Source organism: Neomonachus schauinslandi, chromosome 5 (genome assembly GCF_002201575.2).
Source record: "Neomonachus schauinslandi chromosome 5, ASM220157v2, whole genome shotgun sequence".
NCBI lineage: Eukaryota > Metazoa > Chordata > Mammalia > Carnivora > Phocidae > Neomonachus > Neomonachus schauinslandi.
In genome coordinates this window covers 74,545,326-74,675,542 of record NC_058407.1, presented here as the reverse complement: position 1 = coordinate 74,675,542, position 130,217 = coordinate 74,545,326, and the positions used below count along the sequence as shown (strand labels likewise).

The 130,217-nt window shown below is 39.4% G+C and overlaps 3 protein-coding genes and 1 pseudogene across 9 annotated transcripts in view; 3 read left to right on the top strand and 1 right to left on the bottom strand.

Annotated features, from left to right (window-relative positions):
• FGD4 (FYVE, RhoGEF and PH domain containing 4) overlaps positions 1–18,851 on the top strand; it is a 210,040-nt gene extending 191,189 nt beyond the window's left edge. The window contains exons 11-17 of the mRNA XM_021690470.1: positions 4,964–5,136; positions 8,798–8,828; positions 9,044–9,136; positions 9,437–9,562; positions 13,745–13,885; positions 16,670–16,810; positions 18,222–18,851. Of these exons, the coding sequence (XP_021546145.1) occupies positions 4,964–5,136; positions 8,798–8,828; positions 9,044–9,136; positions 9,437–9,562; positions 13,745–13,885; positions 16,670–16,810; positions 18,222–18,479 (963 nt within the window). The 3' untranslated portion in view covers positions 18,480–18,851. The remainder of the gene's footprint in view (positions 1–4,963; positions 5,137–8,797; positions 8,829–9,043; positions 9,137–9,436; positions 9,563–13,744; positions 13,886–16,669; positions 16,811–18,221) is intronic.
• A 39,625-nt stretch (positions 18,852–58,476) lies between these two features.
• Positions 58,477–110,606, top strand: DNM1L (dynamin 1 like). Of its 7 annotated transcripts, XM_021690778.2 has the most exons (21): positions 58,477–58,704; positions 81,619–81,766; positions 85,115–85,153; positions 86,591–86,637; positions 87,035–87,106; positions 89,437–89,523; positions 91,475–91,637; positions 92,901–93,021; positions 94,863–94,994; positions 95,840–96,046; positions 98,976–99,096; positions 99,319–99,474; positions 99,721–99,810; positions 101,206–101,298; positions 103,858–103,914; positions 104,993–105,070; positions 105,392–105,424; positions 107,243–107,419; positions 107,579–107,688; positions 107,821–107,980; positions 108,254–110,606. In XM_021690778.2, the coding sequence occupies exons 1-21, from the start codon at positions 58,603–58,605 to the stop codon at positions 108,308–108,310; spliced, it is 2,250 nt and encodes a 749-aa protein (XP_021546453.1). In that variant the 5' UTR covers positions 58,477–58,602; the 3' UTR covers positions 108,311–110,606. The 7 variants fall into 7 exon arrangements, with proteins under 7 accessions (XP_021546453.1, XP_044771375.1, XP_021546450.1 ...); XM_044915440.1 differs by lacking the exon at positions 105,392–105,424; XM_021690775.2 differs by lacking the exon at positions 85,115–85,153 and having other exon boundaries at positions 58,535–58,704.
• Positions 76,294–76,899, top strand: LOC110580738 (annotated as a pseudogene).
• A 525-nt stretch (positions 110,607–111,131) lies between the features above and the next one.
• YARS2 (tyrosyl-tRNA synthetase 2) lies at positions 111,132–128,801 on the bottom strand. The gene is made up of 5 exons (XM_021690696.2): positions 128,023–128,801; positions 127,029–127,196; positions 114,749–114,904; positions 114,326–114,496; positions 111,132–111,631 (listed from the first exon to the last, which is right to left on the bottom strand). Exons 1-5 carry the CDS (start codon positions 128,799–128,801, stop codon positions 111,472–111,474), a joined length of 1,434 nt encoding a protein of 477 aa, XP_021546371.1. The 3' UTR covers positions 111,132–111,471.
• Between the last annotated feature and the right edge of the window lie 1,416 nt (positions 128,802–130,217).

Genomic DNA, 130,217 nt, shown 5'->3' with positions numbered 1-130,217 from the left:
GCTTGTGTTCCCTCTCTCGCTGTGTCTCTCTCTGTCAAATAAATAAAATCTTTAAAAAAAAAGAAAGAAAACTGAAAATATATGTCTACACAAAACATGTTTATGAATGTTTACAGCAGAATTATTCGTAGTAGGCAAAATATTTGGACGTATGGATATAGTGGTATATCTATGCAATGGAATGTTATATGTCAATAAAAAGAAGAGAATATTGGTACATGCTACATGGATGAACTTTGAAAACACTGTGACAAGTGAAAGAAGCCATTCACAAAAGCCCATACTGTATGATTTCATTTATATACAATGTCCAGAGTAGGCAAATGCAGAGAGGCAGGATGTAGGTAGTGGTTGCCTGGGGCTAGTGGGGAAGAGGAAATGGACAGAGGGTTTACATTTGGAGTCATGAAATGTTCTGGAATTAGAAAGTAATGATGACTGCACAATTTACAACTGTATTAAACCACGAATTGTACATTTTAAAAGGGTAAACTTTATGTTATATGAATTACGTCTCGATAATTTTAAAAAATATATAGATTTTGTCCATATAACTGTAAAAATCTTCATTTGAGCTCAACAAAAGTACTTCACCTCTCAGAGGTTATGTAAAGCAAGGATTATGATGTCCTGTCAGGGTTCAGAGGTCTATTTATTTGAAATACAGGTTTTGTTATTCAGGTGTGGTGAGGCCACCAGATCAGGAGACAGTTGCCATGAGAAACATCGTTATACTCACAGATTCCCAAAAGGAGAGACATGCCATACCATGGGGGTTACCTGAGAAAGCAGCAGGGTCCATAAGGGGCAGAGGGAGCAAGCAGAAAATGTGAGCAAGAGCCTTTATTGTGGGTTCAGTGAGAAGGAATGGGCAAAGCAGCATAAACAGGCTTAGGATTTGCTAGTTTAAATAATTCCATCAGGCTCTGGGGTACTGGGGCTGTTGTCTGGTACCTGGCCCTGAGGGGTAGGGCAGGGGAATAGTGGCCCAGGAAGAGCTCAAGAAAGGAGGCAGTGGGGGTTGGGCTCTGGATGGGTTGCTTTCCATATGAAAGGCATGCTTGCAGGTGAGTCATTTACTACTTATAGGAAGTGGGTAACCCTAAGAGGGACAAGTCCCTCCATTGTCAGCAAAGCCCCAAGATGTCAAAGCATCAAAAATACAGATTAAAAAGACATACTTAATATACTATTTTGGGCAAAATGCGTAGGAGTTAATGTCTTCCCTTTGCCTTTACCCTTCTTTTAGGTGCTTAGGTAGTGCTCCTTTCCCCTCTTCTGGATTATATTATAGTTTCAGTAGTTAAGCTTCTAGCTCTGTGTCTTAACCAATTGCCTGGGTTTAATTTTGACATTTGAGAATTATTCTGGAAATAGTTTAAGGTTGAACACTTTGTTGCAGAGCCAAATTAAGTAGCTCTTTGGAGGACAGATGGCAAATAGCCTTGGGGGAATACAGCCATAGTGACTTTGAAGAAAGGACCCATCTTGTTCCAGTTATTATGAGCTATCAAACCTCTCTTGCCATTGCCTCCCGGGAGAACAGAGTCCTAGAGCAGCAGTTACCGGAAAGGCGCATTCGTCTTGTGAAGACCATCTTAGAAGCATTTCTGTAGGTCCATTCTAGTAATCCCTGCACGCCTCCCACCTCCACGCCCTGCACTGTCCTTGTCACACACTCTCTTCACAACACCCTTTTCTTCCGATAGAGCATCTTGGTTTTTTGTATATAGAAACTTCAGAAGTACCGTTTTTATTTTTCTCTGTCTCTAGGAACAAAATGAGGGCTAGTTTTCTGTATCCTACTCTGGTGATCTTACATTTCTCTAAAAGGCCAAATTGCATGTAGAATCTGATTTCAACCTTGAGCTGACCTTCACGTGTTTGCTCATTTGCTTGCCTCCACACCATGCTTTTTTCAATTACTGCAGGATACTCTGTTGACTAAATTAAATAACCACACCTGACATCTGAAAGTTTAAAAAAAAATCCCCAAATTATCCTGTAGAATGACCCAAGAGATTTTATTCTTGGCCCTTTGTTGTTCTCGTCTTTATTTCCTTATAACTTGACAGATTTCAGTTTTTCCCCCTTGACTCATTTAAACTTTGAATACAGAGCAGGCAGTGGAAGTTTTCTCCAACCATGTACTTTTACAAACTTTAAAAAAACTTTAATGAAATTTTCTCTGGTGAAACATGACATTGAATTGTTTCACTCAAATATTTCAAGACCCTTGAAATAAGTAATTGAGGACCACTGGAGATCAGGAAGGGGGACTCCCCCTGTGCTTTTAATAAAATCGGGGCTAGCTTCTAGCTTAGCACTTTCAGAGCTTGCTCCACCAGCCAGAGATCACATGTCTGTAACTACTTCTGGCCATGGATAAAAAGCCATCTCCTGCACTGAAAGGGAAAGCCATCTACTTGGTCGTGCAGTTGTTCTGACTTCCTCTTTGAGCACCGGCGGAAACCCACACGGAAGGTGATGGTGGCTTTTGCCCCAGGAGCAAGGTTCACAGAGGGAACAGAAGGCATCTACTGCTTTGTAAACAATATTTTATATCCTTGTGCTCTTACTTTGACCTCTAGGAAGAAGAAAAATGGTATTTATTGATTTGGAGTAGATTGTGATATGAATTATATAAGGTTAATAAATAGTTATTGAGTGTTTAGAGTGTAAAGTCCCACTTAGGAAGCATCTGTAATCGGGGAAGCATAATCCTGCAAGCATAAAATGGAAAGAGAAACATATCATTTATAAGATAGTCTGTCATCTTGTATGAGTGTCACCACGAAAAACAAATGCCTAGAACTTCCATATTCATGGACTATGTTTCTATAAAATAACAAGACTTTGCTGAATTTTATAAAGTGAACTTAAGTACAAGTATCAGATAACTCAGAAATTTTATGCTATAACATTACATATGTCACTCAGTTTGCAGAAACATGAGGTGGTGGTTGCCATCTTGAAAGTTGAGCCTTGTGGCACCTGGGTGGCTCAGTTGGTTAAGTGTCCAACTCTTGATTTCAGCTCAGGTCATGATCTCAGGGTCCTGAGATTGAGCCCCACGTCAGGCTCCGTGATGGGCATGGAGCCTGTTTGGGATTCTCTCTGCCTCTGCCCCTGCTCGCATGTGCTCTCTCTCTCTCTCCCCCTGTCAAATAAATAAATCTTTAAAAAAGAAAGAAAGTTGAGCCTTGTGCATGTTGGTTGCTGCTCTGCAGCACTACTCACAGCCTTGACCAAATCCCCTTCTGAGAAGGCCTTCATACAAGATAGGAAAAAAATGTTAACAGGAACAGTTAGCAGCAAGCTGTTGCCTTAAGCAAACTGGGATGGTGATGAGAGCCTTTCAGAGTGTTTTCAAATCCCTGAATCCTATGTACTGCAGTGAGGCTGGAGATTGCCACACTTAGAACGCAGTGGACAGTTGATGATAGGTCTTTAGGGTTCTCTTCTAGAAATGTAAATGTGAAATGCTAAAGTGTATTTATTACCCTTTTATTTCTACAGTATCCAGTGTGGAAATGAAATTTTAACACTGGTTACAGGAACTTGGAAAATAACGTACAAGGAACAACTGATAAGAAATTTGCTTTCAGAATGAGTACAATGGGCAGTGTCACATAAACCAGTGGAAATGTTTTAAAAGTCCATCCACATCTCTCTTCTTGATGGCTCTGTGGAGCCAAACAGAACCTGGCAGAACAGGACATTTTTCTGGATTTAATTCTCTGAATAACCAGTGACTTTTATAGATAATAATCCTGAGACATGAGAGGTTACGTAGTGCACAGAGTTTAAGTCCCCAGTTATTCTTGTCTTTGAAAAATATATGTAACTCTAGAAGCAGTGTCAGAAACAATAAATATGAAGGAGGAAGAAGATAAGTATGGACCTTCTTTAGGAATCCGCCTACAAATTAACCTAAGTATTTAGCCTTTCCTCCTTTTGTATGTTTCAATGTGTTCAAAAGTGAATTAAATGTCTTCCCAAACTTACTGTTTGGTTCTGACTAGCAGGGGTTGTTCATTGTTGGCTAGAAAGGGGGCATGATACATTATTTGATTCAGTTTCAAAATAAAGTCCTTCATTTTAAAAGAAAATCTGGTAAAGAAAATCTTTAAAAACTTTTTGCTAAAATAGATGACTTTTTATTCATTTTTTTAAAAGATTTTATTTGTTTGACAGAGACACATCGAGAGAGGGAACACAAGCAGGGGCAGTGGGAGAGGGAGAAGCAGGCTCCCCGCCGAGCAGGGAGTCTGATGCGGGGCTCAATCCTGGGACCCTGGGATCATGACCCGAGCCGAAGGCAGACACTTAACGACTGAGCCACCCAGGCGCCCCAATAGATGACTTTTCTATCCATACATGACAAATTCTTAAGATATAGGCCAATAAAAAACAGTAACTTAGTTTATTACATAGGGTTTAATGTGCTAACCCCACATGTTCTAAACTAATAACTTGATTTTTTTTTTAAACTTAATACTAAACACACTGGCAAAAATAATTGTTAAATAATACTCATTTCCTCTACTAGCTATTGAAGACTTGCTTTGTAAGACACAACAATTAGAAATTTTCTTGCCTAAGGGCTTCAGCTGATATGGTTAAGAACTTCAATTCCTGGTATATGGAAAGTCCTTAATAAATTGTTGAACAATTTTAATTGAACTAATTTTCTTCATAGTACAAAATGATGATTGGTTTACTTAAGTATCAAATATTATGAACCAATAAAGGGAAATATGTTATAAGTGTTACAGTAAGGTAATTCTGATACAAGCATAAAAATCTCAATATAGTATTTAAATACTCTTGCTCACATAGGGGGTATGATATTCCCTGGGAATTCCTTGGAATTTTTGTCTAGGACTACTTGTAATACTGGTCGCTTCCTTCTTTCTTCTTTGTTTTCCTATTTACTGATGTGTGCTCTGTGTCCTTGCAGTTCAACAACATGTTGCTGTACTGTGTACCAAGATTCAGCTTGGTGGGCTCTAAATTCACAGTTCGAACCAGGGTTGGCATCGATGGAATGAAAATTGTGGAGACTCACAATGAAGAATATCCACATACTTTCCAGGTATCTGGAAAAGAGAGAACATTGGAACTGCAAGCCAGGTGAGAGAAGCCTTCCTATCACACAGCTTTACGAAAGCATCAGAATGAGTTGTAGGACAGAATAATTCTGAGGATCTTTCCCAAGTGAATACTATAGACCTCTGGGAATCTGGTTGAACATAAGAAACAGAATCTCTTAAAAGGCAGGAATTGTGTTATCCTTTTTGATTCCTTCATAGTGCCTAGAGAGTAGTTTTCAGATAGTAAGAATTCAGTAGATTAAATTTACTCTTCAGATTTGCAAGGTGCTCAGAGAATGAAGTGGTTGTGTTCAAGCCAGAGTTATGAGCCTTGTAGGAAAGGGTTCTCCCTAACCCTTCCTCCCTCCACCCTTCCTTTTGGTGCACAATGTTTATTGATGCTTTCTATCCCATGCTAAATGTTGAAGCATTAACTGTCAGTCCTTCAGCGGCTCTGCATTCATGTGACTTATTGCCGCTTTGATGGAGAGGATTTTCAGAGGAGGCAGAGTAGAAAAGGTAATGATTCTGCCACAGTTGGAGGATACAGGAAGGCGGCCATTTGGGGTTATAGTAGCCTCTGGAAACCAGGACTTCTGGAAGGGGTGGTTCTTTATAAGCTTTGTTGAGTTGGAAAGAAGTGCTGGGGTTCTGGCATCCCTCTGCTTAACATAACAATGTTTGGAAAGAAAAAAACCGTGAGAACCACTACAGTGGCTCATAGCTACCTCGTGTGTAAACCTCTGGAAGATAGAGTGCTGTCAGGTTTTGAAATATCTACCTTAGAAGACTGTCCTCCATTTATCCTACAAAGGCGTATCATGAAATTTGGGAACCTTCAGAAGGTCACAGATCAGAGGGTTTAGGTACCAGTCTTGACTCTGATGGTTCTGATACCCTAGAATCTGGAGACTCAGAGAGCAGTTCTGTTCCTTTTTGTTCGCTTACACCAATAGCATATGGTTCTGGCTGGCTCAGATGAATTCATCCTGGATATTTGTACTTAGTAACTGTATAAAAGTTTGAAGTTCAGACTTTTAAAAGAGAATAATTCATTTTAGCAGGAATCTGTGCCTAGGGAATTGGTGAAATTACAGTTAAGGGAGATAGGGCTGGTACATTTTGAAGAAGTAGCCCTTTGATTTCCCACAGAAAATCTATACTGAACCTGCCATTACTTAGGGAGCTGCCAGGCGACTGCTCCTATGGATTAGAAGGTGGCATTTCAAGCATAAGTTAAAAGTGTAGAGGACTTAGCTTTGAATGGCATGGCTTTCCTACCTCATGGTGAAATTTGGCCCCAACCACCAAACTGAAGGAAGAATGTATTATGCTGTGCTCAGAGGCTCCTGACCTGAGTCCTCAGTGCTTGACTCACTGAGCGATTGGTTCTGGCAACAGGGAGGACTCATCAATAGTTCTGACCATCAGAGAAGTCTTCATGGCAGAAGAATGAAGACATTGCTACTGTGAAATCCAGCATACTTCCAAATCTGCAAACCTGAGAGAGGTGTTGAAACAGTAAAAGAGAGATTATCAAGGTTTGGGGGTTGCCAAAATGGAAACCCCAGCTGTGCATTAGCAGGTTGGCCTATTTTCTCTTCAGGATAGGGCTGATGCATGAGGAATTTTCTTAAGTACAGGCAATAATCACTTTGTAAAGTTCCAATATGCAGGATTGGATACATTTCAATTGATACCAAAAACACAGTCATTTTTCCTTAAATTTCTTATTCCCTTAATCTCATTGCTATAGTTATGATTATATGGTGAATTGAAGAGCTGAATTAAGTGATTACTTTTCATCTAGTCTATGATTCTTTCTAGAATAAGGACAAACATTGAAAGTCTCAGAACATCAGAGTGTTACAGGGATTACACGGAGCCCAAAGTTGGGTATATATTTGGAGATGTTTAAAGATCATTCACTTCAGAAGCCACCTGGAAAAAAAATGGGTTCTGCTTTTCTTGCTAAATGAGTCAGCCTGAAGACTGACCTCTTACACTCTGCTTCCTCTTTTGTATTTAAAAGAATATTAAGCATTCTGTCTTGTATACTTTTTATGTAATGGCTTTATATTGCTAAATGAATTAAAGAAAACCCATAGTAATAAGTAAATTAGAGGAGTAAAAATTCTGCCATGACTTGAGAAAGTAAAACAAAAAGCATTAAAGTCTTGTCAAGTTTGTTTGCATTTAAAAGACTAGAAGCAGCTAGGAAATAACTGTGATTCCAGAGCAATGGAACTGTTTTATCCAGGCAGGGCACTGCAGTAGAGAGAAATCTCTTTTGAGGGGCAAGGTTGAAACCCCACCCCGCCACTAAGGCTCTTGTTCCAAGGATCCCCAGGTGAACAATAAGCAGAATCTTCCATTTGGTGGCACAGACTCCAGCAGCATTCTTGACACATCATGATGCTCAAGAACAAATCTGCTGGAAAGATGGATGATGTCACAGGAGCAGAGCTCCTGTGTGATCACACACACACATGTGTGATACCTGTGGGAGCGAGGCATGCAACGCTCAGGCTGGAACTTAAGCTTAGCCCTAGCCTACCAAACACATGCAAACAGAGCCCACTCTTCTGGCATTCTTCAAAATTCTCCAGGTTGGAGATACAGCTCTGAAGGGGACTTTTCTAATATACACTGTGACAGCAGCCCGCTATATAAGCTACCTGCATGGGAGATGAAATAAAATTTGCCTCAGTAGGAAAGTAGAAGACTTGACTATAGTGAAACTTCCTTCCTACAAGCATCTAAAATGTTTGCTTTGCTTTATCTGTAATAGGTTAAGTACGGTATTGCCCAAAGCTTTCTAGCAAAATTGTTTATCAAAGAAATGTTAAATAGCCCCCTAAGGCCTTACAAAGATATTTTAGCTTCTAGGGGATAATTGTAATCTTTTCTAAGATGGGTTGTGACTAGTAGCCTTCAAAAGCCTCCTGTGTTTTCTTCCAAGGTGAATTGGAAGACTAGTTGTATATCTGGTACAATGCTAAATTTGCATTTACCTATTTACCTAACATATTGAGCTAGATGATGGTTGTTAAACTTAACATCAGGGCAATATATTAATGGAAGCTAAATATAACTCTCCCAGTCAAAAGTTATGTGTACTAAAGTGGATGGTCTAAAACATTATGTTTAAGGGGCTCCTGGGTGGCTCAGGTGGTTAAGCATCTACCTTCCTTCTCAGGTCATGATCTCCAGGTCCTGGGATTGAGCCCCAGATCAGGCTTTCTGCTCAGCGGGGAGTCTGCTTCTCCCTCTCCCACTCCCCTATGCTCTCTCGCTTGCTCTCAAATGAATAAATAAAATCTTTTTTAAAAATTTAAAAAAAAAAAATTGTTTAAGAATTTATTTGTTCAGGGGTGCCCAGGTAGCTCAGTTGGTTAAGCATCTGACTCTTGATTTCAGCTCAGGTCCTGATCTCTGGGTCGAGAGACTGAGCCCCGAGTCAGGCTCCACACTGGGTGTGGATGCTGCTTAAGATTCTCTTTCCCCCTCTACCCCTCCCCCACTTTCTTAAAAAAAAAAGTATTTGTTCAATTGCCAGCAATTCTGTTTAATTTTTATTGTAACTCCTTCCTAGACATCCCTGGATTTTCCAGAAAGTTGGAACAACATTAAAGCATAGTTTTATTCATGAGGTGTAACTCGTTAATGTTCGTATTCACTTGAATTTTGTTTTGTTTTAGTTCTGAGCAAGACAAAGAAGAATGGATCAAGGTAAACCATATTTCTATTTTTTATTTTTGTTGTTTGGTAACCTTTGTATGTGTACACAAACATGCACATATAATAGTGTACACATATTGTCATCAGGACAAGGTCATTTAATTTTTAAGATCATTCTTACATCATAGATGTTTGTTTCATGAAGCATTTTCATTAATTTGCATGTGATATTTTAATGTATGCTTTGAATCTCATTTATATTTTAGGCTCTTCAAGAGACCATTGATGCTTTCCATCAGAGGCATGAAACCTTCAGAAATGCAATTGCAAAGGACAATGACATGCACTCAGAGGTTTCTGTAAGTTGAAATAAATTCTTTTCTCTTTGCAGTTGCAGATCTGTCTAATCATTTTCTTATCTTGCCTTTTCTCTTTGCAATGCTGGAACTGGCTATTTAGACAAAATCTCATTCTTATATGAATACAATAGTGAGTGCCTTTTTATCCTGCTTAAACTTCTTTAAACCTTTTATTTCTTTTTCTAGGTCATGAGTTTCAAAGCATGATATGAGCAGTGTTGTCAAAATGCTTTTTAATAAGTAAGTAAATAAACAGATGGAAATGACAGTTTTTTCCTATTAAAATTGAATCCTTTTTAGACTGCTGAGCTGGGGAAAAGAGCTCCAAGATGGATCCGAGATAATGAAGTAACGATGTGTATGAAATGCAAAGAATCTTTCAATGCACTGACAAGAAGAAGGCATCATTGTCGAGCATGTGGACATGTAAGTGAGATTTCTTAATGATCATGAAAGTTGCTAGTAACTAGATAAGTATTGTATAATCAAGTTTGAAAAGGCAAAAAAAAAAATCATTCAATAAATAAACCACCTAATTAATAAACTTAATTTTGATGACAGCTATGTGCAAAGCACTGTGCTGCTGGGTCCTGGAGAAAAAATGGTAAGCAAAATGATACCCTTCTTCACATAGCTTACATTCTAATGGAGAAAATAACCAAAGTCAAGTATACAGACAAATAAACATTTCAAATTACTATAAAAACAATAAGGAGGCAATGAAGAAGTTAGAATGGAGAATAATGTTAATGGAGGAGGACTTGAAACCAATTTTACTTAGAAAAATGAAGCCCTGGGGCACCTGGGTGGCTCAGTCAGTTAAGCGTCCAACTCTTGATTTTGGCTCAGGTCATAATCTCAGGGTTGCAGGATAGAGCCCCATGTCAGGCTCCGTGCTGGGCGTGGAGCCTGCTTAAGATTCTCTCTTCCTCTCCCTCTGCCCCTCCTCCTCCCTCTCCCCCTAGTTAAAATAAAAGAAGAAAGAAAAGAAAAATGAAGACCTATCTGAAGGGTTGATATTTAAGCTGGTGCCTAAAGGGTGAGAAAGAGCTAACCATGCCAAGGGAGGTGAGAAAGGTGTTCAGTGGCTCTGTATGTCAGAAGCCCTGAGATAGGAGAAAGTTGGGTCTGCTCTTGAGATGCCAGAGGTCATGAGGCAGGAGCCCAATGAGTAAGTGGAACTGTGGCATAAGAAATAGAGGTAAATAATAACCAAAAGAGTTGATGCCCTTAAGAAGACAAGAGATGGAATGTATATAGCATAAGTGGAAGTTCAGGCTTCTGATGGGAGAGGGAAACTTCCCTCCATTATAACAAAAAGGAAAAAGGAAATGATGGGTGCAAATGTGGGTGTGTTTTTGATTTTGTGGTAGGAAATTTTCGGTATGATGATAACTATGTTGTCATTGAAGTATGAGGAAGAGTCATCAGCTGAAAGAAAAGGGGGAAGGGGTGGAGAGATGGGGAAAGTCAAGAAAGACGGCTCAGTATGAAATAGTTGTCTCTGGGCCAGGGGAGTGAGCCTCCCCAAGGAGCAGGTGTGGACTGCTCTGTGCCCATTAGAGGTTTATGGTTATGCATGTAAAGGGACCCCACAGTCCATTTACTGGCAAGGATTGTTCTCACAAAATTCAACACCTCTGGCCAGAGAAAGCAGGTGACTGGTTTTCAGCAATTTGAGTTGTTTCATATAGAAAGCATAAGGAGGAACAAGGCATGAAATGAAGCAGGAGAGAGAGAACAGCAGATTTTGGATGGCCTTGTAAACCAAGTTGAAGATGGTATACTTTCTTCTAAAAAGCAACGAGTAAACAGAGAAGGATAGGCATTGTAGTGCTGTGATTTAATATATTATTAGTATGCTAAAGTGCAAAACAATTCGTATTGAGAGTTCTCAATACGAATTCGTATTTCGTATTTCTCAATCGAATTCTCAATTCGTATTGAGAATAGATTATTCTCTTACAGCAGATTTATTCTTCCATTTTTGTCCTGAGTTTTCTCTCAGTGAAACAGTTTTGTGATCAAATTCAAGTTGATAAAAAAAAATAACAAATTCAAGTTGATAGGGGCACCTGGGTGGCTCAGTCGTTAAGTGTCTGCCTTCGGCTCAGATCATGATTCCAGTCCTGGGATCGAGCTCCACATCGGGATCCCTGCTCGGCAGGAAGCCTGCTTCTCCCTCTCCCACTCCCCATGCTTGTGTTCCCTCTCTCGCTGTGTCTCTCTCTGTCAAATACATAAATAAAATCTTTAAAAAAAAAAAAAAATTCAAGTTGATAGCAAATAACTTTCTTCCCCCCCAGGGTAAGACTTCTTGATCTGTCATTGAGTTTGCTTGAGATGATTTCAGGTATTGACTGATAGACTTACCTTCAGTAAACAAACAAAAATGTATTTGAATGTTGATTACCAAAATACAAGAATATGACTCGAAATAAATAAGATAGTAGCTGATAATGAATGTGCAGATGCAGGCGTGTCTAGTTCCAAATCCTACAGTAGTTTCACTGTAATTATGAGAAACAATGAATAGTTCTATATCATGAATTTACATGCTGTGAACCTAAACTAAAAGTTTTACTAATATTTTTATGTTCATAAACAGTTTACTACAAATTAGGAAAAATATGCTTCTAGAAGCAAGAAGATAATTATTTTTTTTTTTTTTACAGATTTTATTTAAATTCCAGTTAATATACAGTATAGTATTAGTTTCAGGTGCATAATATAGGGATTCATCACTTACATATAACACCCAGTGTTCATTACAGAAAGTGCCCTCCTTAATCCCCAGCACCTATTTAGTACCCTCCCCACTCCCCCTCTGGTAATGATCAGTTTGTTCTCTATAGTTAAGAGTCCGTTTCTTGGTGTGATCCTCTCTCTTTTTTTCCCTATGTTCATTTGTTTTTTTTTTTTTTTTCTTAAATTCCACATATGAGTGAAATCATATGGTATTTGTCTTTCTCTGACTTTTAGCCATCCTGACAGGTGTGAGGTGGTATCTCATTATGGTTTTGATTTGCATTTCCCTGATGATGAGTGATGTTGAGCATCTTTTCATGTGTCTGTTGGCCATCTGTATGTCTTCTTTGGAAAAATGTCTATTCATGTCTTCTGCCCATTTTTTAACTGGATTATTCATTTTTTGGGTGTTGAGTTTTAGAAGTTTTATACATTTTGGATACGAATCCTTTAACAGATAAGTCATTTGCAAATATCTCCTCCCATTCAGTCGGTTGCCTTTAGTTTTTTTGATTGTTTCCTTCACTGTGCATAAGGTTTTTATTTTGATGAAGTCCCAAAGGTTTATTTTTGCCTTTGTTTCCTTTGCCTCAGGAGACATCTAGTAAGAAATTGCTATGGCCAAGAAGATAATTTTTTTAAACTCGAAGGTTTTTTTCTAACAATTATCCTATAATAATCAGAAAAAAATACTATTCACTAAGAAGTAACATGCATTTGCATTGTACTCATTCATTTATTGGCATTCTGTAAATGTTCATTGGGTGCCTTATGAGCAAAATATACAAGGAGGTTTACAAACATAAACAGTGAATAATCACACAAATATATGATTAAAAATTAATCAGTGCATCAAGAAAAGTAAGGGAACTTCAGTAGCATGGTGACAAGAGACAGTGCTCTATTCTGGAAGTTGGAGAAATCTTCCTTGAAGTGAGATTTGAGTCAACATCTGAAGGATGAACAAGAGTTAATTCACTGAAGCAGAGATGAGAGACATTTCAGGGGCTCTAAGAAGCCAGTGTCACAGGGGTTACAGAGAGTAAGAGGGGCAGATCATAAAGCACGTTGTAGGCCATGGGGAAGAATCTGCTCTTTATCCAAGAGCAAAGGGAAAACTGTAAGGATTTTAAATAGAGGAAACCTATCAGATTAGCATGTTTAAGACAGCATCTGGTGCTGTTTGGAAAATAGCTTGGAGGGATGTAAAAATAGAGGCTAGAGAATGCTCCAGTAAGAATTCCAGTAAGCATGCTACAAGAACCAGTCACGAGACTGTAATACTCCAAATTACGACATTGGTAGCTTGGACTTGGAAGGAAGATGTAGAAAAATAGATTGAAAAAATATCTAGGAAATAAAATCAGCAGGACTTTGTAATATGGTGACTCTATGGGGTGAAGTAGAGGGAGGTGTTGATGACTCCTAGGTTTCTGACTTGCCTTGACTGGTTAGATGGCTGTGCTATTTTCTGCAATAGGGAGCACAGAAGGGAATGGGTTGGGAGGGGTGGGGTGAGTCAGGAGAGATCTGAGGGCAGGGAAGATCAAGATCATTAGTTCATTTGGGGAGTATATTGACGAAACATCCAGAAGTATGAAGGGTAAAAGTCCTTCAAAGGACCAAGCAAGCCTTTGAAGATATCCTGCCATTAGAGTGAGGAAGACAAAGGGTGAACAAGGAGAGCCCATCACCAACAGCACTATAATACCATGATATATACTCCTAACGTTCATAGGGTATTCTTAGTCTAGTATATACTTGTGTTAAATATTTAACTCTTTCTTATTTATTATTACTATAAGTGATTATTGCTCAAATCTTTATGATTATTCACTCTTCTTTTTTTTTTAATTTAAGGTGGTTTGTTGGAAGTGTTCTGATTATAAAGCTCAACTTGAGTACGATGGTGGAAAATTAAACAAAGTTTGTAAAGACTGTTATCAAATAATAAGCGGATTCACAGACAGTGAAGAAAAAAAAAGAAAAGGAATTTTAGAGGTATGGAATACTAAATGTTTAATAACTTTTAAATTTTTATGCAAGGAATGTAGAATTGTCTTTTAACCCTGAAGAATACAAATAGCGTATTTTGTTATTTCTCTTAATATTTAACAATTTGAAGAACAAGCAAGATTCATACTTTTGTCCTATCCTGCTGAATTTGGGGATCATATTCAGTTGTATAGAAAGAAGAGGGACAAGTGCTGTATTTTAATCACATGCATTTGAGAGTGAAATGTTGGTTTTGTGAAGGTGGCTATAGTCAAATATTAGAGTATTAATTGTCTCTTCTAGTGCCCGACTTATAGTATATTTTTTAATAGGAAAGCTTTTCTGTCAATTTTATCATATTGGCTTCAAAAACCACTGTTTGAAATTATTAAAATTTGTATTAAAGTATTTATTACCTGAGAATGTCTACCAACTTATTGCATTAAAAGCATCATTTAATAGCCAGTGACAGTAAGCTGGTAACTGCATTAAAATATTATTGAAATGTCTTGCAAATGAATTCGACTCATGTTTTTAGACTAAAGTCAGAACCTCCCAATCAATCCTGGGAACTATAATGCAGCATGCATCTGAAATGAGTTTTACACTCAAAAGACATTAACATAAGGAATAAATTATGTAATAAGGCCTTTGTGGCAGAAAGTTCAACATAGCCTGGAAAGTCTGTAAAAAATAGGCTCATGATCAGAATTCTATGTATCTAAAGTCAGAGACGTACTTGGTTTATTAAGAATTTCCATGGTTTATTAAGAATCAATAAGCATTCATTTTGCATCTATACAGTGTAAGCATACAAAGGTCATTTCTGTTAACTGAAAAAGAATCCTAAACTTGAGTGTCCATTGAAAGTTAAACTATAGGCTGACAAGCTAAAAGTATAACTCTGAATTCTTCTGGGGTACAGATGTTGCTTGTAGGCAGACCAAAATGGGGCTTTCTCTGGCAGGCAAGGTGGAGGCACATTTCATTGGCCTCAAGACTTAAACACAATAACTGACAAAACTGGCATAATACAATGAGTCAGATAACTTGTGTTAAGGGATGAATTTCAGGCTGTATCTATGAAATAAAAAAAAAAAACTCTAGATAGTTTCTCAAAAAACCTATACTTGGGGGACAAGTTACCAGGTTAACATATTTAATCAAATAAATATATCATGTGAGGTCCATCAGTAGAAGATAATATATATATGTGCACCTGCACACACAAATACGCACATATTTGAAACTGGCTTCATGCCAACGAGTTTGTTATGTGCTTTAGACCAGAAGTCAACAAACTTTTCCGGTAGAATAGTTTCTGAGAGAAACTATTTTAGTCTTTGCAGGCCAAGAGGAAAAACTGAGAATATTACTTCTAAACAAGGAAGAAAACATTTTCACAGTTTTTTAGAAAAATTCAAAATTGAGTAATAACTTAGTATAATATTTTATGATATGGTAATAAGACTGGAATTCTTTGCGGGTAGGGGAGGTAGCAATTTATTTAATTGGAGTCCAGAGTTAGTGTTCACTGTCATCAAATTGATTTTAAATGTTCATCTATAAAAACTATTCTTAGCTCATAGGCCATACAAAAACAGGTGGTGGGCTGGTGGGCCCTAGTTTGCCAGCCAGTGCTTCTTAAACTATCTGTGATGAAGGGCCAGTTTTATTTCCAAACCACCACAGCTCAATATTTTTGTAACATAATCACGTTGCTTGCATGTCATCACAAAGTCCAATTGCTCTAAAAGTTTCTAAGTGCTTACTCTTACTTTCTGAGCTTTATCTTGAATGGGTAGCAAAACAGTCTGAACCAGCACTGTTTGGTGGATGGCATTGAATAGCACTACCCTAAGGATTAGAGCAATTGAAAATAGAAGGAAACCACTTGCTTCCCATAATGTGTATAATAAAATCTATCATTTAATCAAATGGTTTTATTCCCTTTTTAACCAGAGATATATATATCAGGAGACAAAGCAGAAAACTGTAAATGGGTCTGGAAAGTAGCTGTTGCCATTTTAAAAACTTTTAAATTATCTCAGGTTCCAGGACAAAGATAGCTGGTCAGTATTTGCCTTTTTGCTATTGCACTGTTACGCAGTTGAAGCTGGTACAGGATTGTGGTTAAAAGGTCAGGCTCTGGATCCAGACCCAAATGCCTAGCTCGCAGGTTCCTAAATGTGTGCTCTGGGGAAAGTTACTTCATCTCTGAACCTCATAGATAATGAAAGTGGTATCTTCTTAGTGGAGGATTAAATGAAATGATACACGTAGTGGACTAAGAAAAGCACCTGCATAGCAAGCAGTCAGTAAATGTTTAACTTTATTTAAATTTGAGGTCTGGTAATACAAAGAATTAAAATTCACTTAAATATTTTCCCTTGTGGGACACCTGGGTGTCTCAGTCAGCTAACATCTGCCTTCAGCTCAGGTCATGATCCCAGGGCCCGGGGATCGAGCCCCACATTGGGCTCCCTGCTCAGTGGGGAGTCTGCTTCTCCCTCTGCCCCTCACCCTGTTTGTGCATGTGTGCTCTCTGTCTCTTGCTCTCACTCTCTCTCAAAAATATAAATAAAATCTTTTAAAAAATATTTTCCCTTGCTCATGAAAGGGATGAGTATTTAAATAATCATTGCCAATGAACCCTTTTTGGACATTCCCAGGAGACATTTTATGTGAATATATTGTACTTTATGAATATTTCCTTAAGGTGAATTACTTCTCTACCTGGTTCATTTTGTGTTTTCTCTCGCTCACTCTCTTTCCATTATATTTTTCTAGATTGAATCAGCAGAAGTATCTGGAAACAGCATAGTGTGCAGCTTTCTTCAGTATATGGAAAAGTCAAAACCTTGGCAGAAAGCTTGGTGTGTGATCCCCAAACAAGACCCTCTTGTGCTGTACATGTACGGTGCCCCCCAGGTATCTAAACTGTATCTTTCTGAAGAGATGGAGGTCCTGGGGCAGGGGGAGGCGAATAGACACTGAACTCAAAATCCTTCCATTTCTCCTCAACAGAACAAGAGAGCTCAGACAGTTGCATTGTCTTTCATTACAATTGAAAAATAATTAGTAACTAAAATTCAAGTTTATTTAAACTGATTTTTATTTTTTTAACTGTTGGGTTTTTTTTAATATAGCCCATAGTTTCTTCATCCTGTGCATCATGTGCCTTCTCCCCTCCTCTCATTCCTATTCAGTGATTTGAGAAAGGATGAGTTGGATTAGGAAGGGGCATGGGAAGCGGTGGTGAAGCAGAGGGAGATGCAAGGAAGAGAAGGAGCCTGTTTGATGAAGGGAAATAATTATTATAAGTTTGGGGGTTTTTTTCCTGAATGGATGGATACCTGAAAAAAAAAGGAATTTGAGAGGAAGGAATTTAAGTCAACCTCAGATTTTCATTGTCCAGTAACAAGTTTTTGAGAACCATGTATGCATGGATCTGAGCTAAATCTATGGGAGCAACAGACATGCAGGTTTAGCTTCTAGCCAGCACCAGGCACTGTGGGTTGTGTTGTGCTTGAAAAACACCTGCGTTCACCTGGAAATAGATAAAATCTTAAATGTACCTGTTGTATTTTAGCCTGTATCTACATTAAGGGCAGGTAAAATTTTATTTTAGAAATAAACTTAAGGGGTGCCTGGCTGGCTCAGTCAGTTAAGCATCTACCTTTGGCTCAGGTCATGATCCCAGGGTCCTGGGATCTAGCCCCATGTCAGGCTCCCTCCTCAGTGGGGAGCATGCTTCTCCCTCTCCCTCTGCCCCTGCTGTGCATGTGCGTGCTCTGTCATGCTCTCTCTGTCTGTCAAATAAATAAATAAAATCTTTTAAAAAAATAAAAAATAAACTTAAAATACCAAGGTATATATTGTCTTCTATTTCATTGTTTTTCCTATACCCTTTTCATGTCCATACATTGATGCACGAATGAATGGATCACCAAATAAAACTGTGTTTGGTAATCAAATCATCATTAACATTTGCTGGTTTTATACAGTAAGATAACTATTATTCTTTCCCCTTTTCATCTGAATGAAGAGCTGAATGGACTCCCTCACAGAGAGGGCATGGGGTGTAGGGTCAGTGAATCCTAGCTGATTTAGGTGTCTGCTCTCATTCATTCATTCATTCATTCAGCCTACATTTTCAGTGACCTGACGTCTGGGCAGTATGCTAAGGACTGGATCACAGGCTCCGTCCACGGAGAGCTAACAGCACGAGTCTGTGTGGAACAGTGGTACAGAAAGAGGTTTAGTGGGAGCCAGATCACAAAGGGCCACGGATAGCAAGCTAATACATCTTACGTTCCTGTGTACCATGTTTTTTCCTTAGGATGTCCGAGCCCAGGCCACCATTCCACTCCTCGGCTATGTTGTGGACGATCTGCCAAAGGGTGCAGACCTGCCCCACAGTTTCAAACTGACCCAGTCCAAGTCTGTGCACAGCTTTGCTGCAGACAGTGAGGAACTGAAACAGAAGTGGCTGAAAATCATCTTTTTAGCTGTCACAGGTGAGACACCAGACGGTCCCAACAAGCTTCCAACCACCTTGGATGATCATGCTGAACCTAAGAAAAAATCAGAATGCTGAACTCCAGGACCATCCATGATGTGGAGGTCTCAAGATTTACAGCTCAAGACATTCCCAGCCCTCCTTATTCATCTCTTAGCACTTTATGTTGAAAAATATAGGCTCATAAATGCATCTTTTGGGGGACTATTTTCCTACGTTTCTGTACTCTTAGTGAAACTTATGTGCAGAGCCATTCTACCGATAAAAGTTTGAAATAATGTGAAAATGGAGCATTTTTTAATGAGCTATTCCTTGCATATGTACTTTTGTCTTGAACAAAATGGTATCAGTGGATTCTATCACTATCAGGTTAGAATAGGCCACTTCCATCTAAGGTCCTTCCATGTCTTCTCCCTCACAGGTAGGACTTGTAACAGTTTGAAAGATATACCTCCATGTTGCCAAAATAGATCCATGGTAAAAAAAAAAAAAAAAAAAAAATACAGGGACAGTTTAGGCTATTGTATTAACTTATTTAATTTAGTTTATAAAGCTCAAGCTATATAAATAATGTATGTTCTTTTAAAACAGGACAAGTTGTTGGTGTTCAAACTTTCAACTTATTAAGAAAAGATAATACTTGTTTTTGTAGAAATATTCCTAAGAAGAAAATATCTCAAGAATATAGCAACTATGTGTATAAAGTATTAAATATGAATATAATTATATTATACATGCTTTTCTCTTCAGCTTTAGGTTCATATTTGTCTCTAATTTATTTTTTAAATATAAAGCATGTTTTATCTTGGAATTGAACAATGTTCTAAACTTCAGAAATGTTTTTGGTGATTTATGTTTAACTGATTGACATCTAAGGGTATTGATATTTTTATAATAAGAAAAAGCAGTAATTTATGTGGCATGGGATATATTAGTTCCAACAGTATTTTTAAAGTACTATTTTTTTGTTCTGTGCCTATTTAAAACAGTGCCTCTCTTTGAAGGTGCTAATAATACCTATTTAAATTTATAATGAGGGTTTAATTAATGCTTCAGTCTTGATTATTTTGAGATAATAATACACTTTGGCCACTAGGATGGTCGAAGTCACACAGGTTATTTTACCTTTCACAATCCTGCAATTGTTGTAGCAGTTAACATCAGCATGTGCAAAAATGTTCACAGAAACCTAAACTGTACAAGATACCTGACTTTATACAGAACTGGGACATATGGAAACTACATTTATTGTGATGTTTTTCTTTTCCATAAGACCGTTCAGCATGGTTAAATGAGGACTATATATAATTAACACTTAAGATAACTGTGGGCCTATTCCTTTGTCAGAGGGGAAATGAAATTCATATGTGATAACCTGTGTTTGAGGGGCAGATACATAGATATTAGAGGAAGTTTATGTTCAACTCTTTAAACCACCTCAGTGAAGAAGAGGAGGGGAAAACAATAATGAAAGCAATATTTTAATGGCAGGTTTGGGAGGTACAAGATGTTTGAAGAGAGTCTGCGCATTTTTCCCCCTGTCGTCTGGGGAATTTTTAATAGTCAAAACATGATTTCTTGTCACAAAGGCTGCTCTTCATTATATTGTGGTTGTGATTAAAATCTCACATTAAGTTGGCTATTTAACCTACTCTTTTTCTCAAACTAGTTTTTTTCCCCATTTACCCTGTTATGCCCCAAACATTATCACTTTTAAATGCCTAAGTCTGCTAGAAATCTAGAAATCCCCAAGAACGATCCTACTATCTTGGCCTTTGAGAATATAATTATACCTTAAGTGTAGAATGGATTCACTCAGAATTTGAGACAGCCACACATTTATTCAGGCCTGTCGTTTTAAGAAATATTTCAAGACTCTCCTTTTTCTCCCCACTCCAAAGGAGAAGGTAAACTAATTATGGCTGACACAATTAGATTGCCTCCTCTATAATATAAAGGAATGCCAGCCATGATCTTTTTTTTTTTTTTTTTAAGATTTTATTTCTTTATTTGACGGAGACACAGCGAGAGAGGGAACACAAGCAGGGGGAGTGGGAGAGGGAGAAGCAGGCTTCCCGCTGAGCAGAGAGCCCGATGCGGGGCTCGATCCCAGGACTCTGGGATCATGACCTGAGCCAAAGGCAGGGGCTTAACGACTGAGCCGCCCAGGCGCCCCCATGATCATTAATATTAAACCAAATATTTGGAATCAGAAAGAAATAAAGGCGTAGCTTCTTAGGCCCTATCAAATCAGGGACAGACTGAAAGAAATGTTAGATTACTTCTCTTTTCTAGTTGCCAACCATGTGGGGGGTGGTGTGTGTGTCTGTACAACATATGTATTCAGGGTGGCTTTTGAGACAGTTACACTATAGCTGTAGATGATACATTAGCATTCTTAATCTCCAAAAAAGAGAAGCAATAAAAACGTGGAATGATTATCAGGAGAACATGACTTTTGTAAATTGTGAATAGAGCAATGGAAATGTAAGGGCCAGTTTAGAAGATTTATGGGCCAGCTTATTTTTGAAAACTATTTTGAACCGTGAGAAGACTTCACTCTGCCGATCATAAATTGTTCTCCTGCAATGGGAGTAACATGGATACACTCAAGTTTTGGCTCAATAAATACCAATGTTATTTAATTTAGATTATCAAAAGAATACGTAAAAAGAATATTGTCAGGCTCTTCAATTTTTCAAAAAAATTAGAAATAATAGTACTAGAAGAGAATTTCTGGTTATCCAGTTACCATCTTTCATGGTCCACCCCATGTTCTTTATTCAAGCACAAAGAGAAGCATTGAGGCAACCTTACCTGTGTTTCTCATAAAGAATCACTAATGCTTTTACTTGGAGAAAGGCAAGGGAATACTCTTAGGCAGGCATTTAGTAAACATCCAGCTAAACCAAAAGACGTCAAAGTGTGATTGGTTTCAAGAACCGTCGCATGTCTTGGTTTCCGAGACACCTGAGCAGTCACGACAAATTGCACATAAAAAAAACCAATTGTGATTGCTTTCCTCTTAGAACCAACATTCCATATAGGCTTTATTCTTCATTTTCCCTAATTTGGTGCTTTCCAAGTCCTCTTTAAAGTGCCCTTTCTCCAAACTTAAGAAATATTTCTTTGATAAAAACTGCTATTCATTACAAAACATTCCGGTTTTTTAAACTTAAATTTTGCTTTTACTGAAAGTCTACCATTTGGTATATTAAGTATGAAAGGTAGTGCAGACTTAGCTCCAGGTTTTAAGTGGGACTCAATAATGAAAAATGCCACCAGCCACTTTTGTAATAATGGCATCTACAATGCCATCATGTATGCAAGCAATAAAATTCTTCAGGGTATGTTTTTATACTGAAATTTTAATATGAATGCCCCTCGCCACAAGGATATAGAGAATTACTTTTAGAAATGATACCATAACTCAAATTGCTGAGTATAGGGAAGGGAAGGGGGGGGCATTATTCCTTGGATTCAAATAACCGTCAAAAGCATTTTTCCTTTAGCTAAGGGTATGGAGGGTGAGAGATTTAAGCACATCTGCACTACTTTATCAAGCTACATTTCATTTTCCATGAAGTTTAATACCACATACAGGTTGGTGTACTTACCTTCATTGGGTGACCTACCCCAATTAAAAAACAAATACTCCAACCTAAAAAATTACTAAACTTTTTATAAGAACTAACCTTTTAAATGTGCCCTGTCCCCATATATAAATACACATTTGGATTTTTTAAGAGTACTTGTCGTAGTCATAAGTATATAAACTACAAACTTCATTGTACTGCAGGGTTGTTAAAGATTCATTGATGCCTTCTAAAAACTTCTGTGAGTTCACAATTCTGTTTTACTTTTTCTTGTCTACTTTGTGGAAACAAGGTAGATGTTTTTTTTTTTCTTTCAAATTTTAGATCCCATTTCTGATTATATTTAAAGCCTTAAGTTCTTATTTTGAGAATATTGTCTGCGATGACTCTAATAATGATCTTTCTGGACTAGATATATCCAGAGGAAAAGGCACCAACAGGAGCAAATAAGCTTCTAAGGAACAAAGGTCTTATTTTTTGCAGGTATCCTTGCTATAATGCAGAATAAAAGATTAATTAAATTTCCTACATCATACGATGTTCGTGTTAGCGGGTCTAAGATTAAGCACATGGTATTTATAAGCTAAAATTAATTCAAAAGGCAAGAATGTCTTAATGTTTTCATTCTTCAATTTTGTATTCTTCAAGAATGTATTAATATAAAAACTGTGGCTAACCAGTTCTTATTCTCTAGAACTGTATTGACTCCAATAGTGGATCGTGTTACTTCATTCTCATCCAATTTTAGTAGAATCAAATTGCCTTTTATTTTCATATTACTATCTACTATAGATTCTTCAGATTTAGAAATGAGTATGATATATAAAGACCACTAGATACACTTTTAAAACCCTTTCTGTGAATTTATGCATATATGTATATATGTAAAAACATTGTTGATTTCCAATTCTGTTTTTCCATAGGAATGACATTTTTATAGAAACTGTTCTTTTTAACTTAAATATTTTAACATAAATTATTTATGTGGATTTTTAGTACAATTCATTCTTATGTGTGCCCCATAAACATGTTTTCATGAGATTACTTTCTTTACTGATACAGTAAAGAGGAATAAAAAATTAGGAACTGAAATAAGAGTGAACAGAGAGGTGGACAGAAAGAGACTGCTGATCACCAGATCAGAGCAAGTTATGTTAAGACAAGAGAAAAATACTTAAACAGCAGAAGGGATATGAACTATAAAATAGAAATCTTTGTAATTGCGTACTGATGGGATCTGTTGCACCTAGGCCTTTCTCCATTAGTTACTTTTTCCTTTAGGCTTAAAATACTTTCAACCTATGGGCCATTTTCTACACTGTTTACTGAGGTAAAAAAATCCTCTAAAGTCAATCATGGTTTTTCCACTTTTTGGACTGAGCATTTGGCAGAATGCTATGTCTTTTCTGTGTTTTGAGATGAACTAGCACATGGCTTCTACAAGATAGTTTTTAAATCATTGGGGTCACTGGGAGTTACATGATGGTATACTTCTTCCTAAAATTTGTTATGGTACGTTTAGTGAGAAATTAAATCAAGAAATCTCATTGTAGCATATTTTAATAAGTGAATACCAAATACATAGAGTGAGATATATATACATATATATATCGGTTTGGTAAGGAACACAATAGTCTTGGGGACCATTATGATAACAGAATTGCATTATATATTACATATTATGTGGATGTTGGAATGTATCACCTGAGGGGGTCTCCATTCATTAGCAATCATGTCTGTATATAAAACTTTTTTTTTTTTTAACCAAACTAGCATTTTATTTTGTGAGTGACAATTGACTGATATTTTTGAATAAGTGTTATCTGGGTTTTGGAATTGTTGACTGATCAGTTTGAAAAAGTATGTTACCAGAATTTTAGAGTTAACGCCAATGTGAAAAAGTATACACAAAAAGTAATTCTTTTCTAGCTATATGAATGTAATATTTGCATATAGTGTATATATTGTGTAACATATGTATATTTGGTCATAAAGGCATAGAATTGGAAACATTGTAAAATTAAGCACTTTAATTCCTATTAAATATTAAGCATTTGTATCTTGTAAATAAATACATCCTTAAATGAATTATAAAGACTTACATGTTATTTCAGCTAGGACTGTAGATGTTCACAATGATTTTGGTGGTCTCAGAGAAAAGTTACTCCAGTAGAGTGCCAATGCTCCTTCCCACCTCCCATCCCCACCAAAACCTGTGGAAGTCTTTCAAGAATAAAGCAGCGATGGAAGCCAGGGTTCCCCAGGTGTAGAACTGGGGACTTCTCCCTGTGATAACTCCAGGGTTAGATCTGCGGGAGCTGCGAAAACAGTGCTGCTGTTTTCTGAGAAATGACTGCTTTACTACATAGTTTATGGTGCTTGCCTGCATTGTTCAGTCTTATGTGGTGAAACAGACATGGAAATGGCAAAGAACCAATTTGAGTCTTAGTCCTGCTATTACCTATTATGTGACCTTAGACAATTTACCTGAGTCCCAATGATAAACTCTTAGAGTCATTCCAAGAAATATGAAAAACACACTTGGTGACTACAAAATACTATACAGGTAAGTAGTATTTCATGGAATACTTCACTGGGTTTCATACAGTTACCTTATTGGCTTTTGATTTAAAACATAAAAGATATCCCAGAAAGGAATGTGTGAACAGTATGATTTAAGAGAGAAAATATTTCCAGACATAATCCTTTTTAGAAATCAAAAGCCTTGTTTGGGTCTCAAAGAATTAATTTATCAATTGGTTCTTAAAAGCAATTAGCAGGGTGCCTGGGTGGCTCAGTCAGTTAAGTGTCTGCCTTCGGCTCAGGTCGTGATCCTGTGCTCCTAGGATTGAGCCCACATCGGGCTCCCTGATCAGCAGGGAGTCTGCTTCTCCCTCTCCCTCTCTCTCTCTCTCTGTCTCTCTCTCTCTCTGTCTCTCATGAATAAATAAAATCTTAAAAAAAAAAAAAAGCAATTAGCATCAGCTGAAGAATTTCTTAAAATTAAAAGTTGTCCTTGGCTTATCAATATGACATGTTTGAGTCCACCTTATACCAGAGTAGAAATATGGTGGAGAGAGCCAATGTGGCATAATTCAGAGCTTTTCCAACTAAGGTACATAGGAATCATGCAGGGATCTTGTTAAAATGCAGATTCTGATTTAGCATGTCTGTGGATGTGACAGTTCTAACAGGGTCTCAGGTAATGTTGATATTCTTCAAACCATTCTTTGGAGTAGCAGCTTATACTGAGAAGGTCTTTGTCATAGACAACTGGCTAGAAGTCCCTGACTCTGACACTTTTTGTGACTTTAGACACTCTTCCTTGAAACGTTGTGGGACTTAGATGATATTTTAGTATATTGCCTGATCCATATGAGGCATTCAGCACATAATATTTTATTTTCAACTGAACTATAGTTGACAATATTGCTTTCAGGTTTACAATATAATGATTCAACAATGATATATATTACAAAATGTTCACCAGGATAAGTGTAGTTACCATCTATCACTATACAAAGTTGTTATAATATTATTGGCTATATTCCCTATGCTGTACATTTCATCCCTGTGACTTATTTTTGTAACTGGAACTTTGTTATATTTTAATCCCCTTCACATACTGCTCACATCCCTCCTCCCCTCTGGCAACCACCAGTTCTCTGAGATTTTTTGTTCATTTGTTTTTTAGATTCCACATATAAGTGAAATCATATAGTATTTGTGTTTCTTTGTCTGATTTACTTCACATAATACCCTCTAGATCTATCCATGTCGCAAACGGCAAGATTTATTTTTTTTTTTAAGATTTATTATTTGAGAGAGAGAGATAAGAGTGCATGTGGGGGGAGGGCAGAGGGAGAGGAAGTGAGAATCTCAAGCAGACTCCTCACTGAGTCTGGAGCGGGGCTCCATCTCATGACCCTGAGATCATGACCTGAGCTGAAATCAGTAGTCAGAGGCCTAACTGACTGAGCCACCCAGGCACCCCAAGGATTATTCTTTTTTATGGAAGAATACATTCTGTTGTATTTATATATACCACATCTTTATTGATGGACACTTAGGTTGCTTCCATATCTTGGCTATTGTAAATAATGCTGCAGTAAACAAAAGCCACATCTTTTTGAATTGCTGTTTTATTTTTCTTTGGGTAAATACCCAAAAATAATATTAATGGGTGGTATGGTATTTCTATTTTTAATTTTGTGAGGAAACTCTATACTGTTTTCTAAAGTGGCTGCACCAATTTACATTCCCACCAACTGTGCATGAAGGTTCCCCTTTCTCCATCCTTGCCAAGACTTGTTATTTCTTGTCTTTTTGATAACAATCATTCTGTGTAAAGTGATACCTCATTGTGGTTTTGATTTGCATTTCCCTGATGATCAGTGATGTTGAGCACCTTTCCATGTGTCTGTCAGCCATCTGTATGTCTTCTTTAGAAAGAAAGTCTTCTTTCTTGGTTAGAAAAATACCTTTTTAGGTATTCTGCCCATTTTATAATCAGATTATTTGGGGGTTTTTTGTGTGTTTTCTTTATATATTTTGGGTATTAACCCCTTATCCAATATACCTTTGCAAATATCGTCTCCCATCTTGTAAGTTGCCTCTTTGTTTTCTTGATGGTTTTTTTTCACTGTGCAAAAATGTATTAGTTTGATGTAGTGCCAATTATTTATATTTGCTTTTGTTTCCCTTGCCTGAGGAGACATATCCAGAAAAATACTGCTAAGGCTAATGTCCATGAGTTTACTGCCTATGTTTTCTTTTAGGAGTTTTATGGTTTCAGGTCTCAGGTATGGGTCTCTAATCCATTTTGAGTTTATTTTTGTGTAGGGTGTAAGTGGTCCAGTTTAATTGTTTTGTATGTGGCTGTCCAGCTTTCCCAGCACCATTTATTGAAGAGATTGTCTTTCCCCATTTTTGGTTCTGTTGTTATAAATTTATTGACAATATACACATGAGTTTTCTTTCTGAGTTCTCTATTCTGTTTCATTGATCTATGTGTTTGTTTTTATGCCACTACCATACTGTTTTATTTACTACAACTTTGTAGTATAGTTTGAAGTCTAGAATTGTAATACATCCAGCTTTGTTCTTTCTCAAGATTGCTTTTGCTATTTGAGGTCTTTTGTGGTTCCATACAAATTTTAGGATTATTCTAGTTCTATAAAAAATATTGTTGGTATTTTAATAGGGATTGCCTGTGTTCTGTAGGATTTTTATGGCTTCAAGTCTCACATTTAGGTCTTTCATCCATTTTGACTTTATTTTTGTTTAGTGTAAGAAAGTGGGCCAGTTTCATTCTTCTGTATGTGGCTGTCCAGTTTTCCCAACACCATTTGTTGAAGAGACTGTCTTTTTCCCATTGGATATTCTTTCCTGCTTTGTTGAAGATTAATTGACCACATAGTTGTGGGTTCATTTCTGGATTTTCTATTCTCTTCCAATGATCTATGTGTTTATTTTTGTGTCAGTACCATACTGTTTTGATCACTACAGCTTTGTAATACAGCTTGAAGTCTGGAATGGTGATGCATCCAGCTTTGCTCTTCTTTTTCAAGGTTGCTTTGGCTATTCTGGGTCTTTTGTGGTTCTGTACAAATTTTAGGATTGTTTGTTCTAGTTCTCTGAAAAATGCTGGTGGTATTTTGATAGGGATTGCATTAAATATGTAGATTGTTTTGGGGAGTTATAGACATTTTAACAGTATTCTTCCAATCCATGAGCATGGAATGTTTTTCCATTTCTTTGTGTCCTCTTCACTTTCTTTCATCACTGTTTTATAGTTTTCAAGAGTATAGGTCTTTTATATCCTTGGTTAGGTTTATTCCTAGGTATCTTATTGGTTTTGGTTGCAATAGTAAAGAGGATCAATTCCTTAATTTCTTTTTCTGCTGCTTCATTATTGGTATATAGAAATGTAACAGATTTCTCTGTGGTGATTTTGTATCCTGCAACTTTACTAAATTTGTGTATTGGTTCTAGCAGTTTTTTGGTGGAGTCTTTTCTACATAGAGTATCATGTCATCTGTGAATAGTGAAAGTTTGACTTCTTCCTTGCTGATTTGAATGCCTTTATTTATTTTTGTTGTCTGATTGCTGAGGCTAGGACTTCCAAAACTATGTTAAATAACAGTGGTGATAGTGGGCATCCCTTTTTCCAGACCATAGAGGAAAAGCTCTCAGTTTTTCCCCATTGAGGATGATATTAGCTGTGGGTTTTTCATATATGGCCTTTATGATGTTGAGGTATGTTCCATCTAACCCTACTTTGTTGAGGATTTTTATCATGAAAGTACATGACATTGTACTTTGTCAAATGCTTTTCCTGCATCTATTGAAATGATCATATGGTTCTTATCCTTTCTCTTCGTAATGTGGTATATCACATTGATTTGCAAATATTGAACCACACTTGCATGCCAGGAATAAATCCCACTTGATTGTGGTGATTGATTCTTTTAATGTACTGTTGGATCAGATTACCTAGTCTTGTTGAGAATTTTTACATCCATGTTCATGAGATATTGGCCTGTAGTTCTCTTTTTCGAGGAGTCTTTGTCTGGTTTTGGAATCAGGGGAATGCTGGCCCCATAGAATGAGTTTAGAAGTTTTTGTTCCATTTCTATTTTTTGGAACAGTTTGAGAAGAATAGGTATTAACTCTTCTTTAAATGTTTGGTAGAATTCTGCTGGGAAGCCATCTGGCCCTGGACTTCCGTTTGTTGGGAGATTTTTGATTACTGATTCAGTTTCTTCACTGGTTATTAATCTGTTGAAATTTTCTATTGCTGTTTCAATTTTGGTAGTTTATGTGTTTGTAGGAATTTATCCATTTTTTCTAGGTTGTCCAGTTTGTTGGCATATAGTTTTTCATAATATTCTCTTATAATTTTTGTATTTTGTGGTGTTATTCTTTTTACTTATTTTTTAAAGATTTTGTTTATTTGAGAGTGAAAGAGAGCATGAGCGGGTGGAGGAGCAGAGGGAGAAGAAGCAGCAGACTCCCCACTTAGCAGGGAGCCCGACGTGGGGCTTGATCCCAGGAGTCCCAGGATCATGACCTGAGCTGAAGGCAGATGCTTAACTGACTGAGCCACCCAGACGCACCCTATTTCTTCTCTCTCTTATTTTTTATTTTATTTACTTGGGTCCTTTCTCATTTCTTTTTGATAAGTCTGGCTAGAGGTTTATTGATTTTATTAATTTTTTCAAAGAACCAGCTCCGGGCTTCATTGGTCTGTTCTATTGCTTTAAGTTTCTATATCATTTATTTCTGTTCTAATCTCTATTATTTCCTTCGTTCTGCTGGCTTTAGGCTTCACTTGTTCTTTCTCTAGCTTCTTTAGGTGTAAAGTTAGATTGTTTATTTGAGGTTTTTCTTGCTTCTTGAAGGAGTCCTGTACTGCTATATGCTTCCTTCTTTCCTTTTGCCGCATCTCAAAGGTTTTGGACTTTTGTGTTTTCATTTTCATTTGTTTCCATGTATGTTTTTATTTTTTTTTATTTTTATTGTTATGTTAATCACAATACATTACATCATTAGTTTTTGATGTAGTGTTCCATGATTCATTGTTTGTGCATAACACCCAGTGCTCCATGCAAAACGTGCCCTCTTTAATACCCATCACCAGACTAACCCATCCCCCCACCCCCTCCCCTCTAGAACCCTCAGTTTGTTTTTCACAGTCCATAGTCTCTCATGGTTCATCTCCCCCTCCGATTTCCCCCCCCTTCATTATTCCCCTCTTGCTATCTTTTTTTTCTTAACATATATTGCATTATTTGTTTCAGAGGTACAGATCTGAGATTCAACAGTCTTGCACAATTCACAGCACTCACCATAGCACATACCCTCCCCAGTGTCTATCACCCAGCCACCCCACCCCCCACTCCAGCAACCCTCAGTTTGTTTCCTGAGATTAAGAATTCCTCATATCAGTGAGGTCATGTGATACATGTCTTTCTCTGATTATTTCGCTCAGCATAACACCCTCCAGTTCATCCACGTCGTTGCAAATGGCAAGATCTCATTCCTTTTGGTGGCTTCATAATATTCCATTGAATATATATATATCACACCTTCTTTATCCATTCATCTGTTGATGGACATCTTGGCTCTTTCCACAGTTTGGCTATTGTGGACATTGCTGCTATAAACATCGGGGTGCATGTACCCCTTCAGATCCCTACATTTGTATCTTTGGGGTAAATACCCAGTAGTGCAATTGCTGGGTCGTATGATAGCTCTATTTTCAACTTTTTGAGGAACCTCCATACTGTTTTCCAGAGTGGTTGCACCAGCTTGCATTCCCACCAACAGTGTAGGAGGGTTCCCCTTTCTCCGCATCCCCGCCAACATCTGTCGTTTCCTGACTTGTTAATGTTAGCCATTCTGACTGGTGTGAGGTGGTATCTCATTGAGGTTTTGATTTGGATTTCCCTGATGCCGAGCAATGTTGAGCACTTTTTCATGTGTCTGTTGGTCATTTGGATGTCTTCTTTGGAAAAATGTCTGTTCATGTCTTCTGCCCATGTATGTTTTTAATTTCGTCTTTGATTTCCTGGCTGACCCATTTATTGTTGTTTAGCCTCCGTGTCTTTGTGATCTTTCCAAATTGTTTCTTGACTTCTAGTTTTATAGTGTAGTGGTCAGAAAAGGTACATGGTATGATTTCAGTCTTTTTGTATTTGTTGTGGCCTGTTTTGTGACCTAATATGTAATCTATTCTGTAGAATATCCTATGTGCACTTGAAAAGAATGTGTATTGTGCTGTTTTAGGATAGAATGTTCTGAATATATCTGTTAAGTCCATTTAGCCCAGTGTGTCCTTCAAAGCCATTGTTTCCTTGTTGATTTTCTGCTTAGGTGACCTGTCCATTGATGTAAATGGGGTGTTAAAAGTTCCCTACTATTATTGTGTTATTATCAATTAGTTCCTTTATGTGTGTTATTGTTTTATATATTTGGATACTCCCATCTTGGGTGCATAACTATTTATATATATTGGATTTCCATTATATATAGGATAGAATGTTCCAAATATATCTGTTAAGTCCATTTAGTCCAGTGTGTCCTTCAAAGCCATTGTTTTATGGCTTTGTTATATCCTCTTGTTGGATTGTTATATCCTCTTGTTGGATTGTCCCCTTTTTGATTATATAATGCCCTTCTTTATCTCTTGTTATGGTCTTTGTTTTAAAGTCTAGTTTGTCCGATAATAGGTAATGCTAGTCTGGCTTTTTTTTGACATCCATTTGTGCAATAAACGAGTCTCTTGGGGCACCTGGGTGTCTCAGTCAGTTAAGCATCTGCCTTTGGTTCAAGTCATGATCCCGGAGTCCCAAGATCAAGCCCCACATTGAGCTCCCTGCTCAGCAGGGAGTCTGCTTCTCCCTCTGACCCTCCCACCTCTCATGCTCTCTCTCACTCAAATAAATAATAAAATCTTTAAAATAAGTCTCTTGTAGGCAGCATATAGATGGTTCTTGGTTTTGGGGGGGTTTTTTTGTTTATTTGTTTATTTGTTGTTTGGGGTTTTTTTAAATCCATTCTGACATCCTATCTCTTGTTTGGAGCATTTAGTCCATCTACAAAGTAATTTTTTAAAAGATTCTTATGTAATCTTTACACCCAACATGGGGCTTGAACCTACAACCCTGATATCAAGAGTCATATGCTCCAGCAACTGAGCCAGCCATGTGCCCCTCAAAGTAATTGTTGATAGATATGTTTTATTGTTGATATGTTTATATGTTTATATGTAGATATGTTTATATGTTGATAGATATGCCATTTTATTACTTGTTTTGTCATTGTTTCTGAAGATTTTCTCTGATCCTTTGTCAATTTTGGTCTCTCTTTTGCACTTAAAGAGTCCCCTTTAATATTTCTTGCAGGGCTGGTTTAGTGGTCACAAACTCCTTTAGTTTTTTTGGTTTTTGGTTTTAAGTAGATTCCATGCCCAGCATGGAGCCCAGTGCGGAGCTTGAACTCATGACTCTGAGATCAAGACCTGAGCTGAGATCAAGAGTCGGACTCTTAACTAACTTAGCCACCCAGGTGCCCCAACTCCTTTTGTTTTTGTCTGGGAAACTCTTTATCTCTGCTTCTTTTTTGAATGATAGCCTTGCTGGATATTCTTGGCTGCAGATTTTTCCTATTCAGCACTTTGAATATATCATGCCACTCTCTTCTGTCTTGCCAGGTTTCTGTTGAAAAGTCTCCAGCTAACCTGATGGGTCTTTCCTTGTAAGTTAAGGATTTCTTTTGCTGCTTCTAAGATTTTTTTCTTCATCTCTGTATTTTGCAAATTTAATTACAGTATATCTTGGTGTTGACCTGCTTTTGTTGATTTTAATGGGAGTTCTCTGTGCCTCCTGCATCTGGCTTTCTGTTTCCTTCCCCATATGAGGGAAGTTTTCTGCTACTGAAATTTTCTGCCCCCTTTTCCTCTCTCTTCTTCTCCTGGGACTCCTATAATTCAAATGTTATTGTGTTTGATGGAGTCACTGATTTCCTTAAGTCTATTCTTGTGTTCCATAATTATTCTCTCTGTTGTTCAGCTTCATTATTTTCCATTATTTGTCTTCTATTTCACTTATTTGGTCCTCTGCTTCTTCCAGCCTGCGGTTAATCCATCAAGTCTATTTTCCAATCTCATTTATTGCATTCCTTATTTCTGAATCTTAACTCTTTTATCTCTGTGGTAAGGATCTCTTCTGATGTCTTCCATTATCTTTTCTCAAGTCCAGTGAGTATCCTTATTATTGTTGCTTTAAATTATCCATCAAGCATGTTACTTATATCTGTTTTGCTTAGATCTCTGGCCATGGCCTTATCTTGTTCTTTCATTTGGGATAAATTCCTCCATCTTGACATTTTGTCTAAGTTTCTGCTGTCTTCTGTGTGTTAGAAAAGCCAGTTATGGGGGCACCTGAGAGGCTCAGTTGGTTAAGCATCTGCCTTCGGCTCGGGTCATGATCCTGGAGTCTTGGGATCAAGCCCCACCTTGGGCTCCCTGCTCGGCAGGGAGTCTGCTTCTCCCTCTGCCCCTCACCCCACTCATGCTCTCTCTCTGTCTCTCAAATAAATAAGTAAAATCTTTAAAAAGAAAAGCCAGTTATGTCTCCTGTTCCTGAAAGTAATGGCCTTATGGAGAAGAGGTCATGTAGTACCCAAGACCTGGTGCTTCTGGGAGTGTCTCTGGCGTGTGCTGCATCACTCTGCTGTTGTGTTGTGGCTGCTCTATCCTTAAAGATAGTCATCTGCAGAGGCTCTTCTTGCATGCTGTTGGCAGTTTCTGGTTCCTGGCCTGAATGTGGCAACTCTTAACTAGGTGTGCTCTGGTCTGCTTATGAAATGGGACCTGACACCAACTCCACCAGAACTGAGGCCCTGTAGAACTGTCTGGTCAGAAGACGTGGTGTGGGAAGGGGTTTGTGCTGGTCTTCTGGGAGAGGGGCCCTACACGCAGGAATGAGGCAGCTTGACTTAGAAAGGCAGTCCTTCCAGAGCACAGGGGGTGGGGCTTGCTGTAAGTAAGGCAGCTGAGTAAGTCAGGTAGGGGCTGAGCTGCTTCCCTCAGGGGGCTCTGTATTTATGCAGAGAGGCAGGGGAGGGAAATGGTACCAGCCAGCTCCTTTGTTCTGAGAGGTGTCTCCATGAATGCTGCCTCTCAGGGAAGTGCTCTCAGAAGAATGAATAATCGGGCGCCTGGGTGGCTCAGTTGGTTAAGCGACTGCCTTCGGCTCAGGTCATGATCCTGGAGTCCCGGGATCGAGTCCCGCATTGGGCTCCCTGCTCGGCAGGGAGTCTGCTTCTCCCTCTGACCCTCCCCCCTCTCATGCTCTCTCTCTCTATCTCATTCTCTCTCAAATAAATAAATAAAATCTTTAAAAAAAAAAAAAAAGAAGAATGAATAATCTCCTCCCATTCCCCCCATGTGCCCCAGGCATTTTTCAGATAGCTGTTTCCATGATGGTTGCCTCTGGGTTTTTTACCTTCCTTCTCTCCAGGAGCAATGCAGTGTCCTGGCTCTATCCTAGCCAAGCCTGCTGACCTTTAAGACTCTAGGCTTTGGGGCACCTGGGTGGCTCAGTTGGTTGAGCGGCTGCCTTCGGCTCAGGTCATGATCCCAGGGTCCTGGGATCGAGTCCTGCATCAGGCTCCCTGCTCGGCAGAGAGCCTGCTTCTCCCTCTCCCTCTGCCTGCCTCTCTGCCTACTTGTGCCCTATCTCTGTCAAATAAATAAATAAAATTTTAAAAAAAAACCTCTAGGCTTTAGGGGTGCCTCAGTGGCTCAGTCAGTTAAGCATCCAACTATACACACACACACACACACACACACACACGCACATATATATATACACACACATATATGTATATATATATATTTTTAAGATTTTTATTCATTTATTTGACAGAGCAGGAGAGCACAAGCAGGGGTAGCGACAGAGGGAGAAGCAGGCTCCCTGCTGAGCAAGGAGCCTGATGTGGGGCTCAATCCCAGGACCCTGGGATCATGACCTGAGCTGAAGGCAGTCGCTTAACCAACTGAGCCACACAGGCGCCCCAAGCATCCAACTCTTGATCTCAGTTCAGGTATTGATCTCAGGGTGGTGAGTTCAAGCACTGTGTTGGGCTCCCCACCAGACATGGAGCATACTTTTAACAACAACCCTCCAGGCATTAAAGACATGGTATGGGCAGGGGCCTGCGAAGCTGGGACTGAGGCAAGCTTGACTGAGAAGGACAGTTGTGCCAGAGCACAAAGAGGTGGAGCTTGGTGTAAGCAAGTTAGGCAGCCAGTGTTGGTGCTGCACTGCTTCCCACAGGTTGCTCTGTTTATGCTGAGGGGTAGGGGAAGGAAATGGTGCTGGCCAGTTCTTCTGTTCCCAGAGTGGCATCTCCATGAATGCTGCCTCTCAGGGGTGTGCTCCAAGAAGAATGAATAATCTCCCCACAGTGTGCCCCAAGTGTCTTTCAGGTCGCTATTTCCATGCTGTCTGCCCCTGGGTTGTTTTCCTGCCTTTTCTCCAGAAGACAGGCAGTGCCCTCAGGTCTCTATCCTGCTACACCTGCTGACCTTTATTTTTTATTTTTTAATTTAAATTCAATTAATTAACATACAGTGTATTATTAGTTTCAGAGGTAGAGTTCAGTGATTCATCAGTCCTATATAATACCCAGTGTTCATTACATCCTGTGCCCTCCTTAATGCCCATCACCCAGTTACCCCATCCCCCTACCCCTCCAGCAACCCTCAGTTTGTTTCCTGTGATTAAGAGTTTCTTATGGTTTGTCTCCCTCTCTGATTTCATCTTGTTTTATTTTTCCCTCCCTTTCTTTGTGCTCCTCTGTTTTGTTTCTTAAATTCCACATAGGAGTGAAATCATATGATAATTGTCTTTCTCTAATTGACTTATTTCACTTAGCATAACAGACATGTCTCCAAAGAAGATATACAAATGGCCAACAGACACATGAAAAAATGCTCAACATCACTCTCAGCATCAGGGAAATACAAATCAAAACCACAATGAGATAACTACCTCACACCAGTCACAATGGCTAAAATTAACAAGTCAGGAAACGACAGATGTTGGTGAGGATGCAGAGAAAGGGGAACCCTCCCACACTGTTGGGAATGCTAGCTGGTGCAGCCACTCTGGAAAACAGCATGGAAGTTCCTCAAAAAGTTGAAAATAGAGCTGCCCTATAACCCAGCAATTGCACTACTAGGTATTTACCCCAAAGATACAAATATAGTGATCTGAAGGGGCACCTGCACCCCAATGTTTAAGCAGCAATGTCCACAATAGCCAAATTATGGAAAGAGCCCAGATGTCCATCGACAGATGAATGGATAAAGAAGGTGTGGTATATATAGACAATGGAATACTACTCAGCCATCAAAGGGAATGAAATTTTGCCATTTGCAATGATGTGGATGGAGCCTACTGACCTTTAAAACTCCATGTTTTAAGCCCCACTCATTTCAAAAACTTGAAATTCAGCACCTCTCATTTTCCAAACCAATGGCTTTGGGGAAATTCTCTCCTTGTGCATTTCCCTGTGTGCACATCTCTCTCCCTCTCCCTCCCTCCCTCGCTCTCTCTCTCTCTCTCTCTCACTTCTCCACAACTATGGCTCCCTCCCCTCTGCAGCACCCATGATCTGTTTCTTCCCAAAACCACATCTCCATACTTCCTACCTTCTTTGATGTGGCCTCTTCTCTCCCTTTAGTCGTGGTTTGTTCTGTCCATCTTCAGGTCAATTTCTGGGGTATTTAGAATGATTTGATAGTTACCTGGTTGTGTTTGTGGGATGAGACAAGCCTAGGGTCCTTCTCCTCAGCTGCCATGTTCTTCTCTCCAACTGTAAGGGTTTTTTTAAGGTTGAAAGTTTTTTTCCTTTCAGCTCTTTGAATATATCATGCCACTTTTTCTGTCTTGCAAAGTTTCTGCCGAAACATTAGCTGATAGCCTTATGGAGTCTCCCTTGTACATAATTGTGTGCTTTTCTCTTGCTGCTTTAAAGATTCTGTCTTTATCTTTAATTGTTGCCTTTAATTATCATGTGCCTTGGTGTGGACCTTCTTGGGTTCATCTTCTTTGGTGCTCTCTGTACTTCTGGACCTGAATGTCTGTTTCTTTCCCCCGGTTAGGGAAGTTTTCAGCTATTATTTCTTCACATAGGTTTTCTGCCCCTTACTCTCTCCTCCTTCTGGGATTCATATAAGGTGACTGTTAGTCCATTTGATGTTGTCACAGAGGTCCCTTAACCTATCCTCATTTTTTTTAATGATCTTTTTTTTTTTTCCTGCTCTGCAGCATGGCTGCTTTCCACTAGTTGTCTTCCAGGTCACTGAACTAGTCTGCATCCTCTAATCTGCTGCTGATTCCCTCTAGTATATTTTTCATTTCAGTTATTCTTCAGCTCTAAGTCATCCTTTTAAATATTTTCTCTTTGTTGATGTTCTGAGTTCCTCCAGTCTTTTCTCAATTCCAGTGAGGATCTTTATTACTATTACTTTGAACTCGTTATGAACTAGGTTGCTTAGCTCCGTTTTTATTTAGCTCTTTTCTGCGGCTTTGTCTTGTTCTTTCATTTGGAACAATTCTCCTATCTCCTTTTGTCTAACCTTCTGTGTTTGTTTCTGCATATTAGGTAGGTCAGAGACCTTTCCTGGTCTTGAAAGTAGTGGGCCTGTGTAGAAGGTGTCCTTTTGTCCCATTAGCACAATCCTCCCTGGTCACTAGAACCAGGTGCTCCAGGGTATCCCCTGTGTCGGTCTGCCTGTGCCCTCCTGTTATGTCTGAGTCATAGCTGCTGCGGGCATACTGTGAGCAGGGCTGTCCTTCAGCCTATTTGTCAGCAATGACTGGCCACAACTACTGTAGGTGCAGTGGTGGGCAGGGCTTGTCCACACAGTGGCCGGCTGAGAGGCCTGGCTGTGGCTGTGACAGGCATGCTGGTGGGTGGGACTAGCTACCCCATACCTGGGGCAGGAATTGCTCTGGAGGGGCATTAGGCCCCACTGGGTATGAGAGGGAAGCAGTCATGCTGGAAAGGATGCCAGGGCTGACAGAGGCTGTGTGCCAAGTCTGGTGGAGCAGGAGCCCCTTTGGGAGAGTGCCTCCTGGGGTAGATGGGTAGGTTGGGTGGGGCAGGTCTGCAGGGGAACACTGAAGTGCTAGCAAGATAGATGGACAGTGTCTAAACTTGGACCCACAAAAATGTCTGTTTAGCTAGGCTGAAGGAGGGCAAGAATAATGGTGCCCACCAGCACTTCCATTCCCAGAGAAAGCTCCTACAGTTCTCTGTCCCTCCAGCACATATCCTAAAATTAGTCAAAAAATCTTCACATATAGGCACTTTTCAAACTGCTTGGTCTCAGACCAAGTGGCATAGCACATTGGCTCTTTAAGAGCAGGACTCTGTTTCCCATTGCCCTCCTCCTTTCCCAAATTAAGCCGTGCTTGTTTCCAAAGCCAGGTGTTATGGAGGCTTGTCTTCTTGGTGCTGGTCCTCAGGGCTGGGGATGCCCAGTGTGGGGCTTGATCCCCTTGTTCCCTTGTTCCTGTGTGCTTGTAACATAATTCTTCTTATGGATAGCCATACTGGGGGCTTGGCTTCCTACCATGTCCCTGCCCTTCCTACTCTTCTTTAAGAAATATATGTATATATATTTATTTAGGAGAGAGAGCTCATGCGTGGGTGAGGAAAAGAATCCTTAAGCAGACTCCCTGCTGAGCACAGAGCCCCACTCGACACCCAATCCCAGGACCCCGAGATCATGATCTGAGCCAAAACCAAGAGTCGGATGCTCAACCAACTGAGCCACCCAGGCACCCCCCTACTCTTTTTGATGCAGCCTTCTCTATGATTTCAGCTGTGGGAGATCTGTTTGCACATCTTCAGATTGTTTTCAGAGCGAGTTGCAATGCATGTAGTTGTATTCCCTCCAGTCCCTCTAATTGCTAATATTAATAGATTGTTTGGTTAATTCAAAAATTTGCAGCTCTGATTACACATTAGAATCACCTGAGAAATAAACAGTGATGACCTGGCCTCACCCTCAGAAATTCTATTTGCCTGGGTTGGGCTCTGGATATAAGCAGTTTTAAAAATTCCCCAGGTGATCCTGATGGAAACCTCATTTGAGAAACACTGACTCTTCATTCAGTGCTTGGTCCTTTAAATGTTCTCTCTATATACACATCATCTCATATAAGCCTCACAACAGCACACAGATTTTCAGGTAAGAAACATGTGTAGTGGGCGTCTGAGTGGCTCAGTCTGTTGAGTGTCAGACTCTTGGTTTTGCCTCAAGTCATGATCTCATGGGTCATGGGATCAAGCCCTGGGACGGGCTCCCTGCTCAGCAGGGAGTCTGCTTGTCCTTCTCCCTCTACCCTTCCTCCTGCCTTATGCTTTCTCTCTCTCTCTCAAATAAATAAATAAAATCTTTAAAAAACAAAACTAAAACCTAATTTTTTCCACTCTGTCTTCTCCATGCCAATGCCTATGCAACTGTCTAAAACAACTACATGGATTGGTCTCACTTTTAATTTATTATTAGATCACTATTTCACATCTCTTTTCTCCTCAAACCTCCAATACCTTCTCCCTGCTCCTGGGTCCCCATTGATGACCTTCCTTCCTACTTTACTGAGAAAGTTAATCACAGGAGACTTCCACAATCTCCCACAACCACATCAGATTCTTTACACCAATTTCACTGCTACCATTTTGGCCTGAACCACCATCCTCTCTTGCCTACATTATTGCAGTAGCTTTCTAATTAGTCTCAAGGCTTTCATTCCACCTCTCCCTTGTCAAATAATCAGCGAGGGGAGTCAGTTAAAGCACAAGTCAGATCGTGTTGCTTTTCCACCCTAATCCCTCCAGGAACTCCCCATTTCACTCAAAATAAAAGCCTAGGGCCTTGAGTGGCCTCCCAGGCCCTATATGTCTCCCCACCACCACCACCCTGTACCATACATCTCCTTGCTTTTCCTTAAAGAAGCCAAGTGCAGGGCGCCTGGGTGGCTCAGTCGTTAAGCATCTGTCTTCAGCTCAGGTCGTGATCCCAGGGTCCTGGGATCGAGTCCCACATCAGGCCCCCTGCTCAGCAGAAAGCCTGCTTCTCCCTCTCTTGTGTTCCCTCTGTCGCTGTGTCTCTCTGTGTCAAATAAATAAATTAATTAATTAATTTTAAAAAAAAAGCCAAGTGCACCACAGCCTTATAACACATACACTGGCTGTACCCTCTTCCTGCAATGTTGCTTCTCCAGATCCCTGCATGAGTAACACCCTTGCCAATTTAAAGTTTTTGTTCAAATCTCACCACCTCACTCTCTCGACCATGTTATTTTAGATTACAAGTGCCTTCACTACCAATGTAACTCCCGTTCCTCCTTAATCTGATCTATTTTTTCCCATAACACTTAGCATCTTGTAGCAAAATAATTAGCTATTTTTACATTTATTTTTCATGTACGCTCTAACTACTAGAAAAAAATGTTCCAAATAAGTTCCATTTATCTGTTTTGATTACTGTTGTCCCAGATCTACAAAACAGTGCCTGGCACATTTTAAGAACTCAATAAATACTTACTCAGTGCACAAGCTAGGTTATGTGAAAGGGGAAAAAAATGAACAGAACATTTATTCTGAAGTATCAAACTGTTGTGGGTATAGACTTTTGGAATGGAGACTGAGAGGAAAGGAAATCAACATTTTGTAAGCTAAACTGTTTTAATAACAAAACCAGATTTCTGATTGTTTACAACATAGTCAAGGACTTCCAAATATGATGGTGAAAATCTTAATTTTTTCATAATGGATTTTTGCTTCCAAAAATCAGTCCAACCCACTATCACCACCATCACCACAGCAGCTGGTGGGACTTCAGAAATTAGAGGCAGCTGGTCACTGTTCCAAAAGGAAGCCAGAGGTACTGAAAGACACATGTCCTGAGGAAGTGGGGCTGGCAGAGTGGGCCTGGCCCAGGGTTTGGATAATGAGTGCCTCGTCTGCCGTCATTTCATAGAGGAAGTGATTCATGGATTGTTTTGGTCCTGCATTTAAGTAAAAACATAAGCCAGGTTGCTTTGTCTTAGTAAAGGAAACTCTCTGCTTTTTTATAGTAAGATTGGACCTTATAGTCCATTATGGTATTTTCATAAGAAACAATATTTTAAATCACTTAAATATATTGTTATCATATACTGTGAAAAAATTAAGAATGTTGTTTCTATAGAGAATCATGTCCAATGGTGGAAGAAACATACCTCATTCTAAAGATCATCTTGTAGTTTTTCAAGATCTTCTCCTCGGTATGTGCTTATGTATCTGTGTATGTATGCTTGAGGAGTAGAGAACAGGCAGGCAGGCATGGAACATAAGGAGAATGAATCAAAGGACCCAGGCTCAGTTATAAATATAGGAGAAGGAACCTTCAAATATAGAAAAATTATTTGCAGGGCACCTAGGTGGCTCAGTCTTTAAGCGTCTGCCTTCAGCTCAGGTCATGATCTCAGGGTCCTGGGATGGAGCCCCACATCGGGCTCCCTGCTCAGCATGGAGTCTGCTTCTCCCTCTCCCCCCACCTCCTCCAACTCGTGCTAGCTTGCACTCTCTTTCTCTCTCATAAATAAAATCTTTTAAAAAAAAGAAAGAAAAATTATTTGCTAAAACAGCCACAGTGCTTTTCTAAATATACCTTTTTTGTTGAGTTTTGACTGTGAACCATCTTAATGTTTTATGTACACACACATAATAAAACTAAAATTGTGAAACAAAACCTAAAATGGAATACAAATGCAAACAAGTGAACCTATCTGTATACCAAATAATAGCAAATGAATAACACAGCCAAACCGAAGATAAGAATTAGAAGAACTAGCTAATGCACACTTTTATCTATTTATTTATTTATTTATTTTTAAGGATTTTATTTATTTGACAGAAAGAGACACAGCGAGAGAGGGAACACAAGCAGGGGGAGTGGGAGAGAGAGAAGCAGGCTTCCCGCAGAGCAGGGAGCCCGATGCGGGGCTCGATCCCAGGACTCTGGGATCATGACCTGAGCTGAAGGCAGACGCTTAACGACTGAGCCACCCAGGCACCCCAAATGCACACTTTTAAATATAGAATATTGACTATTCTTAAACTAAAGACAAATATACTTACAAAAAAATATTGAATTCTAGGTCTTTGTTTTTTTTTTTTCCCTGTGGTATGGCTTCACATTTCTAACATTACTTTTGCTGAGTTTTAGAACTAAGATTTAGAACTCCTCAAGTAGTATGTTGAGTATAATGGAAGCTAAATTTCTCACTATCAGAAAAAACAGTATGGAAAGGGTGACATGATAATCCTGTTTTTTGGACTAGAATTTCAGGAATCAGTATGAATACATGGTTTTATAAAGTTAGCTAGCTAGGTTGGTATAGTTATTAGATATAATAGATGTGTATAGACATAAAGATATATGTGTGTTCATATATTTCCAAGCTGTCTGCTGTGAGGGTCTAGAAGCAATAACACCCCAGTAATAATGAGCATATCTATGTTGGTTTCTAAATACCATTTTCCACTAAAAGAAACCGGAGCTCCTTGGAAAACCAGCTGATTCCAGGGCTGGAGCAGAGAACATTCAAAATAAGGCTGGAATATTATATTGTGCCAGAAAGTGGGAAAGTCCCCAAACAATGATGGGGACATGTCAGAAGAACCAGGAGTCAGCTTAAAGAGACTCCCACTGGCAAAAGTCTAAAAATATAGTCAGAAATGAAGAAAAAAACACGCCATTATTAAGGACCTGCTGCCAGCCGCCCCCCCCCAAGAATATACAAGCGCTAGTAGGCAGTCACCTGCCGGAGTTTGCTGACAGTGATGGCGGCCAGGAAGAGCCACGCTTCCTCTCACTTCGGGGTGTTATCTGGCAGTGATTTTGGCCCAAACAGGAGAGAGAGTCCCCAGCTCCTACAGTTTGCACTAGTGTTTGTCACCCAAGCCCCAGTTATAGGACACAAGTTGCTCAGATCTTAGTATGCAACAGATTCCTTGGCCAACATAACAACCCGAAACGCAACAAATAAAAATTCTTCAGCTTCTGCCAATAATCCTGCTCTTTACGAGCTCAGAAGAAGCCCGGAGGGGCCGGCCAGGGATCAGAGCCAGACGGGACATACAGGCTCCAGGGAAAGTAATAATCTGGTGCCTTTTCAAACTAATACTATTTAAATACTTGCTTCACATTTACTGAGAGAAGGAAGGGGAGAGAAGTAAGACTTCGGGGGGCAGCTAGCAACCTCTTCTATTGTATTCTGGGCTCTCCAGCTTCGGCAAGAGATTTGCATATACTTACTATTCACAAAATGAAAAGCCAGGAATCAGCTGGACCCAGTTTCACTAGAAAGCAGTGTAGGGACCGTTTACTCAAGAGCGCCGCCTGGAGGTTTCAAACTGTGACCAGTGACTTTAACCACATTCTGTACTAAGAGAGCTCTGGTAAATACAAGTTTCTCCAAAACACTGTTTTCCACCACGGCTAGTGCTCACTGATACTTTAGCATCCCTTGCACAATGGCAACACTGACGGCTCACCTGCTTGCGCATTCCTTAATCCAGCTCGGCTGGGAAGGACAGTCCGTAACATCGCTGCCCCATGATCCTCCCAGTTACTTGTCTTTGCCCCTCCACTCAGTTCTATTTCTCCTTAACACCAGAGGAAATTCTTCAAGTGTGTCTCCTCACCAGTCATAACGAAATCCAAGGATTAGACTGTCACAACTCAGTCCTGAGCTGGGATCCCCAAATTATAGGTATCTCTTTAAAACACAGGGATCCACTATTTGTAGCCTGGGGTCTTATCATTTTCATTCACTATTATACCCTAAGCACTTCTCGACCTCCAAAAGTGGTTTTTCACAGTGCTAGTCAACATGTGCTAGGCAGTATTCTAGGAACTGTATATATGAATTATTCATTTATATGAAATGAACCACCACAACTTGTTTAGCAAATCTCCTACGTCCTATTTTTCACTAGTTTAGATAATACTTCAAGGAACATCTTTTTTTTTTCCTTTGTGTTTATGGATTTATTTTAGTAATCTCTACACCCAATGTGGGGCGGGAACTCACAATCCCGAGATCAAGCACTAGCATGCTCTTCCAACAGAGGCAGCCAGGCGCCCCAAGGAACATCTTTAACGTGTTATTGAGGGCCCACCTGTGGCTGAGGTTAGATGTCATAGAAAACTTCTTGGGCAGAGAGAGAGTTGAAACTGGCACACCCATCCCACGGACACCCATCCCGCGCATGCGCCTGCTGGGATTTTGCTGTGCCTGGGGCTACGTGCCTGCAGGTGGACGAGGTTATATCATTTTCTCCCAGATGATTCTGATTCATCCCCCCCTTTTTTTTTTTTAAAGATTTTACTTATTTATTTGAGAGAGAATGAAAGAGAGCACAAGAGCGGGGAGGGTCAGAAGGAGAAGCAGACTCCCTGCCGAGCAGGGAGCCTGATGCGGGACCCGATCCTGGGACTCCAGGATCATGACCCGAGCCGAAGGCAGTCGCTTAACCAACTGAGACACACAGGCGCCCTGATTCATCACCTTCTTGCTCTACCTGCTCACCCCCATTTTTACGAACCACGGTGATAGTCAAAATTGAGGTAAGAAGGTTAGTTTTCAATGTTTCACTCAGGTCGAATACCACAAGCCCTGTCCTGATGAGACCCCAACGCTCGGACCAGAGCACTGTGCCCTCGTGCCCTCCTGCTGTCCTCCCAGATGCTCAAGGGCTTCACCAACGGTGTCTTGGGTAAGCCACAACCTGTCGTTGGGTGACTAGGAGGAAAACAGATCCTCTCCAGCTGAAAAAGATCCATAAAAGATCTTTTAAGGGATCCCTTCTAAAAAGGCCAAATGTTTATGAAAGAGAAGGGATATTTTTATAAAAGGAGAAAGGGGAGAGGCAGATGCCCAGGGTATAGTCCGATTCTTTGCTTCCTCACACCCAAGAACATCGGCTCGCAGCCTGGTCTTCCATCTCCATTCTCCCCCCCCTCAGCAGGGACATTTGTCAGTCTGGAGGCATTTTCCGTTTGTCACCACTGGGAGGAGGATGGTGCTACTGGCATCTAATGCATAGAGGCCGGGGGTGACCCTACACTGCACAAGACAGCACCCCACAACAAACAGTTCTCCAATCCAAAATGTCAGTAGTGCCGAAGCTGAGAAGCTCTGCTCGAGAGCTTTTACTTCCCTACAACGCTCTCTCTCCTCCTTTTTTCTGTCCCCCTGTCTGATGCTCTACTTCCTTTGCGTTCAAATGGAAAGATGGGACCTAACCAGAATGCTTTAGGGGCCTCAAGCAGTTTCCTTATGTTCTCCGTCTGTAGGTGGTATTCAGTAATAAGGTTCTTTGAGCAAAATTCCTTATATATGAAACCTGGGAACTCAGTTTTCTAAATCCTAGTGGGCTGGGAACGTGACCTGTGACCTGCAGAATTTGAAAGTTACTGTCCCTAAGTGGCCTTGAGCTATGATGGCTGAACTGTTCTTTCAGAGCTATCTCTAGTTCTCTAGCTTAACATCTTTTTAGGACGTTTCTCAATTTTGCATTCCTTTGGGCTATGATTCAGTCTCCCATAACCACTCCCCACCCCCACATGTCATTGTAGTTTGTTTCTATTGAACTTGTAAATTCAACAGAGAAATAGAATTGGCATTAGTTGTTATTTGATAACTTAAGAAATTAATTTGCTGAGAAAATGTATGCCTTGAAGGAAGAAGTCCTCTGTGGATTTTTTTGCTTAAATGATTAACATAGTGATTGAATACATTTTATCGCTATTCATTACATCTCATACTTCCTATGAACTGTTGAGTAAGACTGAGTCCATAGAAAGGACTTTAAACATTTTAAAGGACTTTAACAATGGCAAAAGGGCACAGGGGTTTTGACTCTAAAACTCATCTTCACAGCTACCCTAGAGTTTAAATATACTTCATGTGAGGGCGCCTGGCTGGCTCAGTTCATAGAGCCCGCAACCCGATCTCAGGGCCGTGAGTTCAAGCTCCATGTTGGGTGTGGAGGCTACTTAAAAATAAATACATCTCACCTGTGCATGATGAGCTGGGAAGGACCTGATCTGTGTTCCCATTCAAAGACCTGAACACAGTGCTAAGTGCCTGTATGTACTATGTTTTGGAATGATCCTAAGCATCTCATTTCATCCTCAATCCTATAAGGTAGGATGAGAAAAGTAAGGCTCAGAAACTTTAAGAGAACTCCTCAGGAACATGTATCTAAGGAGTGCCAGAGGCGGATTTTAAGCCCAGATTTATCTAGCTTCAGCGGTCACACTTGACAGTAATTGCTATTATTGAGCACATTTAATGAAAAACACTCTGTTAAGCCCTTTATATGCATTATTTTGTTTTGAATCACACAGCTAGTTTTTTAAAAAGATTTTATTTGTTGGGGCGCCTAGGTGCCTCAGTTGCTTAAGCGTCTGCCTTTGACTCGGGTCATGATCCCAGGGTCCTGGGATGGAGCCCGGCATCACATCGGGCTCCCTGCTCAGCAGGGAGCCTGCTTCTCTCTCTCTCTCCCCTGCCCCCTGCTTGCGCTCTCCCTAGCTCGTTCTCTCTCAAGTAAATAAAATCTCTCTTTTTTAAGATTTTATTTATTTAACAGAGCGAGCGCGCATGCCAGAGAGCACAAGCAGGGGTGAATGGCAGAGGGAGGAGAAGCAGGCTCCCCAATGCGGGACTTGATCCCAGGATCCCGGGATCATGTGCCGAGTCAAAGGCAGACGCTTAACTGACTGAGCCACCTGGGTGCCCTTCCCTCCCTTCCCTCCCTCCCTCCCTTCCTTCCTCCCTCCCTTCCTTCCTTCCTTCCCACAGCGAGAGAGGGAACACAAGCAGTGGGAGAGGGACAAGCAGGCTTCCCGCTGAGCAGAGAGCCCGATGCGGGGCTCGATCCCAGGACTCCGGGATCATGACCTGAGCCGAAAGCAGACGCTTAACGACTGAGCCACCCAGGCGCCCCGGGTGCCCTATTTTCTTATGTATTTTGTAGATGAGCAAATAAGCTCAGAGTGTACATCACTCATTCCAGGTTAGAACTAGTAAACAGAACTTGGATTCAAGCATGTTGTGTCTGCCTATAAAGAATACAGGATACTGTCCCCCAAAACCCCATTTCCACCTCCCCAGGTAGCTCTATATGCATCTCATCAACGCTATCCTTACCCTCTTGGCAAAAAATGTTGGTCCCTTTTTGCACACGGGAAAATCGAAGCTCCGAGGCATAGGTAACCTATCTAAGGCCACACATCTTTCCCCCTACAGGGATAATAGGAGGCAAATATAGTTAGGCAGTTATATTACTAGTGCTCATTCCACCAAAAACTTTCAAGGTCTGTCAGTGTGGGTGCCTTTGAGGCATCAGTGCAATTTACAAAAGCAGCCGAATCATAAATCATGCTCTACATATATACATACATTTAAAGGTATTAAAAAGAATAAGGTGATGCTACACATATTGATTTGGAAAGATGCTGACAAGATAGTAAGTGAAAACTAAAAAAATTTTTTGTACCTTAATTATAAAACAGTCTGACTCTACTCCCACAAGTATGGGACATTTCTGAAAGCACACACCAGAAACCTTTAATGGTGGTTACGTCTAGAGCAAGGGATTTGATGAGGTGCCGACAGAGTTCAGGTGACTTTTACCTTCCCCTTTAAACCCTTCTTTATTATTTTAAAAATTATTACCACCATTTCTTTGAGGTGAAAAAAAAAATCTAAAACAGCCTTTAGAGCACCTCCTAGCTTGAGAACATACCCTAGTTTGGGTATGATAAAAGTAATCTAAAGGTTGTCAGCATGCTAGTGATTTCTAATGGTATCTACAGAGTAAGGTGTGCGATCTCCAACACACAGTTGGCAAGATGGGTGGGGGGAGGGCAGGAAAGTGGCTTTTAGAGAACCTATAGATTAGGTTCCAGGCCACAGTTAGCTCTGAGTTGCTGATCCTGAGAGTTGATTGTCTACGTGAATTTAATTAATGTCTGGGGGCAAGACTCAGGAATGCTACTTCCTGGGGGTTTGAGTTGGCTTCAGGGCTTGGGTTCACCAAACAGTTCAGCTCAGCTGGGTGTTAGACAGGGACATAAAATAGTTGTGAAAGCCTGATAAGTAAACTATCAAATTTGAATTCTGCAAAAAGCCACATTTTAAAATGTATGAGATTTGTTGTTGTTGTTTGGTTTTAAAACCAGAGATATAGGAACTCCTAAATTAGGGAGGTTTTGTCAAATTGGGAGCTTAATTCTAATCCTGTCTTTACTAGTAGCCGGAGCTGGTTCATCTGCGATTTTTTTTTTTTTTAATTATCACAAATTTTCTGCAACATTGTCCAAAATAAGAAATTTGAACTGATCTATCATCTATCAAGAAAAAACCTAAGTAAATTATCACAATCTTTATGAGAGAATACTATGCAGCTGTTTGAAAGAATATTTTGGGATTTTTATGTACTGATAGGGACGATAGCTGTAATATAGCATTTAGTGAAGAAAAATAGTAAGAAGCTTTTTCCACTATAAGTGAAAAATAGCTATAAGTGTAGTGTGATCTAATTTATATTATGTTTGTGTCTGAACAGTAAAATGTATGAAGAACAGAAAGAAGCTATTCATTCTCCCATCTCTAGAGAGTAAGATCAGAGGTGAGGAGGGGCGCCTGGGTGGCTCAGTCCGTTAAGTGTCTACCTTTGGCTCAGGTCATGGTCCCAGGGTCCTGGGATCAAGTTCCGAGTCGGGCTCCCTGCTCATCGGGGAGCCCACTTCTCCCTCTACTCTCCCACCCCCTGCTTGTGCTCTCTGTGTCAAATAATTTAAAAACAAATCTTTTTTTTTTTAAGATATTTATTTATTTGAGAGAGAGAGAATGAGAGAGAGCACATGAGAGGGGTTAGGGTCAGAGAGAGAAGCAGACTCCCCGCCGAGCAGGGAGCCCGATGCGGGACTCGATCCAGGGACTCCAGGATCATGACCTGAGCCGAAGGCAGTCGCTTAACCAACTGAGCCACCCAGGCGCCCTAAAATCAAATCTTAAAAAAAAAAAAAAAAAGATAAGAGGTGAGGAGCTCTTCATATTTTATATTATTCATTCAATGATATTATTATGGACTTAATTGTGTCCCTACCTGCCCCAAATTCATATGTTAAAGCCCTAACCCCCAATATGACTGTATTTGGAGATAGGGCCTGTAAAAGAAGTAACAAGGTTAAATGGTCATGAGGGTGGGCCCTAGTCCTATAAGACTGGCATCCTTATGAGAAGGGGAAGGGACACCAGATAGCTCTCTTTCTACCTGTGCACAGAGGAAAGGCTATGCATGAACATAATAAGGCAGACATCCCTAAGCTGGGAACAGAGAGCTTCCAGAAACAAATCTTGCTGGCACCTTGATCTTGGACTTCCAGCCTCCAGAACTATGAGAAAATGAATGTCTGTTGCCTAAGTCACCAATCTGTGGTATCTAGCAGCTTGAGTGGACTAATACAGATATGTAGAGATTTTTATACTCTTATCCTTGAATAGTCTTTGTTGGGAGAGGTGCATACCCCCCCTTTTTTTTGCAGATGCTTTAAAAAGCCGCTTTCAGGACATAAGCTGCACCCCAGGATAGAAACTTTTCAATAATGTGCCCATCAAGGTTAGGCTGCTGTAGCAATGAGGATAATTAGCACCAACTGCTGCAAAACACCTCTAAATCTTAGCATCTGTAAACCACCAAGATTTATTTCTTGCTTATGTTACATGTCTAATATGTTTTGGCAGAGGACTCGATTCTATGTAGACAGTCAGGAACCCAGGCTGACTAAAGGTTGACCATTTTGGTAAATCACTCTTTCAGCATTTGTCCTCAGAGATAACCAAGTTAGGAAAAGGGAGCTAAAAGGTTGCACCAGGCTTTGCACTGACCCAGTTCAGAAGAAACCCAGGCTACCTCCGCTCACAGTGAATTGGAGAAGTAGTCACATGCCCCCAAGCACACTGCAAAGGAAGCTGGGAAATATAAGAACTATTGAGTATTTAATGAATACCAAATATTCCTGTCATATTCCTTGTTATGGATTGAACTGCATTCCCCCCCCAAAGATATGTTCAAGTCCTAACTTGAGTACCTCAGAATATGATCTTATTTGGAAATAGGGTCTTTATGGAGGTAATCAAATTAAAATTCCTTTGAGTTAAAATTCTTCTTCTGTCTTCTCTTTTTTTTTTTTGCTTTTTAAAGATTTTATTTTTAAGTAATCTTTACACCCAACGTGGGGGTTGAACCTACAATTCCAAGATCAAGAGTCTTACGTTCCACCAACTGAGACAGCCAGCAGGCACCCTCTTCAGTCTTCTCTTAACACGAAGTCATTAGAGTGAGTCCTAATCCAACAGTGACTGGTGTCTTCATAAAAGGAGGACATTTGGACACAGAGACAGATACCCACAGAAGGAGGATGGGGTGAACATCTGTGGGAAGCAGATTGCCATGTGCAGGTGGGGACAGAGATTGGAGTAATGTTGCCATAAACGCTTGGGGTCACCAAAAGTTAGAAAAGAGCATGGAGTAGATTCTCCCTCATGGCCCTTAAAAGGAACCAATCCTGCTGACAACTGGATTTTGGATTTCTAGCTTCTAGAATTGTGAGAATAAATTTATATTTTTCTTTTTTTTTTTTAAAGTAACCTCTAAACCCAACATGGGGCTCAAACTTAATGACTCTGAGATCAAGAGTTATATGATCTACAACTGAGCCAGCCAGGCACCCCAAATTTCTATTTTCCTAAGCCAATGAGTTGGTGGTACTTTGCTACAGCAGCCCTAGGAAATGAATACACCCCTCTATCAAGTTCATGCAGAAAGAGATTTAATGCATGGAATTAGATGTTTATGAATTTGCTAGAATGCCTTAAAAATGAGCTCTAGGCTACACACCCAGGAATTACTCCCAGAAAAACTGGGCACCAAGAGTTACTGATACATTTACCACAGTTAGGAGCTGGCTCTCAGGATCTCCTCACCTTAGCCACTATCTGAGAATCGGAAAACATCATCAGAACCATTAACTCTAGAACCACGTCTGCGTCAGCAAAATGGATGCCTTGTGTAACTTGTCATCTCATAATTTAGATCAGAATTTAAGCCTTGAGTGAATGCACCTGTTTTATGGAACTAAAATTATATATGGAACACTGAGCTGTAAAGATATTGAGAAATGTAGTTTTTAGCTTCTAAAGCAAAGCAAAGCCCACAAGAAATAGGTTAAAATACATTTTGCACAAGTCATTTTTTAAAAAATTTTTTCCTTTTATGTTTTCAGGTCACTATTTTATAGTTTCTTTACCCTCCTTCTGTCTCCTCTTAGATGTTCCTATTGCCCAATCTGCCCTTGGCCATTTTTTTTCCCCTCTATATTATCTGGACAAATTCATCTATTCCAAATTTCTCCAGTTCCACCAACCCACCTCCATTATTCTCATCCTAGTATCCATTACCATCCTCTCTGACTTGGATTACTTTAACACTCCCTATCTGGTTTCCCATTCTCTCTTACCTCGTCCCAGTCCAGTGGGATGTGGCTGACCTTTATAAAACTCATAAGATAATGTGTCTCTTTGCACACTTCTGATTTTCTCCCTTACCCTCAGGATCCATCTCTATCTCCTCACTCTTCATGAGTTCATCTCTGACTGACGAGCTATTAGTCTGCCACATAGCACTCCCCTACAGACTCTCATGCCCTATATTTAGCCATTTGAAACTATTTAAAGCATTGAGAATACATCATGTGCTTTCCTTCCTCTTCATTTTTGCACAAGCTGCTCCTTATGCTTGGTTTGGAAGTCCTTTCTCTTCCTCTTTGGTCAACTCCTGTTCATCCTTTCATCCAGGAAGCCCAGGCAAGGTCTCTTTCCTACATGCTGACTTAGATTAATTCTGACCACTTGCCTGTTTTCTCCTTGAGGAGAGGGAAAGAAAAGAAAGGAGTTTTGAGGAATGCCAATGGATGTGTTTTATTCACTTTTGTAGCTTTCGTACCTAATTTAGTATTTAATAGCTCTTTTTTCATTTTTATTTTGTTTGCTTCTGTGTTTGCTACTGGTGTGAATAGTGGCACATTTGAAACCGTTCTCTGGGTTTTGGGTACGCCATTTTCTATCTTTCCATTAATTTACTACTAATTCTGTTTAAAAACCTACTTCTGTTTAGGGAGTAGGTCACATCCTTAGTAGTTACATTATTACCCTATGTCATAGATCAGGGGTTGGGAGTAAGTAAAACTTCTTAAAGAGGTTGATTAATTCAGAAAAAATGTCCTCATTCTGTACCAGTTCTAAAATAACTTGTTAGTCTCTGACTAGCCCAGATGAAGGATTTTTAGTATGCAAAACATTCAGTCAGTCATTCTATCACCCATCCATTCATCCATTTCGTCAAAATTCAGTAACTGAAGAAGAATTAGAATAAAATCCATCAGAAAGAAACATAAGTCAACTGTTGGATAAACCTTTATATATATTATACATACTGTACTTAGTACTTTGATATACTGTCTTATTCACTAATTTTACTAATCATATTGATCATCCATCACAATTGTGTGGCATGTTTATAAAATTGGTTCTTATAAACTCAGTGGACTCACGCTACCCACTACTGGTTAGATGGACTGGGCAATTAGAAAGGAAAGATGTTCAAAGTCTGTAGTAGGCCTGGCTACTAATGGAAGAAATTGAGTAGAAGTCGCTTTTGTTTACCACAGTGTCCTAGTAAGTCTTCGAATATGCAAAGGTAGCTAACCAAGGACTGAAAAGCTAGATTTCGCTTTACCAGAAAGTGTGAGCTAATTGAGTTTGTATTAGGGAAGATATAAAGGAAGTCTGAAAAACAGAGGATAGAGGAGATTTGTGGAGCTTCTAAGAATGCCAAACAACATTCTGGGAACCTGGAATGCAATTGTAAAGAGACCAGTGAGAAATTCCCATAGACAAGGTGAGAAAGGTAGTTTAAGAGTGGGGATGTCTAATGTGTAATTTTCAGTTGTTGGCATTGCCCTGATGGAAAGTCATTCTATATCTCAAACAGTTAGTGAAATATACATGTTTTATGTTTAGAGGGTGGGAGGATTAAAAAAATGGCCAAGTTCCCTTGGTGTATTGGTATGGAGAAAGAGAAGACAATCGGCTAGGGAAAGGAGTTGGCTCTATTACTCTAAATTGTGTTGTCACACTGCCCTCTCCTGGGCTGTCAATATCTCCCCGGATTTCATTGTTGGCTGCTGAACCACCTGACCTGCCCCACCATCTGTGGACAATTTTCCTGCCCCTGCTGACAAAGTATGTGTTAAGCTCGAGGCCTAGGGAGTAGTGCAAATTGATTAAAGCTGTTTTCCTTATCGTCTTTCCAAAATACAGGCAATTTCCAAAATACAACAAAGAAGCTTCCCCATCAGTGTATTTTATGTTAACATTAGATCTGCACGGTCCACTGTGATTTGAAGGCATGGATAGAGGCAGCTTGGCTATGATTGATGATCAAAATGTTGGCATAAAATGATACAGGACACTTATGCTATAAAAAAAGTCTGAATGGTCTGCAAGAGCTATTAATAATTTCCAGTTATTAATTTAATTCAAAATGAACCTTCTCTCATTAGGGCTATTAAGTTAGAACAAAGCCTGCCTACTTCCTAGCAAAACAATTTGGCAGCTATTCTGATGAGTCTCTGCCAGGCCAGCCTCATATGTCTTGGCTGGGTTTAACTGCAAATCCTAGTTGCAATTCTGCCATTTCGGACCTGCTTAAATCCTTGCTATTCCAGACTTTCCAAGTAAAGCAAAAGGAACCCACCCCACTTCACTAGAGTGGTACAATGTAACAAGCATCACACTTGGTAGTGGAGATAACTAGCTACCTAAGACACCACTTCTGCCCTCCTTGAGCTCGCTGCTGACTAGGGCGGAAGGGCATGCTATTGTCATGTCCACAGTACCCCCCTCCCTTTAGCAAATACAGTGCCTGGCTAAGACCATATGTCTAATAGGTACATGATAAATACGTGTTGAATAAGTGAGGGAACGAATGAAGAAACCAGGCAGTATGTGTAAAGGTTAGGAGTTGGCCAAATACCTATTTGGATCACAGCTCTGTCACATACTAGCTATGTCCATGTGTCACTTTATAAATAAATCCCTGAAGCCTCAGCTGCCACGTCTGTACAGCAATCCCACAGAGCAACTGTAAAATGCTTTCACCCCCAGCAAGCACTTAATAACTTTAATAATATAATGTGAGAAGGGCAAGGAGGAAAAGGAGTGATTAAATATGGGGATTAGATTTCCTAGATTATGTCTATATATGTACATTTAGAAGTATAGGACAATGTTGGATTTGGGAAATTTTTTTATGGTGAATAAGGGATCTGTTTTCCAAAACCAATTTATTCCATATGGTAGGAAATATGATCTCTGGAGACAGTGACTCACATCCTTAAAATTCCGTAACCAGAGAGAGAAAATTCTTGTGTTAACTCAAGTTAAAAAATTTGGGGGTGGGGGGAGGGCGCCTGGGTGGCTCAGTCGGTTAAGCATCTGCCTTCGGCTCAGGTCATGATCCCAGGGTCCTGGGATGGAGTCCCATATTCGGCTCCCTGCTCAGCGGGGAGTCTGCTTCTCCCTCTCCGTCTGCCCCTCCCCCCTCTTGTGCTGTCTCCCTCGCTCTGCTCTCTCTCAAATAAATAAAATCTTTGAGAAAGAAGAGAAAAATTCTGAGGGAAGGCTTCTAAATGGCCCTGCAGGGGTCAGGTCCATCTCCAGAGCAATCCCCTTAACCTGATGTGGTAGGCAGAATAACAGCCCCACAAACATGTCCATGCCCTACTCCCTGGAACCTGTGAATTTTACATGATTAAAGGAACTTTGTGGATATGATTAAAGGTATGGAATTTGTGCTGGGAGATTGTCCTGGGTTAGCCAGGTGGGCCAATCTAATCATGGGTTCTTAAAAGCAGAGGAATTTTCTTGGCTATAGTCAGAGATGTGATGGCAGAAGAAGGGTCAAAGACATGTGACATTGCTAGTTTCGAAGATGTTGGAAGGGGAACAAAAGCTGGAACGTGAGCATGCTCAAATCTGCAAACGGCAAGGAGATGGACTTTTCAGAAGAAGCTCCAGAAAGGAATGCAGCCCTGATGAGATCTTCATTTTAGCCAGGTGAGACTCACATTGGAGCTCTGGCCTTCGGAGCTGTCAGATAATAAATTTTTGTTGTTTGAAGCCACTATGTTTGTAGTAATTTGTTAAGGCAGCAATAGGAAAATCATACACCAGGGAAACAGGGTGGAAAAACCTATTTTCAGTTCCTCCCGGATTCGCTCAACATCATCTGCCCTGAGGCGGCTTGCTCACTGAGCTCCCTATAGCTTCCACCATTGCCTGCTCGCCTGTCCACAGGGATACACTGATGTAAGAGAATGAAGTAGATTATGCAGAGAGAAGCAGAGATAAGAGGTAGAATTCTGATGCTACCTGAGACCCCAGTTCCAGTTATTTATTTATTTTTTTAAAGATTTTATTTATTTGAGAGAGAGAATGAGATAGAGAGCAGGAGAGGGGGGAGGGTCAGAGGGAGAAGCAGACTCCCCGCCGAGCAGGGAGCCCGATGCGGGACTCGATCCAGGGACTCCAGGATCATGACCGAGCCGAAGGCAGTCGCTTAACCGACTGAACCACCCAGGCGCCCAGTTCCAGTTATTTTTGATGCCAACGTCCTGCTAGCCCTTTGGTTATACAAGCTAATCAATTCTTTTTGAGCTAGTTAGTTTGGGTTAAATGTCTGTGACTTAAAACCAAACGATCCTGCCTAAATCATAAACCTATGGTAAGGGAGGGATGGCCAAAGGAGAAGAGGTTTTGGGTTTTTTTTTTAAGCCTTTGGAACAATAGCTGATAATGGATTAATGTGATTTCATAGCAACCCACTGAGAAACACATTATCCTACTTTAGATGAGGAAAGTCCTATTTGTTGGCTAAGTGGCTCTCCTACAAGCAAGAATATTCTGAATTTAAAATGTTAAAACACATATTGGTTTGCTTTGTCTCCAGTGAAACACATTGCACATACAGTATCCTGTCTTATGTTTTTTTTTTTTTTTAAGTTATCAAAACAGAGCCACACTTTTTCAAGGCCTTACCACTTCCTGTTTCTGCAGGCTCAAACACTTTTCCTTTGCACCCGATAAACTCAATGCTCTAGAGTCTAGACAAGTACTGGACAAAGCTGCTTAAACCCAACTGGTGGTGGTGGTTATAGGAGGACTTCTGAGCACTGGCCATGTGGTCATTTCTCCTAGAAAAAAGATAGAATTAAAAAGCAGTCACTCTTATTCCTGAAGCACTGAATGTTCCCTCCCAAGAGATACTTTATAATTTAAATGGAAATATAGAATGTCACACAAAAGCCACGACATTTGTCTTCCTGGAATATATGTATGCTTGTTCTTTTAATTTTGTGAATAGGAAAAGACTCTATTGGTGCCACAAATAAGGTCAAAGCAGGTGTAGTTGCCTCATTTTTGCCCCAGTGCAACTTGCCCTATGAAGCAGTGACGGATTATGTCCACGGAGCTTCACCAGGAGCCTGCCCTCTCTGTCTGCTTTTTCTTCTTGGGAGGAATACAGACTGCTCAGAGAAAAAGAAGAGATGGAAATTTCTATCAGTAGAGGACTAAAAAGCAAAGTGGGTAAAATCTGAATATTAGGTCATCTTTGATAGAAAATAAGAGGATTTGGAATAAATGTCTTGTCTGCTCTTCGTTTTCTGGGGTTCTGAAATTTTTGTCTTGCTTTGTTTCTGAAATTTTTGTTTTTTAAAACAAAGAGAAGGGAATGTTCATAAAACTTAAGATGCCAAAACACTACTAGTGGGCCTTCAGGTCTTAGCTTACATGATATTTTATTCATTTGTCCAAAAACATTCAGTACTTCCTGTGTGTCCTGCTGACCAAATTGAGCATGTTCCTCAGGCTGCGGTGCAGGGCTGTGCAGGTGAACGAGACCCAGTGTAGTTGTGCAGTGCACAACTTCCACCATGCAGGTGGTCCTTCCCCGCCTGGAGATTAAATCTGGTGACTTCTCGAACGTCTTGCTTGAATTTTCACTTTTTCTTCTCAGAGTAGAAAAAGTGCTCCTATTACGTGTTCTATGATACCCAGTCATAACACTTTACCCATTTGCAACGGTGTCATCGTGTTACATTGTAAACTCAGATGGGACTGAGATTGTACCTATTTTGTCACTTTCTAGGGGCCAGGGATGCATCAGTAAATTAGTCAAAAATCCCTCGCTTCTAGGAGCTGATAATCTAGCAAGAGGAGAGAGTAAACAAGTTCAATATGTAGCATGTGAGGCAGACAAATACTATGGAGAAAAATTGAGCAAAAGGGGCTTTCTCCTCACGCACTTTATTTAAAAAAAATTTTTTTTTAAGATTTTATTTATTTGACAGACACAGCGAGAGAGGGAACACGAGCAGGGGGCGTGGGAGAGGGAGAAGCAGGCTTCCTGCTGCGATGTGGGGCTTGATCCCAGGATCAAAGGCAGACACTTAAGGACTGAGTCACCCAGGTGCCCCTTTTTAAAATTTTTAAAAGATTTTTTTTATAAAGATTTTATTTCTTTACTTGACAGAGACACAGCGAGAGAGGGAACACAAGCAGGGGGAATGGGAGCGGCAGAAGCAGGCTTCCTGCAGAGCAGGGAGCCCAATGCGGGGCTGGATCCCAGCACCCTGGGATCATAACCTGAGCCGAAGGCAGACACTTAACCGACTGAGCCACCTAGGCGCCCCTTGAAAGACTTTTTATTCATTTATTTGAGGGAGAGAGAGCCAGATGGAGCAGGATCTGAGGAGAGGGGCAGAGGGAGAGGGAGAAGCAGACTCCCCACTGAGCAGGGAGCCCCCCTTGCGTCTCCATCCCAGGATCCTGGGATCATGACCTCAGCCCAAGGCACACGCTTAACCGACTGAGCCACCCACGCACGCCACTCCCCACCTACTTTAGATCTTTGCTCAAATGTTACCCTTTTTTTTTTTTTTTTTTTACTTTGAGAAAAGAAACATTTGGAGGTTTGGAGAAGGGGAGAGGTACGATCTGTCTAAAAAGAAAAACGTTTAGGAATAGTACAGTAAGCACAGCAAAAAGCAAGTAAGGCACTTATCAGGTCTCCACTTTGCCAGGAATCAGGCCACAGCAAATAAAGTTTTATACAGAATATAGAGAACAAGGGCTCAGCCTTTCCCCTCCAAAACTCTTGACCTAAGATTCTTAACACTTTTTGTTTTTGAACACGTTTTTACAAAAATCTTGGAGAACCCGCGTGTTCTAACCGGGGCTGGTGGTGTAGTTTTGCAAAATAGCACCCCACGCCTTCTGTAGTATCACCCTACAGATCCTGTGCACCTGATACGGGTGGCCGAGGCTATGAGGTATCCTTTTAAGCCTCTTCAACCCGCCCTTGTTAAGCAAGCGTCCTTATAAGGAAATGACATCTTGGATAATCAAGATACTCCGCTGTACTTCTCCGTACTGTACATATCCGGCATTTTCACACCCGTTACGCCCCGAACACAGGCATAAATGTATCTCTTCCCTCCTACTCTCCGATCCTCACTCCCTACTCTTTTGACAGGCGCGGATGAACCCTGCGGGTGCTCCAGGCTTTCCGCCCGCCCAGCGCCGCGCAGCCTTCTGGAAGCCGTAGGCCTCGGCGTTCCTCCGAGAACTACAACTCCCGGCAAGACTTTGTCTTTCTCCACCTTCCTCTTAGCGCGTGGCCTGCCGGGAGGGGGCAGGTAGCGGGCGGGCGGGGTCCAATGGGTGCCGGCTCCCGAGGAGAGGGCGGAGGAGAGGAGGAAGGAGGCGGACTCTGGGCCCCGGCCCCATTCATTGCCGCGGCCGGCCGGGCGAGCGTCCCGTGTTTTCGGAGTCATGGAGGCGCTAATTCCTGTTATCAACAAGCTCCAGGATGTCTTCAACACGGTAGGAGCCGACATCATCCAGTTGCCTCAGATCGTCGTGGTGGGAACGCAGGTAAGAGAGGAGCGCGGCGTCCGCCCAGGCCAGAGTCCGGGGCGCGGGCCTGGTGGGGGGCTGCGGCAGCGCCGGCTCCCAGCTGGCCTTTGCGGCCTGTAGGGGAAAGGCGCTGCTGGGGGCGCCGGGGCTCCCGGGGCTCTGCCCGCGCCTTCCCGCCTGGGGCTGCGTTGCTTCGGGCCTGGGAATCCGGGCCGGGTCGGGAGGCGAGGGGCGGAGCCGGCGCGGCGGGCCCGGCGAGTCCCGGGGGCGGGCTAGGGGAGGGACCGGCCGGCGGGCTGAACTGGAGTCCGCGGGGACCGGGCGCGGCTTGCCCAGCGGGCCGCTGTTTGCAAGGGCACCTGGGGGACGCGCGGGGCACGCGGGGCCACACTGGGCTTGTGGTGGGCCGGCCAGCCCTTCCTCGGTTGGTTTTAGGGCGGCATGGTTTTTTTTATTCCCCTCCTTGCCTTGCTCAGGGGCTGCGGAGTCAGTTTTGGAACTGCGGAGTCAGTTTTGGAACTGCGGAGTCAGTTTTGGAACTGCGGAGTCGGGGCTGCGAAGGCCGCAGCTGTGTGGCACCTGAGTGTCTTCCTGCAGTGCAATCCCTTCAGGTTTCGGGAACGCCGAAGTAGTTACAGAAAAACAAAAAGCAACAAACAAACAAACAAAAAACACACCCCGAAACCACCTGTACCTGGGTTGGAGGAAGGAATAACCAGTTATTTCTGAGTAGGCTGTGGTTTTGTCTTCCATCAAAATTGGGCATCAAGGTTCTCTGGTCTTTTCATTTTGGGTCTCAGATAGCATAATTTTTTATATGCAGAAATGTCGAAGAAATAAATTATTTCTAGAGTGACGGAGGAGAAGTACAAGTTTTATTTTCTCTGCCTACTGCTTTTCTTGGGTTTAAAAAGAATCCTAGGACTTTTATTAGAGTTCAGAGAAACGCATTTTAGAGATTACTTGGTATATTGATTTTGTGTTTTCATTTCAGTTTACCCATTTTCTATTGCTATATCTTGCTACAGTATTTTAGTGTAGAGTATAAATATTATGAGAGAGAATACTATAGAATATATTCAAACACTGGAAACCTTGGAGAGCATAGACATCTTGCACTTTTTTTGCTTTTAAATATAGTAATAGAAATTATTTCAGAAACACATTTGCTTGGTCTGCTGTAGGGTTGCTATCGATTCTGGTCTTTCCTGCCTACATATATTATAGTATTTGTAACTCCGTATTTATAATGATTGGACACTGAATCATCAGTGTAATATTGTGAGCAGTATTTTGTTTAGCATGTTTTGTTCACTGCTGTGTTCCTGTTCCTAGCTCTGGAACAGTCTGGGGTATGTAGTGAGTGCTCTATAAATACTTTGAATGAATGAATGAATATTGCTCACTGTAACTAGGATAATATTTTAAAACACTGGACTTCTATCATCAAAACGGATCTGTTTTTGAAAATAGAATTAAAGGAGGTGAAGTAAACCTTCCTTAGTGGTAATTTGGAAGTGTTTCCTGTCTGTGGACCAGAAACTTTCCATATACTTTTGAGATTCTCCATGCTTTTTAAGCTTGAAGCAGTGAAAGAATCAGGGCTATTGTGTATCAGCATAAATAGTTTAAAATCAAGAAGGATTTTTCTTACACAAAATTGAGTTTATTTCCGTGAGTAAGCCTGTTGGCAGAATTGGGAGGGTCAGAGTAGAAAAGTAAAGATCTCACTGTTAGGAAAGTCATTTTTGTGTGCTAGCAAAAACCATCCTAGTAGTGATAGGTATGTGCCGCGTTTGTGTGTTGATGTTTGAAATTACTCAGAAGGGAAATTGTTGTTTTAAGTACACTCTACATGGGGTTTGAACTTAAAACCCTGAGATCAAGAGTCATATGCTCTACTGACTGAGTCAGCCAGGCGCCCTGGGGAAATTAGTTTTTCAAGACTTGATTTAATGAAATTTATCTCCGTTTAGGTCTTTATTAGCTGAAATTCACTCCTTTATTATTAAGGTACAGAAGAAATAAATAAGAAACAATGTCTTTTTTTCCATATTTTCCTCAGTATGTTGAAGAAAATCTCTTTCACTTGACTTGAATACAAGTACACCACTACTTCGTCATCTGTGCCATTTAATGTTTTGTATATTTATACAGCACATGCATTACATTCCTATTTAATGGAGTAGTGTACAATGAGTGAGTTCCAGACATAAGTGTTCTGACAGGTGAACTCAGTAGCGGTGATGATGTCTTCATAACACAGGTATAGTCTCTATCTTACACATTACCCATATCTTAAATGGCTGTAGGTCCCATTTTTTTGAACTTTTTAGAACAGTGATTTGCAAACTTAAGTGTATGTAAGAATCACTTTGAAAATAAGTTCCTGGATTCCATCCCCCGAGATTTTGATTTTCTAAGTCTAGGTTCGGCCAGGCATCATAGGTGATTCTGATGCAGATGGTTCATAGATCCTAATTGAAAAGAATTTTAGTGCGTCTTTGACTTTAAGATGCATGAAACTGGAAAAGACAGGGAAGCTGAGCCTAAGGGCATACTACCATCCAGTAGCATGTTGATCTGGTGGCATTCTTGCTAATGTTTTAAATTTTGATTTCTTAAATTGCCCAAGTAATACTTATTTCAAGCCTAGAGAGTTGGAGGAGTTGAGAGGGAATCATGTTTATAGCTGTAGATCATTCACAGCTTTTCTGGTTTAACTAAGTAGTTTTTTTTCTCTGAGACCATCTGTGTGGAAAGCCCTGAAGAGGGGAGAGAAAAGGTTGATACTTTTGGACCATGGTGTACTTTGCAGGTGGAGAAGGAGGTAGACTTAAACAACTTTTGTGACTCAGCTTGGGAAGTTTAACCACTTTTTTAAGTTGAGAATTCGAAGGGGAGCCCTCCCAGGTGTGTAATCCAAACCACCACCCAGTAGAGGAATCCCAGTGCCGATGACACTAGCCTGAGATGCCGGCTCGGAGTTGCTAGTAAGGAACTTTTCATTTTACCTTTTATTTCAGTGATTTCAGCACTCCACCTTTAGTAATTCAAAAAGGAATCTTGGGTTTTAAATGACCTGATTCCAGACCAACCTTTTCTTTCTTTTTAATTTAACATTTTAAAAATTAAAATTTAATGCATACGACATAAAATTCACCCGTGTAAAATTCAGTTTTAGTATACTCACCAGGTTATGCCACCTTCACCGCTATCTAATTCCCGAACCTTTTTTTTTTTTAAAGAACGTTTCTGTTATGCAGGAAAGAAACTCTGTACCCATTAGCAGTCGTTCCCCACTGCGCAGCCCCCTTTCCCATTCCCTGGCAACCACCAATCTATCTTCTGTCTCTATGGATTTGTCTGTTCTGAACATTTCAATGTAACGGAATCATACAATATGTGGCTCTTTGTGTCTGGCTTCTTTTGCTCGGCATGTTTTTTAGGTTCATCCATGTATTTACTTCATTGCTTTTTATGGCTAAAATTCCATTGTATAGATTTGCCACAGTTTGCTTACCCATTCATTAGTTGATGAATACCAGGTTGCTTCCACTTTTTGGCTATCATGAATAATGCTATGAACATTGTTTACAAGTTGTCCTGAGGACATGTTTTCAGTTCTCTTGGGTATATACCTAGGAGTGGAATTGCTGGGTCATTTGGTAACTCTTGTTTAACATTGAGGAACTGCCACATTGTTTTTGATTGTGGCTATTTCATTTTACATTCCCTCCATCAGTGTATGAGGGTTTCAGTTTCTGCATATCCTCACCAATTCTTGTTACTGTCTTTTTTTTAAAAAGGGCTAAATCGGGGTACCTGGGTGGCTCAGTCAGTTAAAGGTCTGCCTTTGGCTGAGGTCATGATCCCAGGATCCTGGGTAGGAGCCCTCTTGGGTTCCCTGCTCAGCAGGGAGGCTACTTCTCCCTCTGCCCCTCCCCCATCTCTCTCTCTCTCTCATAAATAAAATCTTTTTTTAAAAAGTGCTAAATTATTCTAGAATTCTTTATTTTATTTTATTTTATTTTATTTTATTTTTTAAAGATTTTATTTATTTATTTGACAGAGAGAGACACAGCGAGAAAGGGAACACAAGCAGGAGGAGTGGGAGAGGGAGAAGCAGGCTTCCCGTGGAGCAGGGAGCCCGATGCGGGGCTCGATCCCAGGACTTTGGGATCATGACCTGAGCTGAAGGCAGACGCTTAACGACTGAGCCACCCAGGTGCCCCTAGAATTATTTATTTTAAAAAAAAGCACCCTCCACCCCCCACACTGCTATCTATATTTTAGTTCCTGAAATCTTGCCCTTTCCTGCTGGATATACCTTCATTTGTCTTGTGTTCATAGAGGTGATGATTTCATTAAGTTTAGTAATTTCCTGCCAAATATTGATCATAATTTTCATTTCTATATTGATTTCTTGTGAATATTTTTAGGTAAACTTATATTTTTCTTTTTTTCCTAGTTTCTTTATATAGCTCATGTGCTGCTTCCTTTTTTTTAAACTTAAAAATGAGGTGAGGGCGCCTGGGTAGCTCAGTTGGTTAAGCGACTGCCTTCGGCTCAGGTCATGATCCTGGAGTCCCTGGATCGAGTCCCGCATCAGGCGCCCTGCTCGGCAGGGAGTCTGCTTCTCCCTCTCCCACTCCCCCTGCTTGTGTTCCCTCTCTCGCTGTGTCTTTCTCTGTCAAATAAATAAATAAAATCTTTAAAAAAAAAAAAAAAGGTGAAATTTATATAACATAAAACTTGCCATTCAGAGTGTACAGTTCATTGCCATTCAGTACATCCATGGTATTGTGCAATCACCATCTCTTTCTAGGTCCAAAACGTTTTTATCACCCAAAAAGAAAACTCCATACCCATTAAGCAATCACTACCGATTTTTCATTGTCCCTCCAGTCCCTGGCAACCACCAATCTTCTTTCTGTCTCTGTGGATTTATCTATTCTGGAGAGTTCATAGAAATGGAATTTAAAATATGTGATCATTTATGTCTGGCTTCTTTCACTACAAATAAAAAGTTAAAAAATTAAGAAAAATACATTTTTATCTCATTATTATCAAATAAGAGGCCTGTCTTATACAATGAAAAATAAAAACTTAGTTAAAAACTGAATCAGTTTTGGGTAATGTGTCATGAGTGAATATTTACCACCTACTATTTCCAACTGATGGTAGTTATCAGACAGAAAAAGCTAAAAATACGTCAGAGCCTTTCCAGTAAAGGCTCAGTCTCCAAATACAAATCCAAAGTTATATATTTCTATACAGTATAAATTTCAATACAGTACAATTTGGAAGAAACCGAAAGATGACACTAAGACCAGGCACACAAATCTCTAACCCTTAAATATATAGATAGTGAATCAATTTGGGGAATATGTGGAGATGAAAAAAGCAGAAAGCATTGCAGTGCCAAGTGAGCCCTGTTTTCGGAGCAAGCTGCCTGTAACTTGCCATACTGGAATTTCTGTAGCCACTCACCTTCCTGGAAAGAGTGTGGATAGTGGGTGTTTAAATCACTGGGGAAAAGAAGCACTGTTCTAACCAGTTGTTGAGGAAGCCAACATTATTCGTAATAGGTAAAAATGAGAACCTGTAAGCATGTTTTGTTTGGTCTGTATGTGAATCTGTTGACATAATTTTTTGTAATTGAGATATAATTGACATACAGCATTGTATTAGTTTCATGAGTGCAACATAATGATTTGATATACATATATAGTGAAATGATCACCACAGTAAGTCTAGTTAATATTCTTCACACAGTTACATTTTTTTTTCCTTGTGAAAACTTAAAATTTACTGTCTTAGCAACTTTCAAATAGAAAGTACAGTATTATTATCTGTAGTCACCATACTGTGCATTACATTCCCAGGACTTACTTTATTGGGAGTTTGTACCTTTGACGCCTTCACCCATTTCACCTACCCCCTGCTACTGACAGCCAGTAATCTGTTCTCTGTATCTCTGACTTCTTTTTTGCTTTTTTTTAGATTCCACATGTAGGTATTTGTCTTTCTCTGACTTATATCAGTTAGTGTAATGCTGTCAAGATCCATCTGTGTTGTTGCAAATAGCAGGATTTCTTTCCTTTTTTATGGCTGAATAGTATTCCATTGCACATGCATGTGTGTATTAGAGTAGTCTTTTAAGATCTTTTGTATTTTTGTGATTAACATCTCCTCTTTTATTTCTGATTTTGAGTCCTCGTTTTTTTTTTGGGCAAGCCTAGCTAAAGGTTTGTGTATTTTTTATCTTTTCAAAACAACAGCTCTTCATTTCATTGATTTTTTTTTTTTTCTGCTCTCTTTCCAGTCTCTATTTCATTTATGTCTGTTTTGATCTTTGGTATATTTCATCCCTTTACTACTAATTTTGGGATTAATTTAGTCTTCCTTTTCTAGTTCCTTGAGGTGTAAAGTTAGGTTGTTTGAGATCTTTCTTGTTTGTTAATATAGGCATTTATCACTATGAGATTCTCTGTTAGAACTGCTTGTGCTGCATCCTGTAAGTTTTGGTATATTTTATTTTCATTTGTTTCAAGCTATTTTTTTTTTATTTTTTCATCCATTGTTCAGTGACATGTTGTCTAATTGCCACATATTTACAGATTTTTCAGTCTTCTTGTAATTGATTCCTGTTTTAATACCATTGTGGTTGGAAAAGATGCTTGATACCATTTCAGTATTCTGATAAGAGACTTTTTTAAAAGACTTTTTATTTATTTATTTGACACAGAGAGAGAGAGATAGAAAGAGCACAAGCAGGGGGAGTGGCAGACAGAGGGAGAGGGAGAAGCAGGCTCCCTGCTAAGCAGGGAGCCTGACTCAGTGCTCCATCCCAGGACCCTGAGATCCTGACCTGAGCCGAAGGCAGATGTTTAACTGACTGAGCCACCCAGGCGCCCCATCATTTCAGTATTCTTAAACTTACTAGGATTTGTTTTGTGGCCTGATATATGATCTATGCTGGAGAGTGTTCATGTGTGCTTGAGAATAATGTATATTCTGTTAGTTTTGGACAGAATGTTCTATGTATATCTCTTAACTCTGTCTGGTCTAATGTGTTTTTTTTTCTTAAATTTTAAATCCAATTCACTTAACATACAGTGTTACATTAGTTTCAGGTGTACAATATCTTGATTCCACAATTCTGTACATTATTCAGTGCTCATCATAAGTGTACTCCTAAAAACCCCTTTACTTATTTCACACCCCCCACCCCCAATCTGGTAACCATCAGTTCCCTATAGTTAAGAGTCTACATATGAGTAAAATCATATGGTATTTGTCTTTCTCTGACTTACTTCACTTAGCATTATACTTTCTAGATTGATCCGTGTTATTGTAAGTGGCATGATTTCATTTTTTATGGCTGAGTAATATTCTGTGTGTGTGTGTGTGTGTGTGTCTGTATATGTATGTATCCATCTATACATCTCTCTGTCCATCTATCCTATATATACACACCACACCTTCTTATCCATTTATCTATCAGTGGAAACTTGGGCTGCTTCCATAATTTGGTTATTGTAAATAATGCTGCAAAAACTGAAAGGGACCATCGACAGATGAATGGATAAAGAAGATGTGGTATATATATACGATGGAATATTATGCAGCCATCAAAAGGAATGAAATCTTGCCATTTGCAACGACGTGGATGGAACTGGGGGGTATTATGCTGAGCGAAATAAGTCAATCAGAGAAAGACATGTATCATATGATCTCACTGATATGAGGAATTCTTAATCTCAGGAAACAAACTGAGGGTTGCTGGAGTGGTGGGGGGTGGGAGGGATGGAGTGGCTGGGTGATAGACATTGGGGAGGGTATGTACTATGGTGAGTGCTGTGAATTGTGTAAGACTGTTGAATCATAGCCCTGTACCTCTGAAACAAGTAATACATTATATGTTAAAAAAAAAAAAAAAAAAGAAAGGAGGAAGGGAAAAATGAAGGGGGGGGAAATTGGAGGGGGAGATGAACCATGAGAGACTATGGACTCTGAGAAACAAATGGAGGGTCCTAGAGGGGAGGGGGTGGGGGATGGGTTAGCCTGGTGATGGGTATTAAAGAGGGCATGTACTGAATGGAACACTGGGTGTTATACGCAAACAATGAATCATGGAACACTACATCAAAAACTAATGATGTATGGTGATTAACATAACATAATAAAATTTAAAAAAACAAAACAAAACCCTGAAAGGGTGCATATGTCTTTTCAAATTAACATTTTTGTATTTTTTGGGTAAATACCCAGTAGTGGAATTATTGTATCATATGGTAATTCTATTTTCAATTTTTCAAGGACCCTCCATATTGTTTTCCAAAGTGGCTGCACCAGTTTGCATTCCCACCAACAGTGCACAAGCGTTCCTTTTTCTCCACAGTCTTGTCAACACTAGTTATTTCTTACATTTTTAAGCTATTCTGACAGGTGTGAGGTGGTATCTCATTGTGGTTTTGATTTGCATTTCCCTTGAGTTGTGATGTTGAGCATCTTTTCATGTGTCTGTTGGTCATCCCTATGTCTTCTTTGGAGAAATGTCTGTTCATGTCTTTTACCCATTTTTATTTTTTTTTAATTTTTTAATTATTTTTTTAAATATTTATTTATTTGACAGAGAGAGACACAGCGAGAGAGGGAACACAAGCAGGGGGAGCGAGCGGGAGAGGGAGAAGCAGGCTTCCCATGGAGCAGGGAACCCGATGCAGGGCTCTATCCCAGGACCCTGGGATCATGACCTGAGCTGAAGGCAGACGCTTAACAATTGAGCCACCCAGGAGCCCCGTCTTTCGCCCATTTTTAATTGGATTATTTGTTTTTTTGGTATTGAGTTGTGTAAGTTCTTTTATATTTTGGATACTAACCCTTTATTGGGTATGTCATTTGCAACTATCTTCTCCCATTCAGTAGACCGGCTTTTAGTTTTGTCAATTGTTTCATTTGCTGTGCAGACCTTTTTATTTTGATATACACCCAATAGTTTATTTTTGTTTCCCTTGCCTTAGGAGACATGTCTAGAAAAATATTGCTCTGACATATGTCAGAGAAATTACTGCCTGTGCTCTCTTCTAGGATTTCTATGGTTTCAGGTCTCACATTTAGGTCTTTGCTCCATTTTGAGTTTTTTTTTTTTTTTTTTAAAGATTTTATTTATTTATTTGACAGAGAGATACAGCCAGAGAGGGAACACAAGCAGGGGGAGTGGGAGAGGGAGAAGCAGGCTTCCCGCGGAGCAGGGAGCCTGATGCGCGGGGCTCGATCCCAGGACCCTGGGATCATGACCTGAGCCGAAGGCAGATGCTTAAGCTACTGAGCCACTCAGGCGCCCCTTTTTTGAGTTTATTTTTGTGTATGGTGTAAGAAAGTGGTCCAGTTTCATTCTGTATGTAGTTGTCCAGTTTTCCTAGCACTATTTGTTGAAGAGACTGTCTTTTTCCCATTGCATATTCTTGCCTCCTTTGCTATAGATGAATCAACCATTGTGCATTTATTTCTAGGCTCTCTATTCTGTTCCTTTGATCTAGGTGTCTGTTTTTGTGCCAGTACTATACTGTTTGTATTAATATAGCTTTGTAGTGTATCATGAAATCTGGGATTTTGATAATCTCCCATTTTGTTCTTCTTTTTCCAGATTACTTTGGGTATTTGGGGTCTTTTGTGGTTCCATACAACTTTTAGGATTATTTGTTCTAGTTCTGTGAAAAGTATTTGATATGGATTGCATTAAGTCTGTAGATTGCTTTGGGTAGTATGGACATTTTAACAATATTTGTTCTCCCAATCCATGACCATGGTATATCTTTCTGTTTTGTTTGTGTCATTTTTATTTTCTTTCATTAGTATTTTATAGTTTTTAGAATACAGGTCTCTCACTTCCTTGGTTATGTTTATTCTTTGGTATTTTATTATTTTTGGCACAATTGTAAATGGACTGTGTTCTTCATTTCTTTCTGCTGCTTCATTATTAGTGTATAGAAATTCAACAGATACCTGTATATTGACTTTGTATTCTGCAACTTTCCTGAATTCATTTATCAGCTCTAGTAGTTTTTTGGTGGAGTCTTTAGGGTTTTCTATATATAGTATCACGTAATCTGCCGATAATGAAAGTTTTACTTTTTCCTTACCAATTTGAATGCCTTTATTTCTTTTCTTGTCTGATTACTGTGGCTAGGACTTAAAGTACTATGTTGAATAAAAGTGGGGAGAGTAGACATCCTTATCTTGTTCCTGATCTTAGGAGAAAAGCTCACAGTTTTTCCCCATTGCAGATGATGTTAGCTTTGGGTTTTTCACATATGGCCTTTATTATGTTGAGGTATGTCTCCTCTAAACCTACTTTGTTGAATGGATTTTTTTTTAAGGTTTTATTTATTTTAGAGAGCGTGAGCCAGGGGACTAGCAGAGCGGGAAGGAGAGGGAGAGAGAGAATCTCAAGCAGACTCCCCACTGAGCGTGGAGCCCAGTGTGGGGCTCGATTTCACAACCCTGAAATCATGACCTGAGGCGAAACCAAGAGTTGGTCACTTAACTGACTGAGCCACCCAGGTGCCCTGATGAATGCATTTTTTTTACTTTGTCAGATGCTCTTTCTGCATCTATTGAAATGATCATATGGTTCTTATCATTTGTTTTGTTGATGTGATGTAGCACACTGATTGATTTATGGATATTGAACCACCCTGCATCCCAGGAATAAATCCCACTTGATTGTAGTGAATGATTTTTTTTTCAGGATTTTATTTATTTATTTGTCAGAGAGAGAGCAAGCCAGCTCACAAGCAGGGGGAGCTACAGGCAGAGGGTGAAGCAGGCTTCTCATTGAGCAAGGAGCCTGATGCGGGACTTGATCCCAGGACCCTGGGGTCATGACCTGAGCCGAAGGCAGACGCTTAACCGACTGAGCCATCCAGTGTGCCGTGAATGATTTTTTTAATGTATTGTTGGAATCAGTTTGCTAATATTTTGTTGGGGATTTTTGCATCTATGTTCATCAAAGATATTGGCCTGTAGTTTTCTTTTTTTGTGGTGTCTTTATCTGGTTTTGATAATGCAGGGTAATGCTGGCCTCATAGGATGAATTTAGAAGTTTTCCTTCCTTTTCTATTTTTTTGGAATAGTTTGAGAAGAATAGGTATTAACTCTTCTTTACATGTTTAGTAGAATTCACCTGTGAAGCCATCTAGTCTTGGGCTTTATTTGTTGGGAGTTTTTGTTTTTGTTTTTACCAATTCAGTTTTGTTATGAGTAATTGGTCTGTTCAGATTTTCTATTTCTTCCTGATTTAGTTTTGGAAGATTGTATGTTTATAGGAATTTATCCATTTTTCTAGGTTGTCAATTTGCTGGCGTATTAATTATTTTTTTTGTAATCTCTCAATCCTATTTCTGCGGTGTTGGTTGTTCTCTTTCATTTCTGATTTTATTTGTGTCCTCTTTTTTTCTTGATAATTCTGGCTAAAAGCTTATCAATTTTGTTTTATTTTCACAGAACTAGCTCTTGGTTTCATTGATTTTTTTTTTGTACTGTTTTATCAGTCTCTATTTCATTTATTTGTGTTCTAATCTTTATTATTTCCTTCTATTCACTCTGGGTTTTGTTCTTGTTCTCATTATTTTAGGTGGAAGATTATTTGAGATTTTTCTTATTTCTTGATGAAGCATGTATCACTGTAAATTTTCCTTTAAGAATTGTTTTTTGCCACATTTAAAGATTTGGACCATTGTGTTTATATTCTCATTTGTCTCCATGTATGTTTTGATTTCCTATTTGATTTCTTCATTGACCAGTTCGATGCTTATTACTGTGTTGTTTAGTGTCCATGTGTTTGTGGTTTTTCCCACTTTTTTTCTTGTAATTCATTTTCAGTTTCATACTCTTGTAGTCAGAAAAGATGCATGATATGATTTCCATCTTAACTTTATTGAGACTTGTTTTTGTAGCCTAACATGTGATCTGTCCTGGTGAGTGTTCCAACAAAAGGATGTGTATTCTGTTTTTGGATGGAATATTCTGTATATATTTAAGTCCATCTGGTCTAATGTGTCATTCAAAGACACTGTTCCTTGGGGTGCCTGGGTGGTTCAGTTGGTTAAGTGTCCGACTCTTGATCTCGGCTCAGGTCTTGATCTCAGAGTTGTGAGTTCAAGCCCCAAACAAAGACACTGTTCCTTTATTGAATTTCTGCCTGGATGATCTGTCCATTAATGTAAGTGGGATGTTAAAGTCCTCTACTATTATTGTATTACTATTAATTTTTCCTTTTGTGTCTTAATATTTGCTTTATGGAAATAAGTGCTCCAATTTTGGGTGTGTAGATACTTAAAATTGTTATATACTCCTGCGGGATTGACTTGTTTATCATTATGTAATGCCCTTCTTTGTCTTTTGTTACAGTCATTGTTTTAAAGTCCATTTTTGTCTGATAAAAGTATTGCTACTCCAGCATTTTTTTTTTTCATTTCTGTGCATGGTATGTCGTTTTCCATACTTTCAGGTTTTATGTATCTTTAGGTCTGAAGTGAGTTTCTTGTAGGCATTATATAAAGGAGTTTTTTTTTTTTTTTTAATCCATTTCACCACCCTATGTCTTTTGATTAGTGGAGCATTTAGTCTATTTACATTTAAAATAATTATTGATAGGTGTGTACTTTTTGCCATTTTGTTAATAGTTTTCTGGTTGTTTTTGTAGTTCTTCTCTGTTCCTTTTCTTTTGCTCTCTTTCCTTGTTATTGATGACTTTCTGTAGTGTTATGCTTTATTTTCTTTTTCCTTGTTTTTTGTGTATCTATTACAGGTTTTGGGTTTGTATTTACCATGAGATTCATATGTAGGGTCCTAAGTATATAGCAGTCTATATTAAGTTGGTGGTCACTTAAATTTGAACACATTCAAAGAAAACTTTTTTACTCCCTCCTCCATGTTTTATGTATATGGTATATTTTACATCTTTTTCTCATAATTTTCTTATTTCTAATTATGGCTTTTTCCCCCCACTTACAGAAGTCACTTTATCATTTTTTGTAAGGCTGGTTTAGTGGCAATGAACTTCTTTAAATTTTGAGACACTCTTTATCTCTCCTTCAATTCTGAATGATAACCTTGCTGGGTATAGTATTTTTGGTTGTAGATGTTTTTCCTTTTAGCCCTTTGAATATATCATGCCACTCCTTTCTGGCTGCAAAGTTTCTCCCAGAAAATCTGCTGATAGCCTTATGAGGTTTCCCTTCTACATAATTTTTTTCTTCTCTCCTGCTGCTTTTTAAATTCTCTATTTTTAACTTTTGCCATTTAAATTATGTTGTATTGCTGTGGGCTTCCTGGGTTCATCTTGTTTGCAACTCTTTGTGCTTCCTGAACTTGGATGTCTGTTTCCTTCCCTTCTTGGTCAGGGAAGTTTTTAGCTATTATTTCTTCATACCTTTTTTCCCCTCTCTTCTTCTGGGACCCTTATAATGTGAATGTTAATTCACTTGATGTCCAAGAGATCCCTTAGCCTAATTGTCATTTTATTTTATTTATTTATTTTTTTTAAAGATTTTATTTATTTATTTGACAGAGAGATAGCAAGAGCAGGAACACAAGCAGGGGGAGTGGGAGAGGGAGAGGCAGGCTTCCTGCCAAGCAGGGAGCCCGATGTGGGACTCGATCCCAGGACTCTGGGATCATGACCTGAGCCGAAGGCAGATGCTTAACGACTGAGCCACCCAGGTGCCCCTAATTGTCATTTTAAAAAAATTCTTTTTTTCTTTTTGCTCTTCAGCTTGGATGCTTTCCATTACCTTGTTTTCCAGATTGCTGATCCAATCTTTTGTATCCTCTAATGTGCTGTTGATTCTCTCTAGTGTATTTTCCATTTTAGTTAATGTTTTTTTCAAATTTGATTACATCTTTTTAGTGTTTACTATCTCTTTATTGAAGGTCTCACTGAGTTCTCCCACTCTTCTCAGCAGTCTGGAGAACATCTATATTATCGTTACTTTAAACTCCTTATCAGGCATATTGCTTATCTCTGTTTCATTTAGTTACTTTTTTGAGGTTTTGTTCTGTTCTTTTGTTTGGAGCATATTCTTTGGTCTCCCATTTTGCTTGACTTTCTTCGTTTGTTTCTGTGAATTGGGTGGGACAGCTACTTCTCCTAAATTGAAGGTGTGGTCTTGGGTATAGTCATCCCCTGTGTAGACTGCGTGTGCTTGGTGACTTGGGCTGGCTGGAGCTGTGTCTGGAGTGGGGCCCTGGGGCACTCTGTGCTGGGGCTCTCTGTGCTGGGGCTGCCCTGGTGGAATGGCCAGCAAGGAAGTGGGCATGGGCCTGGGTGGTCCAGGGGCTTTCCACTCAGAGGGTACTCTCGCAGCACAGTTGAAGATGAAGTATGTGCAAGCTTGGGGGTCCCAGGTCTCTCCCTACAGAGGGCACCCTGGTAGGGCAGCTAAAGCTGAAGTGGATATGAGCTGGTCCTTGGGTTCTCCACACAGAGGGCACCCTGGCAGGATTGCTGAATCTGAAGTGGGTGCAAGCTGGTATGTCTGGGGGTACTCAGTGCAGGGGGTGCCCTGGCGGGGTGACCAGAGCCAGGGCTTGTGTGGGCCAGGGTATCCTGGAGCACCCTGTGCAGGCGGTGCCCTGGAAAGGTGACTGCAGACAAGACGCAGTGCAGGCCAGGGGATCTGGAGTGCACTACTCAGGGGATTCCTTGGTGAGGTGGCTGGAACTGAGTCAGCATGGGCCACGGGTTCCTGGGGTGCTCCATGCAGGGGGTCCCTTGGCAGAGTGGCTGGATCCAGGCAGGTGTGAGCCAGGTAGTCCTGGAGTGCTCTGTGCCAGGGGTGTGCCCTTGCAAGCTGTCTTGAGTCAAGGTGGTGTGGGCCTGTGGTGTTCTGGGGGTACTTAGTGCCTGTCACCTTGCCATGACAGCTGGAGCTGTAGTGAGTGCTGACCAAGGGCGTCTTGATGTGTGCCACCCTGGTGCTGCCTTGACGGGATGGCTGTGGCTATGGCTGATGTGGGCTATGGCCCGGTACTCTCTGAGGTGGTGGGTTGGCTATGGCACCTGGAACCCTGCTCCCATCTCCACTATCAAGGTGGAAGGTGAACGTAAACTGTGGCGCTTGCCAGCTTCCCTAGTCTGGAGAGAGTCCCAGCAGCTCCCCCGCTGTTTGGTGGAGTTGTATGGCTGGATCTTTTATATACTAATTGCTTTTTTAAACCATAGTTTTTTTTCTGTGCCCCAGGGCAGATGAATCTGCCCGGAGTCCCTTCGTACTATCCCTCCCTACTGCAGTTCACAGCGTTGGGGGTAGAGGTTCCCTTCCTTATGCTGTCTGGTTTCTCCAGCTCTTCTGCCATTTTCTGTGTGACCTCTCTGTGTTTTGTGGTGTAGAAGCTATTCAGGCTGACCTCAGTTCTTTGGAGGAAGTGCTGTATAATCAGGTGTAGATTTGGTGTGTCTATGGAGGAGGTGAGTTCAGCATCTTAAGTTGCCATCTTGGACAGGACTCTTGTTTATTGTCATGTTTTAAATTTATGGTATTTAATTGTGGCTTTATTATATCTCCCTGATTATTAACAAGTTTGAGCATCTTAACTTTTCTCTTGTCCTTTTGTGGTTCTGTTTTTGTGAGTTCTGTTACTATCTCAGCACGTTATTTTCTATTAGATTATTCATCTTTTTCTTACTGATTTATAGAAGTTATTTTTGCATTTTGCTTACTAGTTCTTTTTCAGTTATGGGAATCACAAATATTTTCCTCTTAATTTTTTTTTGTATGAGTAAAAGAAATTTCAATTTTACTGTGGTTGAATTATCAATTTCTTTTCTCTAGTTTGTACATTTTATGTACTAGGGAGTCAGGAGGGTATACTTTAATATTCTCTAGTACTTTTTAAAATTTGTAATTCATTTGAAACTTTTTTCTCCTTTATTTTGTTTTTTTTCACAGCTTTATTGAGATGTTGTTTATATACTGTAAAGTTCACCCGCTTGAAATGTATAATCAATAGTTTTTAGCATGTCTGTAGAGTTGTGCAACCATCACCATAATCTAGTTTTAGGTATTTCATTATCCAGAAAAAGAAACCTGTATCCATTAGTGGTCCCTCCCCATTTCCCTCCATCCCCAGTGCTTGGCAGCCACTTAATCTACTATCTTGCCTGTTCTGGACATTTCATATAAACAGGATCCAAAAAATATGTGGCCTTTTGTGACTGACTTCTTTCACTTAGCATAATGTTTTTGAGGTTCATCCATGTTGTAGCATGTATCCGTACTTTATTTCTTTTCATGACTAAATAATGTAAAAAAAGTATAATATTAAGCATTAGTCTCAGTTTTTCCAAATGGGCTAAATTTCCATATTATGGTTTCTGAGATGACAACAGTGATAGAATAATTATCTAATCTCTGTATGACCTTCCCATAAAAATGGGACAAATAGAATAGGAAACCGAAAACCCACGATCATTTACAACATTTTTTTAAAGATTTATTTTAGAGAGTGAGAGAGTGAACATGCATGAGCAGGAGAGAGAGGGAGAGAGCATCTCAAACAGACTCGCAGAGCCTGATGTGGGGCTCGATCCCAGGACCCTGAGATCATGACCCAAGCTGAAACTGAGAGTTGGACACTTAACCAACTGTGCCAACCAGGTGCCTCTGCAACATTTACAAGAAAATGAGTTGACCGTGTTTCTCTAAATCCTCCAATACCAGTAGGTTGGGGACGAACCACAAACAACTCCCAAGACCTGTGTATTATTATCTATGTAGGAAGAGGAAGAGGGAAGCAGTGGAACATCAGATGAATCTGGGAATCAAAAAATAGACAAAAAGCAATCACTGGAAATCTTGGATGGCCAGTTTAAGAGTAAGAGCTGAAACAGGATGGGGTTTTGCACACACAGATAATGGGTGTGTGAGAGAGGTCTGTGATCAAGTCTTAAGGGACTAGAGCACCTTTGTGAAACTTTGAAAACTAACCAACCAAAGCTCCTTTCCAGGACCAATTAACAGAGTGCAAAAGAACTGAGAATATAACTGAGCATCGCCTGAAGAATACAGCAAAGGAAAGAGAAGATCCTGATAAAATTGGTGGAGAGAGAGACAAGATATCAGAAAACAAAGAACTATATTTTTGAACATTATATGTAAATGAGGGGCGTTTTAGAGTGTGAAGTTAGAATAGCTATTCTAGGCCAAGCTTTTTTCTAAAGTTTAGAAAATGTTATCAAATCTCACAATTTTTAAAGAAAAATGAGACTCAGAATAGCAGCCCTGTAGACAAGAAAGCACACCAGAAAGACATATCCACAAAACAGATGAAAACAATTAGATATTAAGACAAAAGGCAAGACAAGACATAATCACAACAAGGCATTAAAAAAGCAAATTTGCATAAGAAAAAATAAAAACTAGGTGATAGAACTTAGTAAAATACTAGAAATGAAAGAACATTTATTTTAAAATGAAGGGAACGAAGAAATACAAGAACAAATAAACATAACAGACAGTACCTTGAGGGAGAAAGATGAAAAGGAAAGACATTAAAAATAAGGGTAAGAGCCCTCCCTACCTCCGGCGCTATCAAATGATGCTGTTTGGAGAAATTTCCCGGCAGTTGTGTGGCTTTTATATCTAAGAAACTCCCATGGTCATGTGACTGCAGAAACTTCTGGGGCTGGTTGAATGCAGTGTTTAATAAAGTGGATTATGAACACATCAAGGATGTGGGACCCAATAGGGCAGCATCTGAGTGGCTGCTGCACTGTGGGGCCACAGTGCGCTACCATGGCCAGGAGAGGTGACAGAAGGACTACAACCACCTCCCAACAGGACCTCTGGACAAATACAAGATTCAGGCGATGGATGCCACCAACTCTTGTATCATGAGAATTGGATTTGATCACCTGGAGGGCCTACAGCATGTTGAAAAAATAAGACTATGCAAGTGTCATTATATTGAGGATGACTGGAGAGACTTGGTAAACCTGAAAATTTACAAAAAAGCATATTGGAAATGGAAATAATTTCATGTGGGAATATCACAGACAAAGGCATCATTGCTTTATATCACTTAAGAAACCTCAAGTATTTGTTGTTAAGTGATCTTCCTGGAGTAAGAGAAAAAGAAAACCTTATCTGAACCTTTAAGACAGCACTGCCTTCTCTGGAACTAAAATTAGACTTGAAGTAAAATAATAATATTCAGTAAGTGTCTTATTTCAATATAAAGTATCATTTGAAATTGTTGCCCCTAAACAGCAATGAATATTATATAATCATCAACAAACCTTAAGGATATCATATCATGACATTTCAGAAGTGGAGAGTCCATCATGTAGAGAATATTCAGATATGACTCAATCTATGCACATTAAGTCATTTTAAGAAAAATGGAAACCAGGTAGCAGTTTAATTCTAATATATTCCTCATTTTATATAAATATCTATGTAGATAACTCTTGATGTGGATAATGACAGAGTTCTTTAAAGTGATTTAGGGGCACCTGGGTGGCTCAGTCGGTTAAGCATCTGCCTTCAGCTCAGGTCATGATCCCAGAGTCCTGGGATCGAGCCCCCCATCAGGCTCCCTGCTCAGCCGGGAGCCTGCTTCTCCCTCTGCCTCTCCCCATGCTTGTGCTCTTTCTCTCTGTCAAATAAATAAATAAAATCTTTAAAAAATATATTTTAAAAAACTAAAATTGAGTGATTTAAATGTGCAACACAGATATTCTTTATTGTACTTCATCAGTAATTTATAGGACTGTTACCTTTTACTTTAAAGTTACTGAAGCATGCTACTATAAATGTACAATTATGAGAAACTGAAAAAAAAATAAGGGTAAAGAGTTGTAAAACGAATTTGACAGAAGTTAACATACTGAAAACAGGCAAAGAAGATCCAACATATGTATAATGGGAGCTGCCCCTCCCCCCCCCAAGGAAAATAAAGCTAGGAAGGGAACAGAACAGATACTAAAAATTTAACTGAATTTTAAAAACAGATTTGGAATTCCATTTTGAAAAAGCACAGCACATACCTGAGAACATTGGCACAGAAAGACCAACCCTGACATAGAACATAGTCTAGTAAAATTATTGGACTTTAAAGGAAAAATAGAATGCCCTCAGACATGCAGGCAAGAATTCAGAAAGTCTCTTATAAGAGAAGGAAAATCAGATTATTGTTATACTTTTCAACAGTAACCATTCATGAGAGAAGTCATATTTTTTTTAAAGATTTTATTTATTTATTTGACAGATAGAGACATAGTAAGAGAGGGAACAGAAGCAGGGGGAGTGCGAGAGGGAGAAGCAGGCTTCCCACCAAGCAGGGAGCCTGATGTAGGGCTCGATCCCAGGACCCTGGGACCATGACCTGAGCTGAAGGCAGATGCTTAACGACTGAGCCACCCAGGTGCCCCAAGAGAAGACATATTTATGAGAAGACTTATGAGAGAAGACACAATTTATTGTGGAAATTTTATATCTAAGATATTCAAGAGTGTATGAGCCCAAGATCTTATATATAACAAGCTGATTTTCAAGTATAAAAGTCACAAACGGTTATATGTATGCTAGAATTTGAAGATTATTGTTTCCATTAGCCCTCCTGAGGAATCTACTAGAGAACAAGCTTCAGAGAATCAAAATGTCCAGAGAGGCATTAATATAAGGACTGATGTTAGCATGACACTTGCAGAATCAAATGATGGCTAAAAAAGGGGAAAGTATGGTCTGTAAAGAGGTAGGAAAGAGAATGGAGGGATTAAATGCAAAACATTTAAAAAGTTATTTTCAGTTATCTTATTGGTGGTGGTAACATTGGTAGTATTTGGAGATGCTAATGTGAAATAAGAGCAAATGAGTAATTGTGTATTCTAATTCTGTCATGAACTGTGTCCTTGAGAATCATAATTCTTTGTATAGAGGAAAAGATAGCGACAACTCAGTTTGAGAAATGTATGTATGTATATGGGATGGGTGGGGCAAGTGTTGGTAGCCGAGACAGAGAAATAAGCTAAATTAACTGCAGGATTTTTAAAAAGAAAAGATAACCCCTCTTTTTCAGGGGAGGAGGGAAGGGAAGAAGTGGAAATTAACAGTATTAGAAAAACAATTACAAAATGAGATCAGTAAAAGATTTGACCAGTAAAATCAATTTAATAATCAACTGGAAGGGGTGCCTGGGTGGCTCAGTCATTAAGCATCTGCCTTCAGCTCAGGTCATGATCCCAGGGCCCTGGGATCGAGCCCCACATCGGGCTCCCTGCTCTGCGGGAAGCCTGTTTCTTCCTCTCCCACTCCCCCTGCTTGTGTTCTCTCTCTTGCTGTGTCTCTCTCTGTCAAATAAATAAATAAAATCTTTAAAAAAAATCAACTGGAAAATCTGGCTAGAAGAAACAACAAACAACATAAAGACAATATTAGAAGGAAGAAAAATGAACAATTTCTAAGAATATTATAAGGAGTTATACCTGTAAATTTGAAAATTCAGGGAGTTAGATGGTTTCTTTTTTATAATGGACAGGTTTTATCAAATGCATAAAGAACAGGAAATGTCCATGTTCAAATTTTTTTAGAATACAGAATACAGAAAAGAAATGATAGAAATCACCCCATTTTTCTTAATGAGAGGCATAAACCGAGACACTAAAACCTGGCAATATCAGGTGTGAAACATACTCTTCAATTTGACCATTCCAGTCAACATTCCTGTTCTTTATCACAGGGGACCTTTCTGGACAACATGAATGGGCCCCTATGTTCTCTGGCATCTGATAGGATTTGGAAATGGGGAGCCTGGCAGGAATTGGAGATTAAAGTTTGGATATTTATTCCTGTGGCTCATTCTCCATATGTACATGCCTTGGGCTGGCTCTCCCTCTTCCCAAAATCCTTTCTTCATGGCCTATAGGTGGTTAAGAACTTCTCTGTTGTTACTAGCCTGGGTTATTGTACTATCCCTTGTGATTTCTGTAAGCCTTATCTTCAGCTTTTGTATACAGTCTGCTTGTAAATAAATTCTCCTTAAATTAACCTAACTTGAGTGGGCCATCTGCTTTCTAGATTCTTTCTGATAAAGTAGATGAATTTAGGATTTTTGCCTTTGTAGAAACTATGAAAGTAAAAGTTGTACTAGTTTTGACTAGGAAGAAGTATAGCATAGAAAAAATATTCTGTACAGAAAATATTATAAAGTTAAGAAAAATGTATAAACATTTAAGATGTATAGGTTAGGGTTTTATATATTATTTGATAATCTACTGTTTTTTAGTATTGTATCTATGTTAAGTTTCCTGAATGTGATCATTGGATATGGTTATATAGAAGAATGCCCTTGTAAATGTTCTTAGAGATAGATATGCTGCAATATTTAGGGATGAAGTGTCGTGATATATATAATTAACTCTCAAATAGAACAGAAGAAAAAGAAGTGTGTGTGTGTTTAAGAACAGACCTAAAGCATGTGTCAAAACGTTAATTGGTGCATCTTTGTTAAGATATGAACATCCACTGTTAATAATTCTCAAAACTCTTGTGGCTTTAAAATTTTCAAAATAAAAAGTTGTGGAATAGTCAGAACAAAAAATGAAATACATGGATAAAGAGCTTTATAAGCTAATAAGAAACATAAAGTGCCAGCATCTGAGCAATCCCTGAAAAATACAGAAAGCCTTTAAACAAAATGATCCTTGACTTTAGTAATAAAGGAATGTAAATTTAAATGAGTTGTCAGTGTTCATCTGTCAAAGTAGCCGAAGTTCAAAAAAGTGATAATGCCCAGTGATGATGGCGGTGCGGCAAATTACATGGGAAGTATGGCTTGGTTCCTGCCATCTTGTGTGCAGTCTGACAATATCTGTGAATGCTTAAAATCTCTATGCTCTTTAATCACAGCCATTTCATTTAATGAATAAAACTAATAAGGTAATATGTGAGTAAGGTTATATGTATAAAGCATGTGCACTGCAGCGTTGTTAATAGCAAAAACCATTTAAATGCCCAAGTCAGTGTTTGGCTTTACAAACAGTAGAATACTACTTAACTATTAAACAAAGAAGTTAGTATATTGATATGGAATATTATCCATGATTGCTACATTAAAAATAAAAGCAGATTATAGAACTACCCCATGTAAAGTAATATACTCTCATAGGCATAATGTTACATACCAGTATTATACAGGTTTTGAAAACCTGGTTGGGAGTATCGAAAAAGGTGGGAAAATTATAGGGGAGTGGGACTTTTATTTTTTAAATTTTTGGGGGAGAGTCGGACTTTAATATTTTCTTTATTATAAAGAAATAAAGATCATATAATAGAAAATGTAACTAAACTTTAATTTTAAACATCTTTGCAGTAATTTTTCTTTAATTTCTTTGTATGGTGCTTTGCTAGTGTAGTTATGTTGAGTTATAAAAAAAAATCTGTGGGGGGGGCATCCCGGGTGGCTCAGTTCGTTAAGCATCTGCCTTGGCTTTGGTCATGATCCCAATGTCCTGGGATCGAGCCCTGTGTCAGGCTCTCTGCTTAGCGAGGAGCCTGCTTCTCCCTCTCCCTCTGCCTGCCCCTCCGCCTGTTTGTACGAGCTCTCTCTCTCTCTTTCAAATAAATAGATAAAATCTTTTAAAAGAAAATCTGTGGAGGGGTGCCTGGGTGGCTCAGTTGGTTGAGCATCCAGGATTCGGCTCAGGTCATGATCTCAGGGTTGTGAGATTGAGCCCTGTGTCTGGCTCTGTGCTCAGCGGGGAGTCTGATTGAGATTCTCTCTCTGCCTCTCCCTCCGCGCCCTCCCCACCCCCTGTGCTCATGTGCATACGTGCTCTCTGTCTCTCTCAAATGAATAAATAAATCTTAAAAAAAAATCTGTGGAGAAACTAATTTTGGTCTTGTGTATTCTTTTTTTCAGAGCAGTGGAAAGAGCTCAGTGCTAGAAAGCCTGGTGGGGAGGGACCTGCTTCCCAGAGGCACTGGTATTGTCACCCGGAGACCTCTCATTCTGCAGCTAGTCCATGTTTCACCCGAAGATAAGCGAAAAACAACAGGAGAAGAAAATGGTAAATTTTAGAATTGGAATAAAAATTGTCTAAAAATTCATTTTTGCTTGAAAATTTTGCTTAAAAAATCATGAATTAATTAGACAAATCAGTGGCTATAATAAAAGCAGGAGTCCTGTGAAGAGAAGTGGAATGCATCATTTCTCTTGTGAAAAAAGAGTAAGTTTTGTTTTGAGGACCATGAGTAGATGTGTTAGGAATAGTACCTTTTTGGTAATTCAGCTTATTAGTAAACTGTCATTAATGCTTAGGGAGGGTTTAGTGAGGTACTGGGTAAATTGGAATCAATTATTTTAAAGAAAAAAGTTTTTGTGTCTTTTGGAGTGTTTTAATAAGCTTTTTTCCCTAGTATTTAAAACAGTGTTTTTACTTTTTAACTTTGATTTAGAAATTTAAATAATTTAGATTTTAGTTTAAAAATTTTAAATACAATTAAAATGACTTTGCTCTTCAGTACAGCAGTGTTGTCTCACCTTCCCTTTTTTGGTCTCACCATGTACCTGCTAATTTTGAATCTTTGCCCTTTAAGCTAATAAAATATTATTTTTAGAAAGAGTTTTGGTTCTTTTTATTTTTTTTACTATCCTTCTCTTGCTAAGGCTTACCTACATAGCAGATACTATTCTGATTTTTAAGATCCACCCACTCCTGCAATAGTAAATGTGGAATATTAAGATAAGAAAATATACACTGTCCTTTATAACAGTCCTTCTTTGGTTAAACTGAAAATATTTTGAGAAATGCGATGTCTATAAACAGATATTAAATTGCTTATTAAGTATGTGTCCTATTTATATTAGTGAGGTTGGAATGTTTGATGAAAATAATATACTTAATCTTCCTTGTTAGTTCAGTGTTTGGCTCAGACTTTCTGTCTTATTTATAAAAGTCTGCTGTAATTATTACATTTGCAGCAGAGTACCATGTTTGTTACTTATCTGCAGAGATCTGCTTTCAGTGCACTTTCATTCTACTTCTTAGATTCTGACCTAAGAAGGGATGAGAGTATTGATGAAATTGAAGTTACTTTATTTTTATTTTTATTTTTTTAAAGATTTTATTTATTTATTTGAGAGAGAGAGAATGAGAAAGAGCACATGAGAGGGGGGAGGGACAGAGGGAGAAGCAGACTCCCTGCCGAGCAGGGAGCCTGATGCGGGACTCGATCCTGGGACTCCAGGATCATGACCTGAGCCGAAGGCAGTCGCTTGACCAGCTGAGCCACCCAGGCGCCCTGAAATTGAAGTTACTTTAATTTGTATCTTATTTTTGATGGAGCATTGGTGGTGATAGCCTGATTTTTTTTTTTTTTTTAAAGGAAGTAAAAAAACCCTATCATGATGTAGAAAGTTAATCACTGAAGCAGGTTAATGAAGTTGTAGATGTTAACAATATTTTTGGATAAACTGCCAGAGGATATGTAGGAGCCTCTTAATTATATTAGGTAGTGTCTTGGTATATTATTCATCACTTTGCATTTCTGTAATATTTCTTTATTATTGAAATTCTGAGCCTTGAATTTAATCATTTTGAACTAACCTGTGGTTCAGCTTATATATATATATATAATAACCCTTAAAATTTCATTCCCACTAACTTATGTCATCAAATCTACCAAATACCTTAAACTAAGACTTTAAGAAACCATATGGCATTAATTAGGTCTCTTTCTTTTAACTTTTTATTTTCTTCAGTCACCATGAAAAGGGCAGATGATAGATATCCTGCCTCTCAGAAACTATTTGCAGAGCTGGGCAGTGTTTTTAGAAAAGGGTATATATTTCAGCTACAGAAATGTCAGTTCCTCAGTATCTCTGCTTGTATGTTCACTATGTTTTGTTCATGTGTCTCTTCTTGGTGGTGGTCAGCAAATCTGCGTATCTTAACCTATATATATTTTTTCAAATATTAGTGCTTATATTTTATATAAAAAAACATAAACCTCACATTTAAAATGACAACTCAGCTACCCAGAACACAAAATAGATTAAATAAGTTTTGAGTATTAAATTTTGTATGTCCTATTAATAACTAGCATAGTTCCTTAGTTTCTCACCAGAGCCTCTTTATCCTCAGGATAAACAGTCTGCCTTATCATAAATCTTTGTAACCCTTAGAAAGTCAGAAATAATGAAGCAGATAAACATTTAGTTAGCCACAAGAGTATGAACTACCTGACAGTCTGACAACCAGAGAGGAGAAAGGGAGGAAAACATAACCAGATGGAACTTTCAGAAAAGAAAAAATCCATCTCTAACCATTTTGTATAGGGATTTATAGCCTCAGAGGGCTTTGTTATGTAAGAAAGCCCCAGGTTATCAATAATAGGTTAGTTTTAGGATGACATGGAGTAGTATAATCCATTTTTACTTTTATTTTATTTTTAAAGATTTTATTTATTTATCAGAGAGAGAGAGCGCACAAGCAGGGGGAGTGGGAGAGGGAGAAGTAGGCTCCCCGCTGAGCAGGGAACCCCATGTGGGTCTCGATCCCAGAACCCTGGGATCATGACCTGAGCTGAAGGCAGACGCTTAACTGACTGAGACACCCAGGCGTCCCCTTTAATCCATTTTTAGATATAGGTCCATCAAAATTGACTGAAATATTTTAATGTTTATTTCTTTAAAGATTTTATTTGACAGAGACACAGCTAGAGAGGGAACACAAGCAGGGGGAGTGGGAGAGGGAGAAGCAGGCATCCCGCCGAGCAGGGAGCCCGATGCGGGGCTCAATCCCAGGACCTTGGGATCATGACCTGGGCCGAAGGCAGACGCTTAACGACTGAGCCATCCAGGCACCCCAAAAAATATTTTAATGTTTAATAGATAATTTAATTATCAGGAAATTTTATTCAGTATATTTCAAAGAACATCATAATCCCTTATAAAGCTCAATCTTTGTGAATAAGGTAAATGTATATATTTACTTTTGACGTATTGAAAGATGTGTTTGGTATGCTTTGTAGATTTTTTTGTACCAGGCAATTTATCTTTTCCCATAGTCATAGATATCAAATATATCAAATATTTAAGACAAACTTTTGGAGAGTGAATTAAGTTTAATCCAGTTGTGTTAGAACTAGAAACCAGAGGTAACACAATTAGTCGTAATGGAAAATAACAGTATATTATGACACATAGTATGCTTCATTTATATCACTTAAAATCTCTGCATCCCTTTAATTATAATTAATGGTAGTGGGAATTACAGTTGTAAATTTTGAGTAATTGAATGCTCTGTGCATTTGAAATGTGTTCAGGTTTCTGCACATTTGATTTTTTAAAGAGGTTAAAATATTAGGGATAAGCACTAAACTTACCATTCTGTGCTGTTTCTCTTTAACTACAGACCCTGCTACATGGAAAAACTCAAGACACCTTTCTAAAGGTTTCCTTTATCCATTTGTTTTTGGCCCTTCTTTTTCTAGTCTGCCTGCATGTGTGCTTCTGTACCCTTACAGGCTGTGTGCGTTATTTTTCTTCCATTTTTATTTGCCTATCCACATTGATTGATTGCAGGTGGTTCTTGTTACCTCTTGGCATTGCATCAGAATGCAGGCTTTTTTTGGTGGTGAATGTAATTTATTTTTATTTTTAAAAACATGCTTGTTAAGCCAGGCCTCTTAGTATATGATAAGGTAAATTAAAAACACCCCTTTGGTATGTAGTACTTGCTTCTGTGAGTTCTGTTCACCTAGATTACTCCAGTCCTCCAATGAGACTTCTTGGAAGAAGGTACTAAGCTTCAAGTAGGTGAGCATTTTACTCGCAAAAAGGATCCAGTTTTATTTACCTTATTTCCACCAAAGAATCGAATCCCTTTTCTTCAATATTTATATGAATATCTTTTAGTCATTTTTATTTTGATTTCAGTGGCTGATATGCATTATTCATAAACTCGGTCATGAAGATATTTAAAACTCTAAATTTGGCGAAAGCAGAATAGCTGTGCTTAGGGAAGGCAGTTAGGCTACCTTTGTACAATTAAACATGTCTCGTTTCTCGGAGAAAACTACAACAAAACTTGCTCGTCAAGATTTAGACCACTTGAAACAGTGCCTACAGTGAATATATTTTCCTTTTTTTTCAGCAAGTGCAGGAAGAACAGACCTATTACGGGAAACTTCATGGAGAGTAGCAACTCCGTACAATAGTTATGCTAGGGTCTGTCCGTCCCACCCTCCTCCCCAACACACACTCATTTCATTTCTTTCCAACCTTCACTTCCAAAGGGGGAAAATCACCTTGAAAGTGCATATAAATCACAGAATGCGCTACTGAGGGAGCTCTTTAAAGGAACAGCACATTGTGGCTTATAGGTAGTCAGTAGGAAACCAAATTAAAAAAAAAAATGGATTTAATAGCTGTTTCGTTCACATACTGCAAATTTTTACCTTGAGGTGTATGTGTAAATCTATTATATGGGCTTTTTGTGTTACTCAGTTAGGATTCTTAGTTTTTCTTCTTTTAGCCATTTGCTTGAGTTACTTTCATGATATAAACTGCTTTATGTGTAAGATATTTAAAAACAAAGCATATACTTCTGCTATGATATAATTACATACAAAATATGAAGAGAAGTGAACAATTTTATTTGTAGAATCTAGATTTCAAATCTAGATTTCAAAAGGAAGACCTGTGAGTAACTGAAAATAGTCACTTCTTGAAATATAGGATACAATTTTTAAATATAATTTAGTAGATCTTAAAGTACTGCTTGTCAGTGGCAAAATTAGAAACAAATGATACTATGTTGCCTTTTTCAATCCCTAAGATAAAAAGATAATTCCCATAGTTCCCAATAAACGGAGTTTTTCTTTTTCAGGGGTTGAAGCAGAAGAATGGGGTAAATTTCTTCACACCAAAAATAAGGTAATCAATCACACAAGAATATTATGAAGAAATTACATGTTGAAAAATTTTTTTGTACAAGTATTTGATAATTTAGTTTATCATTGGCGGTGTGGTATGTTACCTTGAAGCAACTGTTCCTTATAAAATAATCTTATCTTAGTAACATTTCTAACCATAGCAGTTTATTTGGAAAACACATTAAGTTGAGCTTTATTGTAATTTGGAAATTAACTGTTGTGGAATCAGGCAGCTTTGAAAAACTCATATAGAACTCCTTGGCTCAGAAAATATCTGTATGTTAGAATTCACTAATCTGTGAAGCAGATCCATAGACATTTTTGAAATTTATTAACCTCTCACTTAAAAACTTGATCTTACTATTGAGTGTTGTGCTTTTTGTTTCAATAATTTTTAGCTTTACACGGATTTTGATGAAATTCGACAAGAAATTGAAAATGAAACAGAAAGGATTTCAGGAAATAATAAGGTAGGCATCTTTTAGAACTGGAACATATAAACATCAGTAAATGTAGCATTGAGAGTATTCTGTATGTAGTGTATGATGGGCATTGTAAATTCATAGTCCTAGTATTCAAAACTAATGGAGATTTTCACAAATACATAAAAACTTTACTTAAAATCCCATTTCTTTCTTAGAGCTTTTATATACTATTAGATATTTCATTTAGATGTTTATTCTTGATCTTGTGATGTACATACCACTTGTATAATTTTTCTATTTAATACTGCTACAATAAGTTACCTTCATCTGATGGATTGACTGTACTCTTAACTCAAGAGGCATTATGTAACTTCTGAGATTTTTGAAGACCTCTCTTTCTTACACCTGAGTGAGGCTAGATTTACTTATGAAAGCAAAGAGAGAGGTTGTTTCAGTGAAAATAAAAACTAATGTTAACTGTTCTCCTGTTTTCTAATATTGTGAGAATTTGAAGTCATTTAGGTGTCCAAGATGCCATTAATCTTGACACCAGGCACTATCACTGCTTCCCATAAATGCTTCTGCTTTCTCTCCTTTGTTTTCTCTTGCTACCTTTCTCTCTGTTCCCTTCCTTTTTAAAAAAATTTTTTAAACCTCCATTCTTGTATTATCCAGAGGCCGTTTAATCCCACAGGTTGGCCCTAACGCAGTACTAATATTCAACAAGCATTCATTGAGCCCTTTATTTCTGCCAGGTGCTCTGCTGGAAAGGTCCTGACAAAAAGGCATTTGGGAGCCATATTAGTTCTTTGTGCCTAGTCAGGATATTTAGCTCTCTGACCAACTGAGCTTTGTTCATTATTGGACTGGTAACCTTTGATGCTGCTACCATACTTCCTTGAATTTCTAATTAATCGTGTTGTATAGAAGAGGTAGAAAAAGTGGCAAGGAGCTAGGTTAGCTTGTCCTCAGTCCTGTAATTGTATCGGGGATAATTTTGACTTTGGGGATGTTATTAATCATAATACCAGTCTGAATTCTCTCCTCCTGCATCGCCATGGAGTTACTGAACTTAGGAATTGGTGGTAATTTTACATAGGGCTAGAATTTAGAGTGGATGTGACTAGTGTTTCAGAAAGGAAAGTTTTAGTTACACTAAACTGAATGTCATGAAAGATTGAGTCTGTATACCAACAAGATGTTTAATTTATGGTGGGGATGTGATATACTTACCTAGCAGGTTTTCTTACCCACAGCGTCCAAAGGATGAGAAATCCCCTACCCCCAAATCTGTGAAAAGTCTCTCCTTTCTTAAGACATGTTTGTAATGAAGTAAATGATACTTTGATCTTATGTAAGTAATTTTGTATGTATAAATATCTAAATGATTTCATATGCCTAACATAAAGCCCTGAAGGATTTAAAATATCTGTGAGATTGAAATTGTAAAGGCATTTGAGCAAAGCTTTGTATTGGATATGATAAGGGAATGCCTGAGAAGTACACAACCTAGGTGGGTATGCTGAATGTCAGCGTATGACTCTGGAACATTGGTGTATTTGAAATAGAAAAGTAGTTTGGAGTAATCTAATATTAGAGTAAAGGATGTTCCAAGAAAGCTTTCTGGGAAATTAGAATTTTCATTGGGTTAATGAAAGAAGATATACCTTATAGGTAAGATGGGAGGACGTTTTCAAGGATAAAGAAGGGCATGTGCAAAGATAAGTCATGCACATTTTCTGTGTGCCTTTTTACATGCAGCTGGCTCAACTTTAAAACTGGTAGAGGGCCAGTGGTGAAGAGAAGGCAACCTGGATAATTATCTCAGTCTAGGGGAGAGAAGATAGAGGTATCTCTCACTATCCAAATTCTCACTACTTGAATTCAGGGATCTGAAGATACAGGATAAATTTTCCGAGGAATCTCTTACAATATACACTTTTGCTACTTGATATTCAAAGATTAGGAACCAAGTTGATTTGGATAACTTGTTACCCCATGCATCACTCTCTACTCAAGAACCTCATAAATTTGGATAATGATACAGTTTTCTTTTGTTCAGCACTAAGTCTATTAAACATATTTAAGAAGTTGTGTCTGTTCAGAATCAAGAGAAAAGAATGTGAAGTAATGCAGGGGAAATACATTTTGTATATTAACGTTATAGGATTGGATAAGATTATCACCTACTATGTGGCTGTCTGTCTTACTTGCCATGTGTTTCATCAGGGTTTGATTATTGAAATGTTCATGGTTTAATTCATATTTAAAAGCATCTAACGTCTATCTACTTGAAATGAAGTGTACTCTAGCATTTTATATTTCACTGAAATTTTAATGTGATTTTAATATGATACTTTAAAACTTATTTTTAGGGAGTAAGCCCTGAGCCAATTCATCTTAAGATTTTTTCACCCAATGTTGTCAATCTGACACTTGTGGATTTGCCAGGAATGACCAAGGTAAAGATTAGTTGTTATTCATTGTGGATTTGGTCATGTTTGTTTTCAATTGTGGTGGTTTTTGCTTGACCTCATATGAGAGTAATCAGCTCTCCCCCCCCCCCCCCCCCGCCCAAGTCAACTTGGTCTATTAGCAGCATTGATATAGTTGAGCCCTCCCTTCTCCTAGAAACACTTTCTTTACTTGGCTTCCAGGATAACATACTCTGCAGGTTTCTTTCTAGTCTTACTGGCCACTCCTTCTCTGTCTCTTTAGCTAGGTTTCTCATCTTCCCATTGTCTCCACAGTGAGTGCCTCGGAGCTGTTTTTAGACCTCTTGTCAGTTGGGTACACTTACCCCTCCTTGATGATTTCATCCAAACTATGGCTTTTTAAATACATGAGTGTCTGTATGCTGACAGCATGTAAACATCTCCAGACTTGTATATCCAACTATCTATTTGACATGTACGCTGAAGTGTCTAATAGGCATTTCAAACCTGATGTGTCTTATGCTGAATTTCTGACCTTATCCCTCAACCTTACTCGATCCTTCTGTAGTCTCCCCCACCTCAATAAATGGCAGCTCTCTTCTATGAGTTGTTTAGCCAAAAAGCTTGTAGTCATCCATGGCACTTTTTATTCCACACCCTACTTTCTGAGAAGATCCTTTTGGCTCTCCTTACATTTAAAATATATTCAGAATTCCATTATATCTTACAAATTTATAGCTACCATCCTGATCTAGCCACTATCCTGTCAGCTGGATTACTGCAGTAACCTCCTAATAGGTCTTCCTCATAATCTGTTCTTAAGTAAGCAGCCAGCGTGATGTTATTAAGGTGAAAATTAGATTGTGTCATTCCTTGGCTCAAAATCTTTCCAGTGGCTTTTCATCTCATTCACCATAAAAGCGTAAGTTCTTAAAAGAGAAAGTATCCCTGTTATTCTTCTCTTTCTGCTCCAGTTTTCTGCCCTTACTCTTCATTCTGCTGGAATAGTCTTCCCCCAGATAACTGCATATACCTCTGTTACCTCTTTCAGTTTCTGTGCATTCTCTTTTTTTTTTTAATTTATGTAATTTTTAATTTTTAAAAAAAATATTTGTCAGAGAGAGAGAGCAAGCGAGAATAAGCAGGGGGAGCAGCAGGCTTCCCGCTGTCTGCTCATTCTCTTAAATGTCATTTTCTGAATGGCTTCTTCCGTCATTACTCTATTTAAAAGCATAATCCAATAATTATTTAAAAGTATAACCTTCTCTAATCATTCCCTAGCTTCTTGTTCTGCTTAATTTTTTCCATAGCTCTGCCACCACCTAGATACTATATATATGTATTCGCTTATTATCTACTTCTCATCACTAAAATATAAACTTTATGAAGTCAGGAATTTTGGTCTTTTTTAATTTTTATTTTTATTTATTTATTTATTTTTAAAGATTTTACTTATTTATTTATTTGACACAGAGAGACACAGCGAGAGAGGGAACAACACAAGCAGGGGGAGGGGGAGAAGCAGGCTTCCCGCTGAGCAGGGAACCCGATGCGGGGCTCGATCCCAGGACCCTGAGATCATGACCTGAGCCGAAGGCAGACATTTAACCAACTGAGCCACCCAGGCCCCCCTCGGTCTTTTTTTTAATCACTACTGGGACGTATCTGATACAGAACAGCGCCTGAAATATAGTAGGCTGCCAATAAGTACTTGCTAATTGAATGAACAAATGAATTTGTCTGTAGGCAGTTATCATTGACCAGTCCTTTACATGGTAAACTTTGATATTTGCAAGAGATACGTTTTGAGACTTTCACATACTACCAAATTCATGTATAGCACTAGTAGTAGTATATACTTTCTTCATTTTAACTATCTGTGAATGGAGTAATACCTATATTCCGGAGATTAAATGGGGGTGGGGGAAGCTGAGTTGATTTTTATTATTAGTTCCTTGCTCATCTCTGTTTGGTTCAGGTGCCTGTAGGTGATCAACCTAAGGATATTGAGCTTCAAATCAGAGAGCTCATTCTTCGGTTCATCAGTAATCCAAATTCCATCATCCTTGCTGTCACTGCTGCTAATACAGATATGGCAACATCAGAGGCACTTAAGATTTCAAGAGAGGTAGATCCAGATGGTAAGGACAGATGTTAATATTGAATGAGATGCTTGGTTAACAGTGGTAAATCTACCGTCAAGAAAGGAATGCTTATTTTTAAAAGTAATTTTTCTAGCTGTTAATACAGATTTAAAAAATAACGCAATCCTGTTTTGCTTATAATTAGAAATAGAAATTCTGATGGGAAATAAAGTTTTAATGGGTTAGTTGCTGTGTGGTCAAGGCAAGAACACTTTACGTAATGTCCATATTTGTAATGGTTGCCTAATGATTTTAAAATTGTAAGATGGGCTTTGCAAAGAGGGTTTGTTTTGTATGAATAAAATGATTTAGATTTTTGAATGGCTGACTTCAAAGAATAACCGTCATAATAGGTAATCATTGTAGATTCTTATGGTATAGTAGAAAATTGTGGTATCTACATTCTGCAGAGGTAGAATACCTTTAGACAAGGCAGAGGAAAGTCTTAGAAATAAAGGTAAAATCCTTTTATGAAGCATTCATAACCCCAAGGATTATGTTCACAAATCCTAATTTAGTTCATACTGTGGGTCAGTGTATGGTATTTGACTAATGCTGTGGTGTGCATCTCTTAGTATATATAAAATGGCAGCTTGTAGGCGAGTAGTTATTATTGGTGCTAATAAATGTAGCTTTGCTCCATGCAGGAGCTAATTTTTTTTTTACCTGAGTATTTGGAGGTTCTGTGAGCTGTGTCATGTTTGTTTTTTCCTGCTTTGAAGAAGAATTTGAAATAAAAATTTGGTAGGAAAGGTTAATGCTATAACTGCTAATTAAAATTACCAGAAACAAATTCTTTTTAAGAATTTTTTTTTAATTTCAAGTTTTTAAGAAATTTTTACCACACATTATTTTAGATTAAAAGGTAAGCTCTAGGGCCACCTGGCTGGTTCAGTCAGTAGAGCATGTGACTTTTCTTTTTTAAGATTTTATTTATTTATTTGAGAGAGAGGGAGGGAGCACTAGCTGGGGAGGGACAGAGGAAGAGGGGGAGGGACAAGTAGACTCCCCGCTGAGCCTGGAGCTCTAACAAGGGGCTTGATCTCACGATCCTGAGATCATGACTTGACTGAGCCACCCAAGTGTCCTTAAAATTAGTTTTTAAAAAGTATTTGTAAGCAAAGGTTAGAAAAGCATTATCAAAATGATGACAGAGGTAATGTTGGAGGGATTATAGATGAGAATTTTTCTTTATTAATATCTAATAGCTTTATTTAATGGATCATTTTCTTTTCTTTTTTTTTTTTTTTCATTTATCAGGTCGCAGAACCTTAGCTGTAATCACTAAACTTGACCTCATGGATGCGGGTACTGATGCTATGGATGTATTGATGGGAAGGGTTATACCAGTCAAACTTGGAATAATTGGAGTAGTTAACAGGTTAGCAATCAAGAATGGGATAAGAAATGCAGCATTCCCATTTCAAAGCAGATATGAAATTTTTTTTTTCTTTTTTTAAGATTTTATTTATTGGGGCGCCTGGGTGGCTCAGTCGTTCAGCGTCTGCCTTCGGCCCAGGTCATGCTCCGGGGGTCCTGGGATCGAGCCCCGCCTCGTGCTCCCTGCTCAGCGGGAAGCCTGCTTCTCCCTCTCCCGCTCCCCCTCCTATATTCCCTCTCTCGCTGTGTCTCTCTCTGTCAAATAAATAAATAAAATCTTTAAAAAAAATTTTGTTAAAAAAAAAAAGATTTTACTTATTTGAGAGAGTGTCTCTCTCTGTCAAATAAATAAATAAAATCTTTAAAAAAAATCTTGTTAAAAAAAAAAAAGATTTTACTTATTTGAGAGAGACACAGCGAGAGAGGGAATATAGGAGGGGGAGCGGGAGAAGGAGAAGCAGGCTTCCCGCTGAGCAGGGAGCACGAGGCGGGCTCGATCCCAGGACCCCCGGAGCATGACCTGGGCCGAAGGCAGACGCTGAACGACTGAGCCACCCAGGCGCCCCCAGATCTGAAATTTTAAAAGCAGCCTAAAATGTGAGATTATCCCTCTTTTCCCCTTTTACCATAAGCTTGGTATTGCTAGGAATTCATTGCTCTAAAGGAAGAAAACAGATTCATTAAAGCCTCCTGTGGGCATTTGTAATGGAAAGTGTTTTTAAAGTAAGTAGTCCATAAAATGGAAGAAAATTTCCATAGCCAGGCTTGAAAAATTTCTGCTTTTATGTTATATATGACGGGTGCACTGGATAAGAAAAAAAACAAACGTATTTTTTACTTTGCATGCAATCAAGAAAAAGTTTGTTAATAAGCTAGTAGGATTTAAATAAATTGGTTTAACACCACTTGGAGTGATTTTATTAAAGATATCCTAATTATAAATAGCTGGTATCAAAAATTGTAGAAAGGAAACTACTATGTTTTAGACCCTCTCCTGTGAGCAGTTTGCAAATGGTATCTCTTTGAACCCTTACAACATCTCTGTGAGGTAGGTGTTGATGTTTATTTTATAATCAGAAGACTCAAGTTGTACATCTACCAAAGTCACATGGTGAAAGCAGATTTCAGATGAAGATCTCTCTTAGTCCAAAGACTTTATAAAGTAGGAAGCACTGAAATTAACAGGAGATCTGGGTTCTACTCCTAGTTTGTCCATAAACTAGATATATAATGTGGATTTAAATGACACCTAACATCTTTGGGTCTCACGCCTTTTCTAAATGAAAATGTTTTTACTAAGTGATACTGAAGATCCTTTACAGTTGTCTGCTTTATTCGTATGTCCTACCTCACCCATACTTCAGCTTTTTTTTTTTTTAATCCCCCTTTCTCTTTTCATGGTATAAAACTGTTGTATTTGTAAATGACTGCTCTTTAATTATTTTTGGTAGAAATTAGTTGTCTGTATATGGATAAAATATACAGCTGGTTATCATATTTATGCTTTTTTTTTCCACCTGTCTGTCCCTGTTACTTCAGAGTACTGCTTTTGACAAGAGTTAATGGTAACAATGAGGCCTAAACTATTCAGGTATTACAAGTCACAGACTGAATCTTGGCGGAAGTGCTTAACATGTGACCTTGGGTAGGTTAATGTCCCTGAACCTTGGTTCCTTTGCTATAAAATGGGATAATACCTACTGCATAGAATTATTGCACGAATTAGATAACACAGTCCATATCGGGCATTACTACAGTGTCTGGTGCTACCATCAATCATCTAAGGTATGTAGAGGACACAGCTGACTTTTAATTAAACAATTTGTTATTTTTCAACCTTAGGAGCCAGCTAGATATTAACAATAAGAAGAGTGTAACTGACTCAATCCGTGATGAATATGCTTTCCTTCAAAAGAAATACCCATCTCTGGCTAATAGAAATGGAACAAAGTATCTTGCTAGGACTCTAAACAGGTAACACTTTTCAGGTCCCTTTGGTTTGCCAATGAGGGTCTGAGAGCTCTCATTTTTAGTTCCTTACATTTTCATAACATTCTTGTGTGTACAGTTTCAGGTTTTGTTACTTGTACAGTATGTTCGTATAATGTAGATGTCTTTTTTTAATTCAGGTGGTTGGCGTTAAATTAGTCTAGGAATGCTCAAGGGAATTTTAAAAATGTCTTAATTATGAAGTTCTTGACAGTCAATTTACTTTTGGTAATAGAACTAGGTAGCAGATGACTTAATTTCCACTTGGGATTTCAGGATCTAAACTAAAATAATTTTCACATAATCGATTCTTATTTTAGGATGTCTTCTTCTATTCTTATTCATAAAAAGAATTTAAAGTATATACCTTGAATCCTTAATACCCACTGATGGTAGAGGGACTGGAAAACCTTTCTAGATAATTTATAAATGACTGAAATGAAAGCTGTTTTCTCTTATCTTTGTCTTATTCCCTAAATAATTTAAAGGCTGATGGACTTGGATCTTAATAAGATGGATTTTCACTGTGCTAAGTACTCATTGTAAAAGATAAGTCAGAAATCAAATTTTTTTCAATTTATATTTGATTCACTAGCAAATGCTATAGTTTGATGGGTTGAAGGCAAATTTAAAAAGTGTTGACCAAGTTGTCTTTGTTCATGTCATTTTTTCAGTAAATAAGCCTTTACTGCTAGCCCAAGAATTGCATTATTTCCTGCCAGGACAAATTATTTGACAGCTTTTACCATTATTGGCATTTTAAAATTTTGACTTATTTGCGTCTTCAAAATACAGTTTTACTTTAAATCTTTTCTTGTAACCTTTATTAGGTTACTGATGCATCACATCAGAGATTGCTTACCAGAGTTGAAAACAAGAATAAATGTTCTAGCTGCTCAGTATCAGTCTCTCCTAAATAGCTATGGTGAACCTGTGGATGATAAAAGTGCTACTTTACTCCAACTTATTACCAAATTTGCCACAGAATACTGTAACACTATTGAAGGAACTGCAAAATATATTGAAACTTCAGAGCTGTAAGTAAAAAATTTCTCTATGGATTTGGTTACTTGAATTCCTGGGTTGCTTTAGCTTTTGTAACAGTGACTTTAACTCTGAGATTTTTCTGATTGTGATTTATTATCTGCAGAATAGTATTTTGCAGAAATAATGATGTCTGATGTATGTGTATAGGTAAACCACCGTAAAAATTTCCGTTTTTTTTAAACAAGACTTTGAGAAGTATTTAAAAATATTTGGTAGTTTAACTTTTTAAATGTTTGTTTCTTTAATAGACACACTATAGTTTTTCATGAAAAAAAAAAAAAGAAAATGCAGATAAAAAGAATAGGAAGACAAAATTACTTAATTCCACCATCCAGAAATAGTCCCTGCTAATTTTGGCATGAACCTAGACATTTTTCTATGCATCTGTAAAACATTATAAATGTATTTCAAAAATCAGATCAAAATACTGTCATGCTATTTTGGAATCATTTCTTTAAATCACCGTGTCACAAACAACTAATATTAATTACAGATTTCTATAATCAATCTTAAAAATTTACATGGCATTTTACTTTTTAGATACACTCTCTTTTCTTGAACTAGTACTCTACTACTGGTAGATCGTTTTTATTCCTACACATACATAAACAGTGTTGTGATGGACTATTTTGGGGGCATGTATCGGAGTAAACACTTAGGCTAAATTCCTAGAATGGAATTACTGTGTCACAGGGTAGGAACATCCTAACAATCTCTTACTGTTGTCATACTGTTAGTAGATTGTATTGTTTTACTACTAGCAGTATATAAGAATGTTCATTTCTCTGAACTCTCATTTAAAAAAAAACTTTTAGTTTTGAAGTAATTATAGACTTCCAGGAAGTTGCAAATAAATGTACCTTCCTAGGTCCTGTTAATCCTTAACCCCATCTTCCCCAGTGTTGACATTTTGCATAACTCTAGTACAGTAACAAATGAGAAAATGGACACTGGTACAACCCAGAGTATATTCAGATTTCACCACTTGTGAAATTGTACATGCACTTGTGTGAATTTTCTGTGTGCTTTTGTGTGACCCAGGTGGCCTTTTATGTGAGTTAACTCCATAAAGACAGTATTGAACTAATTGGTGAATGGTTATTTTATATATATACACACACACACACACATATATATATGGCAATATTGAGGGAAATAAAGATTACTAAGATGAACCTTTAAGAAGCTTATTGGGTAAGGTAGAACAAGGTAATACGAGGCACAATTATGTGGCAAACAGGAATATAATCAAGTATTTTTATTTAAATATTTATTAAATATAATACATACCCAGAAATGTGCTTATAACATATATGGGGAGTTTTATAAGTAGTTAATAAAGCAAATATCTGTAATCATTTAAGCCTTTTAAAACATTGAAGAGAGACCATTTACATTTCTCTCAGGCACTGGGAGAGTGTCATAGTTAAGAATGTGTTTAGGGGCGCCTGGGTGGCTCGGTCGTTAAGCGTCTGCCTTCCGCTCAGGTCATGATCCCAGGGTCCTGGGATCGAGCCCTGCATTGGGCTCCCTGCTCGGCGGGAAGCCTGCTTCTTCCTCTCCCACTCCCCCTGCTTGTGTTCCCTCTCTCGCTCTCTGTCAAATAAATAAATAAAAATCTTAAAAAAAAAAAAATAATTGTTTCAGTTGGGCTCTGAATAGAATTTGGGAGGCAATAAGTAGAAGGGTGCTTTAGGCTTTGGGACAGCAAAGAGTAGTGCGGGGTGTATTCGGAGAAGGGCATGTGCGCGACACGATATTAACAGGAGGCAGGCAGCAAAGGCATCTCAGAACAAATCGTGGAAAGCCAAAAATCTTCAGAATTTGGAGAATTGACTGAAAGAACACTTTCAGTCAGAGGAGTACCCATTTTAGAAGGATAATTCTAGTCGTTATGGAACATTAGGTGGAGAAGGGGAAGGTTGGAGGCAGATTGGTAATTTAACTACTTTTAAGTATAATTTAATGGCATCCAATTAAAGTCACAGTATTGTCAAATCATCAAATCACATCTATTTCTAAAATTTTTATCACCCCAACAAACTCTGTATCCATTAAGCAGTATCTCTTTGTTCCCTCCTCCTCCGGTCTCTGTGAATTGGCTAATTCTAGGTATTTTATATGAGGGGAATCATACAATATTTGTCCTTTTGTGTCTGGCTTATTTCACTTAGCATGTTAGGCTAGTACCTTCTGCTTAGACAACTGTAAGAAAGTAGTGCGTAATAGAGATTTAATTTGTTTAAAGCAGGAGCAAACTGTAGCCCATTGGCTAAGAAGGATTTTTACATTTTTAAATGGTTGAAAAAAATTCAAAGAATATTTCATGACATGGGAAAATTATGTAGAATCCAAATTTTAGCGTGCGTAAGTTTTACTGGAACACAGCTGTGTTTATTTGTTTATATTTTGTCTGTAGCTGCTTTTGTGCTCAGTGGTACAACGGAGTCGTGTGGCAGAGACTCTGTGGCCCGAAAGGCCTCAACTATTTACTATCTGGTCCTTTACAGGAAAAGTTTGTCTGTGTCTCCTGTAAATTGTGGATAAACAGAAATAAATAAGATTCTGTTTCTTGTCTTTTAAAAAGCTCATAGTCAAGAAAACTAGGGCAGAGAAAAGATGTTTAGTACTTAGTGAACTGATGTTTTCTGACAAAACAGTTACTCTGTGTGTGTGTGTGTGCACGCCAACACGCACATGTGATGAATGCCTTTTTGTTAAATGACTCTCCTTCATTAAAAGAAAAAATTAAGAGAAACTGGTTCATAATGGAGTTGAGAGCACATGAAAATTATCTAAATGTAATTATTTGAGACTTTCTCAGAAAATAAGACCTTAAAGGCTTATAGGAAGACTTCTAACTTGTAGCTTCTTTCCCTTTTAGTAATAATAGAAACCATATACTTCATTGCCTTTCAGATGCGGTGGTGCTAGGATATGTTATATTTTCCATGAGACTTTTGGGCGAACTTTAGAATCTGTTGACCCACTAGGTGGCCTTAACACTATTGACATTTTGACCGCCATTAGAAATGCTACTGTGAGTATGCTCAACTTCTAGAATTTTTTGAAAAGAGGTTAAAGGTTTATTATAATTTTTAACCCATTAGCTGTATCTTTTTAAATGAATTATATTTTTGCTCTCGTACTTGATTATTAGGAAGCACTTTTCATGAAAAATACCAAAAAACATGATTTATTTTAACCTAGGGAAGAATTAAAATTTTGTGTAGCTATAATAAGAGCTCAAAAATTTTTTTAGGGTCCTCGTCCTGCTTTGTTTGTGCCTGAAGTTTCATTTGAGTTACTGGTCAAGCGGCAAATCAAACGTCTGGAAGAACCCAGCCTGCGTTGTGTGGAACTGGTTCATGAGGAAATGCAAAGGATCATTCAGCACTGTAGCAATTACAGTACACAGGTAACTGCGAAATGTCACACATGTCAGGTGAGGTAGTACAAGACAGGAGTGCTGGTTTCCTGGGGTGGGAGGAAACATGGAAGATGGGCTAAGGGTAACTTAAAATCTGCATTTTCCCGATCGGAAAGTGATTTGAAGTAGTATGCTTAAATGTAGCTTAAAGTCTAATTCGCTGTTTTGGTGATTATTTAATTTTCCTTTAAACAAGGCAGACTGTTCTATTTTTCTTTCTTCCATCATATATAGGAGTTGTTGCGGTTTCCTAAACTTCATGATGCCATAGTTGAAGTAGTGACTTGTCTTCTTCGTAAACGGTTGCCTGTTACAAATGAAATGGTGAGCTGTTATTTTCACAAATGATCATTGTAACCACTGTTAAAGAAGTTTTTTTGTACAGCAATAGGAGTACATTAGAGTTTAGGCATGTTTCCCAGTGTATTGGGAAGAAAAAGAAGTGAACCTCACTTATTTCAAAGGACACTTCGGTAATTCTGGCATAAAGTACATTTTTCTTCATATTTCAATCATTGTTAGCCTGCAGCCACAGGTTTTCATGAGATTGGAGTTATTGTTGGGGATTGTGAATAACTTTGCTCTACTATATAGCACCACTGATCTAATGGAAAATTAGTTTTATCTTCAGCCCCAGTAAACTGAGTCTTTATAGCAAGCTATTTTAACTCTGGTACATCGGGGTCATTTGGCCACTTCTTGTTTGCTTATTTGATGACCCAATGCTGTAATATCATGGTTGCTTGCTACTATTTTGTGGGTTGCTGCTATCCTTAAAAATGCTGAAATTGGCAAAAATATGGGATGAGCATTTGAGATTGCTTTTATGTCTCTATTTGTTGGCTGAGTGTTTAGTTTCCCTTTCTGGTCACTAACAGTGCATTTGGGTCCTTGGCTTAGGGTGGTGCTGAGCCCCAGTGGAGGTTTACTAAGACTACAAAACCATCCCTGGAAGTGTAGAATGTGAGCACTGCTCCTCGGGTGTTTCCCTAGCAAGCGTAACCCCCAGTCTGAAGGAGCAGGGATATAGTTAGCCTGATCTCAGAGTTAGTGATAGCACAGAATCATTGGAATTTCATTTGAATAGATGCTTTTCACCTTGGTTCTTGACGTTTTAGTGCTCTCCTAATACCTGAGATTCGTTAGGACAGTGCAAATGAAGGAGTTAGTTTAATCTCTGCAGTGCTGGAGGAATTAATTTCAACTTTCTTTTTGGATTATTGTCCCATTAGGATTTCAAACCACATATAATATTTAAACTATGTGTCTAATTGAGGCTAATCAATCGTTATCTCAGGTCTTTAAATGTGTCTTTTACTCAAATAAAGATAACATCTTTTATATCTGATTATGAAATGTTTTCTTGTTGAAACTGACCTGAAACTTTGTGACATGGAATAGCAGATGATCTGAGATTTTAATAGCAAAATTACATAAAGCCTTGGAACTTAGATTTGCATCAGGGAATTTTTTTCCCCCTAACAAAGTACTTCTGACTACCTTAAGGTTACTTCCTCCCCTCCCCCTTTCGAAATGCAATCTTAGATGCTGAGATACAAATAATTCAAAAGATAGAGCAGATTATTATATGGCATAATATGCCATCAGTTGGAGTATAATTATTGAGTATTGATTTAGGCATCAGGGTCCCATAGTGTCTTTTTTAGAACTGTTTACTAAGTTTCATGTTTCCTAAAGCCTAATTTTATTCTTTTCTAGGTCCATAACTTAGTGGCAATTGAATTGGCTTATATCAACACAAAACATCCAGACTTTGCTGATGCTTGTGGGCTAATGAACAATAATATAGAGGTAAATACCATTTGAATTGTCACTTTTGAGAGGAAAAATCTGTTGTAAATCAGTTGTATCAAATTTACTGAGCATGGGATAACGATAAAACACACATGGACCACATTATTGTATCGTTACATCCCCGGAAGTATGCTGAGGGCATTACATTGTTATGTTAAATCTAATTCCCAAAACCACCTGGCAGTATTATTCTAAGTTTCTGTTTACACAGCTGCAAGTCAGAGGGGATCTGGGATGCACTGATTTAGTGTGGACTGCCTGCTCCCTTTCAGTAACTGGTGTAGTTTATTCAGGTTCAAGAGTGGAAAACTGAGTGTTTAAAATTGTTTTCATTTGGCTCTGAAAGCTGGGAAGGACATTCCAAGATTTACCTAAATAGTAAATTTTCACCAGTACTGGGTGGCTGCATTTCATGGCTTTTTTTTTTCCATTTGAGGTGAATGTTGCAAGTTGTGTAAGCTCTCACATGGAGACAAGGCTGGCGGATAAAGCAATTTATCCAGATGCTACTTTTGTTCTCAGCTACTTTTATCCAAGAACAGTAAATTTTTCTGCTACTCCTTAATCCAGTAAGACCTTGGAGTCCCCTTCTTTATAAAATTTCCTTTTATGCATATGGGTAGGGAGAAAATTGCAAACATGGAATTTGGGAACTGGACGGGACCCTGGGTCATCAGCTTCAGTCCTTTGGTTGAACAGATGAGGAATCTGAGGCCCACAGATGGTAACAGTGTTATTTTAGTGCTTATTTTGCCGGCACTGTTGGAGGAAACAAGCATCTTCTCTTTAACAGGTACAGGGAACTATTTTTTTAGCTGCTTAGCTGAGGTGACTCTGTGTCAGAAAAAAAATTTCAAAGCGGACACGAGTAAGGCATGTTAAGGCACTTTAAAGCACTTGGAAAGTGCACTAGAAAAGTTATGTTAAAAATGAGTGTGTAGACACTGTCTTAGAATAAGGGTTTGTTCTTTTTTTTTTTTTTAAGATTTCATTTATTTATTTGACAGAGAGACAGCAGGACAGGGAACACAAGCAGGGGGAGTGGGAGAGGGAGAAGCAGGCTTCCCGCTGAGCAGGGAGCCTGACGCGGGGCTCGATCCCAGGACCCTGGGATCATGACCTGAGCCGAAGGCAGACGCTTAACGACGGAGTCACCCAGGCGCCCCTGAAACCAGTTTTCAATGGAAAACTGATGAATGGAAGTTTTTGTAATACTGACAAGGTTATTAATGATACGAGTTCAGCTAAGTTTGGTTTTTTAAACAAATGAGCATGTCGTTTTTAACAATTTCATGGCAAAGAACTTAACTTGGATATTCTCATTAAATCTTTACAACCACCTTTTGAGGGTAGAAAATGTTAACAGGCTACAAAACTGAGGGCTTAGGAAGAGTTGATAACCCGTCCAGTTAACAAAGTTAAATAAGCCAGGACTGGTGTCCAGGCCAGCTAAGGTCATAACTGGCTGGTAACAGACTAGGATGAGAATTTCTGGGCTCCACATTCTCCTGCCTTTTGCTTTGTGTCCCTCTTCAAAATGTACATTTTAATTATTCTGAAGATTGTTAAAATCCACATATTTTTATCTGCTATATTTTTTGTATCACTGGATTCCCTCATGAAAAAAATGAAAATCAGTCAAGTATCTGTCAAAAGAAAGTCTTACCCATGAAAGATCACTGTGGAAGCTTGGTTAACATCTTTTTTTGCAGGTTTGAGAGTGCTCATGAAATGGTTTCTCCTTAGGAGCAGTTTTGACTTTATTTAACCTAAATGCTTTCCTTTGTCTTTGTCACTGCCTGCGAGGGAGCCGGAAACACCCCCCTTTCTCTGATTTCACTCCTGCCCCTCTCATGGTGCTTGACATACAGTAGGTGTTCACTACCTGCTGATTTGAATTTAACAGTTTCTCAAGCTTTGTACCGGAGTTACCTTGTAATACTGGCCAATTCAAAGAGTGGGCGGTCAATCAGTCTATTACATTAGGTTACAGAAAGGACTGTTTTCACCACAACATTTATTTCTGGGAGATAGTTTAGGTAAAGAAAATGGAACGTCCTTAAAGGATAACCTCTCTCCACCACAGGTATTTAGGGTTCTGTGTGTGGGAGTTGTGTGAATTTCACACACAGGTGTGCAGGTTAGAGTGATGTTTAAAGGCTTAAGTTTTCCATCATCTGTGCACTTAAGATTCCACACGGTGAGCTGGAGGGTTGTGCAAATGTTTACGTGGGGACAGTTTACATCATTGACTCCCAGCGGGAAAGGCAGAGATGTCAGCCCATCGCCTCTCAACTGAGAATCCTGGTCCAGGGAGCCACTGTTACTGACGTTGTATTGTATCCTTCAGGTGTGTTGGGCAGAAAAAAAGATTGAGAAGCATTGGGTTAAATGATTTCTTGTTTGTTTTAAAATAAAATTGTGACATGAGTCCCAGCAGTGAGAGGATATACTGTAAGTTATTCCACACTTTTCGATTCAGCTGAACATTTTTTAGTAGGCTTCTCTCTCAGTGCTCTGATAATCACTTGGGTTTTGTTTGGTTGTGTTTTATAGGAACAAAGGAGAAACAGGCTAGCAAGAGAATTACCTTCAGCTGTATCACGAGACAAGGTAAAAAACGAGTATTTTAAAATCATATTCCCAATATGCAAAGGATTGGTAAGCCTTAATACTACTCAGTTCTAGGAGTAGTTGTCTTTTCTTCTTCTCCCTTTACTATTTCATTGGAACTATTTCATTGTTTGAGTAAAGGTATGCAAGTTCAAAAAGAGGTTGAGTAATTTAAAGATAATGGTATCTTGAATACATGAGAAAAAATGCTTTAAGGGGCACCTGGGTGGCTCAGTCGTTAAGCGTCTGCCTTCAGCTCGGGTCATGATCCCAGGGTCCTGGGATCAAGCCCCACATCGGGCTCCCTGCTCTGCGGGGAGCCTGCTTCTACCTCTCCCCCTGCTTGTGTTCCCTCTCTCGCTGTGTCTTTCTCTGTCAAATAAATAAAAAATCGTTAAAAAAAAAAAAAAATGCTTTAAGGTGGATTTTAAGTACCAAGCTTTTTTTTTTTTTTTAAAGATTTATTTTAGAGAAATGGGAGGGAGGGAGAGACAGAATCTCAAGCAGACTCCATGCTGAGCACAGAGCCCCACGCAGGGCTCGATCTCAGGACCTGAGATCATGACCTGAGCTGAAACCAGTGTAAGAGGCTTAACTGACTGAGCCACCCTAAGTATCGAGCTTTTAAAACAAAGTTTATGGTGACTTTATCAACTTTGTAAAATTAGTTGAAATGACCAATGAATTTACTATAACACAAAGGTATTTTGGAGAGGGAAGATAATATGCACATAATAGGTTTTAGTTTTCTATAACGGTTACATAGATTAAAATGCATGTAAACGAATCTGTTACCTTGAATTCTTTACCAGAAAAGACCTTACCAGATTCTAGAAATAAAAATGAAGTTTTTGAATTTGGATTTTTCTTAGTTACTCATCTGAAGAGGGCTTGTAACAAAGATGACAATAGTACAAGAAATAGGGAAGAATAAACAATTTTATATCCCATGGTTGCTTTTGTTTCTCATGTAACTTTACTATTTTGATACAGAGAAGAGAAATTTACACTTAATAGAATGTTTCTGAATGCATTTTTGGCATCCTTGATTTTCTTTCCCTGCATCTTTTGCCTTTAGTCTTATAAAGTTCCAAGTGCTTTGGCACCTGCCTCCCAGGAGCCCTCCCCTGCTGCTTCTGCTGAGGCTGATGGCAAGGTCTGTTCTGATTCTTAATCTAAGCCTGCATGCCTAGTGGTTGGTGCAACATAACCATCTGGAAACAACACACTGTACACTGGACATTAATGTGGGATGTTGTGCTAAGGTTGGATCATTTTAGTCTAATAGGAATTTTAAATTATACGACAGTGTATACTTCATAAATTATTGTTGACATGCCTTTCTTTTGCTTGCAATATAGAAGATGCACACGGAAAAATAATTTAAAGAGGAAATTATCCTACACTTTTGAAATTCAAGCTATTGGTATTTAAATTTTGCTTGTTAAACTGCATGTTTTAACATATCTTTTAACAGTTAATTCAGGACAGCAGAAGAGAAACTAAAAATGTGAGTCTCTTGCTTCAGAATGGAAATGTACCTTTGGTTCTGAGAAACGGTCTTCACAACCACTGAAGAAGCTGTTTGTACAGTAGCATCTATCTCTTGTCTGTGTTCCATTTTTTAATGTTTCTCTTACCTAACTAATCTTTGTAAGATGGCATTAGTTCTAGTTTTAACATTTCTTTAAATAACAACAGGCTTTCCTCCTAGTTTTGATTTTAATATTGTGGTAGGAATTAAGATTCCAGAGATGGAAGTTCATACTTTTGAACATTTCCTCTTTAAAGGTTCTGAGATCTTCTGTTACTAATGGGTCAGCCCCTCCTTGCTGCTTGCCTGAGTGGCCATGCAGTATGCCTTGTCACCCGAAACCTGGCGCTTAGCATGTGCCTCAGCAGCTTAAGCGAATTCAGAGCAAACAGGGACTGGGAGAGTTTGAGACCATCAATTCTTGATGACCTTTTTTGGGGGAAAAATGAGATAATCAGTAAATTATTCAGACCCACCCTTATTTCTGGTTTTTCTTTCTTCCTTCAGCTCCTTTCCTCACTTATTGTCCAGATTTAAGGTTCTAAACCTCAAAAGTTTATGAATGTCTTATCTTCTCTCAGCCCACTGTGCTCAGGTTTTACAGAGAACTATCTAAATCATTGCTTTAAGTTTTATTTCACTCGTGGCATCACCCTGAATGTGCTTACCTTCCTTTTTATCATTCGTGGTGTAGTTAACAGGCATTTAAAAATATAACTCATTTTAAGATTAGCGTATAAAAATACTGCCTGTATTTGTAGTAGAGGCAAATTTGGGCTAGCGTTTTGATTCAGAATGATACCCCAAACTGACTTTTTAAGAATACATTTCAGCTGTGCAATATTATAATTTGACATCTGTATACAATACAAAGTGATCAACCCCAAAAGTCTAGTTAGGCATCCATCACCTTACAGTTGACCCCCAGTTTTTCTCTGTATCTATGAGCATTTATGTTTTGAAAACTGATGTTTCTTAACAAAAAAGTTTGGATGCCATCTTAACTCATTTTAGATTGTAAGATCTTTTTAAAGAGCATCTACAAACATTCTTAAATGTTGATGAGTTACTGTTTTTCCCATTATCCTAAACATTTTTTCTATATCCTAGAGAAGAAGGTACAAAAGTACTGGTGATGACTAGATTTCTTTCAGTAGATCCTTAAGAGTATAGTGAGGAAACTTACCTTGGGTTTATGTCACATTCCACATTTTAGGCAGCTTAAAGTCACTATCAGCCTAAGAATTGTGAGTGTATTCTTATTACAGAGTTTGTAGTTTTACCCTATTTTGTTGACTATTAAGAATGTAAACTAGGAAAATAGACAAACTCTGAAGTTGCTGAGACACGAGTTCATAGAACTTTTGGAGAGAGCATAGTTCAACAGTGTGTAAGGTTACTTTGAAAAAATTAAGCTGAATGGCAGTTCTGTTTTTCTTTGTGCTTTTAATAAGCACTCGTTTTTAAGGGCAGTTTATACTTTTCCCACAATCTGTTAGAGGGTTGGTGAAAGGAAGAATTTTAAAGTTAGCAAAAGATAAAGAAAAATTAAATCTCTTGGCTGAGGCCTTGCAAAGAAATGACAACAGAACCTCTTATTTACGATAGCTCAGGGTTCCAGTTACACATGGCACACACGATCTTTTTCTGACCCTGTTGTCTGTCTGAATAGATGAAATTCCAGATGGTACTGGATGTGTGTTCTCCTTGACAGCTGTCAAAGAAAATGAACTTTGTTTAGTTAATGTCAGCTTGGATGCAGTTGGAATAGGTTTTGGAACATGTTTATTTCAGGTTGCATCTGGAGGCGGTGGGGTTGGAGACGGTGTTCAAGAACCAACAACAGGCAACTGGAGAGGAATGCTGAAAACTTCAAAAGCTGAAGAGTTATTAGCTGAGGAGAAATCAAAGCCTATTCCAATTATGCCAGCCAGTCCACAAAAAGGCCATGCTGTGAATCTGCTGGACGTGGTAAGCCATGCGAATGGGGTAAGCGCTAATAAGATAGCCACATTACTAGGAAAACACTTCAAAAGACCAAAAGTCACAAAAACGTACTGAACTTTTAACTGTTAAAGGCTGCCGTTTCAAAGCACAAAAGTAAAATTTTCTTCCCCTCATTCCATTTAGCCTGTTCCTGTTGCACGAAAACTATCTGCCCGTGAACAGCGAGATTGTGAGGTCATTGAACGACTCATCAAATCGTATTTTCTTATTGTCAGAAAGAATATTCAAGACAGGTTAGTACTAGAGTACTAAATCAGACTCTAATACTGCTCGATGATTCCATAATCTTTTAAAGATACACATGTTTTAAAATTTGGGGGCTTTTGTTCTACATCAGTGGATCATCTGCTGGTTTTGTTTTGCAGTGTGCCAAAGGCAGTAATGCATTTTTTGGTTAATCATGTGAAAGATACTCTTCAGAGCGAGTTAGTAGGACAGCTGTATAAATCATCCTTACTGGATGATCTTCTGACTGAATCTGAGGACATGGCACAGCGCAGGAAGGAAGCAGCGGACATGCTGAAGGTACTGTCAATGGCTTTGAATTTTCACGCTTGGGGTCACAGATACAAACACTACGTTGTTAATGCATTCTGAACCTTGGAGATACATAGTCTTCAGATGATGGCTAATCTTTTTTTTTGGTTGATACTTGATTAGATTTTTAGATTCAAATTCCAGAGAAGATACTGGTTAATATAAATCTACCACACATAAAGTGGAGAGATTACCCCCACCTAATTCAGGTTTTTTGATATCATAACTTAATAAGCATCTATAATCTTTTTTTTAATCTAGGCATTACAAGGAGCCAGTCAAATAATTGCTGAAATCCGAGAGACTCATCTCTGGTGAAGAGAACTATATAATAGAGACTTTGTTGACTCGAAATCTGCTAGTTACTGCCTACTTGAGTAGAATTTTATTTATGAACTCCTGTGTATTGCAATGGTATGAATCTGCTCATGTGAAGAGACTGGCTATAAACTGAAAATTTTACTCTGTATTGCAGAACAAATCATACATTTAATCCAAATAATAAATGGCTGTTTCTCAAGTTGCCCAGTACATATAATATACATCAAGTCTTCCTTGTGACCGTTTCATTTGAACTTAAAAAGAGCTGTGAATGTTCTAGTTGTACAAGCAGTCTGCCTGTGGATAAGATGACCTGTGTAATGTTAGTAGTCTTAAAGCTGCTGCCTAGTCCTTCAAGAAGAACGCACCCAGACACCATTTCCTACAACTGTAATGCATGCACACTATAAACTGGTCTGGCTTTGAAAAATGTGAGTTGACAAGTTACTCACAGTCACTGTAATCCATCTGTCCTTCGATTTATAGTTTTATTGAGCTTCTCTGCGACCTTTGATGTGTTAGTAAGAAAGAAGATCTGGAACGTTGACAGTGACGCGGTATGCGTAATGTGTAGCTATGCAGCCCTTTCACTTCTGGGCCCATGCTGCCCTAGTGCGTTAAAAATCAAAATATCTTTTATCTTTTCGTAAACCTGGAAGCATGAATTACATTTTCCTGCATTAAAAACAATCCTCTAGACTTGATTTTCAAATATAATAATTCAGATACATCTTTAAATTAGGTCACTTAGACCATGATTCACTTGGAGGTGGGACTTAAAACCGAATCCTGTGCTGATCATTGAAGTATATCTTCTCTATCGGTAAAGAAAAGTTAGTTACTTTTACTTCACACCAACAAAATACATTATAAAATACTGGTGAAACTCTATAATAATCTAAAGAAAAATACCCAGACACAGCCACACATCTGAAGGCTTAGACTACTAAAATGCATTCAGAGGTTGGGGGTGAGGTTTACAACATATTCATATTTTATTAAAATTCCCCAGGTGATTCTTGATATGAATTACATTATAAATTTTAAGAGACGGGTCAAAATCCTTAAGGCATCTAGCTCCATCTCTAACATACTGTATCTGTGATACATGATTTACTGAACATGTTAACATTTCTCTTAAGTTATGACATTTATGAAGGCCTCATGGCAGGGCAACATGTCTGTTACTTGAGCTTACGGCACCCATTTACTAGCAAACAACAGGCTCAGCAACTGATCTCAAACAAAAAAATGGATTCAGTCTTCTAGGATTGGTACTACTCACAAAGTAGTACCATAGCTTGAGAGAATGCACACTACCTAAGTGTCTGTTAGCACACACTTTAAAGTCACTTTGCCATTCTTCAACATCAGTATAGCCGTCCATGATTTAACTTCAGATACATCAGATTCTGACTACCATTTCAGCCTTTTGAATTTGTAAGGGGGGAAAACTTACAGTGCACCATTCTCCACTATATCGAACATTTCAAATTGAAGATGTTACCTTTAAAGATAGGCTATGGTAACGTACTTGTTGGCACTACACACCTTGTACAAGAAAAGCAAAGGCAAGAAAGGTATGGAAAGTTACAAAACCTTCCTTTATTGGCTCTCAAACTGAGGGAAGCTCTAATCTGTTGAGACGATCTGACGTTTACAGTGGACACCTGTATGTTCTTGCTATGTAAATAAAATTGCTGGTATGTATGACATTAAAGTTTTGTCAATAAATGAATTCTTCCTAACTTTGCTCCCAGAGAAAGGTTTAGATAATAGTGTATAAAAGTTTTACAAAATTTTTTCCTATTCTCAAAATTCTCAGAGATATCACATCTCCAGTTTTACACATAAAGACAGTGATTTGTTCCACGTAATCCAGGTAGTAAATGGCTAGAATTTCAGCACTAAAGCCATGCTTTGCTGCCTGTAAGGTTTTCTAGAAGGAATCAGATTGTGAACCATTTTGTATTTGTGTTTCACTTGGACCTTGATTTTTCAGATGTGGAAACAGTTCTGAGAATTGACTTGCCTAATGTATGGAGAGCTTAATTAGGTCTTGATTCTAAATCCTAAAAGCTTCCCTTACCTGAATACTTTTTGATACTCTCCTATGATTGGATATTTGGTGTAATATTTGCCTCTATTTTCGCTCTAGTTACTTTTCAGTTTATCTCAAGTTGTAATCTGCTTGGGGACAGAAGCTGAAACTTAAAACTCATTTAAGTTTCCAGATTTATAAAATACTGCTACCTTAGTAATCCGGCAAAACAAGGCTGTGAGTAAATTTAATTATACTGAAACACAGGCAAGGACCTAGAAAACTGAATTAGAAACTTTCTGAAAAGTACAGATTTTTGTTCTTTGAAAGGAAACTTTCTACTAGAATTTCTACGGCCAACTATGGCTTAATGTATGTAATACTTTTCTTCTTCTTAAGAAGAACTATATTTGATTCATAAACAACAAAAAATTCAGAAATTTACAAGTTTCCAATACTATTTTTCACATTTCTAATGTGGACACTAGAGGCGCTGCTGGTATTCCTGAGTGAGATCAGGGAGATAAACCCCTGATATACAAGTATCCAAGACAGCGCCTGGGTGGCTCAGTCATTAAGCATCTGCCTTCGGCTCAGGTCATGGTCCCAGGGTCGTGGGATCGAGCCCCGCATCGGGCTCCCTGCTCCGCGGGAAGCCTGCTTCTCCCTCTCCCGCTCCCCCTGCTTGTGTTCCTGCTCTCACTATCTCTGTCAAATAAATAAATAAAATCTTAAAAAAAAAAAAAAAATATATCCACGAGTCCTTACTCTGCCCTCTTCTTCACTGTTTTTCCTCATCTCTAAAAAGGGAGCAAGAAGGATAAGATCGTTCTCTCATGAAACAGAATTTTTAAAAGAGATTATTCCTGGCAATCACGGTTTTCTGTGGTAGTCCTTATAACCTGCGGCTCAGGAGATAAAATACCTCATTGTGTAATAAGCCCCTTGTCTTAACCACCCTGTGGAAATAAAATTACTCACGCTCTGAGGCCTAGAGTGTGCTCCATTCTCTGCGGTTTGACGTGCATGAGCAAAAGTGTAAGTTCTGGAGCCAACCTTTGGTACATCTTGAGAAGGAGATGGGTAAGTCTGTTTGAACCACCTGAAGGATTTTTCATCATAGCTGCAGCCATTTTATAATGTAGAAATTCCTTTTTCCTATTTTAAGTAATGAAAGTCCATTCTTAAGAATGTGTTGTCCAACAACCAAAACAGTCTCAGGATTTGTTACTTGTCTGTGATTTATACTGACTCCACCTTCTGTTATCATCCGATACCTAAAAACAGAAATGTTTAATTAGAATCATCATTTCACTTACATTTCAGAGGCTCTCCAACTAAAACCACCTAGCACTGAATTGTTACACCTTCATGTTCACTCTACGTTCTGCCTCCCTCAAGTGCTGTTCTAAAAGGAGCAGATTTAAGGCATAAGTTTCTTGTTTAGTGGAGAAAAAGCTGGGATATTTCACAGCTTTACATAGAACTATTTAGTTGGTAGTGGTTTAAAAATGAATAGCGGAGGGGTGCCTGGGTGGCTCAGTCGTTAAGCGTCTGCCTTCGGCTCAGGTCAATCGAGTCCCACATCGGGCTCCCTGCTCAGCAGGAAGCCTGCTTCTCCCTCTCCCACTCCCCCTGCTTGTGTTCCCGCTCTGTCAAATAAATAAAATCTTAAAAAAAAAAAAGAATAGAATGAATGGAGCACTGGGTGTAATGTATGGTGATTAACATAACAATAAAATAAAATTTAAAAAAAATTGGGAAAAAATACGTATCCCACATTTAAAAATAAATAAATAAAATCTTAAAAAAAAAAAAAAGAAAAGAAATGAATAGCAGAATCACCTTCTGGAGAGTGATTCCCCAATCACAGAAAAGAAGCCTCCAATAAGGAAAGAAGACAATGCTGCTTTTCATGAGTGCCCATGAGATAGAAGTCACGACTATGTAGTCCTATTACAGAAATCTTTATGAAACTTGCTTATGAAACTGGAAAATCCTTGGAAATTATATTCTGAGGTTATGCAAATAATAGCAAATTGTTAAAATTTAAGACTTTTTTAGGTGAAACTGGCATCAGCAGCTTATCTAATTCCAGTTTAGTAACAATTTTTTGATGGCATATGTAAATAGGTTTTGCTCATGTTATTTATTTATTCCCCAATTCATTCAACATTTATAGAACCTTTACTATGCACTAAATATATATATAAATAGTACTGCAAACTAGTGGAGAGCGCCAGACAAATAATTCCCCAGGGATTAAATGCTGTCACCGCTAGGAAAGACCGCTCCGGGCGCACACTGGGTGGGTGGGGGTCGGAAATTGTCCTGAAAGAAGACACATGGCAACTGGGAGGGTGAGCAGCAGTTACTTCCACAAATAGGGCGAGGAAACATGGGGAGTAGCTAGAAAGAAGCAAACAGAGAAAAAAAGGTCTAAAGCATGAAAGGCCTTGGAAGCCCTTGTGAAAGGCAAATGTTCATTTTCTCTTATCTGAATGTTACCAAATGACAAAGAAACCGCTACTACACATGAGTTCATACAACTTAACAGTTTTCTATTTAAGGACAGATTTCTTTCTCCTAGGAAGTGTTATTTTGGGCTATTTGCTATAGTTTCCAGATCATGTTCTACATTTTGTTTAAATGCACAAGCCATTCTTAGCTTATACAATCTTAAAAAATGTATTACTTAAGAATTCTAAATCAGATATGGTATCATCTTAAGTCGTGGTAAAATTTCCCGTATCAGTAAATAAACCACTAGAAAATTCAGAAGAAAACCAAAAATGCTTCCACAGTAAGGAAAATTCTTAGAACCAGTGACTCACTCTGGGGAGGTATATGGTACGACTCCCAATTCAGTGTACATTAAATAATGAGCATAGTAGGGAATCAATAGGTAGAATGCAAGTGATACAAAGACAATGGATATTTTCTCTATACAGAATAATCTAGGGTTCTTCAGGATAAAGGCAAATAACCCAAAACAATGGAAAGAAAACAGCAACTACAACAAATGTCATTTATAATCATGAATATGGGCTGATAAGCATTTGACTTAATGCTCATACTCCAGGAGATGAGGCACCCAGGGTCTTCTGGCTAACTAATGCTTTTCCTTCTACATCACACTGTTTCAGCTATAAATGCATAAGTATCAAGTATATGCCGGATTACTTTGTGGAACACTTTATTCCCTCATAATACCACATAACTGAGGAAAAAATATCCTACCTACTTCTTGAATAAGAAAAACGGAATTCTCAAGAGGAATAGTATGTAATTTATAATACTAGTTTTAGGAAGTAACATCACATGCTTACTTCATTTTCAGAAATTCAACTAATACATTTTTTTTAATGTTTTTTAAAATTTTGTCAGAGAGAGAGAGAGAGAGCGCGTGCCTAAGCAGGGGGAGCAGGAGAGGGAGAAGCAGGCTCCCCGCTGAGCAAGGAGCCCGAAGCGGGGCTCGATCCCAGGACCCTGGGATCGTGACCTGAGCCGAAGGCAGACGCCCAACTGAGAACCACCTAGGTGTCCCTCAACAAATATTTTAAATAGGCTGGGCAACCCCTCTACTCCCTCAAAGACCATACAGACTGAATATGAGAGGGGTCATGTGAATCTGTTCACTTTTGATCTCAAATTGTGACCATCCCTGAGCTGACTAATCCCAGTGCACCTGCTGACCATAGTGGTCCCTTCAATATAGGCCTTTCCAGCGCTGGAGGAAAAAGGGAGTTAGACTCAATGAGAGACAACCATTTTAGTACCAGATTTTATAGAAAATTTAGACCGTTTTCAACGATAAGTACTCCGTTTTCACTGTATTCCTGGACTAACCTAACTTCTCCCAGGAGTGAGACACCATTATGGCACTATCAGGAAAACACCCTCTGGAAACATGCTGTGGACTCTAACATTTAATGCTGAGTTAACTGTGAATAAAAGTTAAATCATCTTACCCTCGGGGACCATCTGGAATGGCATTTGCTTTGCGGCATGTATCTAGGACACTTGTTCCTGGGTCAAGAACTAATTCAGAAAATGAAGCTTCTTTAAACAACTCTTTCAACTCTTGATCAGACATGACCTCCAGTGCATCAGTACTGCTATGATACAGGGCTTGCGTACACCTGGAAACACATCAAAACCACATCGCGTGAGCGCCTGTGCTCTAACAGCCAGTTTTCAAACAGCAACGTGTATCTTGTATGACTCATCCTTAACTCAAGAGGATCCTTCTTTCCAATAGAGGCTATTCTAAAGCACTGGAGTCAAACACTGACAATCCTTGTTAGTGGTAAATGACAAGATAACCCTCAGGAATTTTCTCAAGCCTATTAACGACATAACTTTATCCAGTGTTAGTTATTCCTAAAGGCCACCTTTTAGCAGAATCTAGCCCTTCTTGTCCATGAACAAGCTTCGTAACTTCTGCAGCAAGTCGTTTCTGAGGACCCCGCTTTTCTGGCTCTTTGTCATGCAGCTGCATGATGTGGTCAATCTCTGGCAGGGGCAGAAAAGTGAAGAGCTTCAGGTACCTGTAGAACAAAAAAAACAGTGCTGGTATGTATCACACACCTAACTTCTGTCTCCAACTCCCTTTCCCTTTAAAAAACATCCTGTCTACTTTTAAATTTGTATTTTTTAAAAGATTTGTTTAGAGAGAGAGAGCGTGTGCCTGAGCACGAGTGGGGGGGGGAGAGTGACAGCGAGAATCCCAAGCAGACTCCCTGCTGAAAACAGAGCCCGATGTGAGGCTCGATCTCATGGCCCTGCAATCATGACCTGTGCCAAAACCAAGAGTCGGCCGCTTAACCAACTGAGCCACCCAGGTGCCCCTAAATTTTATGAAAAATAAACATGCAGAAATGTACCCCAAACAAGACATGAAGAGAGGAAGAAGCAGGCCTCCCGCCGAGCAGGGAGCCGGATGTGGGGCTCGATCCCAGGACCCTGGGATCATGACCCGAGCCGAAGGCAGATGCTTAATGACTGAACCACCCAGGCGCCCCGTACATAGCCTTCCTAAGCATGTTTTAATACTTTTGTTTTATAAATAAAAAATATGTGTAACTTGAAAATTGACATTTTATACGTAGCCTTTAAAAACATCTTTTCTTGGTGAAAACCACATCACAAACATTGAGTTTAATGAATCAGAAAGCAAACATCTACGTAACCATCTCCCGTCTAGAAATACGTCATTGCTTCTACTCAAGAAAGCCCAGACGTACCACATCCACTTCCCCCTCCAAATGACCCACTCTTCTGCCTTTCAAGGTAATCTCTTCCTTGTTTATCTTTATACTTCTACTATTCTGGTATCCTCTGGTAAACAGTGTCGCTTCGTTTTGCCAGTTTTTAGGGCTTTATAAATAAACGGACTCATACAGAATATACCTTTGTGTTTGGCTCCCCTGGCACATCATTATGTTTAGCAGGAGACTCATTCGTGTTGCTGTGTGTACTGCTCTTCTGTACAGCAGTCTGTGCTGTGACTGTTTCGCATAAGGTATTTATTTCGTCTACCGTGGCTATTCTACTCTTGGACAGCTGCTGATGATGCTGCTGGGACTATTCCCACGTATTTCTCTTGGGGCCTATGTGCGCTCCTTTCTTCTGCGGATGTACCCAGGAGAGGAAGTGCTGGGTCGTAGGCTTACGTGCATATTCAGGTTTAGTAAACACAGACACATACTTTTCCGAAGTGATTCTGTAAGTGTAGCCTCTGTGCCTGACATTAAGCCTCTGCCTGCCCAGGCATCCATTCCCAAGCCCTCCCTGACATGAATGCCCCAGCCAGCGGCACATCAACCAGGCAAAGCAGCAGGCCACCGCCACACAGGAAGTTCCCCTCTTAGAAAGCTCTGGGTAACTCAGATAACTGACCACTTGAGTGATCCTGTTTCTCCCTTCCCACTTCCTACTTTCCGTTCTTATGTTTTAAATTTGTCAATAAAGGAGGACCTCACAAAGCCCCAGGCACTTCCCCCTTCATCCCAATACAGGCGGAGCCCCAGGACCATGCTCTCTGCCTCTCCCCCTAACCGAGACCTCAGAGTGCCCCACACCCTCCAGAACTTGTAGGGAGTAAGATCTTGTTTTTTGAAGTTCCCTGATGGTGGCTGCCGAGGTGCGTCCTGCAATCATAAGAACCACGAAGGCCAGTCCAGCTGCAAAACGGACTCTGGTGAGGGAAATGTCTGTAGGGGACACAGAGTCCCACTAGGACCCACCACTCAGTGGTCACTAGGGGAGTTCTCCCTCCTCCTCACTGACTGGAATATCCTTTCCTCAGTAATTAGCCCAAAGCCTCCCCTGGGGCAGTGAGAACAGCCTTGGGATCCAGTCTGCCTTCATTAGCTCTCCTGGGCGCAAGGCCTGGAGGACCCTCATTTACCTTAGTCACTAAAGGCCTTTATAATTAGTGGCCTAATCATCTCCTGAGTCCCTATGGCCTTGCACACACGGCTCTGAAGAGACTGAATTACTATGGCAGCAGTGACACTTCAGGAGAGAGACCACAGGCAACACACAGCAGAGGCGACAGGCAAAACCGGGCCCGGTGGGACGGCGTCCAGCAAGTGGCGCTGCGTTCCCCAGTGCCATGACCTGGCCGGTTAGCCAGTCACCGTAAGAAGGTGGAAGGTAAGGCAGTCCCCGCAGTTACCTGCAAGTGCTACCACACAGCCCTGCTGACTACGCCGTCTAGCCGTCTGGGCTCAGCCTACCGAGAGGGACGCCGGCTGTTGGGAATGCCTGCGGGCACTCGCTCGGGCCTCTACTACTTGTGGCGGGCCCCAAGAGACCATAGTGACCCAGATGACCCCCTCTTCCCCTCTTCGTTTCTAAACCTGAAGAGGCCCCACGTGACCCGGAGTCCAGAGACTTCTTTTCATAAGGCGCTCCCCCTAATTACAGGGCAGCCCTACTACATTTTAATGGGACTGCTGGAACCATTTAAAAGGCACTGGAGGGCCCTGACATGGTTGCTGGATGTAGAGGAGATTACTATCCAGGCACCCAGATACTTCGGACCTATGCCCCTCCACACCCACTGCCCCAGAGGAGGTTTCCCCTCGAGCACACCTCCCCGCCCCCTCCCTAGTAAACTCCCAACTTAATTTTGCCCCTTATGGAAATACACAGGTTAACCTCTCCTGGGAGTTACAACATCTCAGTGTTCCTGGTCACTTAGTATACAGACAGCCAGTCTCTAAACTCTAGACCCTAAGACAGCCACAACCCCCTTCTGCCATCCATCCTCTTGTCACACAGCTGCCCTCTATCCCGACTCCAACCCAGTCCCCGCAAGTACCTCTGCCCTCCTCTCTAACCTCCAGGGTTAAGCCTCTACCCTAGGCAACGGGTAGCTCCCCAGGACTCAACCCACCTCCCGCAAGCAGTGGCCCCTATGCCACTCTGATAGTCCACTGGGACAATAAAAATGCACGGGCCTCTTGGCCCTATTAGACACCAGGGCCCAATCACTGTTACTCCAGATAATCCCTCTAAATTCTTGAAAGGGAAACCCTTCTACCTACAGGGCATTGCCAGTTAAACAGTCAAAGGTGTACAAATCCATTCGGATGTAGCTAACTACAGGGACCACTTACTTCAAAGGGCTTCTTCTGGTGGTAGCTTCCTTGGCCCTTTCCCTATTATGGGCATGGATGCATTGACACAATGCCATGTCACAGAGAACCAGCCCAAGTTCTTGACCTTCCTGGTGGGATTTACCAAGTGGATGCCAGGGACTCTTCCTCCTGTGGGCAAGATGGTAAACACCCCCCCCAATACCACTTTAAATAGGACACTAAAGGCCTATACCCTGTTATTAAAGATGTTGAGATGGAGTCATTAAGCCCACAGCCTCAGCTTTCAATGGCCCCATTTGGTAGGTACGTAAGCCACTAATGAATGGTACCTCTCCATTTACCTTCAAAACCTTAATACTAAGGTTCCCCCAATTAAGCTACAATTCCTAGTATTATATAATTAATTAAGAACACACACTTCTGAGACCACAAGCACACTAGTATTCAATTACAAGGGTCCCAAAAGGAAAACGGAGAGAGTAAGGGGCAGAAAACTTAACTGGAGAAATAACAGCTGAAAACTTCCCTAACCTGGGGAAGGAAACAGACATCCAGGTCCAGGAAGCAGAGAGAGCCCCAAATAAGAAGAACCCAAAGAGGTCCATACCAAGACACGTGATAATTAAAATGGCAAAAATGAAAAGTGGGGAGAGAGAAGCGAACAGTGATGGATGAGGTCACTCCCCTGAGGCTACCAGCTGATTTTTCAGCAGGCCAGAGGGGGCAGTACAGTGTATTCAGAATGACGAAAGGAAAAAACTACAACCAATACTCTCCCCAGGGGCGCCTGGGTGGCTCAGTCGTTAAGCGTCTGCCTTCGGCTCAGGTCACGATCCCAGGGTCCTGGGATCGAGCCCCGCATCAGGCTCCCTGCTCAGCGGGGAGCCTGCTTCTCCTTCTCCCACTCCTCCTGCTTGTGTTCCCTCTCTTGCTGTGTCTCTCTGTCAAATAAATAAATAAAATCTTAAAAAAAAAAAAAAAAAAAACCTCTCCCCAGCAAGGCTGCCATGCAGAACTGAAGGAGAGATAAAGAGGTCCCCAGACAAACAAAAGTTAAAGGTGTCCATCACCACTAAACTGGCCTTACAAGAAATGTTCAAGGGACTTTTCTAAGCGAGAAACAAGAGGTCGTAACTAGGACTTAGAAAATTATGAAAGAAAGAATTTCACTGGTGAAAGCGAACAAACAGTAAAGGTACCAGGATCAATCAAAGCCAGTATGAAGGTTAAAAAGACAACAGCAGGAAAATCACTTCTATCTACACTAATTAGTTAAGCAATACAAAAGATTTAAAAAGATATGACATCAAATACATAAAACATGGAGGGGGAATAAAAACATAGCAAATGTGCTTTTTGAATGTGTCGAAACTTAAGTGACCATTAACTTTAAAACAGACTGCTATATGCGTAGGGTGTTACATATGAACCTCATGGTAACCACAAACCAAAAATGTATAATAGATACACAAAAAAAATAAAAAGAATCCAAGCATAACACTAAAGAAAGTTATCAAATCACAAGGGAAGAGAGGAAAAAAGGGACAGAGAAGAACTATAAAAACAATTAAAATAGCAAAATATACCTAACTATCAATGATTACTTTAAATGTAAGTGGACTAGGGGCGCCTGGGTGGCTCAGTCAGTTAAGTGGCTGGCTCTTGACTTCAGCTCAGGTTATGATCTCAGGGTCCTAAGATTAAGCCCTGCATCAGGCTCCACATTCAGTGGGGAGTCTGCTTGAGGATTCGCTCTCTCCGTCTGCCCCTCCCCCAGCTTACATGCTTGCTATTTCTCTCTAAAATGAATAAATAAATCTTTAAATGTAAATGGACTAAATGCTCCAATCAAAAAACAGAGGCTGACTGAATAGATAAAAAAAACCCAAGACCCACCTATATGCTACCTACAAGAGCCTCCTTCAAACCTTAAGACACAAACTGAAAGTGAACAGATGGGAAAAGGTATTCCATGAAAATGGAAAAAAACAAAAAAGCTGAGGTAGCAGTACTTACATCAGACAAAATAGACTTTAAAACAAAGACTGTAACAAGAAACAAAGAAGAGCACTAACATAATGATAAAAGGATTAGTCCAATGAAGAGATATCAGAAATACCTATGTACCCAACACGGAAGAACCTAAGTACACAAAGCAAATATTAACAGATGTAATGGGAGAAATAAGGGGCACCTGACCTGGGGGCTCAGTCGGTTAAGCGACTGCCTTCGGCTCAGGTCATGATCCTGGAGTTTCAGGACTGAGCCCCACATTGGGCTCCCTGCTCGGCAGGGAGTCTGCTGCTCCCTCTCCGCCTGGCCCTCCCCCTACTAGGGTGTGCTCTCTCTCTCTCTCAAATAAATAAAATCTTTAAAAAAAATAGAAAGAAATGAATGATAATACAATAGAAGGGGACTTTAACATCCCACTTACACCAACAGATAGGTCATCTGGTCAGAAAAAAAATCAAGGAAACAGTGGCTCTGAACAACATATTAAACCAGATGGACTTAACAGATACCTACTGAACATTCCATCCCAAATACAGAATACACATTCTTTTTAAGTGCACACAGAACATTTTCCACAATAGATTGCATGTTAAGCCACAAAACAAGTCTCATTTAATTTATGAAAACTGAAATCATATCAAACCTCTTTCTGGTGTGAAACTAGAAACCAGTTACGAGAAAAAAAACTGGAAAAAACACAGACACGTGAAGGTGAAACAACATGTTATTAAACAACTGATGGGTCAACAAAGAAATCTGACAGTAAATTAAAAACTATCTGGAGACAAACGAAAATGGAAACACGATGTTCCAAAATCTGTGGGACACAGAAAAAGGAGTCTTAAGAGGGAAGTTTATAGTAATGAAGGTCTGCGTCAAGAAACAAGAAAAACCTAAAATAAACAATCTAACCTTACAACTAAAGGAATTAGAAAAAGAACAAAGCCCAAAGCTAGCAGAAGCAAAGAAATAATAAAGATCAGATCAAATAAAAACAGAAACAAACAAAAAGAGAAAGGAACCCATGTACACTGCTGATGGGAATGTAAGTTGACGCAGCCACTGTAGAAAACTGTATGGAGGTTCTTAAAAAATTAAAAATAGATATACCACAGGATCCAGTAATTCCACTAATGGGTAATTTGCTAAAAGTACATGAAAGCACTAATTCAAGAAGATATGCATCCCTATGTTCACTGCAGCATTGTTTACAATAGCTAAGATATGGAAGCAACCCAAGGGTCCATTAATAGATGAATGGATAAAGAAGTGGTATATATGCAGTGGAAAATTACTCAGCAATAAAAAAAAAAATGCTATCTTGCTATTTTTGACAACTCCGATGGATCTAGAGGGTATTATGTTAAGTGAAGTAATTCAGGCAAAGAAAGACAAATTCCATGATTTCACTTATATGTGGTATCTAAAAAACAAAACAATCAAAAAAACAAAAAAGTAGGAAGACCCACAAATACAGAGGAAAAACTAATAGTTGCCTGAGGGGAGGGGTGGTGGGAGATGGGAAAAATGGATGATTGGGAGTAGGAGATACAGACTTCCAGTTAAGGAATGAATATTCATGGGATGAAAGGTACAACATAGAGAATATAGTTAATGGTTTTTTTAAAAAAAAAAAAAGGACTACTGTGGAAAATTATTGTATGTTCAATGTATTGAACAGCTTAGAAGGAAAGAAAAATTCTTAGAAACACACAATCTACCAAGACAATCAGGAAGAAATAGAAAATCTGAATAGATCAATTACTTGGAATGAAACTGAATCAGTAATTAAAACCTCCCAAGAAACAAAAAAGTCCAGGACCAGATGGTTTCACATGGGAGTTCTACCAAACATTTAGAGAGCTAATACCTATTCTTCTCAAACTATTAAAAAACTGAAGAGGAAGGAATGCTTCCAAATACACTGTATAAGGCCAGCATTACCCTGACAATAAAAAACAGACAAAGATACTTCAAAAAAAAAGAGTACTGCAGGCTACATCCTTGATGAACACAGATGCAAAAATCCTCACAAATATTATCAGACTGAATTCAACAATACTTTAAAAGGATCATTTCCCACAACCAAGTGGGATTTACTCCAAGGATGCACGGACGGTTCAATTTATGCAAATCAATCAACATGATACACATTAACAAAAGATAAAAACTATATGATTATCTCAATAGATGTAGAAAAAGCATTTGACAAAATGCAACCTCCATTTATGATAAAAACCCTCAAAAGAGTGGGTTTCCAGGGAACATACCCCAAAAGCCAAATATGAAAACCCTACAACTAACATCATACTCATTGGTGAAAATCCCAAAGCTTCTTCTCTAACATCAGGAACAAGGCAGTGATGCCCACTCGCCACTTTAATTCAACATAGTACTGGAAGTCCTACTACAACCAACAGACAGAAATAAAAGGCACCCAAACTGGTAAGGAAGAAGTAAAATTGTTGCTATTTGCAAATGACTTGATACTATATACAGAAAACCCTAAAGACTCCACCAAAAAACTACTGGAAGTAATATAAATAAATTCAGTAAAGTTGCCGATACCAAATTAATACACAGAAAACTGTTCCATTTTTATACACTAATAACAAACTAGCAGACCAGGAAATTAAGAAAATAATCCCATTTACAACTGCATCAAAAAGAGTAAAATACCTAGGAATAAATTTAAGGAGACCTGTACTCTGAAAACTATAAAACGCTGATAAAAGAAAGTGAAGATGACACAAATAAATGGAAAAATATACCACGCTCATAGGTTGGAATAATAGTTAAAATGTTGATACTACCCAAAGCAAAGTACAGATTTAATGCAATCCCTATCAAAATACCAACAGCACTTTTCACAGAACTAGGAACAAACAATCCTAAAATCTGTACGGAATCATGAAATAACCAAAGCAATCTTGAGAAATAACAAAGCTGGAGGTATCACACTCTCAGATTTCAAGATAAACTACAAAGGCAATAATAATCAAAACAGTATGGAACTGGCACAAAAATATATACATAGACCAATGGAACAGAATAGTGAGCCCAGAAATAAACCTATACCTGTATGTTCAATTAATCTATGAGAAAGGAAGCAAGAATATGCAATGGGGAAAAGACAGTCTCTTTAATAAATGCTGCTGGGAAAACGGGACAGCTACATGCAAAAGAATAAAACTGGACCACTTTCTCACACCACACACAAAAATAAACTCAACATGGATTAAAGACCAAAATGTAAGACCTGAAACTATAAAACTCCTAAAAGGAAACAGGCAGGAAACTCTTGGACATCCACCCTAGCAGTATTTTTTGGATTTTTCTCCTCAGGCAAGAGCAACAATAGCAAAAATAAACTATTGGGAATATACCAAATTAAAAAGCTTTTGTGCAATGAAGCAAACTATCAACAAAACAAAAAAGCAACTTGCTGACTGGGAGTAGATATTTGCAAATGATATATCTGATAAGGGGTTAATATCCAAAATATATAAAGAACTTATATAACTCAACACCAGAAAACAATCTGACAAAAAAATAGCCAGAAGACCTGAAAAGACATGAAAAGATGCTCAACATCACTCAATCAACAGGGAAATGCAAATCAAAACCACAACGAGATACTGCCTCACACCTGTCAGAATGGCTACTATCAAAAAGACAGGAAATAAGTTTTGGCAAGAATGTGGAAAGGGAACCCTCATGCACTGTTGGGGGGAATGTAAGCTGATACAGCCACTATGAAAAAGAGTAGGGAGGTCTTCAAAAAATTAAAAATAGAAATCCTTTTTTTTTTTTTTAAGATTTTATTTATTTATTTGACAGAGAGAGACGCAGCGAGAGAGGGAACACAAGCAGGGGGAGCGGGAGAGGGAGAACCAGGTTTCCCGCAGAGCAGGGAGCCCGAGGCGGGGCTCGATCCTAGGACCCTGGGATCATGACCTGAGCCGAAGGCAGACGCCCAACGACTGAGCCACCCAGGCGCCCCTAAAAATAGAAATCTGATACCATCCAGCAGTTCTACTTCCAGGTATTTACTTATAGAAAACAAGAACACTAATTCAAAAAGTTATGTGCACACCTATTTTCCCTGCAGTATTATTATTATTATTTTTTTAAAGATTTTATTTATTTGACAGAGAGAAACACAGCGAAAGAGGGAACACAAGCAGGGGGAGTGGGAGAGGGAGAAGCAGGCTTCCCGCCGAGCAGGGAGCCCGAGGCGGGGCTCGATCCTAGGACCCTGGGATCCTGACCTGAGCTGAAGGCAGACGCTTAACGACTGAGCCACCCAGGTGCCCCTCCCTGCAGTATTATTTACAACAGCTGAGATATGGAAGCAACCTAAGTGTCCACTGACAGATGAACGGCTAAAGAAGCTGTCATTTGCAAGAACATGGAGGAACCCTGAGGGTATTATGCTAAGTGAAATAAGTCACTCAGGAAAAAAAAAAAAAATACCACAATTTCACTTGCATGTGGAATTGAAGAAACAAAACAAATGAACTGACAAAACAGAAACAGACTTATAAATACAGAGAACTGGTGGCCGCCAAAGGGGATGGGAGGGGTGAACAGATGAAGGGGATTAGGACATACAAATGTCCAGTTATAAAATAAGTAAGTCACAGGGATAAAAAGTACAGCACAGTAAATATAGCAATAATATTGTAATAATTTTGTAAGGGGGCAGCCAGTGACTACAATTATTGTGGTGAGCATTTCATAATGTATATAAATGTCAAATCACTATGTTGAACACTGGAAACTAATAAAATATAGTATGTCAACTCTACTTCAATGAGAAAAAAAGGACAAAAAAAATCTGATGCCTCTAAGTGCCTGGCACTTAGCGTGTAATTGCCAAATTAGCCATTTTAAAGAAGTTCACTGTGAATGAACATACTGCTAGCCGTTACCATATAGCTAGTAGCAAACCAACTCGGTAAGTTATCAGGCCGCCCTACTCATGAAGTTCCTCTTTTAGAAAGCCCTGGGTGACTTAGGTAACTGACCACTTGAGTGACCCTGTTTCTCCCTTTCCTGTTCCCTAATTCCTGCTTTTATGTTTTAGATTTCCCAATAAAGGGTGAACCTGCAAAACCCTAGGCACCCCCCCCAACTTTGTCTCCAATAAGGCCACACCCTAGGTCCACGCTCCCTCCCTCTCTCTACCCAGGACCTTCCGTGTGGCCCTCCAGGACCTGTGAGTAAGAAATCTTGTTTTTCAAATTTCCCTGAGAGTTGCTGCTCAGGTGTGTCCTGCAATCGTAAGAACCACTAAGGCCAGTCCAGCCACAACACTGGTTCTGGTCGGGGAAACGTCTGTGGGGGCTCGCCCCAAGTGGTACGTGCCCAGGCGAGTTCCTCAAGCATTTCTAGCCAAGAGCATCACTAGCAATCGGCGGAGACTGATTCGACAGTAAGTTTACTCTCCCACCACCTTGGAATAGTCTCACCACACCTGGTATTGCCATGTCTATGTTTATCCATTCTGGAAGGTATATAACAGTATTTAATTGTGCCTTTATCTTGCATTTTCTCCTCATTATTAAGGCTGAGCAACCTTTTCAGATGTTTCTGGCCTTTTGGACAGAATCTTTCTGAAGTGCATGTTCAAGCCTCTACTTGTTTCGACTGGGTTGTCTCTTTCTTACTGGCTTATGGAATTTGAGTATAAGCTCTTTACACTTTTAGCACGTGTAACTGATAGTCTTCTATCTTAATGGTGACTTTTGATGAACAGTAGATCTTAACTGTAATTTAGTCTAATCTACCAATCTTTTTCTTTGTACCTCATTTAAGAATCCTTCAGAATCCTTAAGAATATCTTCATAAGATATTTTCCTATTTATCTTCTGAACACACGATTTATCTGTTGTTACAGAGTTAGGCTGACAATCTACCTGAAACTGACTTTTGCATACTGTGTGAGGTTAAGTTTCATTATTTTCCCCACATAAGACATCAAATTATCTAAGTGAAATTTATTAAAAAGATTGTTTTATCTGCAGTGCCACAGAGATCAAGTGACCATAGATGCTGGGATCTGTCTGGATTCTCTAATCTTTGCCATTAGTCTCTTTACTTAATCTTACATTTAGGCTTGTGCTTTAAAATCCAAAGGTTATTAGAATTAATAAGATTTTAGAAGGGTTGCCGGATACACAGTTAATCATAGAAATTAACCGTATTTTTATACATTAGAGCCAACAGAAAATGAAATTTTCAACAAGATGTCAGTTCTTGAAACAACAAAACCCTGAACTGTATCATCAAATATGTTTGGTATAAATCTGAAGGAAAAAAAACCTTAATTACTGTAGTTTTATTAGGCATATTTTCTACTCTGGAAAAATTATTTTTGGGAAAATTGACCTTTTCTTTATTGCAGGCGTATTTTTCTCATTAGTTTATATTCTTTGAAGAGTTTAAGATCATGTGAATTAATGAGAATCATTTTTTAAAAAGGATTTTCAAAAGATGTTACAAAGAAAACAAACTTTAGAAACAAAGGTAAAACCAGGTTTAGGGGCGCCTGGGTGGCTCAGTTGGTTAAGCGACTGCCTTCGGCTCGGGTCATGATCCTGGAGTCCCGGGATCGAGTCCCGCATCAGGCTCCCTGCTCAGCAGGGAGTCTGCTTCTCCCTCTGACCCTCCTCCCTCTCATGCTCTCTGTCTCTCATTCTCTGTCTCAAATAAATAAATAAAATCTTTAAAAAACAAAAAAAAAACAGGTTTAGTCAAGTTGATGATAAAAGGAGTAAAAAACTAGAATACACCAGTGATAACGTCTTAAATACTTGCTAGATGTAGATCACAAACTTGGCTCTGTTTTTCGGCAACCACACAGTATTTTTCTGTTCTAACCAACAAAAAACTGTTCAGAACAGTTAAAATTGCAATGTTCTGTGTCTTAAAATCTAAATGAAAACAAAACCAAAAAAGTACAAAGGGTACATAGAGATTCAATGGCTAAAATTATAACATGAGCTTATTAAACTTAATTTTTCTCAGCATACCATTAAGAACTCACCTTTCTACCAAATCATCCTGCTGCCTGACAAAGAACTGATACAATTCAAATGGAGAGGTCTTATCTCTGTTTAGCCAAACAGCATTACCAGCAGACTTTCCCAGTTTTGCTCCGGTTGTACTTGTAATTAGAGGAACAGTGATTCCAAATACATCTTCTCCAGTCAACCTACGCATAAAGAAAAACTTCATTATGTGCTGCAAGCACAAGCAGTAGCGGGTTCTGCTAATCATTCTTCAGATTTCATTCTGGTCCCTTGCTCTAACAAAACTTACTTTACCTTCTAAATTCGAGTTTTTGTCCCTCGTAATTGTTTTCACAGCACTCACTACGTTTTTGCATTTGTCATTCTAAACTGCAATGGAACCAGTGACTCTGGGGTAGTTTCTGCATAACTAGGGCCGAGAAAACTTTAAAAGCCGAGGAAGAAGAGGAAAGAAAACTGGGTAAGGGGAAGTCAGGTAGAGACACTAAGGATGTTTTAAGGGATTTTAAAAATGAGTACCACATGGCCTAGCCCTGTAGTTGAGCTCCCTCAAGAAAATGCGATTAAAATCTACCTTATTTGCCAAATATTTGGAGTTGAAAGAAATTTTGAGATGCCAACCAAAAACTAACACTAGCTTCATGGAACCTGCAGAGCTAAAGCAGAAACTACTCCAGGAGACACAGTCGCATTCAAGCATAAACAACGAAAAGCAGTTTCTCAAGTCAGAAACACAGAGTTACTAAGGGGAAGCAAAAGACACAATCTGAATCCTGAGTAGTGGTCTATTTCCTGCAAAGCTCTAAGAATACGTTCCATGCCTAGTACCATTACTTCATTCCTTTAGTTCTCATTTAGCTAGTCACATTAACACCATTACAGACTTGATGGGGTAAACCAACAAGGGCTCAATAAGGGCGTTATTCCCCAATCCTAATCGTGGATCACAGGCTATTCGTGTGTAAATTATTTGGTTACAAGATTTCTCCTGGGTCTAAAGGAGCTTACTTGTGGATAAACTCGTATCCGGACAAGATGTTGCCCAGCTGATCAGATCCACCCAGCTGGACCCGGCATCCATAATGCTGGAACAGATAGTAGAAGTCATAGGCCTGGAGCACCTGGTATAAAAACTCGGCCAAGCTCATGCCCTCGGGACTCTTGAGCCTGGTTTGGACGCTCTGACGGCTGAGGAGCGTGCCCATGCGGAACTGCCCGCCCACGGCCGCTAGGAAGTCCACCAGGTGCTGCTTCTGGTACCAGGCCGAATTGTCCAGTACCGTGAAGCTTCCCCACGTGCGCCCATTAGCGAAGAGCTGTTGGTGATTAGCCACCATGGCCTCGAGCCCTTGGCGTAGGGCGCGCGCATTGCTTCGCACGCGCTCTGGTTCCAGCGCCTCTCGTTCCTTGGTACGGCCGCTGGGGTCTCCCAGACGCGCGGTGGCACCTCCCACCAGTGCGATCACATTGTGGCCGGCTCGCTGGAAGTGAAACAGGCCCAGCAGCGCCAGCAGATGCCCCACATGAAGCGAGTCGGCCGTGGGGTCGAACCCGCAGTAGACGGTCTGGGGAAAGTTGCCCGTGCCGCGGTCGAAGAGCTCTGGGAGCTCTATATTCGTACCCCTCTCGGGGAAAAACTCCTTGAACAGACCCCGAGCCTTCTGCACCGCCAACAACCCTTGAGCGCCCGAATGGGACTCACGTAATCCCAGGAGCAAGACTCCAGGTGGGCCTGGGGTCCTACACCACCGACCCCGGGAAAAGCACCGCAACATGGGGGCCGCCATCTTGGCGTCGGCACGATGGGAATGCTGGGATATTAGAGCCCTCGCCACACCCCTCAGTGCCAGCCTCCAGCAAGTTCTACGGAAATTGCTTCCGTGTTTTCCTGCGCATGCCCGGGTGGAGCGGGGCGGTCACTTAGCTACGGAGCTCGAGTTCTCAGCAGTCGTTAGAGTTCTGATGACCTGAGTGGGGCTTCTGCTTACCGTCCAGTCACCTTAAGTTCGCTAAAACTTCACTCATTCGTGACGGAGGAGTGTCTGTGATAATAGTTCCTACCTCAGAGGGTTCTTGTTTGGGCTAAGAATGAAGGCAGTTGGCACCTACTAAGCTCTCTACAGATGTTAGATTTTAAGTTTTCACGTGAAAAAATTGTGATGCACAAGTTCCTTTGAATTCTTGGTTCGATGCAAAAACTTGTTCACAGAGGTTGTGATTGGGTTAGAAATTGGTTTAACTTAACGGAGAGAGAGAGTTGGCGTTGGGAACCAAACTCGTAATAGTGATTCCGCGAGCGGATGAAAGCGCCTCAGTCACCAGTGTACATTAGCTTCTCCAGGAGGTGGCAGTCTTGCCCAAGCTATAGCGAGAGCAAACTCTACAATATAAATGCAGAAAACCCTGTTTTATCTATTTAACAATTACAGGTAACCAGGTGGGACACAGCTTTAGTATAAGTGGATTCAAATTAGTAATCACATTGCCACAGCATGGCAGGTGCTATCAGTACTCCACTCACCAGGGATGGGGTTCTCATTGCCAGTTGGCTGGCACAGAATCCAGCTCCAAAACCCTATTCTAGAGTCTCATTTCTGGGACCACTTTCAATATCAACTGTGTAAGGTCGAGTTGGAGATTTGTGTGCAGAAGGATTATTGGGGTGTACTCTTGGAACAACCTCTGTGATGGAGTGATGGAGGCAGGGTTGAGCTGAGGGAGAAGTTGAACTGTGAACAGTTTGTAATAGGGGCCTCCAACAATCCCATGGGTGCCCTGGAGCTGGGCTTTACTTTCAGATTCATTCTAAGTTGAAACAAGGGACAGGCCTTGTTTATTGGCTAGCCATTAAATGTGGGATGCCCCTGGAGAGGAGGCAAAACCTTGGGCAAGGCTTTGGCAGAGAGCGAGATGCAGAAATGGACTCAGCTGTGAGCTATCAGCAACCAATAAACTCAGCAGCTGGGGGATTGAGCACCTGGATCCTGAAGCAGGCATCTGAGCCATGGGCCAAATTATTCCCTATAGGACCTTTCCATTTTGTAACATTATAAAGTCATTTAACAAAATGAAATATTATTTAAGAAATTAGTTTCTTTTCATGTATAATTATCAGTGAAGTGAGATTCTCATTGCCAAATGGTAACTGTGATAGGATTTGAGATACTTATTCAACAGACTATGCAATATAATCCCAAATGCTG

Coding starts and splice junctions, on each gene's coding strand:
- YARS2 (XM_021690696.2), bottom strand. CDS start 128,801: ATGGCGGCCCCCATGTTGCGGTGCTTTTCCCGGGGTCGGTGGTGTAGG. Junction 114,905..127,028: donor CAGGATGATTTGGTAGAAAG/GTGAGTTCTTAA, acceptor TTTGTTCTACAG/GTACCTGAAGCTCTTCACTT. Junction 114,497..114,748: donor GGGCTAGATTCTGCTAAAAG/GTGGCCTTTAGG, acceptor ATGTGTTTCCAG/GTGTACGCAAGCCCTGTATC.
- DNM1L (XM_021690778.2), top strand. CDS start 58,603: ATGGAGGCGCTAATTCCTGTTATCAACAAGCTCCAGGATGTCTTCAAC. Junction 81,767..85,114: donor AACAACAGGAGAAGAAAATG/GTAAATTTTAGA, acceptor CTTTAACTACAG/ACCCTGCTACATGGAAAAAC. Junction 99,097..99,318: donor CCGCCATTAGAAATGCTACT/GTGAGTATGCTC, acceptor AAATTTTTTTAG/GGTCCTCGTCCTGCTTTGTT.